This window comes from Rhineura floridana, chromosome 3, assembly GCF_030035675.1.
Source record: "Rhineura floridana isolate rRhiFlo1 chromosome 3, rRhiFlo1.hap2, whole genome shotgun sequence".
NCBI classification, from domain to species: domain Eukaryota; kingdom Metazoa; phylum Chordata; class Lepidosauria; order Squamata; family Rhineuridae; genus Rhineura; species Rhineura floridana.
Genome location: NC_084482.1, coordinates 99,115,442 through 99,259,620, shown reverse-complemented (window position 1 = coordinate 99,259,620; position 144,179 = coordinate 99,115,442). Strand labels below are relative to the sequence as shown.

General features: G+C 41.8%; 1 protein-coding gene across 2 annotated transcripts; it reads left to right on the top strand.

Annotated features, from left to right (window-relative positions):
* The first annotated feature begins 53,634 nt into the window (after positions 1 to 53,634).
* On the top strand, positions 53,635 to 143,790 carry LOC133380229 (solute carrier family 22 member 4-like). Of its 2 annotated transcripts, XM_061617065.1 has the most exons (10): positions 53,642 to 54,281; positions 83,155 to 83,258; positions 95,387 to 95,541; positions 111,182 to 111,353; positions 118,289 to 118,415; positions 124,276 to 124,373; positions 125,980 to 126,194; positions 127,788 to 127,970; positions 132,680 to 132,815; positions 138,298 to 143,790. In XM_061617065.1, exons 1-10 carry the CDS (start codon positions 53,889 to 53,891, stop codon positions 138,380 to 138,382), a joined length of 1,668 nt encoding a protein of 555 aa, XP_061473049.1. In that variant the 5' UTR covers positions 53,642 to 53,888; the 3' UTR covers positions 138,383 to 143,790. The 2 variants fall into 2 exon arrangements, with proteins under 2 accessions (XP_061473050.1, XP_061473049.1); XM_061617066.1 differs by lacking the exons at positions 83,155 to 83,258; positions 111,182 to 111,353 and having other exon boundaries at positions 53,635 to 54,281.
* The last annotated feature ends 389 nt before the right edge of the window (positions 143,791 to 144,179 follow it).

Here is a 144,179-nt window from a genome sequence, read left to right as displayed (position 1 = left end):
ATCTGAAATGCAGTTCTCCACATGTCCACATAAGTGTGCAATTTACGAATAAAAATGAAAAGTCCCCCTGAAAATTCATCAGCATTCTTGTGAGAATTTCTCCTAATATGTACGTGTCTGTATTGGGGTTGTGCACAGGCCCCCTTATCCACCCTGTGGTCCTGGGATTGGGCAGATCCCCCTGTGCCTACCTAGGGACCAACAGCCCCGCCCCAGATCCCCCCTGTGCCTACCCATGGACCAACTGCCCCACCCCAGATCCATCCCCAAAGCAATCTGGGGGGTGGGGCTAAGGGTTTTGTAAAGTCTGTTCTAAATATATGGTTGTTAAGGGAGGAGGGAAGGAGTTTCCTTCTTCCCCGTCCTGACAAAGAGCAGGTGGTTTCGAGCAGCAACCAGCACCACACAGGATGGAATCCTCCTGCTTACCAGCTCGTGAAAAGTGAACTGAATCAAATCCCATCCCTGGTTGTTGTCCATATATCTGTAGGCATCAGGTTGGTAAAGGCTGTGATAGTGCCGCAGCCTAGTCTGAACTGAGCTGCTGCCACTTTGAAGTGAGCAATCCCACTTTCACTTGCCAGCTATGACTGACTTGCCTTAGCTGCGGGAAAAGTCCTTTTGAGTATTTTTCTCCAGATGAAGAATGGAACTGCAGCACAAAGACAAGTTACTGACTGCCTACTATTTTGACCTACTGACATAAAAAAACAAGATATACTGTCAAATGCTTCTTTCAGCTTGCACAATCAACCCCAATTGGAGGTCTAGATGGAAGCTTAATACTGTAAACAAGATATCACAAAAGAGTCATTGGCAACAGATTTTCCCCAGGAAGGGTAAATCTGGATTAAATGTGGGGAATGCCAATGCCAACGGCATTGTGTGGACACTGAGAAAAAACTGTGCATGAGAAGAGCCCATCCCATAATAAACACCCATCTAGAAGCATCCTAGATATTGTAAGATTCAACACAGATTTAAACTCCTTACCCAAAGTAGTAAAATATTAACAAGCCAGTCTTTTTATACCAAAGAATTTGAAGTCATTCCTAAATCCATTTTCCATAGTGAATTTATATTATAATTAGCACTGTGGAAAGTTTTTTTACTTTCTGATGGCATGGAACATGTGCCATCAGGAAGGGTGTGTCCATATGACCATAATCCCAAGATATCCTGTCCAGGCAATTTCTGTAGAGGCTATTGGACTGTCATTTTAATTTTGCTGGCTGTTTATACCATTGCTGAACCCAACTAACCTGGAGTCAGTTGTCATCATTTCAAAACACAACAACATGAAAGAAATGTGTACTAGAACACAATTCCCCTGTAAAGGCCATAACCAAGGTACAGAATGGCCCAGATCAAAACTCCAGCTGCGTCAACTGTTTTAATTCTGGACAAAACTTAATTACAGTAAGGCCTGAAATCTGATCCTCCGCCCTTCATCATATATATAAAGGAAGATTCCTAGATGCAGATTTCCTGATCCACTATATAAATAGAAAGAGGGGGTGGGTGGGTTGTATTTTACTCTCATGAGCACATGCATATGCACACACACAGTAATTTTTATGTTTTCTGTTTTAACTCCATGCTTTCCCTCGTCAATTCTGCAAGCCAGCAAATTACCTGTTCAGCTTGTAAGGCTCTCTCTCCAGAGCTCTTTTAATGCAGAATCCATAAACCCCAAAATACTTCATTCCAAATCCCTTTCCCAGGAGTAAACATTTTTATATGAATGCACGACCAAGATGACATAATGTGACTGGACAGATTTCAAGGACTTCCACTGTGAAATTACTACGTGAATCTGCCTAATCTATGTGCCTGGAGCACAGTTGTAGAAAGACAGCAATCCATTTCCCCACCACCACTAGGAATCTGAACAGGCCTTAACCATACGACTTTGTAGTATGAGTGTTTTGTATTTCAGAGTTGTACTGTAAATCGGAACATCAAGCCTTTCCAAATCAAGATGTATAGATGTCTTGTACTAATTAGACTGCTGGGGTGGGGGGGAGTCTTGGAATAAACATTTTTTAATTGTTTACATTTTCCCATTAATCCTTAAAAGTTTCCTGCATAACAAACCTGGAGCTGGACTTCCATCTCTTTCTGGTTTCTTTTGTTAAAAACTGTTTAACTTTTCTTCTGCTATTGGATGCCTGCCACATCCAGGCCCTAACAAGATTGTGACTGTTTCATTCCTATTCAAATAAACTGCTGGTGCCATCCTAAGTTGACAGATGACCAAAAAAATATTACTGGGACAGTGGCTCTGTGTTAAAATAATACAAAATGATCCCTCTTGTCCCTTTTTTATTTTAAAATAACCACCACCATTTTTGCAAAAGAATAACAAAAAGGGACACAATTGTTATGGACTACACACAAAGCCTTCTTGCATATCTTTTCAGTAGACATAACAAAGGTTGTCCTTACTGTAACCATTTAGACAACTACATTTTTAAAAAAAGCATTCCTCTTAAGGCAGGGATGGGGAACTGGCTTACCTCCCCCATGCCTTGCAGGCCAATTTTAACAGGTAGGCTTTATAATGTCAGGTGATGACTTCAGAGCACCAGTCAGCTGGTGGACACTGAGGGTAGAGATACACTTGTAGTTTTGTTGGCTTCAGTGCACCTCACCTCCATTTTCTGAATGAGGAGACACATGCTGCCAGGCAAACTCTGCCCCCTTTTACTCCAAAACCCCAGACGTTGCAGCTCCAGCGTTCTTTACCTTGAAGTCAGCTTCACACAGACTTCAAAACTGATTGGCCATCAACCCTGTTGCCACTCCAGGTGTGCCCAGTGAAAACATTTCTGTGTAGGCTCAGACAGACGCAGTGACTGGCCCACTGCTTTGCTGTCGGCTGTTCTAATCAGCAATGGGAAAGGAAGATTTGTCCAGCCTGTGTTTTTGATTCAAAACACAGCCAGAGAAAATGATCTGGCTGCTTTGGAAGGAACTAGTGTGTCGGCAGCCTGAGAGGGAGTCCCTTTGAAGTCCACTTGCAGGCATGGTATGAAATCAAACCATGCCTGCAAACTGACATATTTCCTCTGTTGTTCTGCAGAGGAAAAATTCTAGAGCTTCCATTCTTCCACCTTCCTTAGATGTTTATGTCCTCTAAAGTGCGTAGGGCATGTGTCGTCTCCCCACTACACTCCAGATTTTTCCAAATTAAGCGGGTGGTCTGAAGCGGAATTCTAAGTCTATTCAGCAGAACACACTTGGAATGCTCAGTGTGAGCAGGAATGATGCATTCTCAGGATTTCCAGTTGCACAGACTCATTCAAGTATGTTCAGCTAAATGCATTTAGAGAATACGCTTCTTCAGACTTTCCTACTCAATGAGCAATGGTATCTGACATGTGGCTCCAATGCCCTCTTCATGCTTCTCAGCAAACATCTGAAAAGAGCTAGGGTTGACTCACTTTTTCCGGGATATCGACATGACATGATCATTAATTTGTTGTTTCCCTATGCTTCTTCCTTTTCTTTTTCTTCTTTTTTTGAAAGCCCAAAAAATAAGATTATTTTTAAAGGAACAGAGCAGCAGTATAACCTACACAGCTAACATGTTGTCACCTTAGCGCTACTCTTCCATCCTTTTAAAGAGGTATTGTTGTTTTGATGTGTATAGTAATATTTTGGGCAATTGACACAGCTCTTCAGTTTGACATAACATCATACTACCTTTTCAGTAAATGCCATTTCAATAGTGTCTCTTTTTAAACCAATTTTAAAATTTGCACCAAAACACTTCATACTTATTTTTTAAAAATAAATAAAAAATAAATATAGTATACCGGCACAGTGGCACTTAAAAAAACGATTTTAGTTCACACAATGATTTAAAATTATTTTACAATAAAACATGCTGCTGAACTAATGTGTTTAGTTGCATTGTCACCCCTGTGCCCACGTGGCTATCTTACTGATACTCACTAGTACTGATGGAACATAACAGATGCACACTCCAAAAAAACATTATACCTGTCAAAGTGTGAAAAGTTGGTTGCAATTCTATATGCCGCTCGTGGCAGAAGAGCAATGACTGGGTAGCATGAAAACACCAGAGTAGGGATGGAAAGATCTGTCAGTCTGGGTTCTCTCAGTTGCTTATTTTTCCAATCTTAAAAGCAGTTCTCCACATTTCTGCAGCAATTTGCACATTTTGAAATTTAAAAAAATTATCATGAAAATTCTCCAGCATATTAGTGTGAATTTCTCCTAATAAGCACACTTTTGTAGGCAGTTTTTACTAATGTACACATTTTTGCAAGCAATTTATCCTAATATAATGCATTCTTGTATGTGATTTTTGCTATTATATTCATTTTTATGCACACTTTCCCCTAATATATACATTTTTGTAAACATTGGTTGGAGAATGGCATCGCAAAATTTGAATAAGTGTGAATTCCAAAGTAGGGCTGTGTTTTGGTTCTCATCTTGTTTCGGAAAGTGTGAATTTGATAAATTCGGCTTTAAATATGAACCCAATCAAATTTCTTCCCCATCCCTAACCCACAGTCATGCTAAGGAGATCATGCTGTCAGCGCAAACCGTTTTGCTTGCCCAGTGAACCAATCTCTTCTCTCCTCCTGCCATGCACTATTCTCAATGCTCTCTCTTACAGTCTCAGTACATCCCCTGATGTGTGCTGGATTGTCCTGTGTTGCCTATGCCCTAAGTTAAATGTTGCTCTGGGAGTGTAACTTCAACATTCTGAACTGTGATGCTGGAGCAGGGACCAGCCAGCATGACCAATGGTGGGAGTTTGGCAATATCTGGGGGACCACAGGCTGCTCATTCACTTTTAGAGTTTGGAACCTACTGATGATACAACTACCAAAACCTAAATCCACAGCATCGAGCATTTAGCTCCAAAACAGATGCCAAGGTTACAATCCTATGCATACTTGCCTGGGAGCAAGCCAAAAAACAGGACTTCCTTTTGAGTATATATGATAGGACCGCTTAAAGTGCAACCTTAGTCAGGTTTACTGAGAAGAAAGTTTCAGTGGGTTCAATGGGGCTTACTTCCAAGGAAGTACACGTAGGAATTACAGACTACGTGTGTGACCACATTTCAGGATAAAGATCTGTTTAAGTTTGTTGGCCAGTTGAATGGAGGATTAAGATTATTTCATTTTTATTGTATTAGAACAGTCTTAAAGCCAAAGCCACCTTGTGAATCTAAAACTTGGTATACCGTCTGCCTACCTCACACCAAAGAAATGTTATGATGAAATATAAATGGAATGGGATAAAAAGTCCAGTTCAATAAAATCACCAAGGCTGTGAAGCATTTTCATTCCATCCTTATCAGAATGTCTTTCATCTCAGTTCTTATCTGGATAGAGGAACAGCGTGTGATCTGATAGTTGCTAAGTGACCTTGGCAAAAGACCTCAGCATTTGTAATGGGGGACCACATTCTCAGAAGAGGTTAAATTCCCCCATTTAATCCTGCATGCTGACTTTTAGCTCCCTGGGATGTCTGAATCATTGTGTGCTTATGAAAACATGACAAAAGCAGACTGGGCTGACTTCCAAAGGTGTTGAGCCCTCATAACTGAAGCTTATGTAAGCTGGCAAAATCCTGCCTGTATGAAAGATACAGGAAAACATGTACAGTATTCGACTCCCATGGATTTACAGTGTATCATTGCTCATGCCGAAGGAAAACCTTGCTTAGTTTATAATTTATTATGAGATGTAAAACTTGTCTTGGTGCAGCAAATCCTTATTCAAAATATCTTTTGAAATGTAAGTTCTGGTATCAAACTTGGAGAATAGCCTAAAAGGCACATCATGCATTACCACAGCAGTAGCTAAGCAGGCCTCACCCTATATGTTGCTCAGATGTGAGAGTTTCTGGGAATAAATAGTTGCTGCTCTGAGCTTTTGAAAGGGAAAAAAAGTATTTCCAACAAAACAAACACCATAAATCCAAAAAGGATGTCCTTACATTCTGAAGGATCCTTTCACCAACCACTTTCACCTGCACGACTTGCCTGCATGACTTGACTATTCCCCAAACAGTGTTTTTCTTCTCAAGAAAAGATCTTGGACCTCTGTCTGCTTAGAAGCAGATCTGACGAGAGGAAGAACATGAGATTGAGGGAATGCTTGGATTACTCCTCATTTCCTGTCCAAATTTTGTATCATAAGAACATAAGAAGAGCCTGCTGGATCAGGCCAGTGGCCCATCTAGTCCAGCATCCTGTTCTCACAGTGGCCAACCAGGTGCCTGGGGGAAGCCCGCAAGCAGGACCCGAGTGCAAGAACACTCTCCCCTCCTGAGGCTTCTGGCAACTGGTTTTCAGAAGCATGCTGCCTCTGACTAGGGTGGCAGAGCACAGCCATCATGGCTAGTAGCCATTGATAGCCCTGTCCTCCATGAATTTGTCTAATCTTCTTTTAAAGCCATCCAAGCTGGTGGCCATTACTGCATCTTGTGGGAGCAAATTCCATAGTTTAACTATGCGCTGAGTAAAGAAGTACTTCCTTTTGTCTGTCCTGAATCTTCCAACATTCAGCTTCTTTGAATGTCCACAAGTTCTAGTATTATGAGAGAGAGAGAAAAACTTTTCTCTATCCACTTTCTCAATGCCATGCATAATTGTATACACTTCTATCATGTCTCCTCTGACCCACCTTTTCTCTAAACTAAAAAGCCCCAAATGCTGCAACTTTTCCTCATAAGGGAGTCGCTCCATCCCCTTGATCAATCTGGTTGCCCTCTTCTGAACCTTTTCCAATATCCTTTTTGAGATGAGGTGACCAGAACTGTACACAGTATTCCAAATGCAGCCGCACCATAGATTTATACAACGGCATTATGATATCGGCTGTTTTATTTTCAATACCTTTCCTAATTATCGCTAGCATGGAATTTGCCTTTTTCACAGCTGCCGCACACTGGGTCGACATTTTCATTGTGCTGTCACTACAACCCCGAGGTCTCTCTCCTGGTCGGTCACCGCCAGTTCAGACCCCGTGAGCGTATATGTGAAATTAAGATTTTTTGCTCCATGCATAATTTTACACTTGTTTATATTAAATCGCATTTGCCATTTTTCCGCCCATTCACTCAGTTTGGAGAGGTCTTTTTGGAGCTCTTCGCAATCCCTTTTTGTTTTAACAACCCTGAACAATTTAGTATCATCAGCAAACTTGGCCACTTCACTGCTTTCTCCTAATTCTAGGTCATTAATGAACAAGTTGAAAAGTACAGGTCCCAATACCGATCCTTGAGGGACTCCACTTTCTACAGCCCTCCATTGGGAGAACAGTCCATTTATTCCTATTCTCTGCTTTCTGCTTCTTAACCAATTCCTTATCCACAAGAGGACCTCTCCTCTTATTCCATGACTGCTAAGCTTCCTCAGAGGTCTTTGGTGAGGTACCTTGTCAAAAGCTTTTTGAAAGTCTAAGTACACTATGTCCACTGGATCACCTCTATCTATATGCTTGTTGACACTCTCAAAGAATTCTAATAGGTTACTGAGACAGGACTTTCCCTTATCTCTGAACTCTGCTACAGTCATAGCATGGACCAGTTCTATAGAACATAAGAAGAGAGTCCAGCTGGATAAGGCCAATTGCCTGTCTAATCCAGCATCCTGTTCTCACCGTGGGAAGCCCACAAGCAGGACCTGTTTGCAATAGCATTTTCCACACTTGTGATTTCCAGGAGCTAGCATTCAGAAGCATACAACTGCCAACAGTCAAGGTAGAACATAGCCATCATGGCTAGTAGCCACAGGGTAGCTGGGATAGGTAACATACTGCCCTCTAGATCTTGTGGTCCACACCTTCCATCATACCTAACCATTGGCTATGCTAACTGGGGCTGAGGGAACTATAGTCCACAACTTCTAAAGGACACCTTATTGGCTATCCCTGCTATAGAACATCCTCAAACTAATTTGGTTTTCTAAACTGCAATCAGGAGAAAGTGCATTTATCTTTTAAACTCATCTCCCACGTGGGAGGCAAAGGGCCAGTGGCTGGTCTTGCACTTTCTTCTTCTGGTCCTTTCAGTGGCCCTGCACTCCCACCTGAACTAGTGAGTGTTTGCCTTACTGCATGTAAAGGAGAAGGACCATCAGGACTGGCCCATTGGCACAGGGCAGCAGTCTGAGATGAGCCAGGAGACATAAGATACACCAGAAGCCAGGACTGAAGAGCATGTCAACACCAGGCAAACCAGGAGACAAGGTTGAGGAAGCCCAAAGTCAGGACTGAAGGCCAACCCAGGAGTCTCAACCAAAGGATATTGTTGTTCAAGGGGGTCTTAACAGGAAGCCCTCTTATACACCTTCCTGTCCAGCCTGGATGGGAGGAGTCAAAGCCCAAGTATACTAAACCAGCGTTTGTCAACCTGGTGGCCTCCAGATGTGTTGGACTACAACGTCCATAAGCCCCGGTCAGCATGGCCAATGGAAAGGGATGATAGTAGTTGGGACTCCCAATAATATCTGGAGGACTACAGAGTCCCCATCCCAGGCCTAGGCAGATGTTTTGACCTGCAGTACAGTGGTTCCACACATGGGGCAGCTGCACTCAAACCAAAGGTTCCTGGTTCAAGCCTCAGCAGCTCCTGACAGGGGCACACAGAAGAACTTGGGGAGGAAAAAGGTGGGAATGAATTATGCAAACTGTAGTACATATGACCTCTTTAAAGATCCAGCCTGGAGTGTAACAGAAACTGCCCTTCTTCCTTGGATGGGTGTGGTTTTCTCCTAAATCCAGTTAGAACTAGTTAGGACGTGTTAGTCTTGTTTGTATAATCCAGGGCTGGGGAATCTGTGGTCCTCCAGGTGATGCTGGACTACAACTCTCATCATCCTTGATCATTGCCTTTGCTGGCTGAGCTGATGGGAGTTGAACAGCATCTGGAGGGACTTAGGTTCTCTGCTCCCCGGTATAATCCAAGCTGCTAGATTTTCTGTATAATCGTGTGGGTTTTAATTAAAGAAGTTATTGAAGTTCCCCTGACTCCTCCTCCTGCTTCTGGACTGTAGGGCAGGTGAGCTGGCAGACCGTTCTTTCATCCATAACCACGTAAACAGAGGACGGGACACCAGGCCACCTGGTTTCCCATTTGATTGGTTCGTTTAAAGATAACTACACACTCTCCAGGTTGTATTTCTCATAATCACAATAAAGTGAATAATTATTGAATGCTAAGAGCCCCACATGCTTTAAGCCCAGGATTTGAGTGCGCGACACTGAAAAAGGCCGTGATTAGCAAGGGCCAAACATCTCTAAAAAGCAATAATTGTGCAGGAAGTTTGAGAAAAAAACAACGCTACGTTAGAGGCCACCTATATCTTCAGTTGTGGCTTGCCAGTAAGAACTAGGGTGAGCAGAGCCCTTCACTTCCTTATCTTGTAAAAATACTGAGGCAGAGGAAAGATTTTCACAAATCTGTCTCTAGGGATTTGTAGACTAAACCAATGAGGCCCTGGGGAAGGTTTAAACCCATTCAGTCTTCCTGAAGTCACAGCATCTTGAGTTTCATGAAAGTGGGCATGTTTCCATAGCTTTATCAATCCACATCCAAGATCCAGCTCAGGAAGAACAAAATGGAGTATCGTGCTACATCTAGGTACCTTGTCTCAGTATACTTGCCTCATCGGTCCAGACATGAAAAATACAATACCTGGGATTCCAAAAACCTTACCTGCCTGCATTCCTTACATGCTGTATGTAATCCTATTCTTCACATAAAAGGTAACAATACAAATTGTGTGCTTGTGCCACTCCTTCAGCTATTCAGAAGTATATTGGAAGCTCAGCCTCATACCTGGAACACTACCTGCAAGTTTAGCTAAGATATGGCAAAATATAATAGTATCATGAGCTTGCTTCCAGGGGGAGGAGGGGTCGGCTATTTCCCTTTTTTCACAGGGTCTTGTGAGCTCTGCCTAAGGTCACATCTCCTGGGATTTGCTACCAGACAGTTATTTTCTTCCAACATACGTTATTACCTGTGGGGAACTTGCTTGGGATAACACATCTTAAATGCATGTCTACAACCCCACTCTCTATGTGAAAAGTGATTCACCAGCTTGCTCTGTTAAATATCTGAACCACTTTTTTAAAAAAGCATTTACAGCCAAGATATCTTGGTTTATAAGTGTCCAAATTGGCAGAAATCCCATATATGTATATATCATCATACGCTCCATCACGGAGGTAAGAAACTGCTTTTGAGTAAACAGTGGCTAAATGGGAAGGTAGCTAATGGAAAATGGCCAATGGAAAGAAGAGGCATATTTAGAGAGCTTTGCAGTCTAGCGTTTAACAACTCTAGTTGGTACATGCCTACATAAATAAAATTGGACCCAGCCTTAGGCTTCCAGGTCCATATTCGACTAAATTGAATATGCAAGAATTCCTGCTAGCACAATGCAACTTTCTACTCTCTCCACCCCACATGCTGTCCCATCTGGTCTGGAGGGTCTCTGACAATTGGCGCTGACTGGGGCTGATGAGAGTTGGAGTCCAACATCTGGAGATGCACAGGTTCCCTGTTCCTGGCTTAATCCATTCTTCACTAGCCATTGATGCCATCAAAATTGGGGGGCCCAAACCACTGCTGGCGGGGAAAGTGTTATGCTATCATCCCAGTGCCATTTGTCTAGACAGACAGCCCCTGGAGCTACATGTCATTCAAAATCAGAATACCATTACTTGCATCTGCTGTGTCATGTTTAGGGATGGGGAAGAAATTTGATTCAGTTCACATTTAAAGCCAAATTTATCAAATTAGTACTTTCCAAAACAATATAAGAACCAAAACATAGCCATTCTTTGAAATTCACTCTTATCCTAATTTTGTGGTGAAGTTCTCCAACCAAGCAATGTTTCCAAAAATCCATATATTGGGGGAAAGTGTGCATAAAAATAAATATATGAGTGAAAATAACTTGCAAAAATGCATTATATTATGAGAAGTGGTTTGCAAAAATGGGTACATTAGTCAAAACTGCATACAAAAATTTATTACGAGAAATTTGCACTAAAATGCTGACAGATTTTCATAAGGATTTTTTAAAAAACATGCAAATTGCTGCAGAAATGTGAAGAGCCAAATTTAAGAATAGAAAAAATAGAAACAGAGAGAACCGGAATTGACAGATCATTCCATCCCTTATCATGTTTAGTTTCTTCCTTAAACCTAGTACTCTCACTACTGCAATATTAGTGCTACTATACTGCTTATTCTAAAAGTTTGTGCAAAACTAGGCCACTTTAAATGATTTTCATGAAATTTTATATTTTACATTTAAAAAAACACATTTGTTTTTCATGCTTTAAGGATTCTATGGCCTTCAGTCTTATTTGCATGCTTTCTTTTGCAGTCTCACCAGCTAGAAATCATACATCTTCGAAAACAAAACAAAGATGGGTCACTGTGATTAATCTTGCAAATTCTACAAAAGCTAATTCTCAAAATAAAGTTAGCACACACATCCATGCATTCAATGCACATGTACTGCTATTTACCAAAAAATATGATTCAGGTCCTTGTGTAACTTGGCAAAACCCTGGCTACTTAAGTCTCACCATTACCCAGCTTTCCCAGCATGGAGAAATGGGGACAGTCAAGTGGATGTCAGGCCAGCATCCTCTCTTTGTAGCTCTAAATGTTCCTTTGCATGCATTTATAACAACAGTGAGGGTGTTGGAGGCAGAGAAGTGGGCCCTCTTCGCTGCTCTTACCACCACACAGTAGGCACATTATGATGTTTTACTCGTGCCCAATCAGCTTCACAGCATGTCTTTTGCCACTTGTGCTCTAGCCGTCGTCCAACCTGTTTCAATGCCCTTAGCTCACTCATGTACCAAGGTGCAGGTCGGGCTCCACAATGCCAGAGAGGGCGGTCGGGAGCAACCGTGTCAAGAGCCCAATGTGCCTTGCTGTTCCACAGGGTGACAAAGGCTTCAACAGGCTCACCTGCTCTGGGGGTGGACCATCTTAATCTGTCCACCACCTCTGCAGGGAAGGATCGGAGCCATAAGTCTCAACTTCACCAGGAAGTGGTCTGACCATGACAATGTGGTGACATCCACCCCCCTATCTCCCGACCACCCCTTCCTCCATCTGGAGCAAAAACCAAGTCAAGGGTGTGCCCTGCCCTATGCGTCAGGCCAGTGACAACTTGAGACAGCCCCATGGTCATCATGGAGGCCATGAAGTCCTGAGCCGGAACACTAGAGGCAGCCTCAGCATGGACATTGAAATCACCCAGCACTATTGTTCTGGGCTCCTCAAATACCACAGCCAAGATGGCTTCCACCAGCTCAGTCAGAGAAGCTGCCAGGCAGCAGGGTGGACAGAACACCAGCAGCAACCCTAGTTTACTGTCTCCTTAGCCTGACACCAGGTGCGGGCCCTCACAGCCAGCTCCAAGACAAGAGTGTTTTCCTGGTGACAGAGATGGAAGTTCTGTAGACCACAGCAACTCCTACCCCCCATCCCTGCATGAGTGGCAGGGCTGTGGATGTAGTGGTGGCTACACCACTCCATTAATCCCTGCCACTGTCAGTCACAGGGTTTGAATTGCAGCCTAAGTTTTGACATTGCTTCAAAAACCTAAAGGCATCCAATGCTCAAAGACACTCAACTATATCTTAATTGCAGAGTTGAAAATTTGCAACAGTATAAGCATTTGTAATTATAGTGCATGTTACTATGACTACAGCTTTTATGATTTGCAACTTCTTCAGTATACCACCACCAAAACAACACATAGACAATACTGCAAAAGTGGTACCCATCATTGGAAGAGAAACCCGAAGCAGACCTTTAAACAATTAGGCAATTTCTTCACTCAGCATTCTGGGAATGTCTCCTCTAGGTAACGATGAGAAAATCCTTGCTGCTAGAACCTCTGGATAACTAGAGGGGGAGAGCCTACAGCTCTCCAGGTGTTGTTGGACTCCAATTCCCATCAGCCTCAGCATGGTCAGGGAGAAGGGGATTTGTTATAGCAACATCTGGAGAGCCCCATAGGTTTCCCATCCCTGCCATACATCACCTGCTTTTTTTTTTTTTTTGCGTCTAGCTGGGCCAGTTCAAGAGCATTCTCTTGCAGAGCAATCCTAAGTGTGTTTACTTAGAAGTACATCTTCCTGTGTTCAATGGCCCGTACTTCCTAGTAAGTGTGTAATATAGAACTGCAGCCTTAGCTGCATAATAAAAAGGAAACACTCACTGCACTAATTTTAACATGACTGTTGGCATCAGCATATTGAGCCATTTTAACCTCTGAAATAAAATTTTTGAAAAGTTGTTTTTTACCCATAGATCCTTTCTAGTTTATTTCCTGTATGCCTCAGCACATAATTAGAAACAAATTAGTGGTAATAATAAGCTCCAGGCCACAGATATTCCATCTGTGGAGTTCTCTCTTCTAGTTGCTGGATGAACTGAGGGGAAGGGCCACAGCTCAGGAGCGCAACATCTGCTTTACATGCAGAAAGTTCCAGGTTCAATTCCAGGCATCTCCAGGGGGGCTGGGAATATCTCCTGTCTGAAAACCTGGAGAGCTGCATCCAGTCGATGTAGACAATACTGGGCTAGACGGAGCAATGGATATAAGGAAGCTTCCTATGTGCATTATTTAGACGTTTGCCCCCTGCTGTCAAAAACAAAGCAGCCTAAGCACTGCATATGCTCCCGAACACAGGCAGATTGACTGGAGGCAGCTCTCATACATAACAGCTTTTTAAAAAACAGAGAAAATAACACTGATTGCCAGCTATTTCAAAAGGGCAGTAACTTGGATTCCCCTTGTTTGAGATTTGACAGAGCTAAGGCTCACAGAGAACATTTCCGTTTGAAGGTGATGTTACCGGCACATCACTTTTAATATGCTAGCAGGCTGCTTTATATCAGGTCAAACTATTTGTTCATCTAACCCAATTCAGGTGGCAGCACCACTCTCGGATATCAGGGATGATGGGAGTTGTAGTCCAACAACATCTGAGGGCCCAAGGTTGAAGAAGGTTGCACTAGGGATATCAGGAAGAGGCCTTTCCTATTACCCTTCTTAACTAAAAATGCTGGGGATTGAACCTGGGACTTTTTATATGTAGCATATGTGCTCTGCCACTGAGTCATGGTGATGCTTCTTTGACAAACAGCAAATATGGGCCAGGGCCAGTAGTCAAAACACTTCAAAGGACAATATTTGTAAAACACATTGGGAAGACTACTAATCATTTAATGAAAGCAATGGAAAGTGTGCACTGAGACACAAATGCTGTTTCTTTAGAGGAGGGATTCCCAAACTGTGGTCCGTGGACCACAAATGGCCCATGAGACCCGGATTGGGGAAGGGTGGCCCTCCAGATGTTGCTGGACCCCAACTCCCATCAGCCCCAGACAATATGGTCAATGGTCAAGAATGATAGGAGATGTAGCTCAACAGTATCTTGGGGGTACAGGTCCCCCATCTGTGGTTTAGACCATTTAGAAGACAAAAATATTTTTGCTTTGTTGGATATTTCATCATACAGTGGCGTTTATAGATGGTCCATGTTTCACAGGCATACAGTAAGGTCAGAGCTTGTAAGTAACTAGTTACAAGTAACAAATTACTTGTAATTCATTACTTTTTTGAGGAACGAGTGGGTAATTCCTTTACATTTTGATTGTAATAGAACTAGGAGTAATTTTACTACTTTTGTGGAGTAATTGTAACGTTTCCAGAATTACTTTGGGGCATTACTTGGGGGGGAGCAGGGGAAGTCTTCTGCTCCTCTGATTTGTGGATGAAAATCATGTGCCTCAAACTTGGCTTCTGTGCAGTGTCGTTCATTCCTCATGCTCTGTGGACTGGTAGGAGGCGACGAGGGAGGAGGCGGAGAGTGAGACGGGGTGGAGTGGAGAAAACAATTATTTAAAAAAACAGATAGTGGTGGTGAAGAATGGAGTGGAGGGAAAAAGGATCCGGAGGTCAAGAACATAGATAAAGGATGAGAAGGAGGCAGCAGCAGAATGGAGATAAAGAACTGTGGAGGTGAAAGATGACAGTGTGTGCGTGTGTGTGTGTGTGTGAATACTGTGTTTGCACTTGGCACACAAAGTGGCCTCCACGACCCTTTCTGACTACTGTGCTGCATTTGCAGTATTTTAACTTTTTTGCATCTCAGGGGAAAATGTTTGCTTGGGTGAGTGTCCCTTAGTTGGTGGCAGGGCAGGGTCCGGGAGGTGGTTCAGTGAGAGAGATTATGCTGGCTGGCTGAGGGGGGGGTTGCACTTGGTTTGACGTCCAAAGATCTGAGTAGTGGCCTCAGCCTCCCTCCCCACCACCCTTACCAGCGGAGAGACCACCATTGCTATCTTATGAATAAAAATAATTATTCTACTACCTCTGTATGTGTTTGTTTATTTTTAATGTTGTTTTAGGCTACTTAGATGTGCAACAGCCAAGGCCAGCACCTTGTTGGCATTTTTTAAAGTAACTGAAATGTAATTGTAGTGATTACTTTGGAGGAAAAGTAAAGTAATCAGTTACTTTCAGAGCAATTGTAATTGTAACGGTAATTACTACTTTTTGGGCCATGTAACTGTAACTGTAATTTATTACTTTTTAAAAGTAATCTTCCAAGCTCTGAGTAAGGTCAGTAGGACAATGGCTTTGTAAATAAGCATTTTGGTCTCCCTGCGAATATCCCGATCCTCGAACACTCTACGCTTCATTCAGGAGAATGCGGCACTCACAGAGCTCAGACTATGCTGAATTTCAGCATCGACGTCAGCTTTTACAGAGAGATGGCTACCAAGATAGGAAAAGTGATCGACATTCTCCAGCATCGCACCATTAAGCTGGATTGATGGTGCTACAGAGGGATTGGTTCACACTTGCTGATGAAGCACTTTGGTTTTTTTGATGTTAAGTGAGAGGCCAAGCATTTCATATGCTTCTGCAAAGACAGTTAGGATAGTCTGAAGATCTTCCTCTGAATGTGCGGAGACTACATTATCATCGGCATATTGAAGTTCTATGACAGGGGTTATAATTACCTTACTTTTTGCTTTCAGCCTACTGAGATTAAAAAGCTTTCCATCTGTTCGAAATGTGATTTCCACGGCAGTGGGAAGTTTCCCCTCAACAAGGTGTAGAATCATGTTGATGAAAATAGCAAATAAGGTCGGAGCAATGATGCATCCCTGTTTGACGCCTGATCCCACTTTGAATGGATCACTTTGAGAGCCATTGTTATCCTTCGCCTCCATGTTGTCGCCTTCATGTTGTCAGGGAGGAGTCGCAAAATATTCACAAATTTATCAGGGCATCCAGTTTTCATAAGGATGGTCCAGACAGCAGTTCGATTTATAGTATCAAAGGCCCTAGTCAGATTAATAAACGCCATATACAGAGGTCTGTTTTGCTCCCTGCATTTTTCTTGAAGCTGTCGTGCAGTGAAGGTCATGTCCACTGTCCCCCTGGAAGGGCGGAAAAATTTTGGGATCCAGGGAGGATGTCTTCTGAGATAGGTAAGAGGCGATTTGCAAGGATCCTTGCAAGGATTTTACCTGCAGTAGCAAGAAGAGAGATGCCTCGGTAGTTCCCACAATCTGTTCTATCACCCTTCTTGAAAAGAGTGATGATTATGGCATCCCTAAAGTCTTCTGGGATCTCCTCCCTGATCCAGATTTTTTTGTTGAGCTTATGAAGTTGTTGTGTAAATTCTGGCCCACCTTCTTTAAAGACTTCAGCAGGAATCCCATCAGGTCCACTAGGTTTGTTATTTTTCATTTGATTAATGGCTTTACTGACTTCATCCAAATTAGGGGATACTGCAAACTCATCTCTAATTTGTTGTTGTGGGATTTGCGAGAAGACCTCATCAGCCACAACAGAGTTATGATTAAGGAGGACGTGGTAATGCTCTTTCCAGCACAGTGCAATAGACTCTTTGTCCTTTAGAAGTTTGGTACCATCTATTGAACGTAAGGGATTTGTACCATAATTTGTTGGTCCATAGATGGCCTTTGTGGCATTAATAAAGCCCCATGCATCGTGAGCATCTGCAAAATGCTGGATTTCTTGAGCTTTCTTTATCCACCAGGCGTTCTTAAGTTCTCTAGTTCTTCTTTGGACCTCAGCCTTTACACTGGCATAGATGTTTTTTAGCAGTACAGTTAATGTCTTTTTGCCATATCTGGAAGGCTTTCCTTTTCTTGTCAATGATATGTTCAGTCTCACTATCATTCTCATCAAACCAGTCCTGATGTTTCTTAGTTTGGTATCCAATAGTTTGTTCACATGCTGCAATAATGGATGTCTGCAGTTTAATCCAGTGTTCCTCAATGTTTTCAGGGAGTTCCGTAGGTAGATGTTTCTTGAGAGTTGTTTGAAAGCAAGTTCGCTTAATAGGATCTTGAAGGGCATGGATGTTCATTTTACACCTTGGTTTTCTTCCTTGGAGCCTACATTGAGGAACAATATTAATGGCCATAGTGGATTGAATTAATCGGTGATCTGTCCAGCAGTCATCAGCCCTCGTCATGGCCCTAGTGAGGAGTACATCACGACGATCTCTGGCACAGACAATTATGTAATCCAGGAGATGCCAGTGCTTCAACCAAGGGTGCTTCCATGATGTTTTAAATTTATCTTTCTGGCAAAAGAGTGTGTTTGTAATAACAAGATTATGCTCTGCACATTGAATTGAATTGAAACTTTATTTTTACCCCGCCCTTTTTCCAAACTGGAACTCAGGGCGGCTCACAAATAGAACTACATGTAGTTAAAAACATAGAGAAACATACAATTAAAATACAATTAAACTATGCACAACCTTAAAACTGTAAAAGGCACTTAAAAATCTAAAAACAATTTAAAATAATACAAATAATAATATAAAACAAGCCTTGTAAAGCCCAATCCTAAACACCTTCTATCCCAAAAGCCTGTCGGAATAAAAAAGTCTTCACTTGCCGACGGAGGGATGGCAAGGAGGGGGCCATTCGTGCCTCCCTAGGACGGGAGTTCCAGAGCCTAGGAGCAGCCACCGAGAAGGCCCTATCTCTCGTCCCCACCAATTGCACTTGCGAGGGTGTTGGGACTAAGAGAAGGGCCTCTCCTGAAGATCTCAGGGCCCGGGCAGGCTCATATAGGGAGATACGGTCTGACAAATAGCCTGGACCTGGGCCGTATAGGGCTTTAAAGGTCAAAACCAGCACTTTAAATTGCAACCGGAAACAAACTGGCAGCCAGTGGAGCTGTTGTAACAAGGGGGTTGTATGGTCCCTGTAACCAGCCCCTGTTAATACTCTGGCTGCAGCTCTTTGTACCAGTTTAAGTTTCCGGTTCTTCTCCCTCTCTCATAATACTAGAACTTGTGGATATTCAAAGAAGCTGAACGTTGGAAGATTCAGGACAGACAAAAGGAAGTACTTCTTTACTCAGCGCATAGTTAAACTGTGGAATTTGCTCCCACAAGATGCAGTAATGGCCACCAGCTTGGATGGCTTTAAAAGAAGAGTAGACAAATTCATGGAGGACAGGGCTATCAATGGCTACTAGCCATGATGGCTGTGCTCTGCCACCCTAGTCAGAGGCAGCATGCTTCTGAAAACCAGTTGCCGGAAGCCTCAGGAGGGGAGAGTGTTCTTGCACTCGAGTCCTGCTTGCGGGCTTCCCCCAGGCTGGTTGGCCACTGTGAGAACAGGATACTGGACTAGATGGGCCACTGGCCTGATCCAGCAGGCTCTTCTTATGTTATGTTCTTAAGTAGAATTCCATTCAGATTGCTATTGCCAACTCGCTGGATCGTCACCTTGTAGTGGTGAGTGGGCTTGCGTGTTCCAATGAACCCTATGAGCGATGCCATCGGGAGTCATGTACTCCCAGCAGGGTCACCCATGGTGGTAAGGTCAAGAGAGAGGAACCAGACAAAGAACGATCCAAGAATGTCCTCAACGGCAGTACAGGCGGAGGATAATAATGTGTATGTTACAACGGCTGTGAAGGCGGATGAAGGCTGCAGCAGATAAAAGACTTCCAATCGTCATGGCATCCATGCCATTGGATCAAACCCTTTTTCTGTCAAGATTGTGTGTTGATCATCGTGCACCGATCTCCCCACATAAAACAAATTCACGCACAGTCATCTTCCAACAAAAAAAATTACCCTATATTATACTAACATTATGATGCAGGGGGGGAAATCAGCTGATAGCCAAGATGGGTCCATCTCTGGAATGTGAGGGAAGGGATTCTCTACAAGTCTTGTTTGTTAAATATCATGAAAGAAAATAACCCATAGAAATATTGTTACAAGAGAACAAGCTGATGTTCTGTTTGGGAGTACATTTGCTAACAAGCCTCCTTTGTGCCACAGATCTAGTAGGGACTGGACGCCCTCTGGTGGCTCTCTGTTGTTTGGTACCTATGTGGATTTTGCTCATCAGCAAGTTGCAGTGCAAGCTTATTTATTCTGTGTTAACTGACATCAAAATGTGTGTGTTTGTACATAGTGTGGTGTAGTGGTTAGACTGTTGGACTACAACCTGGGAGACCAGGGTTCAAATCCCCACATAGCCATGAAGCTCCCTGGGTGACCTTGGCCCAGTCACTGCCTCTCAGCCTCAGAGGAAGGCAATGGTAAACCCCCTCTGAATACCGCTTATCATGAAAACCCTATTCACAGGGTCACCATAAGTCGGATTCGACTTGAAGGCAGTCCATTTCCATTTCAATGCTTTAAGAACTTTCATACATGTTTTGTCACAGTGAGGGAGGGTTGCCATCTTTTTTCCCCTAGTGCTAAAAAGGTAGCATATTGTTGCATGCCACACCAATCTCCAAGCGGTGAGGGATCTCCAGGGATCCTTGTGCTTGCCCAGGGTTTGGTTTCCTTTGAAAGAAGGTCAGCAGAGACTGTAGTGTCTTTTAGGAAATATGGTTTTTATTTACACACATTCCAACCAGAGCTTAAGATGGAGGAATTCCAAGCATCAGCAGTAGGGATGGGTGAGAATTTTGATTCACTTCGCATTTCAAGCAGAATTTATCAAATTTGCAATTTCCAAAATGATATGAGAATTGAAACACAGACATCCTTCAAAATTTGCATTTATTAGAATTTTGGGATGCAGTTTGCCTACTAAACAACATTTGCAAAAATGCATATATTAGGGGAAAGTGTGCATAAAAATGAATACATGAGTGAAAATAACATGCAAAAAGGCATGGAATGATGAGAAATGGCTGGCAAAAATGTGTACCTTTGTCAAAGCTGCCTACAAAAATGGGTTCATTTGGAGAAATTTGCACTCAGATGGTAGAGAATTTTCATGAGGATTTTTTTAAAAATTTAATAGATCGCTGTAGAAATGTAGAGAACTAAATTTAACATTGGAAAAATGAGAAACTGAGAGAACTGAAACACACATCTTTCCATCCCTAGTCAGCAGTCCAATAGATCTTGCTTTTCCATCAGCCTTACAGGAGGCATCCTAAAGCCGTGGTGCAGGGAGCCAACCTCTCTGCATGTCTCTAGTTCCCAGCCTTTCCTCAGACTAAACTAAAAACACAAGCCTCTCTTTTGGTCCCAGGTGGGGTGGGGCTCTCCTGAAGAGTTTCAATAAAAGATCTCCCTGGCCCATTCACCAGTTAATGCGCACTTGATAGACCCATTAACCTCTCATTAACCTATTAGATTAAGAAAAGAGACTTATCTGGCCAGCAGAGCAGGTTTCTCTGCTGCAGAGCCCACCTCCAGGTGTAGGGTTCCAAATCAGAGGCTGGAAGGGGACTCATAGAAATCATCTATCTCAATCCCCAAACCCATAACAACATGTGATAAATGAATACTTTGCTATATGTATGTGTAATATATATAATAGAGCCAGATTCATTGAAAATATTTCTTAATACTCAGAAGGCCATACTGGCCTGGGAGACACATCCATCAGTTAGGGAAGCTACTAGCAGGTAGCCTAAGAAGACTAGATGATAGTCAGAGGCACACACCTATGTTCAGCTTGTATATTTGTAAATAAACTCAAATATTACAAAATGTCATAAGCCTCCAATAAGCTCCCTCCATAGGAAGCCAAATCTGGGAAGTGTTGATTGATTGGTTGATTGACTGAGTTTATTTATATGCCACCTTTCTACAGCATTCTGTGCCCAAAGTGGCTCACAACGAACATTCAAGATATCAAAATACAAAGCGCTGGGGGGGGGGGGGGCGGAGAGAAGCAAGTTCACAAAAGCCAACAATAAATTCAACTAAGACAAAAATCAACAATTTTTGTTGATGTAGAATAAATCATATTACAAACTGATAGCAAAATTGGATCACCATGGCAGTCAAGCAACTCAGCCAACACACATGCATCTGCTCCAGCTACAAATGCAGATTGCAGAGTCCATCTCTGGAACTTCTCACTGCTTAGAGAAGTGGAGTCAGCATAGCAAGTGATGGCCAGGTGAAAAAGAGCACAGGGCTACTGCCCCTTTAATAGTCGTACTAAAAATAAAGAAGAATTTCAGCACCTCCTATTTCAGTTAACCAATCCTCCAGGAAAGAAGCTCCTTTTAACGACTTTGTTTTTTGGGTGGGTGGGGGCACACTCTGACATAGTCAGAATATGGCTCCTTGTCGACTGGATTGCAGTGGCTGTAGGCATCTCTCTTGCACGTGGCTGGAATGGTGCTCCCTGCCAAATGGTGGAGGACATCCACAGTAAACTGTGCTTTAGGTGCCCTGGAAGCACTGTTTACTGCAGATATGTCTGCTCAAGTGTAGGGGAGGATGGCACAGAAAGAGAGAGAGAGAGAGAGAGAAAGAGAGAGAACGGGGTGGCGGCTGCCCCCTGCCTGCCTGCTTGAGTGTACAGAGAGGAGACCTGTGCCCTCAGAGCTTTAGATTGCTGTAGCAAGATGCTACATGATAAGAGAAAAAAGGCAAGGCAGGCACCCCTGGATGCATTTTGGAAGAAGCCTTCAAGTGGTCTGTACGCAAGGCTTAGCTGACCTGGTTGTTTCATTTCTGAATTTAAAAATTGCTGAAATATGTTGAACTGCTCTTCTTTTTTGTGGTGTAGGGACCTATCCCTGTTCTTTCCTTGTTATTCCTACCTCTGGTACCAAAGTTTCTGTTAAAGAGGTAATGCCCAGGAATGAATCTCCTTTATTAACTGAGGTATTACTGTACAGCTGTTAAAAGCATGAGTGCCCTGTCCTTTTTTTCTGCCTGCCCTCCCTAGCATGAAACCAGCAGGTTTCTGAATACGACGATGTTCCCTGTAACTGGACACAGTGATAATGATAATTGCATAATTTAATGTAGATAATCTCAGCCTACGTGAATCAGCATTTTTCACTAAAACCTCATTTGATGTCAGCTGAAGCAAATGACCCAGGTTGTAAAAAGTCTTGTCAATAACACAGCTCTTGTTTGACACTGGAAGTGGGGAACCCATGATGGCCCTCCAGATTTTCTGGTACTCACAGCTGCCATCAGCCCCAGTCAGAAAGGCGAACAATCAGGGAAGATGGGAGAAACAGTCCCCACCCTCCGATTTACACACACAATTTTATCCCTCTACAATATCATCCCTGTTGCTGCATTCCCCCAGACCCTTTCCCTGAAGAAGCCATAAGCAAAATCAAGACATAAATAAATGGAACATGTAAAAGTACTAATCTTTTTTTAAAATAATAATGAGTTGAGGGAGTGAAGGGCATAATGGATCAGCTCCAAATGGTACTGTCTGTGCTTTCCTGAGCTCTCTGCCTTTCCAAGTTTCCCTCTTAAGCACTGCAGTTAGTACTGCACATAATTTGGCATGCAATGATCCAAGTTTTTCTGACTTAACTTATTTAAATAGGCTAATAGCAACTCTGTTTCCCAGAGTGAGAGTATATTTAGAAAAACAAACATTACACAGGGAATTTCCACTCATCCAAGAATCTGTTTTTCCAATAGTGAACAAGCAATTGAGCAATTTATAAAAGCAGGCCTCCCTTTTAACATCAATAAAATTGTAAGTTAGGAGGGCCCTGGGCATTTATGAGGCAGACAACAAATCTTGCCTTTGGGCATCCCACCAGTTTTTCTGGGTAATACAGCTCTTTCTAGCTTGCTCCAAAGATAAAGGCCCCAATGGGGATATTTATAAAGTACATTGTAGATCTGAACAGTGTGATCCTATATATGCTTATTCAGACATAGCTCCTGTTGAGTCCAGCTAAATGTGTATATAGGATTGCAACCTAAATACTGTTAGGGGTATATCAGATTTTCTGTGATGAGGTGTATAGACACAGCCAGGATAGCTGTCCCTGAGCAATCATACTATATTTACAGGATATGCAGCATAATACCCTTTGCCCTCTAAAGCTGGTTCTCAAGCAGCCCCAGACATATATTGCCCTGCAGGCTTTACCTGGCCACAGTCCTGGCCTTGAGAAAGGAAAACTGTTCAGAGTAGGGGAGTGTTTACACCCTTTAATTATTTACGCACTTTCCTTGGCATAAGTCCCATTGAACTTGTCTCTAAGAGGACATGCATTGGATTGCACTGTTGTTAATCAGCAAACATTTTGATTCATTGAGAGCACTGATGATTTGCAAACCTACACCTACTCTGTGTAGTTTCTTGTCCTGTACTAGAAACTGTCCATATTTTTTTCATATCTGAGATAATTATAATGAATGCAGTTTTGAATATCATCTGTCTTTTCTCTAAAATGATCCCATAATGGTGAACTTTGCGTAGATAACCCACCAAGTTAAGTACTGCTCACCACTAGCCATGCATGGTTGCTCAATTTACTCTGATGGTCCATAGTCACTAGGGACGGCCCTCATTTTCCACTACCCATTCTTGGTAAATCCACTTCCTTGGTAAATCCCTGCCCCGTTTTTGCCTGTGGATGCCCAGTTAATGTTTGCGTTGGGTGAGATTTGCTAGAGTTGTCATTCTTTAGGATTCAGATCCTTTCCCAGAGTCTCTAAATTTTTACATAGAGGGTGGATGCATCTCATTTCTGGTGCACATATAAATGCAAGCATATGAAACAGTGGAGCTGTTCTGAAGCAGCTAATCTCCTTAATATTTGCCACTGAAGAACATGTGCTCAGAATGTGTTTTTCAACTAGCAGTGTCATTTTATCAACCTCAGGTTGTTTAGTTATATTCTCTAGTGTCTTTCAGTCTGCAGTGTATTTCATTACAATGCTCAAAAGCTTTATATTTTGTGGATATTTCACATGATTGATTTGCAGTACATTGAGTATCTGCAGTTATTTTGATGTTCCCAGTTTTTACATTGCGTCTGAACACTACGAGGGTATGAGAGCAGAGCCTGCCATTTTACACACAGGTGTGGCTGATTTTGAACTGACCCCCTCCTGGGTCCCTTCTAACTAAGATGCTATGGTATATGTTACAGGGTTAACAGGAAGATGGGTCAAGCAAGATCTTTTTGTAACCTTTCAGGGCCTATCGTAGGAAATAGTTGGCATGGCTGCACCATTACAAATTAATATCCTGAGTGTAAAAAGAAACAATGGAGCAGAATATTCCTTTAACAGCATCCTAATACAAAATGTTCCTTCACGCTCTGCCCTCCAGGAGAAATCGTATTTGCATGGTGTGGCCATATGTTGCAACTTGCAAGTGAAGATAAGAACTTGCTTCTTGGTTTCTGGGAAGAGCAGGTCATGGTTTTTCCCACACAGTACTGCAAAAACTGAAAACATCCCCTAAAGAGCTATGTAAAGCCTTGAGGGGGGACGACTGTTACAAAACCAGGAGTCTGTTTGCACAATTCCACAATCCATCTCTTGTGAAAGTGGCTGGGGATGTCATACAATTTAAAGGTCTTGGCTCTAAATTTGGAAGAATTCCTTGAGAACTAGTTTTAGAGAGCAAAGGGTACTATGTTGCATATCTTGTAAATATAGTATAATTGCTAAGGGATAGCTACCCTGGCTGTGTCTATACACCCAGTCCAATGCAAGAAGCATATGATGGGATGCTAAGTTTCCTAGAAAAAAATATCTGCATTGATTACACTGAAGAGTGCTAGTGGAGAATTATGTAATGGCAACATGTTCTTAATGAAGGGACGTAGCAGAAGTTTAACATGAATTTTTTTAGAGGCAGGTGAGAAAAGGCTTGAAGAACAAACAATCCAAAGAGAGTTAGGCAGCATCCTTAACTTGCTTTGAAATCAAAAGTAATTTGGGATGTGAGTGTTTCCTTCCATGGTGCGATAGCAATCACACAAAGGAGAGCAAGGGCATGTTAGGAAACACTAATCCTTCCAGCACACAACCTTCCCCTTCTTATCTCGTGAGGTACGTGAACACCCAAATAGGGCTATGGATAGGCAGATGTAAAAAAAAAAAATACCACTGAGCTGCACAGTCCCTTGTGCGAGCCTAAGTTGCTCTTTGGATCCTGGTCCATGAAGGCAAGGTGGGGTAGGGGAATGTGCTGTTGTCTTTACCAAATTGCATAGGCTGAGTATATAGCTCTGATATCGGTCAACAGAGACATGTTGCTTTGATCTACAGCAGAACATGCAAAAAAAGCATATGACGCACAAGCACAGTCCTTTGTGGGATTTGGGATGATTTTTGTTTAACCTTCAAAGGGTCTCAACCTTTTTTCCTGACAGAAGCCCTGCATGAAAGGCAGGAATTCAACAGTTGCCTCCTTATCACTGCATCTCTATACCAGGGAAAGCTGAACATTTTGTACCTCCCAAGTTGCAAGAGTGGCCTGTTAACTGTGTGCTAATGCTATTTAAATGTTCTGTACACCCCAAGCCATCTTCACACTCATCTGTTTATTTGTGTACCACTTTCCCACAAGACTGGGTCCAAAGCAGATCACTACATATCATCAAATTAACAATTCAAAAATATAACAATTGCAAATAATCAAAATGTCAAAAAGTAAATACTTCATAAAAAGTATCAATCCATACAACATTGTGTGAAACAATACGAATAAGCCAACCTACTCTAACAACACATGAGATAGAATAAAGTCTAATGCAGAAATAAAGACAACAGCCTGCAAGGCCCAAGAGATCTTCAGTCCACAAAGGTGGGAGATGGAATCTGCTGCGGAGAGTGCTGGATGTTTCCACTTGTGCCTCCTTGTATAGGTTGTCTTCTCCACCCTCCAGATACTACATAAGGACATGCCTGCACAGAGACCTGAACTGAAGAGCTCCTGGTTTGAGGCCATCAGCGGGGAGACGGACTCACCTTAACACCTTTTAAGAGTACCGTGTGAAGCATACAGGAGAACTAACGGTTTGAGATTCTTTCCAGCTAATTCCTCTTCTGCAAATAAGTCAAGCCTATGTTGTAGAAGTGAGAAAGGACTTAAATGCAACAAGGGGAAGAATAATTCTCCGGATGAACTATACACCCTTCTTCAGAAGCTTATCCTCGTGTTTGCTGGAAGGAAAAAAGACGGGGAAGTTGATATAGTTGTTCCTCTGGGACTTTACTTGGCCCCACCAACTTTCTGAGGCATTAATTTATGGAGCCATTGTTCTTATCATGCAGGCACAAAGTCTGCCAAAATTAACTTATGTTGTGCTTTTCAACCAAGTGGGTTTGTTTTTATGACACGTGTAGTCATGTGTATTTTTTATGTGTCAAGTAATGGCCTTGTGCATGTTATTTCTTTATGGAAGAACTTTTAGTGTATTCTGTCAAGCTTCTAAGGATAAATTCTGTATCTTTTTCCAGAAACTGCCTTTACCTTTCAACAGTATTGTCCCTCAATGTAATGTGAATCCATTGTAACTAGTATGTTTTTAGAAGAACAGTCTGCTACTAGGAAAGAAGGAACAGGCAATGTTAGCTTCATCACAATGCGTGATATTTCAGCACTGCAAGACAAAACTGTCAAAGATGCACTAACATCTTTGGAACTATAAGGAAAAGCACTAGCCAGACTCCTGTGAATGTGATCTCTGTCCAGAAGAACAGCCCAAGATCATCACATACTCAGCCAGGAGTGTTACAGGACTAACATCTCTTTGTCATGTGATGACAGCCTGCAGTCAAGATAATAAAGAATGTGAAAGGAAGAGGTTTGAACAACAGACCCCCTGATGCCTAGGGGGCAAATTAGTACAAAGCGTGGGCGGAGAACAGCATCTTTTGGGGCAAGAACTCTGCATCCACCTGGAGCATAATGCATCTGACACAACAGCCCTCCTCCTTCCTCCTCATTATCACCCTGAACTCCTTGGCCAGCCATCTAGCAGGCAGAGAACCTATACCTGATAACTGTACCCTTCCAATGTGTAAATGAGAGTTCTTTTGATTTTCTGAACTGTATTCTACAAATGCTATTCTTACCATCCCCTCCCCATACAAGAGTCTTACTAGTTTGTTTGTACGAAGGTTGGGCTTTAGGCAGCTACACCTCTTACTGGCAGATGGCAACTACACCTCTTACTTGTGTTAGCCTTCCATCCAGCTCTCACCAACATCTCTTCTTCTCTCAGTTCATTTCCATCCGGAAGGTAAAGGTTGCTGTTCCTCCTTCAACCTTCACTTTCACACTCACTTACACTCACTTACAGTATTGATATTGTTCAGTCTCTCTTTGTCAAACACCTCATACTGCCCTCCAGAAGCAGCCTTTAAGCAGCTGCAGATGTGATGATGGGGGGGGGCAAGGCAGGTGGAAATGCTCAGTCCCCTTGACGTTGGTCTTGCCAACAAGCATCCCTTCACATGGCTCCTCGGGACCTGACACCTCTAGCCCATCACTGCTCCAGCTATTTACCTGCAGGCAGATGGGGGCAAATGACTCAGTAGGTTCTACAATCCTAGTCTCAGTGTTCCCCAGCAGGACTGATGGTTCTTCATCCCTGTCACCTCCTCAACACACAGATGGAGCCTGAATACAAATTTCCACATGGAAGTATTTTTTAGGAATATCAACAAACTAAGGTCCATTTCCCACTTATTTTTACCTGTATCCTATACAATTAACAGAGGAAAATAGTGACTAGGGTCACTTCCAGACAGCCTGTTTATTAGCATATATGCTGTTGGCATAAACTATGCAGGGAGGTTAGATGTGCCTGCTATTTATTGAACATTCATTCTGATTTGTTTGTGGGGAAGTTACAGGCCATTGAATCAATCAATTGTTATCCCACATTTTGCAGTACATTTTCCTGTTATTTTCCTTATCGCAAAAACTCTAGTTTTGGGGGGGGAAGTTGGTTTGTTGTGCAAGAGTCCCAAATCAACATTAACAATTGTGCAACCTGATTTGCATTTGTACCCACCAGAAAATAACAACAGTCTGGAAGTGACCTTGGCATAAAGACACATCACATGAATAAAGAAAGCAAAGGCTACAGTCCTACTTCTGAGTACACATGTATAGGATAGCACAAGGCAGTGTACCTGAAGAGCATTTGTTGCAGTTTACATATATTGTTAATTACTGTAGTAATGTTACCAGTACTGGTGAGTACCAGCCTGCCCCTTCTTTTCTTTCTTTTAAAGCAAAGTAAATTGTGTCTTTGGCATGCATGTCTCACATACTGATGCCTTGGACTAAAAATAAAATCCCCAATAAATTTGGTGACTGCAAAAAATAATATAGATGGAAAACTAGACAGATGGCATGCTATATAGATCCTTATATCCAAACTGAGTAATTTTGCATGATGAATATTGATCTCGGGTGGGCAGAAGATGGATTGAGATATATTGGTAAATCTCTGGGTGATTTGCTGTAGATCTGCGCAAAAAGCATCTCCCTTCGCCGCCATTCTAAATTAGGCTGCTGAGATGAAGAAAGCTTGGATATTGTTTGCAGTATCTAGACACTGAGTGAGGAAAAATGGCCATACTCTGTGCTTTACCAAATTTAAGTGTATATGTGGGTACGTGTACACTTTCTTCCCCTCCTCATATCACATTGCAAGTGACTGAATTCCCATGGAGAATGACAAACATGTACATCAGGGGTGGGCAGATTTCAGGCTCGCAAGAACTTTTTTTGTTTTAGTAGAATTTTACAGTCCACCACCCAGAACTAGGTGAAAAATAGTGACTTGGGGTGGTGCCTCTGAGCATATGTTCAGCCCAGGAATTTGTATTCAGTACTAGAACTGAGCTCACAGTCCTGTCACCCAAAAATCCACTCTGTCTGGATACTGCAAACAATTAGCTGCTTCTTCTTGTTGTTGTTAATAATAATAATAATAATAATAATAATAAATATATCATGTTTTTCACCATCTAGGTCTCAAAGTGGCTTGCAATGATAAAAATGTACAATATACAAAATTGAAAACATAAATTAAACCTCAAAGATTTAAACCTCAGAAATGTAAACAAAAACACCAGGACATGTAAAACATCAGAGAAGCATTTATGATGCAAAAGACTCCTGAAATAAAACTGTTTTAACAAGGCATCTGAAATTCAGCAGGATGGTGCATGTCTGATTTCTAGCTCCACAGAGTTGGGTCTACAGCACGGAAGGCACAACTTCTCACTGACATGAGTTGTGCTTCTGGTCTATGGGGGTCCACTAATAATGTTCCCCATTATTTCAGTGATTGAATTGGAACATATGGGTAAGGCAATCCTTAAGGTATCCTAGGTCTAAGTTATTCAGAACTTTGTACACTAATACAAGAACCTCCCCCCTGGGATAAAAACCAAAGAAATGATGAAATTTTAAAAGGGGTAGGCCTAGAAGTAGGCATTGTGAGAGCAGGGGCACAGGATATAAATTCAGAAGAGCAAAATTACCACAGGCCTAACCACAAGTGCCAAAGACACTTGAAGAGAGACACTGCTTACAAGTGCCTGTACGCTAATGCTAGGAGCCTCCGAACCAAGATGGGAGAACTGGAGTGCTTGGTCTTAGAGGAGAGCATTGATATAGTGAGCATAACCGAGACCTGGTGGAATGGAGAAAACCAGTGGGATGCGGTTATCCCTGGATATAAACTATATCGGAAGGACAAGGAAGGACGTATTGGTGGCGGAGTCGCTCTATACGTGAAAGAAGGCATTGAATCCAGCAAGCTCGAAACCCCAAAAGAGGCGGACTCCTCCACAGAATCGTTGTGGGTGGTGATACCGTGCCCCAGGAGGGACCTAATACTGGGAACGATCTATCGTCCCCCTGATCAAAATACTCAGGGAGACCTTGAGATGAGATATGAAATTGAGGAAGCATCCAAACTACGAAATGTGGTAGTAATGGGTGACTTCAACTACCCGGACATAGACTGGCCGCATATGTGTTCCAGTCATGACAAAGAAGCAAAGTTTCTAGATATTCTAAATGACTATTCCCTAGACCAGTTGGTCATGGAACCGACCAGAGGGACGGCAACCCTGGACTTAATCCTCACTGGGGACCGGGACCTGGTGCGAGATGTAAGTGTTGTTGAACCGATTGGGAGCAGTGACCACAGTGCTATTAAATGAAACATACATGTAACTGGCCAATTGCCAAGAAAATCCAACACGGTCACATTTGACTTCAAAAGAGGAAACTTCACAAAAATGAGGGGATTGGTAAATAGAAAGCTGAAAAACAAAGTCCAGAGGGTCACATCACTCGAAAATGCTTGGAAGTTGTTTAAAAACACTATATTAGAAGCTCAACTGGAGTGCATACCGCAGATCAGAAAAGGTACCGCCAGGGCCAAGAAGATGCCAGTATGGTTAACGAGCAAAGTCAAGGAAGCTCTTAGAGGCAAAAAGTCTTCCTTCAGAAAATGGAAGTCTTGTCCGAATGAAGAAAATAAAAAAGAACACAAACTCTGGCAAAAGAAATGCAAGAAGACAATAAGGGATGCTAAAAAAGAATTTGAGGAGCACATTGCTAAGAACATAAAAACCAACAACAAAAAATTCTATAAATACATTCAAAGCAGGAGGCCATCTAGGGAGACAATTGGACCCTTGGATGATAAGGGAGTCAAAGGTGTACTAAAGAACGATAAGGAGATTGCAGAGAAGCTAAATGAATTCTTTGCATCTGTCTTCACAGTGGAAGATATAGGGCAGATCCCTGAACCTGAACTAACATTTGCAGGAAGGGATTCTGAGGAACTGAGACAAATAGTGGTAACGAGAGAGGAAGTTCTAAGCTTAATGGACAATATAAAAACTGACAAATCACCGGGCCCGGATGGCATCCACCCGAGAGTTCTCAAAGAACTCAAAGGTGAAATTGCTGATCTGCTAACTAAAATATGTAACTTGTCCCTCAGGTCCTCCTCCGTGCCTGAGGACTGGAAAGTGGCAAATGTAACGCCAATCTTCAAAAAGGGATCCAGAGGGGATCCCGGAAATTACAGGCCAGTTAGCTTAACTTCTGTCCCTGGAAAACTGGTAGAAAGTATTATTAAAGCTAGATTAACTAAGCACATAGAAGAACAAGCCTTGCTGAAGCAGAGCCACCATGGCTTCTGCAAGGGAAAGTCCTGTCTCAGTAACCTATTAGAATTCTTTGAGAGTGTCAACAAGCATATAGATAGAGATGATCCAGTGGACATAGTGTACTTAGACTTTCAAAAAGCGTTTGACAAGGTACCTCACCAAAGGCTTCTGAGGAAGCTTAGCAGTCATGGAATAAGAGGAGAGGTCCTCTTGTGGATAAGGAATTGGTTAAGAAGCAGAAAGCAGAGAGTAGGAATAAACGGACAGTTCTCCCAATGGAGGGCTGTAGAAAGTGGAGTCCCTCAAGGATCGGTATTGGGACCTGTACTTTTCAACTTGTTCATTAATGACCTAGAATTACGAGAAAGCAGTGAAGTGGCCAAGTTTGCTGACGACACTAAATTGTTCAGGGTTGTTAAAACAAAAAGGGATTGCGAAGAGCTCCAAAAAGACCTCTCCAAACTGAGTGAATGGGCGGAAAAATGGCAAATGCAATTCAATATAAACAAGTGTAAAATTATGCATATTGGAGCAAAAAATCTTAATTTCACATATACGCTCATGGGGTCTGAACTGGCGGTGACCGACCAGGAGAGAGACCTCGGGGTTGTAGTGGACAGCACAACGAAAATGTCGACCCAGTGTGCGGCAGCTGTGAAAAAGACAAATTCCATGCTAGCGATAATTAGGAAAGGTATTGAAAATAAAACAGCCGATATCATAATGCCGTTGTATAAATCTATGGTGCGGCCGCATTTGGAATACTGTGTACAGTTCTGGTCGCCTCATCTCAAAAAGGATATTATAGAGTTGGAAAAGGTTCAGAAGAGGGCAACCAGAATGATCAAGGGGATGGAGCGACTCCCTTACGAGGAAAGGTTGCAGCATTTGGGGCTTTTTAGTTTAGAGAAAAGGCGGGTCAGAGGAGACATGATAGAAGTATATAAAATTATGCATGGCATTGAGAAAGTGGATAGAGAAAAGTTCTTCTCCCTCTCTCATAATACTAGAACTCGTGGACATTCAAAGAAGCTGAATGTTGGAAGATTCAGGACAGACAAAAGGAAGTACTTCTTTACTCAGCGCATAGTTAAACTATGGAATTTGCTCCCACAAGATGCAGTAATGGCCACCAGCTTGGATGGTTTTAAAAGAAGATTAGACAAATTCATGGAGGACAGGGCTATCAATGGCTACTAGCCATGATGGCTGTGCTCTGCCACCCTAGTCAGAGGCAGCATGCTTCTGAAAACCAGTTGCTGGAAGCCTCAGGAGGGTAGAGTGTTCTTGCACTCGGGTCCTGCTTGGGGCTTCCCCCAGGCACCTGGTTGGCCACTGTGAGAACAGGATGCTGGACTAGATGGGCCACTGGCCTGATCCAGCAGGCTCTTCTTATGTTCTTATGTTCTTTGACCATGGCCCAGCAGCAGATGGGAACCCAGTATAGGTCTTTTAACAATGGTGTCATGTGCTGGCATTAGTTTTTTCCCTTCACCTGTCTAGCTCTAGCTAAAGCTTCTGGACCAGGCCCAAGGCCAGAGTCATATAGAGCACATTGAGGTTACCAGCACATGAACTACCTTGATCAGGTTATCCCTGTCCAGGAACAGCTGTAGTTAATGTACCAGCTGAAACTGATAAAAGGCACTCCTAGCCACAGAGGCAGCCTGTGCCTCAAATGACAATGATGGTTCAAGGAGTATCTCCAATTCAAACTACGTACCTACCTCTTCAGAGAGAGTGCAACTCCATCCAGGGCAGACAACTGGCCTACCTCTTGGATCCAAGATCCACAAAACCTCTGTCTTCCCAGGGTTCAGACTCCGCTACTTTGAAGTACCACTCAAAGTCTTTTGCAGCATCTCCTGAATCGGATGTTACAGAGAAACAGAGCTGGGTATCAACAGCAGCATAATGATGACACCTTGCTCCAAAACTCCTAAGAACTTCTTCCAATGGCTACATGTAGATGTTGAATAGCACTGAAAACAAAATGGTGCCTTGCAGAACCCCATAAATAACTACCATGGGCCCGAGGAGCACTCTCCCACAGCTACTTTCTGGACACAACCCTGCAAGTAGGAATGGAACCACTGTAGGACAGTGCCCCAATATCCATCCCACAGAGCTGTTGCAAGAGGATACTGTGGTCAATAGTATGAAAAGCTGCTGAGAGATCAAGTAAGAGAAGCATTCATGCTGTCTGTCTTCCAATAAAGGTCATCCATCAGGGCAGCCAAGGCTGATTCAGTCTCAAACCAAGCCCTGAACCCAGATTGAAATTGATTTAGATAATCTGTCTCCTCCAGAAACATCTTTAGTTGCTTGGCCATGACCCTCTCCACCACCTTACCCCAAAATGGAGTGTTATCAACTGGCCAATAGTTGCTGCATTCCAACTGGGCCCAAGATTGGCTTTTTAGGAGTGGACACACTATCAAGTTTTTCAGTATTAATAGGCAGTGTGTCTGTAGTCATCCACTGTTGCATTTTTTAAAGCAGAGGTGGCTAATCTGTGACCCTCCAGACGTTATTGGACTCCAACTCCCACCAGCCCCATGTCTAATAATCATGTCTAATCACATCTGCATGTCTAATAATCATTAAGGAAGTTGTAGTTCAACAACATCTGGAGAGCCACAAGTCCTGTTTTCAAGTTCCCACCCGTTTTATTCTTGCAAGTAGCCCTTTTTGCCTGGATAGTAAGCCAGCTGGAGGTGAGCCAGCTCTCCCTTTGAACTGCACAGCTAGCAATTCCAGGCAGTTGCAACACCTTTGTAACCCATGTGAAATGCTTGCAGGGAAAGGCAGACAAGAAGGACAATGTGAAATGAGGGATGGTTCTTCTTTCTTTTTATTAAAAAAAAAATCCCTTTACCTTCTCAATGTATTCATGGTACAGGACGACAAGGGACCAAGACACATTTCACACTCTACAGAGCAATCAGATCTGGTGCAGTGACACATATATCTAAATTATGAGGGCCAGACACATGTCTCTAATCAGGCAGTGGACACACACTGGGTGCACTGGCCAATTGGATTTACCCACAACATGTCCCTTAACCATACATATTTTCTGTACGAAATGCCAATAACATTGTTCAGTGGGCAAACACAGCCGAAATAAGAGATGTACATGCATGTAGGAGGAATTGTGTGTATGTGTGTGTGTGCACATACATACAGAAATACATGAACACACACATACAGCCACGAACTCTTCTCACTGCCCTGTATCAGTGGCTTTGTGAAAAGAATAATTCTTGAGTTTTTGAGCAAGCTGGTATTGAAATCCCTTTACACCCTTCACTTTGGCTAGGAAAAAAAATGAAAGTGAAGCATTATTAAGCAACAATATGCATAGAGCAATCATGAAAAGACAGCATAAAAACAGATAATAACTTGCTCTAGATATATCACAGCCTATTTATGTGCACTAGTAGGGAAGGTGGTAGTGGGGATCAGTGCTGGCTCCTCAGCAGTCTCTGGGTCCTAACAAATGCCTGATCCCCAACCCAGACACATTGTGATTCCCTGATTATATTATGGATGTGATTTGGCAATTGCTGTAAGCAAGAAAGCAGCCCAAGACAGTGGTTCACAGTTTTTTCCCCCACAGACCACTTGAAAATTGCTGAGGGTCTTGGCAGGTCACTCAATGATTTTTTCTGCTTGTTGTAGCAATTGTAACCCACTGTGTTAGATGCTGTATATTTTTAATTATATTTCTATTGCTTGTTTTATTTCTTAGACAGTATTGCATTTTATTGTGTGACAATGTATATTCCATAAGAAATAAAAGGAGCAATAACAATACAATTAAAAAGCAATATGAATATTTAATATGGACATGCCATGGACCACCTGAATGAAGCTTGTAGACCATTGGTGGACCACAGACCACAGCTTGGGAGCCCCGGATCTAAGATACCATGTGAGCTAGTTTCCATTTTCCTTAAATTGTTTCCTGATCCAGTCTTTCTGAAATAAGGTTAACTCATCCATTTATTTGGATAATATCGTTATATAGTTTAATATTTATTTGGTTTATTTGTTACATTTATACCCCGCATTGTGATATAGTCGGGAGTGTAGTCATCCAGAATCTCGGGGGGTCTTAGACCCTTTACTTTTTTGGGAGCAGGGTCCCAGCCGGGTCCCTATGTCTCCAGCATCCTATGAGCCAATCAGCATGAAAGAAAAAGGTGTTAGCCACTGAGAAGAGTCTTCTAGCATGCTTTCTTGTCCTTTCCTGATGATTGGAGCCAATCAGAGTGAAAGGAGGTGAGTCAGCCACTGAGAAGACTCTTCTCAGTAGTTAATGCACTCCTCTTTCATGCCAATTGGCTCCTAGGGACGCCTGCTGTTGTGAGAGAAGGCATTAACAAGCATAGAGAAGCAGAAAGCAGTATGCAAACCTGGCCAGGTTATTCCATAATACAGTATTAGGTTGTATAATCTTAGAAGGGGTGTGGCCGTGAGGGGATGTAGCTATTATTATCATGAAGGGATCCTGCATTTCTGAATTTGCCACTGCACTACTGGGTATAGTGATTAAAATACAGGCTTAGAATCAGGGAGACCCACGTTCAAATCCCCATGCAGCCATGAAGCTCAGCAAGTGACCTTGGACCAGTCTCCATCTCTCAGCCAAATTTATGTCATAAGATTGCTCTGAGGAAAAGAATAAGAGAGGTGTATGCCACCTTGAGCTCCTTGGAGAAAAGGTGAAATATAAATATATTAAATAAATAAATAAATAAATACCTGACAGAACTCTTTTCACCAGCTGAGGACTTTAAATTTCTTACCAACAGCTCTCAGGAATGCTCAGCAAATCTTCCTCCCACCTCACCCGGATTATAGGCTCAGAAGATTTTAATGCCAAAGTGCATGGCTAATTCGGCATACATAATTAGCTTTCTCCTGAAAATCCTCATTAATTTTTTTATTCAAAGTTTCAAAAAACAAAACAAAACAAAACAAAAACAAATTAATAACTAATACAATAAAATAAAATGTTGACTTCCGATTTGTCGCAGATCAGTTATAGGTCTATAATATATAACAAACCTGTCTCTTAATATATTACAAAATCACTTTCCTCCAGTAGTTATCTTAATTAATCATCAAATCTCATTAACATCACTTTATTCTTTCCGCAAAAAGTCAAAGAGAGGTTTCCAGTCCTTGAGAAATATATCCATCGATTTTTCTCCAAATAAACATGTCGATTAATCCATCTCATCAAGTCTGCTAGGTCCAGTAATTTCAATAGCCATTCTTCCATTATCAGTGTTAATTCCATCTTCCATCTTCCATCTTCCATCCTTGCATCCATAATAATCTTGCTGTCATAGTCATAGTCATATAATAAGAGTCTGCTGGGAATTTCCTTCCTCACAAATATTTCCTTGCCATCAATTCTGAATGTGTTACTGAAATGTTGTTGTAAAGTCATATCTCTGTTCCTCTTTTTTACGAAATGCACTAGCACATCTCTTGAGAGTTTTTCCATTGTCACATATCTGTAATTAATTCTATAAATTTTCTCTATTTCAAGCTCCATCACATCATTCCAGTCCAGAAATTTTTTCGAAACATTGATAGCTTTATCTCTGATATCTTCATCAATTTCTTCAGGGACAACGCTGAATTCCAAACAGTAATCTTTATCTCTAAGGTCCATAAACTCCAAATCTTTTTCCAGTTCCACATTTGATATATCTGTTCCAATCTCCAGGACTTGCATCTTCCCTTTAATTTTTCTTTCTTTTTCTATTGCTTGTCTAGTTATATCTCTGATCTCATCAACCTCCTCTCTCATAAAATCCCCTATTTCTTTCAGCTCCTGCTTCATTTTGCCGAATTCAATTTTCATCTCTTGTTTGCCATGTCTAAGTTCTTGTTTCGTTATCTCAATCTCATCCATTATTTTCTGGAACATATTTACTTCCAGGGTCTCAGCCACTTTCTTAATTGTCATTTTTAAAACCAAGAAGAAGAAAAAAACCCTTCAATTTCCAATATAGCACTATTCCCAAGCAAAGAGCAATTTATTTCTTTTACCAGCAACAAAGGAGTTAATATTCCAAACCTGATGACATCATAATGTAGACAGCACAAACTGCCTTATCTCTTATGTGTCCAAGAATGCAAAACAAATTTAGTTCACAGCTTCCAAATAGTTAGTGGCATAAAGAACAAGCAGATTCGTCAAAATGAAGTAGACCAGAAAAAATAGTCTCAGACATATAATACTCAAAAGTTCATATAAATCAAAAATTTTCTCCTCAGATTAGATATCTCTCATCCGTTTGTATCTTTATAATTCTCAATTCCAGGCCAGCTTTTTGCAATAAAAACAAAGATAAGCTATTTCGATTTCCTTCCGCCTTAATTCCGTGTATAAAAGAGAAAAGTTATAACTCACCCAGGGATTCTTTACTGCTGATTCTTTTAACAAATCTCTTTACTGCAACAATTTAAGCCAAATGATAAGGATAGAAAGAAGAATGCTTGCCTGTTAGAATCTGTTTTTCTTTGAAGAAAAGAAAAACGTCTCGCTTAATCAGTTTGAGCTTGCTTGAAATTCCTTGGCTCCATCCAATGTTGCTGGCTGGTCCTTCGTTCATAGGCAATCCTAATGAATTGAAGTCCCCCAACAAACACAACGAAGCTTGTGGATGATCTCTTCGTTTCTCCCTTGCCTGGGAGAAAGCTTTTACCAGTCAAAAAAAAAACTTTTGGCTGGTTTTAAAACTGAAAAAGCTTCCTCTGAGACAAGCATCTCAGAGGCAGGCACAAGCGAAGCAATCCTTCCCGGAAGTCCCAGCTTTCTCCTGAAAATCCTAATTAAATTATTTGCACTCACACTCTGCAAATTCTGATTTGCCCTTATCAGCATGGATGACAGATGCATTCCTGTTCAAGATGTTAGCAGCTGATAAGAAATCAATCTGTATTCTGCCTGTTCTTTACAAATGATTAATTGAAAAAGCAAAGCTATCAGAAAACAAGTGTAGTTTAGAATGCTTTACTACTTCATTAAATATTTAAGAGTCCATGCTTGTCTCTTCTAAAGCGCTCTGTTTTGATTGCATTGTTCACAATAATGTCACATGGGTAATAAATAATTTCAGGAATATATTCCTAATCTTGAGATTAGGTTCATCTAGATAAGCAGCTTGTTTCCAACAGAAGCCAGACAAATACTTTCAGGGCATGAAGACAACAGCCTTCTCCCATTCCCCAGCCCCTGCTATTCAATGGTGATGTTTGCTGTGGTTGCAATAGTTCATTTGATCATGTCTTGGTCATGCTTTGGTTATGTCCTCAGGCCAGGGCAGTGCAGAAGCGGGTGCTCAGGGCTCTTCCCTGAGTGGAATGACTGAATTATCTGAATCTCAGTTGTCCTCAGCCCAGCACTGGTATTCTGAGGCAGGGAAGATGACACTATGCATCTCTTCTGCAAACTTCAAGAGACACATGAATCTTTTGTGCACAACGGCATCTCAGATTGGGGGCAAGCACTGGAAAGATTTCAGAGCCATGAGAATTCTAACTTGAACTGTGCAGGTGTCCCAATTATTGCTGCTTTAAGACCATTGTATCATCTATAAGGTACTTTGCCTGTCCGGGCATTGTAATATGTATCTTGAAGGAGAGTCAAACCCTTGCTGCTAAGTGCTGATGTCGTTCCACACTGAGGTCATGACTGAATCGTACAAACTAGAAATGGATTTCAGTCATCATTGTGAAGGAGATGTTTGATATCATGGGTCATAGGTACATAGGAAGCTGTCTTATACCAAGACCATTTGTCTATCTCATTCAGTTTTGTCAACATTGTCAGTGGATCTCCAGGGTTTCACACATGGGGCTTTCCCAGCCCTACGCAGGCACCTGGTTGGCCACTGTGAGAACAGGATGCTGGACTAGATGGGCCACTGGCCTGATCCAGCAGGCTCTTCTTATGTTCTTATGTTCTTATGTTCTTATGTTCTTATGCCAGGGACTGAACCTGTGTGCAAAGCAGATGCTCTACCAGAGTTATACCCCTTTCCCCCAAGTCACAATGTTCTATGTACATTAGTGAGAGAGCAGCTGTTTATTACAGTGCAGCTGTTGATGAGGCTACTGATACTTCTCTTCCTTTACAAGAGCCTGTAGTAGACTAAAGTCATCCAGTAACATTTGATACTCTGTTATAGCATTGGCCATGACACCTGTCAAGAGGGACATTAATACATTGTGAAAACCTCACCAAAACATCTTGCCTGGTTTAAATACTTTCCACAGGGAAAGAAGAGCATAAATATGAAACATTTTTGTTGCGATGGGTCTACTCTTGTAGCTTCCTTACTGTCAGTTGCTTTTCATTATTTATTTTGCATATATACCCTGCCTTTCCTCCAAGGACTCCAGGTGTTGCACATTTTTCTTATCTCCATTGATAAAACCTTGTGAGATAGGTTAAACTGAGAGGTAGTGACTGGCCCAAGATCACCCAGTGACCTTCATGGCCGAGTGGAGTTCTGAACCCTGGTCTCCCAGATCACAGTCCAACACTCTATCTGCTTCAACACATTAACTCCTTATTATAGGGACCTGACTGAGTTCTTTAAGAATGTGTTACCTGTGCTAAATACAGTTCTTAAAAAGAACTGTATTTAGCACAGGTTCCATAAACCAGAACTTCTTTTTTGCTTCTGCAAAGGATGGCACAGCAATTGCAGAACAACTTGAACAGTTTGAGTCAAAGGCTTAAATTTCAGTGAGTCTCACTCTTCCTCAGCACAGAAAGCCTTCACAGCACATCGACGATGGGTGTGAATTTTACCAATGTGAATCTCTTATTGCAGGGCCCTCCAGGTGTTGCTGAACTCCTTCCCATCAGTTCCATCCAGCATGGAATTCTGCAGGAAAATATTTTATGGAATAATTTATATCAGCAGCAGTTAACACAATCACTTTTCCCCAGATGTGCCAACAAATGAGCAAACCTCAAAGGTTTGCCCTAGGAGAAGATGAGAGCACACACATTTTAGGCTTTTACAAAACAGACTTGGACCTGTTGAGTACTGTTGGATATCACAAAGTCGTAGAAAGTTAAACTTTTGGCTCTTTGGGATGTGGTTGATTTTCTGAGTGGGGGAAAATAAAATATCTGTGATGGCTACTATCAGAATTGACAAAGCTGATTAAAGAAGGCCTTACTATACCCGTTTCATATTGTACACCATAAAGGTCATTCTTGTGCCTTCACAAAATAAAGACCTTTTAATCATCAGGCATGTGGCTCTTAAACAGTTCAGTGAGGAGATGGACTTTAGCTAATGATTTTATGTTAAAAGCTCCAATTGTAAGAAATATATTCATTGTTGAAGAATTCTATCACGTTGGCTAAGTCCACAAAGAACTGCAGCTTTAAGATAAGAGTCAAGCAATAGTCTATCTCTTTCTCATAGCTCTACCCCAACTAAGGATTGGTTTATTTGTTATATTGCCCTCTAGGTTCTATATTTAGAACTGCTTTAATTTTTCTGTTGATGATCTATTAGCACAAGTCTTGGCATCTATTTATCATGCCTGGCATGTTTTCACCTCATCTGTACCATTCCTTTTATCTCAGTCAGATTGAACCTTCTATTAATTCTTTTGCTGTTCAAGTTGTTCTTAAGTTATTAATAAAGTTGAGAATTGGATTATAGTGAAAGTGTTCATTGGATGTCAGTTTAGCTCACTGGATAGACTAATATGTGTTGAGACTGAACATGCATCTCGCTTGAATGCATTTTTCCTTTTTCTTTACAGCAAAAGTGTGGAAAAGATTTCTACCTTGATTAACATTTGTTATACTCACAAAGGGCCAAATAAGCATTGCTTTAGAAGGCGGGTTTGAAGGTGGAAGGAAATCATCCCACTATGTTCTATTCCCAGATTAGGATGCATCAAATGGGGACAGTGTTAAAGCTGGAACAGAATGGGCCAAAACAGACCCTTTATAAAATAAATTAATGCAAAAAACACTGGGAAGTGTTAGAGACATTTGAGAACAAATTTTAAGAACCAAAACCATTCTAATATTATATTTTATTAACTCTTTAACAACCAAAATGCCAAACAGAATGGCCTGGAATGGCAACTTCTGAGCAAGCCAGGCCTACCAAATTTATCAGTCACACATGACTAGATGGCATTGTTACAATATGCAACAAAACATCCATGTTCTGAGACCCGTTCTGGCTATAATATGTTTTTGTGGAAAACAGCCGGGAACAGCAACTTCCCAGCAAGCCAGATCTACCAAATTCACCAGTGACACATGAGTAGATGGGACTGATTAAGGAATCCACAAAAGTTCCACGGAAACTGTGCTATGATAGCAGTTCCAGGCTATAAGACTTTTTTTCTGAAAAATAGCCCAGAATTGCAACTTCCCAGCAAGCCAGACCTACCAAATTCACCAGTCACACATGACTGGATGGGATTAATGCAATAAGCCACAAAATTTACACAGAAACCACATTCTGATAGCCGTTCCAGGCTATAATACTTTTTACAGGAAATAGTCAGGAATGGCAACTTCCTAGCAAGCCAGACTTACCAAAATGACCCGTGACACATGAGTAGATGGGACTGATTAAGTAAACCACAAAACTTCCACAGAAACCATGTTATGATAGCAGTTCCAGGCTACAAGGCTTCTTTCCAAAAAACAGCCCAGAATGGCAACTTCCCAGCTAGCCAGACCTACCAAATTCACCAGTAACAAATGACTAGATGGCATTGATGCCATAAGCAACAAAACGCCCATGAAAACTATATTCTGATACCCTTTTCGGACCATATGTTTTCATGGAAATTAGCCCAGAATGGCAACTTAACAGCAATCCAGAGCTACCAAATTGACCAGTCATACGTATTGTTGCCCCTCCCATTGGGAAATGGAATATGACATATAAACATCCCTGCAATGATATAGGAACCTCTGGGGTGATCAGGAATACCCTTTCTTGTTATTTTTAGGCCCACTAAGCAGCTCTGCCGGTGCTGCTACTCTGGATGTGTATGGGTGGTGAATAAGGTTGCCAGGCTCAGGGCCTGAGAATGATTCTGTATCTTTAAGAGAAGAGACAATTCAGTCAAGTGCAGGTTTTTTTGCAACAGTGTAATGGGAAAAATCACAAGGTGAAATTCTCCCTTCCCCCTGCACAACTTCTGTATCTGTAAAAGTTGTGCAGGGCGAAGGGAGAATTTCACCTTGTGGTTTTTCTCATTACAGTGTTGCAAGAACACCTGCACTTGGCTGAATTTTCTCTTCTCTTAAAGATACAGAATCATTCTCAGGCCCTGAGCCTGGCAACCCTAGGGTGAACTAGGGTGAGAGACTGAATGGACAAGCTGGCTGGCAGAAGGTGTGGGCAGAAAGGTTTACTTTATGTGAGATAGATGTGCTATCACAACAGAAAACTGGGTTCAAAGAAGCACTCATATGTTTGGGCTCAGACTCCAGCCCTGTCTTGTAGTCAAGTTCTGGGCTAAGTTTTTTGTGTCTTAGCCTCACCAGTTTGTCTTCTGTGAAATGGGTTTCTGACATATTGTAACTACTTTCAAAATCAAGGTTACTAATTGTTCAAGACAGGAATCTGTGGGAGGGACTCCTACTCACTGAACAGAGCACATGAGATTGAGGCAGAAGAACCTTTCAGTTAAAAGGCTCTCAGGAAGGCTAGAGACAGAATCTCACACAGCTACTGCCAGTCTGAAGTAATACATTGGCCTATCACCCAATTAGCAACTGCATGATGAATTTGCAAAAGTAAATTGAAGGTGCAAGGCAGCTGATCCAGACTAGGATCTTGACATGGGGGCTTTAATCACTGTACCTGCTATTTACACTGGAAAATTAATAATAATAATAATAATATACCACCTTCTTTGATGAAAAGACCATGAAAGTGGCATACAACAATAAAATCACAAAACAATAAATAAAATTATTTAAAACTAATTAAAAACACGTATAAGGAATGAAAAAAACTTAAAAGGCTAAATTAAAGAGATGTGTCTTTAGGCTCTTTGTAAAAGCCAGGAGAGTGTGGGGATCTATCATAGCTTTAAAGGGAGGGCATTGCTAAATTTGGGAATGACAAAAGAAAAAAGTCCTTTCCCAAATGCCCAGCAGGTGGGCCTCTGCGAGCAATGGCATTCTTGGAAGGCCAGTTCTTACAGATGTTAATGACTGGGCAAATTCATTCCAAGAGAGGTGGTCCCTTCGATAACGAGGCATGTTGTTGCTTTGGTTAACTCACAAGTGAATTTTCTAGGCATCTTGCTAAGAATATTGTTTATTGCATAGAAGAGGCCATAGTTTCTGTGGAGTTTTTGCCAATTGGTATATTGATCTCATCTAGTCTTCTGTGAAACTAGCTGGTCTGGCTAGCTAGAAAGTTGCCATTCTGGGCCATTTTCCCAATCCAGACAGGTCCTGGAATGTGGTTGTTGTGAAGGTTTTGAGCATTAACCCCGTACAGTTATATTTGACTATGTATTTGATTGGATTGGCTAGTTCCGATATTCATATTCTGGACTGTGTTCATGAAAGACATTATTGCATGGAATGTGGTTTCCATGGATGTTTGGTGGCTTATTGCATGAATCCTAACTACTCATGTGCAAATAGTAAATTTGGTCGGACTGGCTCACTGGGAAATTGCCGTTCCAGGCTGATTTCCATAAAAATGTATTATAGCCCATGATGGGTATCAGAACATGGTTTCTATGGAAGTTTTGTGGCTTATTGCATGAATCTCATCTAGTCATGTGTGACTGGTGAACTTGGTAGATCTGACTTGCTATGAAGTTGTCCCTCCAGGCCTTTTTCCACAAAAATGTATTCTAGCCCAGAATTAAAATCTGGTTTCTGTGGATGTTTTGTGGCTTATTGCATCAATCCCATCTAGTCATGTGTGACTGGTCAATTCGGTAGGCCAGGCTTGCTTGGAAGTTGCTGTTCCAGGCCGTTCTGTTCCATATGGCATTTTGGTTGTTAAAGAGTTAATAAAATATATCAGAATGGTTTTGGTTCTTAAATGTTGTTCTCAGGTGTCTATAACACATTCCAGTGTTTTTTGTATCAATTTCTTTTATAAAGGGCCCGTTCTAGCCAGTTCCATTCTGGCTTTTACACCATCCCTATAAAATGGAAGGCTTTGGTTCCTGTTCAAAATAAGTTGGGAGGTTTCCCTATTGATTCTTTTTGTGTCTGCTCCTCCATGGAGCGTTAACTTGTATGCACTTTTTTTTAAAGCCTACGTCCACCTTTTCCTAGGTTTGACCCAGCCATCCCCCCTGGAATTCCCCTTACTTAACTGGATTTGCTTTTTTAACCATAAAGGCATTCTTGCATTGTTACACGTTTTTGTGTCATATGTAATTAGCCCCTTAAAAGATCTTAAGGGTACACTTAAAAATCAAAATGCGTAAGTGGCCCTTAGGAGAAGTTTGATTGTTCACATTAAGGCAGTGGCGGGGAATGCTATTATTGAAACTTGCACCTCTCTTTTTCTCTCTCTCTCAAATCATACTTTGACTTTCATTGAACGTGTTTGTATACAGGCAAGCTGTCTATTTTGCTATTCATTTGTAAGCTGAAAGTTGTCCTCAGGATTTTGTCCTCTTTTTGTAATTAATTGAGGCCACTTATCTAAGATCATCTGCCAGCTCCAGCTGTTCAGAAAAGGTTAGCAGGACACATATTAGATCCATACACATAGCAGTACATTTATTGGAGAAAGGCCATAGTGCACTAGGATACGTGTACAGACCCACTGACCTCCATTTTCACCACCAAAAAAGTAAACTTAAGCAAGTTCTGAAAAACTATCAGCTTAAGCAAGTTATATTCAACCTCTTGTATATGCTGTCCGTAGAAAATAAAGGATTGTACTGCATATATAGTACATACTGTGTTAACTTGTTTAACTGGCTGGTTTGCATGTTACATTTTCTAAGTGTGGCGAGTGTTAACTTCCCTCATCTCCTTCCTGCATGTTGGAATCCTGGCTGTCCTTACTGTGACTGCTTGAAGCCTTATCTCTGACCTTACCTCTCCTGCTGTTGGCAAGTAGAGAACCCACCCCCATTTCCTTTTTTTTTTACAATAATTTTTATTCAAATTTTCATAAAACATAGAAAACAAAATCATAAAACATTCAAAGACAAAAAACAAAACAAAACAAAAATGATTAAACAAAAAAAATAAAATGTTGACTTCCCATTTGTCACATATCAAATCAGTTATAGGTCTACAATATATAACAATCCTGTCTCTTAAATCATATTATAAAATCACTTTCCTCCAGTAGTTATCTTAATTAATCATCAAATCTCATAAACATTACTTTATTCTTTCCACAAAAAGTCAAAGAGAGGTTTCAATTCTTTAAGAAATATATCTATCAATTTTTCTCCAAATAAACATGTCAATTAATCCATCTCGTTAATAATTATAATAATCTTATTGTCATAACCATAGTCCAAATAAACATTTCGATTAATCCATCTCATCAGAATCTGTTAGGTCCAATAATTTCAATAGCCATTATTCCATTATCCCTATTAGTTCCATCTTCCCTCTTCAATAGTCCTGTTAAGTCCAGTAATTTCAGTGTCCAATCTTCCATTATCAGTATTCCATAATAATCTTGCTGTTGTAGCCATAGTCATATAATAAGAGTCTGATGGGAATTTCCTCTATCCCAAATATTTTCTTGCCATCCATTCTGAATAAGTTGCTGAAATACTGTTGTAAAGTCATATCTGTGTTCTTCTTTTTTACAAAATGCACTGGCTCATCTCTTAAGAGTTTTTCCATTGTCACATGGCTGCAGTTAATTCCATAGATTTTCTCTATATCAAGCTCCATCACATCATTCCAGTCCAGAAGATTATCCAAGCCATTGATAATTTTATCTCTAATATCTTCATTAATTTCTTCAGAGAACGTTAAATTCCAAACAGTAGATTTTATTTCTAAAATCCATAAACTCCAGATCTTTTTCCAATTCCACATTTGTTCCAATCTCCAGGGCTTGTATCTTCCCTTTATTTTTTCTTTTCTCATCTCTGATCTCATTCTCCTCTCTCACAGGATCCCCTATTTCTTTAAACTCCTGCGTCATTTTGCTTAGTTCAATTTTCAGCTCCTTACTACCCTGTCGCAGGGTTTGTTTCGTTATCTCAATCTCATCCATTATTTTCTGAAACATAGTTACTTCCAGATTCTCAGCCACTTTCTTGATTGCCATTTTTAAAACCACGAAAACAAAGCAAAACAAAAATAAAGAAAAACCACTTCTTATTTCAGCAACAATTGGGTTAATATTCCAGGCTTGATGACATCACAGTATAAACAGAGCAACCTGCCTTATCTCTCTATGTTCAAGAATGCAAAACAAATTTAGTTCCCAGCATCAAAACAGTTAGTGGCGTCGTGAAGAAGCAGATTCATCAAAATAAAATAGACCAAAAAGAGAATAGTCCCAGACAATATAATATTCCTTGGAATAGAAATCAGGAATAGAAATCCCTCTTCTGTGTATATCTTTAGAATGCACTTCCAGGACAGCTTTTTGCGAAAGAAACAGAGATAAGCTGTTAATTTCGTGGATAACAGAGAAGAGTTATAGCTCACCCAGAAGCTGTCCAAAGCCGATCAATCTGACAAATCTCCTTTTGCTGCAACAATTTAAACCAAGTAAAAAAAATAATAGAAAGAAGGGTGCTTGCCTGTTAGTCCGTTCTCTCTTTAAAGAAAAGATAAACGTATCACTTAAGCAGATAGAGCTTGTTCGAAAGTCCGTCCGGCATTGTTGGCTGGACCTTATCTCACAAATTAATGAAATCCAGTCCTCCCAACAAAAACAGGCTTTTGAGGTTGATCTCTACGTTTCTCCCTGCCCGGGAGAAATTTCATCAGTCAAAAAAAAAATGTTCTGACTGATTTATATCTGAATAAGCTTCTTTTGAGGCGGGAGCCCGTCCCAAAAGCAGGCACAAGCGAAGTCACCCTTCCCGGAAGTGAGAACCCACCCCCATTTCCAAAGAATATTACACGCTCACTCATTAGCAAGAGTAGTTTCTTGCCAGAGAGGAAAAAGGATTGCTAGTCACACTCTTTTCTTTCCTGTTACCTTTAGTTTAGAGAGTGCCGTTCCTTCTCCATCACTCAGCATTGCTAATGAAGGTTACAGGGGCTGGGAGAGCAATAACCCTACCTCCTAATGGATGTCCACAATTGTACTGATGTAAGCCAGCTGACCGGTGTAAGATCTGCCATAGACCCAGGAAAATGCAGATAAATGTTCAAGGCAAACTTGTTTAATTAAAATGATTTTATTTTAAATAAAGATGTAAAGTGAGCCCTATATTTTAATAAATAGTAATAAATACATCTGATAATATCACAATTTTTCTTGACTTCCTGAACACCTTGTACCATGACTGAGCCATAAATAAAATCTGAGTTAGAACTGCTTATAGTACTATATCTATGAGAAACATGGTGAACTTACAAACATTACACCTTTCCAAACAATGTCATATATTCAACTGTTCTTGCAACTTAGATGTTGCCTTAACTGAGTAATCACCAAAGCATATGATTCTAGAAGGCAACTTTTAAAATGTTCTCGATATTTTCATTTTATCCACAGTCACTCCATTGGTGAAATAGGAGTCTGAAGCTGTTTGTGAGGACCATCAAACTATTGTTTGGTGTGCTTGTTCAGGTTGCTCCAAGACATTCATAGAAAAGGCCCTGTCCTTTCATTTATGCCTATCCACCACACTTCAGACACTGGGGGGAAACTGAGCAGGGCTGAGTCCATTAGTAGGATGAAAATTATTACCAAATCAGATGAATAATATTATGATTTTAGGAGGATCTACACCCCAAGAGGTGAAAAATAGATTACAGCAGTCACACACTGTTTTGTGATAAAACATATCCAAGTTCTGCCATGAACCAACCAGCTTAAGGCAGGGCCAGCCGGGAATACAAGACCCACAGTGCTATTTGGAAACAATTCATCTATTTTGGTGACATGCTTCAAGAACAAAGTAGATTATTTTAAGGAGGCAGCTTAATATGGGTGGAGGTGATTGATCCTGGAACCTTAAAGGTTAGAAACAGTGCTTTGAATTAAACTGGAAAACCAATGCAGATGTTATAAAATCAGTTATGATTCTCGCCTCCAGGCTCCAGTTAATATTATAGCAGCAGCAGTCTGGACCTATTTAAGTCTCTGAACTGTCTTCAAAGACATCCCCAGCTGGAATATACAGTAGTACAATAATCCAACATGGAAGTGACTAGAGCATAAATTAATAAATCTGGCTTTTTATGAAAAGTGGACCAGCTGAGACAAGTAAAAAGATATACCTTGCTACCACTCCTGCATGATCTCCAGGATCACTCCCAAGCTACAAACCTGATTCATATGTTATATTCCTGTAAACCAAATGTTTTCCTTTGAGGTAAATATTTTATCAGTGACGTCTTTCCTTTAAAATAATTATAATCTTGATGCTTGTGAGGGTATTTAAATATGTCATGCATTTTTGCCCCCAGACTAGCATAGTGCAGATTTCCAGCCTTTAGATTCATTTATCCATGCAGAGTCCCGAGCACTGTATGGAACTGAAGGGCACCAAAGCAGTGAATGCAAACACAGCAGCTATAGTAGTGCTTATTTGATGATAAATGAAAACTGAAAACATCTCTAGTCTTTAAATGAAACTGCTGGGAAGGCAAGTACAATTGTATATTCTTGGAAGTGACTCTAATTCCAGCAAACTATCCCTAAATCTATTTTGCTTCTTCTGGCTGTCTTCTGCAATTTGTATAATTTTTTGTGTGTACTCTTGTTAATTTGTTCACAAGGAGGCAGATAAGGTAAGAGATGTTTGCATCCTTGTTCAGTGTTGGCCAATGTGTAGGCACTTTTATCTAGACAGGCCACAGCCTGTGTTTTCAAATTCCACTCTGTGGTCTCCACAAATCCAAAAATCACTAGTAATATATCATAATCTCAGGAAGATGTGGAAGAGTGTTCAAGGCAAAATGTGGAACTGACCAACCAGAATTTTTAATGGCTACCTGCCCATCTTAATCTGTCTAGTCTGAGTGAGACTGGGCCATATGCAAACCTGGGATTAGAACTACTCTGAACAACTAGAAAACAGGGACTGGGTATATAAATACTACAATATGATTGCTATAATATGATTGCTGCAATAAGAACTGGGATTCATAGAGGATTGTGAGTTGCTGGATTCAACCATTAGACAACAAATTTAACTACTGTGACGCGCTTCCCCAATCTCCGAGCTGTAAGATTTCAGGGGTCCCTGTGCTCGTCCTGGGTTTGGTTTCCTTTGGGAAGAAGGTTAGTGGAGACTACGGTGTCTTTATGAAATATGGTTTGTTTATTTACACACATTCCAACCTGAGTTTAGGCTTAGGGTTGCCAGGTCTCCGGTTTTCTGCCGGAGTCTCCGGCAAAAGGGGGCCGTCTCCGGCCTCCGGCAATACTTTGTTTGGAGGATCTCTGGCTTTTCATTGGCCCCCTCAGCCACGCATGCGTGATTGACACATGCATACGTTGGGCTGTGGCTGGCCGCCTTCCCGCCCTTTCTCAGTCAGGCAGCCGCAGGCAGGGACTAGAGACGAGGACTGAGCAGCTGCCGCCCCTGCAGCAGGGACCCCTCCAGCAGCAGCCCCTGCCCGCTCCCGCCACCCACAGAAGTACAGGTGAGGGTGATGGGTGGAGGCAAGCGGTGGCAGTGGAGGCCAGGCTGGGCCGGCTCCTTCTTAGCCCCGGTCCGGAGCCAGTTCCCCTGGGGCTCAGCAGTCTCTGGCTGGGGGAAAGGACGGACAGCCGCTTCACCCCTCCTGCTGTGGGTGCCGCTGGGTGGCAGCGGCCGCGATGGGGCTCAGCAGTCTCTGGCTGGGGGGGCCCATTGCGGCCGCTGCTGCCCAGCAGCACCCACAGCAGGAGGGGCGAAGCCGCCGGCCGTCCTTTCCTGAGCAGGGGAACCGGCTCTGGGGCTAAGAAGGAGCCGGCCCGGCCTGCCCTCCACGGCTCCTGCTGAGGCTGACAGGCCGCATGGGCCCCGTCTAGGGTTGCCAGGTCAGAACCATTCAAAAACCTGAGAAAATGGGGGCAGGCCCTGGTGACGTCACAGGGCGGGCCCTAGTGACATCATTAAACATGATACATTGTATCAACCACAGTTGCTTGGAGCATACCATTCAAAAAAAAATTCTCTGATTGGAGATTAAAATAGAAATCTTACCTCCCACGGGGCCTGGCAGCCTCAGCAGGAGCCGTGGAGGGCAGGCCGGGCCGGCTCCTTCTTAGCCCCGGAGCCGGTTCCCCTGCTCCGGAAAGGACAGCCGGCGGCTTCACCCCTCCTCCCTCTGGCTGGGGGGACCCATCCCAAGAATGTACCAAAAAGCATATAAAATCTGTATTTTACTGAAAGTGTGTCGGGAAAAAATGGCATATTTTAGGCTAAAAATGCATGCATACACCAATTAGTATTTGATGTAAAGCATTTAGAAGTTTCTTATGATTAAGCAGTACACAAATGTCAATAAATGAACAATGCCCACAATAAGGTAATAAATAAGGCAAAATGCCCACAACATGCCTATTTTAAAAAATACAAAAATGAATTGCATTCTGTGCATTAAAAAAATCACAAATTTATATGGAAACAGGACAGAAAATATTTAGGAATGAAGGTATGTGAAACTGGCTTAGGCCAGAAATAGACTGATCTAGCCATCCTTCATAAAGGGCAAAGTGTTTGGATCTTTTTAGTGTACAAAAAAGTCAACTAAGTGTGTGTGTGCAGGGGAGGGGGGGCATAATAAAGATTATGCATGATGTGGGGAAGTTCATCTCCCTCTCTCACAGTGCTAGAACTTCAGACATTCAATGAAATTAACTAGCAGAACTTCAGGACAGACAGAAGAAAATCTTGAATAAACATATTCTTTAAAAAGAAAAGACCTCCACACATCTTCATACCAACCCTGTGAGGTAGGCTAGGCTGAGAGCTTCATGGCCCAGCAGGGATTTGATCCTGGGGTGTTCCAACCTCACTGATTCTCATATAGAGTGGTTAACTGGTTAGTGCACGGGGTGGGTGTGTTCTTGTCCAGAGACATTAGCCCTCCCTAACATGCTACAGAGGAACAGTCTCTGTGACCGGGGCTTAATCTGAGTCAGTGCTCAACCCCTAAACCACTTTTCCATGACAGTGCTCAGCTATGGCAGTAGTGAAGCAAAGTACCTCTGAGGGTGTGCAGAGTGCATTTCTTTTGCTGCTAAGTGATTATAGCCACCCTCAGCCATACATTAAGAACTAGGCCAAAGGGCATCCTGGTCAGAAGGTATAAGCTTTCCAACATGCTCAAAACCTTGGCGCCTCTCGTTATAGAAATAAAACCCACTGTGCTTGAACATAAACAGTCCTTTTTAAAACAGGAGGTGGCTTGAGAGAGAGATTTCGCTTGCCGTGGTGTGGGCACACACATGCACACTTCTTTCTTCCTACTGTCACTTCTGACAGAGCTGGCAGTAGGTGAACATAAAGCCAAAAGCAAGCTGGACACCCTTCTTTTCTCTCTTTCTCTCACCCTCTTTATTACCTCTCATTTGTCTGTCCTTCCCTAATAAAGGCCATGTCAAGTTACTGAACTGTAGAGAACTGCTAAGGATACACAACAGCTTTTGCAAAACTGAGTTTATTATGGAAACCTGATTCTTAGCTGATCTTTTGCCACTGGTCCTTGAACTCATTGGAGCCGGTGAATGTCACCTGGCAATTTACAGTGTGGCAGAGATTGCCTCCTTGCATCCAACTACAGAGCCAGAAACTTCAGCAAAGCACCCATGAGATTTATCCCAATCTACTTTCTGCCCACTTGGTCCTGCCCTGTAGCTAGCGTGGGGCAAATGGGTGCACTGCCCTCCCCTAGAGCTGTGTTTTTCTCCCCACCCCACTCCATTTTTTTAAAAAAAATGTGTTTTTAATTTGTGACATGACAGTCTCCATTTAAATAATGACAGCTTGTTTTAAGAACAGGAGCAATTTAAGAATAGGACCCTCTGAAAACTTCAGTGAATAAGGTAGAGCGAGTGCACAACAAAAGCTTCATTTAGAAGAGCCCCCCCAAACTACGCTCATTCAAGGCTTTTCCCTGACTGAGGGTGGATTTTTCATTATCACAATCACCCTATAATTAAGGGATCCTGAAAAAAAGCTTATATAGTAACATGGCCATTGAGGAATTAAATATTAGAACTTCGTATTATGGGTTGAGAGCCAGTATGGTGTAGTGGTTAGAGTATTGGACTAAAACCTGGGAGACCAGGGTTCGAATCCCCACACAGCCATGAAGCTCCCTGGGTGACCTTGGGCCAGTCACTGCCTCTCAGCCTCAGAGGAAGGCAATAGTAAACCACCTCTGTCTGAATACTGCTTACCATGAAGACCCTATCTGGGATCAACTTGAAGGCAGTCCATTTCCATTTTGCATCACCCTAAGCTTGTGAGAAAGAATGACCTTGTCACTTCAGATGGACTTAGGAACACCCTATCTTAGGAAAGATTTCTATTTTAATCTCCAATCAGAGAATTTTTTTTTGAATGGTATGCTCCAAGCAACTGTGGTTGATACAATGTATCATGTTTAATGATGTCACTAGGGCCCGCCCTGTGACGTCACCAGGGCCCGCCCCCATTTTCTCAGGTTTTTGAATGGTTCCGACCTGGCAACCCTACTTAGGATGGAGGGGTTCAAGGCATCAGCAGTCCAATATCCAGCTTTCCCATCAGGGTATCCTAAAGCAGACAGACAGCCTCTCTGCCTGCCTCCAGTTCACAGGCATTCTTAGACCACTCTAAACACACTCAAAGCATAAACCTCTGCTAGCTGCCAGGAGGGGAGGAAGGCTCTCCTGAAGAGTTTCAATAACAAAAGGATCTTCCTGGCTCATTCACCAGTTGCTGGGCACCTAATAGGCCCATTAACTACCTGGCCATGCTATTAGCTTAACAAAAGAAACTTCAGTAGAGCCAGCAACTCCCTCAGGCAGCGGGAAACCGCTCACAGCTTCTGCGAAGGTTGTCTCAGTCAGGGCTGGTGCCGGTCGCCCATGAAAGGAGGTGTGCGCGGGAAAGGCGGAGTCCACCAGGGAAAGACCCCACCTCCGGAGAGATGACAGAGCAAGTCAGGAGCGCACAGCGAGGCAGCCGCTGCTTAATACTCAGTTATCGGTGTGTTGTCTACTGCGCCTCCATCATCGTCTCTTTGTGCCTGCGGCCGCTATGCGAGATTACGACGATATCATCGACTTCCTAGGCGAGTGGGGCCCCTTCCAGCGCCTCATCTTCTTCCTGCTCAGCGCCAGCATCATCCCCAACGGCTTCAACGGCATGTCCGCCGTCTTCCTGGCCGGCACCCCCGAGCACCGGTGCCGGGTGCCCGCAAGCGCCAACCTGAGCAGCGAGTGGCTCAACAACAGCATCCCCCTGGAGGAGCGCGACGGGCGGCAGGTGCTCAGCCGCTGCCGCCGTTACCGCCTGGAGGCCCTGGCCCACTTCTCCGCCACGAACCTGGAGCCCGGCCGCGACGTCAACCTCAGCCAGGTGGAGCAGGAGAAGTGCCTGGACGGCTGGGAGTACAGCCGAGAGCCCTACCTCTCCACCATTGTCAGCGAGGTAGGGAGGTGCGTGTGCACTCGGTAGGGGAAAAAACGGAGGGGCTGGTTAGTGCTGCTGCCGCCGCTGCTGCGGATTTGGAAGGGGGTGGATTGGGGGGGGGGTGAGTAGGAAAACAAGGCGTGAGAACTGCATGCGTAGGCAGCGAGGGCGTGAGAGAAATGAGGCTCGTGTGTGAAGGTCTGGAGCTGCCAAATCAGAAAATGGAGTAGCGGGTCGGGACGCAAAGGAGGGCTTTGCTGGGCATATTGTGCGAAGCTTTCGTAGGAAGATGCTCTTGGAAGGAAGCGAACGCCGGCCCAGCTTCTGTTTGTTCAGGCACGTGTCACCCGTGCGGTTGTGTTTCTTAGATTCAGCAGCTTCTACTTACGTAGGCATCGCTTCTAGTTCTTTGCAAAGGTCAGTTGTTTTAGGACTGGCAAGGGTTTCGTCTCGTATATCGCACGGTCCATTTGTGCGTCTTGAAATCTCAAAACAAGCCAGCCTTCTCCGCTTCTCTTCTATGCGTGGGAGCAGTGCTGCTTTTGTTTGTGATGTCGCGGGTGTGTGAGAAAGGTAGACCGCACAGGCAACGGCCATGTTTACAGTAGGCCCTCATAATAGATGCATCTACCTTTGTATGAATAAGATGAAATAGGAATATAGGGACCTGTTTTTTACAGTAGGCACTCATAATAGATGCATCCACCTTTGTATGAATAAGATGAAATAGGAATATAGGGACCTGTTTGCTTATCTAGACCAGAAAACCTATTAGCCTCCAGTCTTACCGTCGCTTGATGCTACGTCACTGAATACATCATCATTAGAGCACTCTGTTGAGCATGTGAATTGCTGCCATTGCAAAGTATTGAATGTGTTTTGTGTAGATACGTGATATGTGATGGTTGATTCTCACATGGAAATAAATTCATGTTGAAAGTTATCCAGAGATGTGTGAATGCACCCATAAGACAGATTCTTGTTTTAAAGGGATCACAAGTGTTCCTACAATGAAAAGTGTTTGTGGAGAGATTCTCACATTTATTGGATGAGTGTGCAAAATCCTAACTTCCTATTGTGCCCTATTCATACACAAATTGAGTCATAAATTATCTATAACAGGGTCCCATTCATACTAATAAAGCAACAGGACTGAGCTTTGGAAAAGTTGGGTTTCCATTCACCTGTGTAACATTTGCACCTGAAGGCAGAAGGGTGCTCTTATGATCATTAAAAAAAATATCCTGACTGCAAAACACAGCATTAGAGAGAGGCTATAAGTTATCTAGTGGGCACAGGTTGTCGCTGTTCTATTCTTCTGCATGTTTGTCAGATTGAGGCCATGATGTTGGGAAAGGATTATTGTTGTTTTTTACCCTTCTTCTATGTATTGCTTCCCTGATTTAAATCACCCCCTTTCCAAGCTTCTTTTTTGTCCCTTGGGGAAAATGTATAGACACCCTTATGATCAGGGACCAAAATACTGCATAGAGACCTCTCCCACTGCCACCTACATCCTATGCTGAGTTGGCTGCTGTAAATTAATTAATACAGATATTGCTAGCATACTAATTATGTCAAGCCAGATTAGATAAACTCCCTAAGGTTTTGTTGAGCTGAGGAAGTGTGACTGCTAGTGTGGAACAACATTAATGTGGTAGCCAAGGATGTGTCATATGAAGGGTGTTGTCATAATATAATTTTTAAAAACACATTTTTCTGCTTCCTTAACAGGAAAAAGAAAGGAACATAGGTGGGAAATTGCCAAATTATAGCTCTAATCTAGGATAAATCTGGTAGTAATAAAAATCACCAATCTTAGCATGAACTAGGGGAACAGCTGCAGCACTAGGGGACTGAAGAAGACCTGCCCTGGGAGTGAGTATCTGAGCATCTGGGTGCTTGCTGCTCGCTCCTTTGGGGTGCTGTCTCTCAAGACAGCTGAAGTCCCTGGTAAGTGCTGCAAGGACTGGGACCCCCTGCCTGACCCTGGCTCCAGAGAGAGGTTACAGTCAATCTTGCAGCCTCTTGCATCAGCTGCTGGCTGGGTCAGGAGACATAAAAGCCCAGCTGCCCTTGCACGGCGGATCTACCACTGGCAGGGTCGCCACCGAAGGGTCAACACCCAAGCTGATTGCCCCTTGGGGAGTGCCGAGGGCGCTACCCCCATCTATTACCTTTTTTAAAAAAAATTCTGTTAAACCAATCTAGAGGAGATTGGTGGCGGGGATGGCGTGTGGTGCATGTGTAGTTCCTGCACAGGGTGAGAGCCTGTGCAGTGAACTGAATGGTATGAGAGCCTGTGCAGTGAACTGAATGGTAGGAGAAAGTTCCCAGATGCCTTCAGAGTGAGAGTCTGTAATTGGCAGAAGGCTGGCCCTCCCTGGGTGTGAGACAGGAGGGGGAGTAGATGGGCCCTGTGTGAAAAAGTTTGAATGGGTATGTTCCCAATTCTCGCAGAGACCTTCTGGGATAATTGGCTTCGGCAAGCTTTGTTGGTGGGCTCGTGTTGGGTCCATATCAGGTATTTAGGAGGAATCTTAGTATGGAGGAACACGGGTGATGCCACCCCAATTTCAGTGATCACGGGTAGAGGGAAATATAGCCATGGGGATGTGGTGAATTACCATAGAAGATGAGGGTAAGGCTATATGTGCCTTGTTCCTTGCTGTCACTCCTCTCATGGATGGGTTCCTCGTTGCTCATCTGCTGTGTGCACTGGCCTGTGTGTGTTGTTGTTTAATGCCAGATTGGTACACAATAAGACCACTCTCATCCATGATTTGATTGTGGATGAAGGTGCCGATTTGGTGTGCATGACCGAGACCTGGGTGGGTGAGCTTGGAGGAGTTGATCTGACCCAGCTTTGCCCACCTGGATACTCGCTGCAGCACCAGCACAGGCTGCAGGGATGGGGTGGGGGGTGGGGAGGAAATGCTGTGGTCTACAGAACTTCCATCTCTGTCACCAGGAAACCACTCTGTCTAGAAGCTGGCTGTGAGGGCCTGCACCTCGTGTCGGGCCAAGGAGACAGTAAACTAGGGTTGCTGCTGGTGTATCGTCCACCCTGGTGCCCGACAACTTCTCTGACTGAGCTGGCATAGGCCGTCTCAGCAGTGGTGCTGGAGGAGCCCAGAATGATAGTGCTGGGTGATTTCAATGTCCATGCTGAGGCTGCCTCTAGTGTTCCGGCTCGGGACTTCATGGCCTCCATGATGACCATGGGGCTGTCTCAACTTGTTACTGGCCCAACACATAGGGCAGGACACACCCTCGACTTGGTTTTTGCTCCAGATGGAGGAAGGGGTGGTCTGGAGATAACAGTGGATGTCGCCCCATTGTCGTGGTCAGACCACTTCCTAGTGAAGTTTAGACTTATGGCTCCGATCCTTCCCTGCAGAGGTGGTGGACAGATTAAGATGATCCACCCCCGGAGCCTAATGGAATCCACTGGATTCCTGAATCCCCTGGGGGAGTTCCTGGTAGAGCAGGTGAGACTGTTGAAGCCCTTGTCACGCTGTGGAACAGCGAGGCACGTTGGGTTCTGGACACGGTTGCACGGCATTGTGGAGCCGGGTTTGCACCTTGGTACACCAGTAATCTAAGGGCAATGAAACAAGCTGGATGATGCCTAGAGCGCAAGTGGTGAAAGATGTGCTGTGAGGCTGATCGGGGACGAGTAAAACATCATAACCGTGCCTACTGTGTGGCAGTGAGGGAAGCAAAGAATGCCCACTTCTCTGTCTCCATCACATCCTCAAGTAGCCGTCCGGTGGAGCTTTTCCGTATTGTCAGGAGTCTGTTGACATCAACTCCAGGAAATGGAGCTTTAGACCCTTCAGAGGCCCACTGTGAATTATTTGCAAGGCACTTTGAGGGTAAAGTTGCTCGGCTCCGTAGCAGTCTTGATGCCCCATCCACATCTACTGTAGTCCCCAATGAGGTGTCCAGTGCAACGTCTGGTGCAACTTTTTGGGAGCGGCTTCAGTTGATGCAGTCTGATGATGTAGACAAGGTGCTTGCGATGATGTGGCCAGCAATGTCTCCTCTCAGTGTGATGCTGTGGCAAAAAAGGCAAACGCGGTTTTGGGATGCATAAACAGAGCTATAGTTTCCAGGTCGAGGGAAGTAATAGTCCCACTATATTCTGCATTAGTCAGGCCTCATCTGGCATACTGCATTCAGTTCTGGGTGCCTCATTTTAAGAAAGATATAGACAAGTTAGAGCGGGTTCAGAAGAGGGCGACGAGGATGATAGCCGGTATGGAGAACAAGTCTTATGAGGAAAGGTTGAAGGAACTTGGCATGTTCAGTCTGGTGAAGAGAAGGCTGAGGGGTGACATGATTGCACTCTTTAAGTACCTGAAGGGCTGTCACATAGAGGAGGGTACAGATTTGTTCTCTGCTGCCCCAGAGGGTAGGACTAGGTCTAATGGTTTTAAGTTGCAGGAGCGTAGATTCAGATTGGACATTAGAAGGAACTTCTTGACAGTAAGGGCAGTTCGGCAATGGAACCGACTGCCTAGGGAGGTGGTGGGATCCCCTTCGCTGGATGTCTTCAAGCAGAGGCTGGACAGCTATCTGCGGGAGATGCTCTAGCTGTGGATTTCCTGCTGTGAGCAGGGGGTTGGACTCGATGGCCTTCAAGGCCCCTTCCAACTCTATGATTCTATGATTTAACCCTTGTCTTCTTGGCTTATTAAAGCTTGCCGAGGAGGTTTGACTGAGTGGATCCAGAGTGTGGTCAATGCATCATTGTGGGAGGGAGTGGTTCCAGCCGCCTTGAAAGAGGCGGTGATCCGGCCACTCCTGAAAAAGCCCACTCTAGACCCATTGGTTTGTGACTACCGACTGGTTGCAAATACCCCCTTTTTAGGGAATGTGATTGAGAGGGTTGTGGTGCAGCAATTGCAAGTACTCTTCAATGAAACAGATTATCTTGACCCATCCCAGTCTGGGTTCAGGCCTGGTTATGGGACTGAATTGGCCTTGGTCGACCTGATGGATGACCTTTCTCAGGAGGAGGACGGGGGAGTGTGACTCTGTTATTCTTACTTGATCTCAGCTCAGCTTTTGATGCCATTGACCATGGTATCCTTCTGGGCCGAGTTGGTGAGATGGGTATTGGAGGCACTGTTTTACAGTGGTTCCAATTCTATCTCCAAGGTCGCTCTCAGAGAATAGCATTGGGTGACTGTCTTTTGGCCCCTTGGCAGTTGTGCTGTGGGGTGCCTCAGGGTAGCATCTTGTCCCCCATGCTGTTTAAAGAGGCCCGGAGATCAACAACTAGATCTAGGGCCTTCTCGGTGGTGGCCCCCGAACTATGGAATGCCCTCCCAGACGAGATACGCCTGGCGCCTTCTTTGTTATCTTTTCGGCGCCAGGTAAAAACCTACCTTTTCGCCCAGGCTTTTTAAACATTTTAAATTTAATTTTAAACCTAATATGGATTTTAATTTATAAACTCATGGCAATTCTATTTCGGATTTTTATCATGTTATATTTTTCACACTTGCTCATATTTTAATTGTGATTTTATTTGTTGTATACCGCCCTGAGAGCTTTCTGCTATAGGGCGGTCTAGAAATGTAATAAAATAAAATAAATAATAAAATAATAAATAATAATAAATAATAACATCTATATGAAGCTCTTGGGAGCGGTCATCAGGAGATTTGGGGCAAGGTGTCAGCAGTACACTGATGATACCCAGCTCTATTTCTCTGTAACATCTGAATTGGGAGAGACCATGCAAGCCTGGACTCGGTGGTGGGCTGGATGAGGGCCAATAAACTGAGTCTGAATCCTAGCAAGATGGAGGCACTGTGGGTTGGTGGTTCCCGAGTTCGGATGATTGGTCGGTTGCCTGGTTGGATCGGGCCGTACTCCCTCTGAAAAAGCAGGTTCATAGTCTGGGTTCCATCTTTGTCACTATAGGCCCAGGTGACCTCAGTGGCTAGGAGTGCCTTTTACCAGCTTCGGCTGATAAGACAGCTGCTGCCATTTCTGGACTGGGATAGCCTGACCACCGTTGTCCACACACTGGTAACCGCCAGGCTCGATTACTGTAATGCGCTGTATGTGGCACTGCCTTTGAGGTTTGTCCGGAAGTTGCAGTTGGTGCAAAATGCAGTGGCGAGACTGCTCACTGGGGCAAGGTATTGCCAACATGTCACACTGCTGCTGCAAGAATTGCACTGGCTGCCCATTTGCTACCAGGCCAAGTTCAATGTTCTAGTTCTGGTGTACAAAGCTCTATACAGCTTGGGACCAGGATACTTGGAAGACCATCTTACTCCTTATATACCCAGTCAATCACTGCTCTCTGCAGGTGAAGGCCTCCTGCAGATACCATCTTATCAGGAGGTCCATTCTACACAACATAGGAAACGGACCTTTAGTATGGTGGCACTTACCCTGTGGAATTCCCTCCCCTTAAATATTAGGCCGGCACCATCTTATCTTTTCGGCGCCTATTGAAGACTTTCCTCTTTGAACAAGCCTTTTAAGACCTATCCCAGTCTGCATCTGTGTTGGAATTGCTTTTAATATCTTTTTTAAAACATTGTTTTCCTAAACAATATTTTTTAACCCTTTTTATTTAAGAGAGGGTGTGAGACAGGGGTGTATTTTATCACCTTATTTTTTTAATCTGTACATAGAACATATCATACGGAAAGCGGGATTGGACCAAGATGAAGGAGGTGTGAAAATTGGAGGGAGAAATGTCAATAATTTAAGATATGCAGACAATACCATGCTACTAGCAGAAACCAGTAATGATTTGAAACGAATGCTGATGAAAGTTAAAGAAGAAAGCACAAAAGCAGGACTACAGCTGAACGTCAAAAAGACTAAAGTAATGACAACAGAAGATTTATGCAACTTTACAGTTGACAATGAGGACATTGAACTTCTCAAGGATTATCAATACCTTGGCACAATCATCAACCAAAATGGAGACAATAGTCAAGAAATCAGAAGAAGGGAGTAGAAAAAGAGGAAGGCCAAACAAGAGATGGATTGATTCCATAAAGGAAGCCACAGACCTGAACTTACAAGATCTGAACAGGGTGGTTCATGACAGATGCTCTTGGAGGTCACTGATTCATAGGGTCGCCATAAGCTGTAGTCGACTTGGAGGCCCATAACAACAACATTTATTAGATTTATTAGTCACTAGATAACCAAAGGTCTCCAAGCGACTTACAACAATGTTAAAACAAAACCAAATATATCATACTTTAAAAACAAAGTCATAGAACAGCAACAACCCCATGTAGCCACAGAAAGCTTTGGCAGCATACTAATAACAGACATCATCTTAGTCTATCCAATGCCTGGGGGAAAAGATATATCTCTACCTGGTGCTGAAAAGATGTCAGTGAAGGTGCCAGGCAGACCTCACTGGGGAGCATATTCCACTGATGGGGAGCCACAAGTGAAAAGGCCCCTCCCTATCACCACCCCCTGAGCCTCCCTTGGGGTTGCACCTGGAGAAGGCCCTCAGAAGAAGATCTTAGGGTCCAGGTAGGTTCATATCTGGGGAAGTGTTCTAGAACAGTAGTTCCCAACCTTTATGAGTATGGGACCCTCTTTGTAAGCTGAAAAAATTTCATGACCCCCCCATGCTAATTGTAATTTTAGTCTCTGTTAATTGAAAAAATTGGTGAATGGCAAAATCACATCTCCAAATATCCCTTTCCCAAAAAAAGCTCCCTGCAGACAGGGAGGTGTTGCTTTCTTTTCTTAATGCAAAGGTCCAATCAAATTGATATCCCTCTCCTCCCACATACACAGTCTGAAGATGTATAGTCCTGTCTCCCAACACCAGTGGGTTAAAATGTTGGGCTAAGATCCAGGTTCAAATTCCCACCCAGCCATGAAGTCTACTGAGTGACCTTGGACCAGACACAGTCTCTCAGCCTGAACTATCTCATAGGGTTGGTGTAAGGATAAAATGGAAAGGGGGGGAACCATGTGCACCATCTTGAGCAACTGGGAGGAAAGGTGGGATATAAATGCAATAATTAAATACATTTCAGCTGCAGTATGTGGACCCCAGCCTCAGCCAACTTGCTGACCTTGTTAAAAATAATAATAATCAAGAAGTAGCAAATGCGGTAGTGATGAGGATGCTAGATAGTGAAGACAAAAGGGTGGATAGATTGAGGAAGGGGTTAGTGCTTTTAGGCCTTGGGATGATAATCAGAACTGATGACTTGGTTAGCATGCACTTGGGGAATAGAGTGGAGCAGAAGACAGATCAGCACACATACACAAACACACCTGCCCCTCCTGCAAGCGTCTGCAGGCGTGCATGTATTTGGGCACATGGGAGGGGGGAAGGCCTCAACTGCCCTCAGCATCTAGGTGAGAGAGATTGGGGGGGGTGGAGTGTAGGTGGAAGAAAGGGGGGGACGTTGGTGCGCGCACACACAGCCTCAGATGGGGAGTGAGCAAGTCCTGAGCTTCCTCACTGCTCATTGACTCCGTCTGGGCCAAAGGTGAGATCTGGGCAGCCTTGCAAATAAGAATTATTTTTAAAAGGAGGTGGCAGTGAATCAGGAGCCAAGGAAGGCAGACAGGCAAGCTGTCAGGAAGGAAGGGGGAAAGCAGCCTTTCCTTGCAATCTTTTTGCTTCATGAAAAGCCCTCTCCTCTCATTCAGAGTATGGGTGTCGTCAGCAGCAGCAGTGCGAGGAGACAGGAGATGGTGATAGTAATCCCCTCTTCTTCTTGGTGGCTCCACTCTCAGTCTTCTTTGGCATCTGCCACGTGTTTTATAGGCAGATGCTCTGCCCTTGGCACGCCCGAAAGATGCTCTGCCGCTTCAGCAAGTCATCCTCTCTTGTTTGGAGCAAGGAGGAGGTGTTGTCTGCAGCAGCAGTGGGAAGCAGACAGCATCCAGGGGGTGAAGAGTTTTTTTAAAAAAATTAATAAATAATTCATTTCTTTACTGTTTGCGACCCCCTCTGGATTACTTTGCATGCCCCTGGGGGTCACAGCCTCCAGGTTGGGAACTACTGTTCAGAAGATATTGGGGTCCTGAGCTATAAACAGCTATATAGGTTAAAACCAGCACTTTGAATTGGGCTTGGAAGTGTACATGTAGCCAGTGTAATTGGAATAAGATTGGCGTTTATGCTCTGTTCACCTTGAATCTGTCAACAATTGGGCAGCCACATTCTGCACTGATTGAAGCTTCCGAACCGTTTTCAAAGGCATTTCCACATAAAGCACATTGCAATAATTCAACTTTGAAGTTACCAGAGCATAGATTACTATAGCCAGGTTAGCCCTGTCCAGATAGGGTTGCAGTTAATAAATGAAATGTAAAATAAAAGGTGCTTGAATCTGAATAATCTTTTTAACTCTTTTATATCATAGTTTATCAATTGTATGTGGACATCAGTGTATTTGTTTGATGAGACAAGTGAGAGCTCAGAGGATTTCAGAGGCTGCATTGTTCAAGGCCTTGCCACCCTGTTACAGGAGCAGTATGCTTGGCAGACTCCCAGACTGTAAACACCTGAAGATGGTATTATATTCTGCAATATTTGAAAGTACTTTTGTTTAGGGAAATGGGTGTAGGGAAGGTTTCTCTCCCACCCTTCACCTGTCTAGGTGAACATACATTGCATTAAGGAGTTTAAGTTGAGCCAACTTAAGTTGCAGAACTGGAACTGTTTCCCCTTCAGATGTCTCTCACACCCTTCAAGCCTAAATAGTCTTTCTTTTCTTCAGTTTCATTTCATCTGTAAGGTAGCAATGTCACTTTCTGGCCATCTTTAGTCTTTTACACCAATACACGTTTGGGTCATTGTTGCCATCTTTTTAAAATGCAGTGGCCAGATATTTCTCTGATTATTCTTAAATATAGCCTGACTGAGGGTAGAGACACACTGTTCTGTCCAGGGCTGTGGAGTCAGTATGTCAAACCTTCGACTCTGACTCCTCTATTTTTCTACTGTCTGACTCCGACTCCTTCATAAATGGCAAATGTATATTAATTTTTCTACTGTTTGACTCCGACTCTGACTTCTTCATAAATGGCAAATGTATATTAATGTATTAATATTAATTTATTAATATTAATATTAATAAAATATTAATTTTATTTTGAAGTCTGAGTCAGTACATTTCTACCGATTCCAACTCCACCCAAAATTGCTTCCGACTCCACAGCCCTGGTTCTGTCAATTCCACTACATCTCCACCTCTCTCTTCTGAAAACAGGGGCACGCAATACTAGTCAAACCCTGCCCCTTTTTACTGTAAAACCTAGTGGGATCAGCTTGAGTGTATTTTTTAAAATTTGCTTCAAAGAGATTTCACAAGTGATCGGCAGATCAACTCGTTCCCCCTGTAGGTGTGGCCAATGGAAACTCTTTGCTGTAGGCAACTATTGTGCTCACAGCCTGAAATGATTTCATTAAAGATTCCATGTCATTTTGATAATGGGTGACAGTTGCTAAAAATACTTTTGCCGTGATCTTTTCTAACGGAGAACAAAAGTACTAAAGCTATGCTTCTCTGTCTTTGTTTCACTAAAGTTTCTGTGTGTCCTTACAAAAGGCGAGTACAGACATAGCTTTGAAACACACAGGGCTGTGCGTTTGTACATAGCGGTTTGCAGTTGTACGCACCTTTGCACAATAATGTCATCTAAAGCGGCAGCTACTATCCTTGTCTGTACATACAGGTGAGTGTGTTTTCAAACTCCCATCCCCTCACAGACTTTTTTTTAAAACAATTATTTTTTGCAGTCTTTAGAAAGAGAGAGGCTGGAAACTTGTGTGTTGATATATAAGGATATATATTGGTATACAGAGACAGTCAAGATACTGTTCTGCTTCCTATTTTGCCTATTTCATTCAAAGACAAGTTAAACATGGTGAGGGGGAGTGGCACTGCCATGCAACGTGAGTAGATCTGCCCTAATAGGAGGTGACCTGAAAAAGCGCTCTGTGTGTACACTTATGCAGCAAGTGTTGTAAACTGTCCAGAGAGCTTCAGCTTTGGGGCGGTATACAAATGTAATAAATAATAACAATAAAAGAATAAGTGCTTGAGGAGTATATTCTCGGCACAAAACAGATTTTAACTGTTCCAGCAGAATGCACCTTAGATCGACAAATAGTGTGGGATAGGGATGACATAGTGTTTACAGCACCCCAAAAAGGTGCTTGCATTAAGCACTGAGTGCGCATTATCACACAGTGTGTACATGCCCAAAGCCGTCTTCTGTTTGGCTCAAAGTCTGTGCATATCCTCCTGTTAGTTAAGTGGTATTCATTGGATGATGTCCTACTAAATCGTACCCGGAACAAATCCATTGAAATCAATAGCTTAAATAAGGTACTTCCAGGAGTGGTGCCAGGATGTTAAATATTATGCAGGTTCCAAGCAACTGTAATTCTAAGGGTGGCGCTCGAAGGGCAGTGGCCTTATAGCAAGGCCAGACGAGCTGGAGAATACCAATTTTTATATAGATAAGTAATCCATTCTCTTCTGTGGTGGTGCTGTAAGATTGCTGTTTTATAGGTTCCCTCCTGCCCTTTTTTCTTTTCCTCTTTCCCTTTTTTCTTTTTCTTATTTCTTTTGTTTAGTAAATTTGTTATTTAAATTTTATCCACAGTTTTGTATGCTGCCCTGGAATCTTTTGATGAAGGCAGTTAAGAAATATGGTTAACTAAAATTGTCTGTTTTGCATGAACTAAAATGGCATAACTTTTGCAGATATCAAAAATTAATGATTTTAAGTTGTGGAATTAAATGTTTTATATTCAGAAGCTGCACCATTTAGAACTTCGTAGGTTTTGGCAAGCTTGAATATGCTGTGCTAGTCTATTTCCAGGTAGCTAAACCCAATCCAGATGAAAATACTAGTGCTACTCTTCAAAGAGTTGTTCTGGATCAAGCTACATTATCAGGTTACTTTGCCTGCCTGTGTGTGTGTGCACGCGCACCCACACATGTGCAAAACCATACCCCAGACCAGGTTGTAAATAATCTGTGCCGTCATGCAGTTACCAACTTCCTGAAGATGGCCCAGCTCAAATGCTGCAGCCAGACCATGCTTTGGCTATTGGGAATGTGCTGTGAGTTTGCATATGACCCTGACATGCATCAGTTCTCTCCTCTACTTCCTGGTTTGAGATAACTATAAGTGCTCTTTAATTGAACTGTCACAGGCTGCTGTGTTGAGATACATTCTTTTCTTGTGCTGTTGCTGCTACTATTACTGCTTCTCTGTTGTGTCTTCTAACATGTACTTGTGAAAGGTGGTGGGGGGGTGCTGGTTGTCTGATCGTTAAATTGTGGGTGCATGCTTCTTAGAATTATCTCAAGTATGCCCCCAACACCAGCTGGGTAAAGAACCTATTGGAAATATCTTTTATGTTTGTTTGCCAAGTGATTTCCTAATAATAAATCTAAATAAAGTTTTAATACGAATTGCTGTTTCTGTATGAATATGTGCTTTGCCACTGATGTGTTTCTAATGCCAGTTTTTGTTTTGGTAAACACGTGGGGTAATGATAATTTCCTGCTGCCATAACAACCAATAACCCTTGAGTTCCATATGCCAGTTGATTTCATAATTCTAGAGCCTTCTTTTTGGCAAGGTATTGTAGCTGCACTTTTGGAAAAGCAGTAGATTTATAAATGCCTCTTTTGATTTTGATAGGAATCAAAGGTTGTTTTTCACTTTTATTTGTGTATCTAGGGTTTTGCCAAGAATCTGTAAGTATAGAATCCTTTCATCATGCAGTTATGCAGGGCTATGGCTTGTGGTACCCTGGATCAAAAAGGTAGGTTAATTAATAACTTTAGACTTAGTAATGGGATAAAGTACAGTATGTTATGGGGGAGCTATGTCATGAGGAAAGTATGTTACTAGAGAAATTGCCCTCTGGTTTTTTTTTAATTTTTCCAGTGCATGCAGGTAGTATGCCAGAGCACCCAGGAAATTAGAAGGTCTGTGAGTACATCCTTATTCCCATCCAGTCCTCCCATTGTGCTCAGTCAAGTTCTGTCAACTCCATTAGCCTGAGGAATCTGAATGGTGGAGAAGCACTGGATTAGGATAGTTATTGAAAATACTTTTGCCCTTCTATTTAGCCAAAAAGGGCTCCCAGAGTGGCTTACAGAAATTAGGAATACAGTAATCAGCCCTCAGGCTTACATCCTAAAAGACATGATGCTCAGTGGCTCCTGGTCCCTTAACCAGTGACAGAAGCCAGGGTGTGCTGCCCTGCAGTCCCAGGATAACTACACATCCCATTGTATTCACAGGCATGGTTGTATGTGCAGTGAGGCGAGAGCACAAAGATGGGCCCAGGGCAAGGAAGAATCATATCCGTAATAGATAATGATGAAGTTGAGAGGTTTGAAATTTGCAGAAAGCCAAGGTCAGTCCTTCAGCATGTAGCATGAGATTCCACTCTCTTATCCCACACTAGTACATGGCACTGTTTTATATCAGATTTCCAAAGACTTTGCCCTGTGATGAAGTTTAGTCAAATGACAGTAAACTTTTGACAAGTTAATGACTGACATAGGAAGCTCTGATAGTTCAAAGGGAGAGTTTACACATGATCAATAAAAAAGGCTAAACTTGTAATTTTGTGTGTGGCAGTCACTTGATGATTTACAGTGAAATCTGGCTCCCTGTGATTCTTTGCAGAGATTGATTCTCTGCTTTTGTATTGGTGTAATACTCATAATCAAACGTTACTAACCCTGTGTTTGCTGGTAAAACTTGTACCATTTCACAAGAGCTCACATGATAAAATGAAAGCTAGCATAACTTGAAGAAGGCTAGGCTAGGCCTCTCCCTAAATATCTAGTTTTCTGCATTCAGGGAAAAATGTATAGAAGAGTATTCAGACATTAGTTACATACTTTGCCTTTATAAAAATAAATATTTAGTGTGAGGCCTCAAGTTGGATCAAGCGGGGGGGGAGGATTTAACCTTTCCCCCTGCTGTAGTGCTAATTAGAAATAGCAATTTATAGTGCAATAAAAGCTCCCATTGTGAAAACCAAGTGTGAGGGAATAAGGGGCAAATCAGTTGGACCCATGACAGTAGAAAAGGATTAAAGTTCCTCCCATGCCTGTCACATACTCTGTCACACGTATGTGTACGTATGTTACAAACGTGCACTAGCTATGTATTTTTAAAAGATCGATTTAGCTAGAACAACCACCTGAGAAACATTGCATTTAGTTTGGTCCATCTGAGTTCCCACCTGTGGTCTGAAGTAGTACAGGCCAGAACATAGATTTACCACCTCAGTGAAAATTAGGTTTAGCAGTTCTGAGGATAAGCTAAAGAAACTTCAGGGAGTTGCAGGTTCATCCTTAAAGGGCTTTTCCAGCAAAAACCCACAAAGTTAATAGGCTTTTCTTACTGGATCATCTTGAGCATGGAAACTAAAACCTCTTTTAAGAAATCATTTAATCCAGTGATATTTCAGCTGTGTTATTGAGCCTGTTCAGTCTACATCTTATTTCAACAGGAGATTGCAGTGGATTAACTTTTTTCAGGATCAGGTCTTGCTTAATTCTTAAATTCCACTTCAGCAGGGCAAACTTACTGAGGATTCAGATTCTTGGCTTACAGGTGCTTTGAATTGTACAAAGAAAAACTATATAGAAACATTCCAATTGTGCAGGTTTACCTATCCAAAGACCCTAGATGCCTGCTCTTCAGTACAGCTATTATGAAGAAAGTGGCAACATTAACACGTGGCTACATAATTTAAGGCTACTATAATTATACAAACATGAGAGTGGCTGTATATTATAGCCAGTGTGGATTTTTCACATTCCGCAATGTTAAATTGAAAATACCTCCCATGCCATTCTGATGCTTCCCATAAGCTCATTGCAAAACAAAACCTTATAAAACGTACAGTCTTGAACTAAGAAACGCTTGCTTAACAACCCTCTAAATTTTCATGGTGATACGCAAGACAGTCAGAGAGAATAGACAGTTCAAAGTCTAAAAAGAAAGAAAAAAACTCCAGATGCCTTTTGGACTTTTTTCTGTCAGAGTTCTCATAACCTGTTGAAATTAATAAAAAATCAGCCATGTTCACAGAGGACCTGTAATCCTGTTACTGACCTTGTCCCATACTCTGACCTTCATCTTAGAATCATAGAATCATATAATAGTAGAGTTGGAAGGGGCCTACAAGGCCATCGAGTCCAACCTCCTGCTCAATGCAGGAATCCAAATCAAAGCATTCTCGACAGATGGCTGTCCAGCTGCCTCTTGAATGCCTCCAGTGTCGGAGAGCCCTCTACCTCTCTAGGTAATTGGTTCCATTGTCGTATGGCTCTAACAGTTAGGAAGTTTTTCCTGATGTCCAGTCAAAATCTGGCTTCCTGCTACTTGAGCCCATTATTCCATGTCCTGCACTCTGGGATGATTGAGAAGAGATCCTGGCCCTCCTCTATGTGACAACCTTTCACATACTTGAAGAGTGCTGCGATATCTCCCCTCAGTCTTCTCTTCTCCAGGCTAAACATGTCCAGTTTTTTCAGTCTCTCCTCATAGGGCTTTGTTTCCAGTCCCCTGATCATCTTTGTTGCCCTCCTCTGAACCTGTTCCAGTTTGTCTGCATCCTTCTTAAGTGCGGAGACAGAATTGGATGCAGTATTCAAGATGAGGCCTAACCAGTGCTGAATAGAGAGGAACTAGTACTTCACGCGATTTGGAAACTATACTTCTGTTAATGCAGCCTAAAATAGCATTTGCCTTTTTTGCAGCCACATCACAATGTTGGCTCATACTCCGCTTGTGATCAGTGACAATTCCAAGAGCCTTCTCACATGTTGTATTGCTGAGCCAAGTATCCCCCATCTTATAACTGTGCATTTGGTTTCTTTTTCCTAAGTGTAGAACTTTGCATTTATCCCTGTTGAATGTCATTCTGTTGTTTTCAGCCCAATGCTTCAGCCTGTCAAGGTCCCTTTGAATTTTGTTTCTGTCTTCCATGGTATTAGCTATGCCCCCCAATTTTGTATCATCTGCAAATTTGATAAGCATGCTTTGTACCTCATATCTTAAGCATGATTGCACAGAAGTAAATATCATTGAACTCTATAAGCGTTCAAATGATCAAACCTGCCCTCCCTTCCCCCTTCCTTTGTCTCCTTCCAATAGGCTCCTTCCCCCTCCTCCTCCCCCATGGTCAGTTTTTCCTATTCTAACCATGATTGCATAGGAGTAAATCCCATTGAACTCAATAAGCATGCAAATGATCAGACCTGCTTTCCCCCTCCTTCCCCTCTCCTCTCCATTCCTCCACCCCTCCCCTCTTCCTTCTTTCTCCTCCCTGCCCACTCCAGCCCTCCCTCCCTCCCCCCCTGGTCAGTTTCACCTATCCTAAGCATGATTGCAGGGGAGTAAATCCCACTGAACTCAATAAACATGCAAATGATCAATCCATTCTCAGCAAACTTGGACCGGATCCCATTTCTTACCTCCCGGATTAAAAAGCAGAGAAATTCACTTATATGTAAAAAAAACCTTGCAGTTTAAGAATGTACCTATTGCCCACAGATATCTCTATCCAACTTTAAAAAGCAGGGAAATTGGGCAGCTATAGTGAATGCACCAGGGGAGCAGGAGATCTGACCTCCTCTCTGAGATATTGGACTGCCCTACAAGTTGGTCAAAATGCAAACACTATTTGGGTTGGTCTTTCACAGTCCAATCCACTTGCTGTGTAGCTTGGAAGAATTGGGTAACATGTGCCTCTGAACATATGGTGAGTGGTGGCAATACCTGCAATCAGCCCAAATAATAGAAAGAGGACATGTGCTGTGCTGATCTTGTTTTAGCAAGGAGGAAGCAACATTATTAAGACAGTTGATGTAGTTCAGATAGTCACTTTAAATACGTCTGATTTACTTTGCAGTTTTAGTGACGTTTCCTATAGGAAGTCATTTTCTTTTGTTTCTATTTCTGTGAATATGTGAAGTACAGCAACATTTTGCAAAATTTACACTAAAAAAACTCCAAACATAATTATGGAATAATGACACTGACTTCTGAAGAATTCTCTCCAGTGGACCTCAGGAGTGTCTCAATTTGCACAAGATAAAACGGTGGGAGGTGAAATATATTCTAGCAAAATTCTAGGTGTGCTCTATGTTTTTAATTGATTGTGAACACCTTGCCTTAGATAAAGGGTTTTAAACATAGCAGGCTGAAAACATGCATCCTCTTTTTTACAACAGCTAGAGTCATTGCTGAAGTAGCAACATATTGTAATCAGTCTGATTTTACATCAAACTGTAGTTTCAGATTCAACTGTTAATGCACCCGAAATATAAATAGAACGTAACCTCCAATTTGAAACACAAAAGGCTGTCTTCACCATCATATGACATTGACCAATAAAAAGGTTTTGAAATTAATAAAAAATAAATTTGACACAGATTTGTAGGATGAATGAGGGAAATAACATTTTCTAGATTAGATTCTTTGTAGAAACATTAGTAACACAGGAAAGAAGCAAAGTAAGAAGAACACCAACGAACATACAAAAATATAATTCTCCATCTTTGGAGATGGCAGGTATTGCCACCACTCACCATATGCTCAGAGGCACATGTTACCCAATTCTTCCAAGCTACACAGGAAGTGTATTGGACCGTGAAAGACCAACCCAAATTGTGTTTGCCTTTTGACAAATTTGTAGGGCAGTCCAATATCTCAGAGAGGAGGTCAGGTCTCCTGCTCCCCTGGTACATTCCCTATAGCTACCCAATTTTCCTTCTTTTTAAAGTTTGATAGAAATATCTGTGGGCTATAGGTACATTCTTAAACCACAAGGGTTTTTTTGCTATTAGTGAATATAGCTGTTTCAGAATAGAAAATGTACGTGTCAGGATGAATCTTAGAACCCATCATCTATGACTTTACCAAAATATTTTTATGATTAGATATTGTAATAGTACACCAGCTCTGGGAAGTGCTTTCAATAAATGGTGGATTATGGCTTAAAACATTTGTTTTGTTTGTAAATTATGTTTAATGCTCTGTATGTTTCAAAGTTTTTCTTTGGACTACAGTAGGGCCCCACTCATATGGCAGGTTAGGTTCCAGACCCCCTCCAGAAAGCGAAAACTGCCGAAAAGCGGATCAGCTGTAGCGCAGAGGTCTGGAACCTAACCCACTGATCGCACCAGAGGAGGAGAAGATCAGATCTTCCCCTCCTCGGGCGCGATGAGCTTGAGCCAGAGTCTGATCGCGCCAGAAGAGGAGAAGATCAGCTGTAGCACGCTCCAGCTCCCCTCCAGCTGATCGCCCCACTGGTGCCGTATTAACGGAACGCCAAAAAGCGGGATGCTGAGAAGCGGGGCCCTACTGTACAGCTTGTTAAGAGAGTGATGCTTACTGAGTGAATCATTTTCAATATTGAGACTTAGGTTGCTTCTGTGCTGTAAATTTAACCTGGTTTTAAACTAGTCTTGAGTGTCATGGCTTGTTAAAGTTTAAAAAATTTATAAACTGCTTTTTAAGAAAACAAATATTGACAAGAACAACCAATACAATAATTTAAAAACCTTAAATCACACTTCATTGTGCTCTAAAAACAATAATCCAGCCCAGCATAAACTAAACATGCTATCAACAGTTTAGAACACTGTATATGTAGATCAGTTTACATCAACCACTAAAAGCTACAGAAAAAATAAGTGTTCAGGGTTCATTAGAACTAGTCTTATCCTGGTTTTAACTAGCCTTGAGTATCAACTGTTGGAGTGATGACCTCTGAGCAGGTTTGAGACTGGATTAAACTAGAAGTCTGTTATTTCCCTAATGCCAGATATTTTTTGAATATAATACCAGTTTTATCCATTTTTCCAGGATTTACTACAGTATTGCTGTCCACTTTTAGATATGATCTGTGTTGAGCGCTAAGTACATGGTGGGACTTTGTATTGTATTTGCTGTAGTAGAAATTAGTTGTATGACTAAATTTGTCAGGGTCGCTGAATAATATTGCCTTTCTTGTGCTTCCTTATTATCAGTGTCAACCAGATAGCCTTCAGTGTAAAGGCCTCTTTCAGATACTATTTCTCTCTTAGTATTCTCCCTGGCAAGATACCCAGAGAGCAAATAATTATTTGAATGCAGGATCTCCCTTTGTGCTGAGAGAGTAAATTCCCTTAAATTGAGGATTTAATTGTTGATAGTCAGGCTTGCTATCTTAGTTATAGCTTCATTTCACATTATACCTTCAGTTTTGACATAGCGTTACTTTTTGTGATGCTAATTCCTAATTATATGTAAATGTGTCCAGAGAGCTATCAGGCTATCGAGACACACTCCCAATGTTGTTGCAAACAATTGTTGGAAAATTCTTTTGAAAGACTTATGACAACATTGGTGCTCTGGCAACAATATATAGACTGTGGACACAAAGTAATTTATTATCTGTTCAACACAGGACTGGATTCCAGGGCTGTGGAGTCGGTACGCCAAACCTCCGACTCCTCTATTTTTCTACTGTCCGACTCGGTCTCCGACTCCACCCAAAATTACTTCCAACTCCACAGCCCTGGAAAGGGCTGTAAATGTATTTTTAAATTGGAAGCTCTCATAGGAGCATTTTTATTGCTGCCTGAATATGCGTTGATCTTGGCATCACAGCATTTGTCTTCATCTGGGTCCTGTGTCATACACTGACACACAAAATGTTTTCAAAATGTTTTGAGTTATGGTGAAATGCTCAACTACAGCTGACTTCATGGGAAGCTTTTTTGACATTTTGAATTTATATTTTAAAGAATTTGTCAATCAAAATTTATTTTGAAGTCGGAGTCAGTACATTTCTACCGACTCCGACTCCACCCAAAATTGCTTCCGACTCCATGACTCCGACTCCACAGCCCTGCTGGATTCCCTCCTTATGTAAGAGAAAACATGCAGATGGCATAATAATAGAGGCTTTAGAGGGGGTGTGTGTGTATATAAAATGCTAACATGAGACATTTGCAGATTTACCTGTTTATTATGATGACAGATGGGTCAATTGTTTGAAGTTTTGGATTGAAATTGTGTTTTATGCTTTTGGTTTATATGTTGCTAAGCCAGTGTGGTGTAGTGGTTAAGGTGTTGGACTGCGACCTAGGAGACCAGGGTTTGAATCCCCACATAGCCATGAAGCTCACTGGGTGACCTTGGGCCAGTCACTGCCTCTCAGCCTCATGAAAACCCTAGTCATAGGGTCGCCATAAGTTGGAATCGACTTGAAGGCAGTAGATTTACATTTTTTAACTGCTCTGAGGTCATCTGACAAAGGGTGAGCTATACATCTCAGAAGTCTCCGGAAAACCAACAGGGAGGGAGCAGAGCGGACTTCTTTGGGTAGGGTATTCCAAAGCTTGGGGGCCACAGCTGAAAAAATTCTCTCTCGCATGCCTGTCAGTCAAGCATCTTTTATTCCAGGCACACAAGGGAGAACAGAGGCAGATTATCTTAAATCCTGGGCAGGTACATATGGGTGTAAGCAGTCCCTCAGGTATATTGGTCCAAGGCTGTTTAGGGCTGTAAAGGTCGGAACCAGCACTTTGAATTGGGCCCAGAAACAAATTGGGAGCCAGTGGAGTCGATAAGGCACAGGGGTAATATGCTCCCTGCGCTGAGCTCCAGTTAACATTCTGGAGTATAGCTAGTATAATAATGGCTGCCACCAATGCCAAGGGAGGAGTTAGAAATTCTGCTTGAATTGGAGAGAGGATATGATAAAGGAGTTACCTATCCAAATAGGTACACAGGCTCTAAGAGGCTAAGAACAGAGGCAACTAGTTGCTCAGGTCTAGGCAGTAACTTGAAGAATTGAAACTGAGCAGCATGGTTTAAAAGAATGCTGTCTACTTAGACAAAGTCTTTAGAGATATTTATTTTATTTTTAATTATTTCTGCTATTTATACGGTTTTCAGGGTGATTAAAAACAATAAAAAATTAAAAATCACATTATAGTAAAATACAATAAAGCGCAGCATATAAGGTACCTGTATTAGAGAAACTAACTTGTAGTAGCTATAAAATTATACCTCAATAGATGGGCTTCCTGTTTTTCCTATTCTGAACCAAACTGGATTGCTTAGGCTTATGTATCATATTCATAGTATGTCACACCCACCAATTTAAAGTAATAATAACAATAGTGATCGATCTCTCTCTGTGTGTAAATATTTGCCAATCCTTATAGATATAACTGTAAGTGGTAGCTCTTGATACCATAGCTTTAGTAGTGTTCTATAATCAAAGGCATCCCTTAAAGACTGTAGGCAACAACTTGTTCTGGTTAGATTGGTTATGGGTCTATACACACAAAGAAGCTTTGGAATGTTATTTTAAAAATTAAATACTTTTTTCTGGTTTTTTCCTGCATTTCTTAGTGGAGATGCTAAACTCAGTGCTTTTCTTTCCTCTTTAAAGGCAGTTGATTAGTTCTCTTCATCTGTAGATCCTGAAGGAATTAATGTCCATGAGTTAGTACTTTATTTATATCAAGGCTCCAAGAGTAGTGATGCGAGACTAGTAGGGCTGGATTCCCACTCCACCCTTCCTGCTGGCGCTATTTTGCTATTTTTTAATTGTGTCAAGATGCATACAACATTTTGTGTAAACATTTCCTAGCTGATGCTGCAGCCTCCACTACATCCCAATCCCAATCTGCCAGCCATCTGGTGGTATTAAAAGTATTACAATGCAAGTAGCATTTACAAAGCCAGGAAATCTTTTATCAGATTTTTCCATGCTAAATAGCATCATTGCTGCACAAATAAAAATCCCCTGTACAAAAGAGCTACCACAGTTTTAAATTGCATTGCAGCTTTGTACGTGCTTCAGCTTCAGCCCTCATCTTGATAGCAATGAAGTGTAGTACAGGGGTAGTCAACTTCTGTAGCATAGTGGACTGTATGCATCCAAGAGGGCTGGAATCATTTGCCTTTAAGTGCCTAGAACTTGGGAAATACAGACTAGCCATTTAGGTTTTGGAAATAGATTGTGGCTGCTGAAGGCTGCGACCTGGGGCCAACATAGTACTTGCCAGAATTGTCGATCTCTTGGTGACCACATATGACCCACATGCAGGTATACTGTACATGATACAATTTGGCTTGCTTTTACATTTATAATAGGAAAGGAACAGGGAGAGAGCCAACTTAGTTCCATCCTGTAAAAGCCATAGGAAACTCTAGCGATGATCATGGGAAACTCTGCAAAGGAATGTATAGAGGCTAACTTGATCGTTGTTCTTGTTATCCATAATGGACTACAGTATTGTTCCACAGATAAATAGTATTGGGCTGCCCATTGCTAAAGCTGCTGTTTAAGTGGTATATGAAATGCGGTTCTATAAGAGAGACAATACTATTAATCTCAAATTTGGTGAACTGTAAATTAGTCAAGACTAATCACTGGATTTACTAATTTTCTCAGGTTCAAAACTTCACATTCATTGTGTCTTTGTTATGTGGTGATGAACTTCGGCTTGATTTTAAAGTTTAAAAAAAAGGAATGAACAAGATCTGTTTGTTTTGTTTTTAATGTTTTTAGTTATTGTAAACTGCCCGGAGAGCTTTGGCTATGGAGCGGTATATAAATACAATAAATAAATAAATAAATATATAAACAAACAAATAAATAAATAAGCTGTGAATATCAGCCTGTACGTCTTAGCTTAGTTTTTCATATCAGTGTATAGCTTCTGACCCCTTGCTGGATCGTCACCTTGCAGTGGTGAGTGGGCTTGAATGTTCCAATGAACCCTGTGAGTGACGCCATCAGGAGTCATGTACTCCCAGCAGGGCCACCCATGGAGAGGAACCAGACAAAGAATGATCCAAGAAAGTCCTCAGCGGCAGAACAGGTGTAGGATAACAATGTGTACGTTACAACGGCTGTGAAGGCGGATGAAGGCTGCAGCAGATAAAGACTTCCAATCGTCGTGGTATCCATGCCATTGGATCAAAGCCTTTTTCTGTCAAGATTATGTGTTGATCGTCGTGCACCGGTCTCCCCACATAAAACAAATTCACGCACAGGCGTCTTCCAACCAAACCAAACCAAAAGTCCCATGGCGATCGTCGAATGACAACGGAGGCAGGACTGTGAAATCCGGAAGCCCCTAGGCATGGACTGGCACATGGACGGTGGATACAGACTCAGTCATCCTGGCTCAAGGGCTGAGGCTGTTGAGTAGTTCAGCAGTTGTATCCACAACTGAGCAGTCCTATTCAGGATCCACTCTGCTCACCCTGTATGGGGAGGGGACTAGAAAAGGTGCCCTAAACATAGTCTGCCTCATCTCTCTCCCTGACTGGATCACCATGTCCAGTGGGGTCACCACTTAGCAGTCACAAAAGACGAATTAACTTTGGAACGTGGAATACATGGACATTGCTGGACAATACAGATAGTGAACATCCTGAATGCAGGACTGCCATCATAGCGAGGGAGTTGAGATGTTTTAGTATTGACATAGCAGCACTCCAGGAAACTCGAAGAGCAGGAGAGGGACAACTGAAGGAAGAAAAAGGAGGTTACACCTTCTTCTGGAAAAGCCTGCCTGAACAAGAACGACAAATACATGGAGTAGGCTTTGCTATTAAAAATGATCTTGTGAAGCTCTTGTCAGAAGTTCTTACTGGTATTAATGAAAGACTCTCAACTCTCCGATTAAAACTCGCCAAAAACCAGCAGGCAACTACGCTAAGTGCTTATGCACCAACATTAGATGCTGATGAAGACATCAAGGAAATTTTTTATACCCAGCTGGACACCATCTTATCAGAGATACCTAAGGAGGATGAAATTATCCTCCTGGGTGATTTCAATGCAAGAGTTGGGCGTGATTTTGATTTATGGCCAGAAACCATTGGGAAAGAAGGAGTTGGCAATAGCAACCTGAATGGAATTCTACTTCTTACTAAATGTGCAGAGCATAATCTTGTTATTACAAACACACTCTTTCACCAGAAAGATAAATTTAAAACATAATGGAAGCACCCTCAGTCGAAGCACTGGCATCTCCAGGATTACATAATTGTCCGTGCCAGAGATCGTCGTGATGTACTCCTCACTAGGGCCATGACGAGTGCCGATGACTGCTGGACAGATCACTGATTAATTCGATCCACTATGGCCATTAATACTGCTCCTCAACGTAGGCTCCAAGGAAGAAAACCAAGGCGTAAAATGAACATCCACGCCCTTCAAGATCCTATTAAGCGAGCCTGCTTTCAAACAACTCTCAAGAAACACCTATCGACGGAACTCCCTGAAAATGTTGAGGAACACTGGATTAAACTGAAGACAACCAATTATTGCAGTATGTGAACAAACTATTGGATACCAAACTAAGATACATCAAGACTGGTTTGATGAGAATGATAGTGAGATTGAACATATCATTGACAAGAAAAGGAAAGCCTTCCAGATACAGGTGGGCCCCGCTTATACGGCGGGTTCCGTTCCAGACCCCTGCCATAAAGCGGAACCCTATTGATGATAATGGGGCGCGTTGAGCGAAAATGACACAAAAATTGCGTGCGATGGGAAAAACTGCTGTAAAAGCGGAACAAGCGCCTTAATGCGGGGACTTTCCCTAATTGAAAGCCGCCGCATTAGTGAAGCGCTGTAAAGCGAAGCTCTGTAAAGCAGGGCCCTACTGTATGGCAAAAAGACATTAACTGTGCTGCTAAGAAAAAAAATCTATGCCAGTACAAAGGCTGAGGTGCAAAGAAGAACTAGAGAACTTAAGAACGCCTGGTGGATAAAGAAAGCTCAAGAAATCCAGCATTTTGCAGATGCTCATGATGCACGGGGCTTTTTTAATGCCAGAAAGGCCATCTAAGGACCAACAAATTATGGTACAAATCCCTTACGCTCAATAGATGGTACCAAACTTCTAAAGGACAGAGTCCATTGCACTGCGTTGGAAAGAGCATTACCATGACCTCTTTAATTGTAACTCTGTTGTGGCTGATGAGGTCTTCTCGCAAATCCCACAACAACAAGGAACCTCTTTAAGTTTGCCACTTTATGAGGAGCAAGCAAAAAACAATTTTTAAAAATAGAAGAAACCATCAACATTAATAACAAAGAAAATTGTTTGTCTCCGCTAGTCCTCCGCAGTGTCAAGCAGACATAAAGCATCCATTCCCATAAAAAGAACTTAGAAAAAGGGGGGAGACCAAGATTCAATGAAACGTTTTATTCATCATGCAAAAATAGAACATTCCATAATCCATTTTTTCTTCATTTTTTCAATTTTTCCAATTTTTCGGGGAAAAAAACAAAAAAGGCTTTGGGAAAAAATGGGGGAGGGGGGAAACTGTTTCCCCCCTGGGTTTTTTCCGGGCCTTCACATCTCTACACCAGACCAAGATGCATCCAGACTCAGAGGAAGGCAATGGTAAACCACCTCTGAATACCTCTACCCATGAAAACCCTATGAACAGAGTATCCAAAGTGCAACACGACCCCCAGGTCAGATGGCACTCAGCTAGCTACTGGGGAAGAACAATGGACAAGTATGAGTAGTGCTGTGACTAATGACAGCACTGGGTCAAAGCCAAAATGGAAGCCCAGAGGCTGATGTGCACAGATGCAAAAGGAGAGTCCGGAGTTGTAGGACGTACACAATGGGAACATGGAATGTGAGAAGCATGAACCAGGGAAAGTTAGAAATTGTCAAGCAAGAAATGGAACATATCAACATTACAATAGTTGGTGTGAGTGAATTAAAATGGACAGGAATGGGACGTTTTCAGTCAGGCAACTTCAAAATATTTTATGCAGGAAATAAGAAATTAAGAAGAAATGGGGTTGCTTCAATAGTGAGAAGTGATGTAGCAAAAGCAATTAGGAACTATAACACAAGGTCTGAGCGAGTGATATCAATGAGATTAAACAGGAAAACTATTAACATAACCATCATCCAAGTCTATGCTCCAACGGCAAACACAAAAGAAAAGGAATTAGAGAGATTTTACGCAGAAGTACGGGAAGAAATTGATCACACACCAAAACAAGATGTGCTGATAATCATGGGGGACTGGAATGCAAAAGTAGGGAACAGGGAAGAACTAGGAATTGTTGGAAAATGGGGCTTAGGAGACAGAAATGAAGCAGGAGAAAGACTTCTTGAATTCTATGAAGCCAATAATTTGTTTCTTGCCAACACATTTTTTGAGCAACCAAAAAGACGACTGTACACGTGGACATCACCAAATGGTCAATATAGGAATCAAATTAATTATATAATTGGTAGCAGAGGATGGAGAAGTTCCATACTTTCGGCAAAAACAAGACCAGGAGCAGACTGCGGTACAGATCATGAACTGGTCATATCGAAAATCAGAGTAAAGCTAAAGAAGAAAAACAAAGCAATCATAATGCCAAAATACAATTTAAATTACATCCCAGAATAATATATATATATCAAATAAGGAACAGTTTTGAGGCTTTCAACTTAGTTGACAGAGAACCAGAAGAACTTTGGAATGAAGTCAGAGACATTAACAGGGAAGAATGCAAAAAGACAATACCTCTAGTTAAAAAGAGAGAAAGACCTCAATGGATGACTGACGGAACTCTTAAAATGGTTAAAAGAGAGAAGGAAAGCGAAAGCAAAAGCAGATAGAAACACAGTCAGAACACAATGCAATAATACAGTGACTAGTCGTAGGGAGAAAGAAAACTATTACTATAGTTATTGTATAGAAATAGAAAAGGACAACTCAAAAGGTAGAACAAGAGCCCTATTCCAAAAGATTAGAGAACTTAAAGGGAAATTTAAACGAAGAGTAAGGATGTTGAATAATCAATAGGGGAACACACTGACTGACTGAGATGAAAAAAGGAAGACGGAAGCAATACACTGAAGAACTCTATAAAATAGATGCAAGGATGACAAATTCATTCATGGAGGAACCGTATGATGAAGAACCAGAAATTTTAGAATGTGAGGTAAAAGCTGCTCTTAAAATACTTGGAAGAAACAAATCACCAGGAACAGATGGCATACCAATAGAGTTGCTACAAGCTACTGAGACTGAATCTGTCCAAATTTTGACAAAAATTTGTCAAGAAATATGGAAAACTAAACAATGGCCCACAGACTGGAAGTGTTCAATATACATCCCAATTCCAAAGAAAGGGGATCCCAGGGAACGCAGTAATTACCGAACGATTAATATCCTATGCAAGTAAAGTAATGCTCAAGATTCTACAACAAAGGCTCTTACCATATATGGAGCGAGAAATCCCAGATGTCTAAGCTGGATTTAGAAAGGGAAGAGGTACCAGAGATCATATAACAAACAAAAGTTGGATAATGGAACGGATCAAGGAATTTCAGAAGAAAATCACTCTGTGCTTTATAGATTACAGCAAAGGCTTTGATTGTGTAGATCATGAAAAACTGTGGAATGATTTTAAAAGAAATGGGGGTGCCACAGCATCTGATTGTCCTGATGCGCAACCTATACTCTGGACAAGAGGCTACTGTAAGGACAGAATATGGAGAAACTGATTGGTTCCCCATTGGAAAGGGTGTGAGATGGGGTGTATTTTATCACCCTATTTGTTTAATCTATATGCACAACATGCCATGTGGAAAGCAGGATTGGACCAAGATGAAGGAGGTGTGAAAACTGGAGGGAGAAATATCAATAATTTAAGATATTCAGATGATACCATACTACTAGTAGAATCCAGTCATGATTTGAAATGAATGCTGATTAACGTTAAAGAGGAAAGCACAAAAGCAGGACTATAAAGTTATGACAACAGAAGATTTATCTAACTTTAAAGTTGACAATGAGGATATTGAACTTGTCAAGAATTATCAATACCTTGGCACAGTCATTAACCAAAATGGAGACAATAGTCAAGAAATTAGAAGAAGACTAGGACTGGGGAGGGCAGCTATGAGAGAACTAGAAAAGGTCCTCAAATGCCAAGATGTATCACTGAACACTAAAGTCAGGATCATTCAGACCATGGTATTCCTAATCTCTATGTATGGATGTGAAAGTTGGACAGTGAAAAAAGCAGATAAGAGAAAAATCAACTCATTTGAAATGTGGTGTTGGAAGAGAGCTTTGTGGATACCATGGACTGAGAAAAAGACAAATAATTGGGTGTTAGAATAAATTAAACCAGAACTATCACTATAAGCTAAAATGATGAAACTGAGGTTATCATACTTTGGACACATAATGAGAAGACACAATTCACTAGAAAAGACAATAATGCTGGGAAAAAGAGAAGGGAGTAGAAAAAGAGGGAAGACCAAAGAAAAGATGGATTGATTCCATAAAGGAAGCCACATACCTGAACTTACAAGATCTGAACAGGGTGGTTTATAACAGATGCTATTGGAGGTTGCTGATTCATAGGGTTGCCATAAGTAAAAATTGTCTTGAAGGCATTTAACAACAAAAACATACGTTATTTTCCTAAACGAAAAAGCCCCAAATGCTTTAGCCTTTGGTCTACCTCCCTGATGAGTTTTGGTTGGATCATTTCCAGCTCTACAATGCCATTTTTAAAAAAAAGTTGAAGAGAAATGTACACAGTCTTCCCCCTGGCCACACCATAGATTTCTATAAAGGTAGTTATGACATTGACACTTTTATTTTCAGTTCCTTTACTAATAATCCCTACCGTGAAATCTGTCTTTCACATGGCAGCAGCACACTGAGTTGATATTTTCATTGAGCCCTCTTCACTATCCTAAGATTTCTTTCCTGCTTAGTTTCTGCCAAGCAGTATAGTTAGTAACCAGTTTAAGTTAAGTTTGTACCTTAATGTAGAACTTACTTTGTTGTGTTTTTCTTGCAGTGGAATCTGGTTTGCGATGATGACTGGAAAACCCCCTTAACTACATCTTTGTTCTTTGTGGGCGTGCTGCTTGGATCTTTTATATCAGGACAGCTCTCAGACAGGTAAAGTGCGTGCAGTCAGCTGACTATCCTGGGGTTTTGTGAGTGTGGGGGGTCTGCCATGCATTTTTGAGGAAGCAGAATAATGTTTAGCGTTAGAGAATCCCAGCTCTGTTATTCTGATTCAAAACGAGGCAATACAGCAGCAGACTTCAAACATGCTCATAGTGATATCCCTTTACTTTCTGGACTCTCGTAGGCATACCGCAGTAAAAAATACATGCACTTTCCTGGCAGCTGCCTCCTACATAAATATACCGTATATTCCGGCGTATAAGACGACTGGGCGTATAAGACGACCCCCAACTTTTCCAGTTAAAATATAGAGTTTGGGATATACTCGCCGTATAAGACTACCCCTGCTTATGACATGCAGGTACTTAGCAGGAAAACTGTCACTTATAAACTTATAAATATTAATATTTGGATTGTCCAGTTGTTTTGTTTTTGTGCCTAGGAATTACCACCAAAAACTGGGGAAAGATGTGAGAAATCTTTTTTTTAAAAGCAACATTAAATGCCTAGACTCTAGTTTCCAACACTATGGAGTATTTATTGATTGATTAAGAGAATTTATATCCTGCCCTTTTGCTGTTAAAAACAGAGCTCAGCACAGCTTACAAATATAGTAAAAACAATAAAAATACACAGTCAGAGAAAAACAAGCCAAAATGTTAGGAAAAGGAGTCTTTCACACCACATGCTCAGTTCTAAATACTGTTGCAGCAAGTTTTACAAGTTCCTCCAGTATTCCACTGGTGCAGGCACTCAGACATTCAAAGTACTGTATGTTTCTTAGGTTTTATAAAAGCAGAGCTTTGCTTAACTCAAAATTTCTTCTCCCTTTGATAACCACATCTACACAGGTTCCACCTCCATACTCAAAATGAAACTGAGCCTGGAAGTGTACAACAACCCCACACATACCTTGCTAATTCGATTATCAATGCCAGGATGTCTGTCTTATCGACTACTCTCCTGCTCCCCCCCCCCACACACACACACCGGGCATCATGAAAGACCCAGTCCTGGGCTCAGAAAGAAAATAAATATCTGGTCCTCTTCAAAGTATTGATAAGCCTCTTGTTTTAATTGAAATAATAATTATAAATTCTTGTTCTTGTCACTAATGGGAGTTAATTATCTTGCATATGCTGCTGTTGCTTCTATGGCTGTAACGGAGTGAGGTTAAAGATAAGTGAAATGCAAATAGGAAAAAAAAATACAGAAGGCAGTAACACTTTCCTAAATGTAATACCATACCAACCACAACAAGATTCCTATAAGGCAAAAAACTAAGCATCTCATAACCAGTCAGGATTCCTAACCAAAAACCAAAAATATGATAAATGAAGAAATATTTATATAAGCATAACTATCAAATATATTTATTATTTACACAAACTGTAAAGATATTTATAGTGCAATCCTAAATTTATTTATTCAGAAGCAAGTCCCAGTGTATTCAATGGGGCTTACTCAAACAGGGACAGAAATGCAACCTCAAGTGATAAGCAACTTCATTCACACAACCCAAAATTCCGAATCATGCCACTTTACACTGTTTTGCAACTGTTTATACTTGTTTTTATGGTTATTGGGTTTTAAATGGCTTTATTTCTTGTTGTGAGCTGCCTTGGTTTCCAACCCTACCTCACAGGGGTGTTGGAAAGACTCCATACACACACGCACACACTGCAGATGTATAATACATACAGCCCATATAATAGTTTATTGTCAAACCGATTGGTCATTGAAGAAAAATCAGTATTAGTTTTTTAAAAATCAGTATTAGTTTCCTACAGAATAAAAACTGCAATACCTAAGTAAGCCCTGCCTACTTGCTTTAAAATAGGACTGGGGGGGGGGGCAGAAAGAGAACACAAACACAATTCTTTTTTACATTCACTCCAAAGTCCCATTGATTTTCAGCACATTCATAATCATGTCTACTCAAAAGTAATTCCTACTGAATTCAATAGGATTTACTCTGGACATATGGGATTAGCACTGTTTTTACCCCCAAAAGCAACTATTGGGAAGGTTTTCAAAACACTGCCCAGGATCTGACTCCTACACACAACAGGGGGAAAAACTGAAATGTATATACCTACCCAATTTATGAGATTTTCAGATAAACAGGAGGGGAAACCACCATTTTCTGGCCTCGCAATGAGGTTTTGCAGACACTGCCACCAAACAAACACTTCACTGATTGGCTGAAATCCTGAACGGGCGGGGTTAAAGCTACGAAGTTCTATACAGTAGTTTAAAAAAAGATTTAACCGGGGGGGGGTGCCTGACGTTTTTATATATATCTCGAGAACCGCACCACCTAGAAACTTAATTTTTTTTTTAAATGAAAGCTGAGAATCCGGGCCACCTAAGGGGCTAGCCGGGCGCCGGGTGGCATGCTTAGAATCCGGGTAAAACCCGGCTATCCGGGCAATATGGCAACCCTAATAAGACGACACCTGGCGTATAAGACGACCCCCAACTTTGGAGAAGATTTTCCAGGGTTAAAAAGTTGTCTTATACGCCGGAATATACGGTACATATTTTATTCACTAATAGGCAAAAAACCCATTGCCACAATTCACCATATGTTACCAAATTCTTCCAAGCTACACAGGAAGTGGATTGGACTGTGAAAGACCCACCCAAATTGTGTTTGCATTTTGACAAATTTGTAGGGCAATACACTATCTCGGAGAGGAGGTCAGGTCTCCTGCTCCCCTGGTGCATTCACTATAGCTGCCCAATTTCCTTGCTCTTCAAAGTTTAATAGAAAGATCTGTGGGCTATAGGTACAACCACAAGGGTTTTTTTGTCTATTAGTGAATTTCTCTGCTTTATAATTCAGGAACTAAGAAATCAGATTCTATGCAAGTTTGTTGAGAATATTTTGATTATTTGTATGCTTGCTGAGTTCAGTGAGATTTACTCCCATGCAACCATGCTTAGGAAAGTTGAAACTAACCACAGAGGCAGAGGATAAGAGAGGGAAGGAAGGAGAGCTGGAGTGCGGAGGGGAGGGGGGAGGGGATAAGAGAGGGCAGAGACGAGAGGGGGAGTGAGTGAGAGGGAGGAGGAAGGATAGGAGAGAGGAGGGGGGCAGTTTGATCATTTGCATGCTTATTGAGTTCAGTGGGATTTAGTCCTGTGCAGTCATGCTTAAGAAATGTAAAACTGATGGAGGTGAGGAGGAGGGGAGGAAGTGTACAGGTAGAGAAGAAGGTGAAGGGGAGAGAGGGTAGGGGTAGGGAGCATAGAAGATTGGGTGGGTGGTCACTGGTCAGAGGGAAAGCTCTTTCCTTTCCAAAAGGAAAACATTGTAAACAGTATCGTTATTTTTCAGGGTTTTCTCCACCTTTTTATTCTACAGCAGACACATGTGGTCTCCCACCCAAATTTAAAACAAAGCTGACCCTCACCACATCAACACCAGACATTTATTCTACTTTAAACAGTCATGGCTTCCGTCAGAGAATCCTGGGAAGTGTAGGTTGTGAAGGGTGCTGAAAATTGTTTGGGAGATGGTTATTCCCCTCACAGAGCTCCAGTTCCAGAATTCTCTGGGAAGAGGGGCTGACTGTTAAACTACTCTGGCCATTGGAGCCCTGTCAGGAGAACAGGAGTCTCCTGATTAGCTAAGCCAAACAGCTGTTAGGTTTTTAGACCTAACAGTTAGTTTTTATTGAGCATGTCTGCGCTAATCATTAGCTCCAATGTTAATTTTCTTAAATTAATTAAAAATCAGCCATGCTTTTTTTTAAGCTTTACTGCAGAAGATGAAGGTCAGAGTATGGGGCAAGGTCAATAATAGGAGTACAGGTATTTTGTGAACATAGCTGATTGTTAATTAATTTCAACAAATTATGAGACCACTGACAGAAAAAAGTCCAACGGGGTCTGGATTATTTTACTGTAGTTTTAGATTTTAAACTGATGATTCTCTTTGTGTTTTGTGTATCACCATAAAAACGTAGAGGGTTGTTAAGCAAGCATTCTTGAGTTCAAGACTATAAGTTTTGTAAGATTCTGTTTTGAAAAGAGCTTATGGGGAGCAGCAGGATGGCGTGGGGGGTATTTTCAATTTAACATGGTGGAATGCAAAAAATCAGTGCTGGATACGGTATACAGCCACTCTTATGGCTGTATAATCCTCTTTATGTGCTTGTATAAATATCTGGGCACGCGCGTGTGCGCACACACACACACACACAGGGCATTCAAACTCACATAAAAAGTAAAGAGAAAATTGTTCCACATCTTATTTTCTGACAGGTGATTTGTCTGGGCCCTTCCATCCTTGGGAAAATGACATTTAAGGAAAGGTCTTACAAAATTATTTTACATGTCTACATCTTGTAACTTATTTCTGTATTTATCACCTATGACCACATAAGGGTTGACTGACGTGCTACTTTCCCACCTAAATCTATGTAGAGAAATCAGATATTGTTAATAATAATTAAATTTATCTGTCACCTAAGCCAAAAGTCTCTAGGCGACTTACAACATACAAAATAGGAAATACAATTAAAACTCTATAAATAAAATTAGTAACCCACAAAGCTATATGTAAAAATCTTCCCCATGCAAAATAACCCCAGTAAATAACTTTAAACTGTCAGCAAGAAAAAGATGTTAACTCTAAATTTGCCATTGTTCATACCAATAAAATGCTAAAATGAACTTCAAAAGCTTGGGAAAAATAGAAATGCCTTCACCTGGCACTGAAAAGATATCACAGACAGTGCCAAGTGGGAGAGTGTTGCATAGGCAAGGACCATCACTGAAAAGACCATCTTTCTTGTTGCCACCCTCTTGGGGAGAACTTTTACAGATGACCTAAAGGTACAGGTACACTCATATGAGCAGGGCTGTGGAGTCGGTATGTCAAACTTTCGACTCCGACTCCTCTATTTTTCTCCTTTCCGACTCCGACTCCTCTATTTTTCTCCTCTCCTACTCTGACTCCGACTCCTTCATAAATGGCAAATGTATATTAATGTATTAATATTAATAAAATAATATTAATATTAAAATATTAATTTTATTTTGAAGTCTGAGTCAGTACATTTCTACTGACTCAGACTCCACTCAAAAATGCTTCCGACTCCACCCAAAATTGCTTCTGACTCCACAACTCCGACCCTACAGCCCTGCATATGAGAAGAGGTGTTCCTTTATTTTCTGGGATCCCAAGGCACCCAGTTTTTAGGTTAATACCAGCACCTTACATCAGACACATACTAGCAGCCAGTGCATGTGAGCAATGACCGGAAAATACATTCGGAATGCCTGGTCCCCATTAGTAACCTTGCTGCTGAATTCTGAACCAGTAGAAGTTTCCAGACAATCTTCAAGGGCAGCCCCATATATAGCACATTGCAGTAATCTAGATAAGAGGTTATCAAAGTAAAGATAGCTGATACTAGATTACCTCCATCCACATAGGGCCACAGATGATCAACAGCCTACCTGGGGAAACATGATTTACACCAGTTGTGGGAAACCTGCAGCCTGTAGGCCAGATTTGGTCCAACATGCCTCCTTAATTGGTCCACTAGGTTGTTCTCCCAAAACCATTCCCACCTGTCCCACGCAGGCTGTCATATAATTGACATGACATTTATGACATCAAGTGTGGGGTAGGTAGAGATGCTGCTGCTTTCATGCAGAAAGCAGGATTGAACCCCCTTCCTAACAGCTGATTCAGTCCTGCATGGTGACTATCTCTTCCCACCTGAATAGGCCAACTTTAACAGGTGGGCAGTCTCAGGGAAACCAATAATGCAGTTCAACAACAAGGTTGAATGCAAATCTCCCAGCACCACCTTCTGGGACTGACTGTTCTAGCAGAAGTAGAACCACTGCGAAGTACAGCCCTCATCTCAGACAGCTGTCCCAGAAATATACCATCAGCCATGGATGGGGAACCTGTGGTTCTCAAATATTGCTGGACTACAACTCCCATCATCCCTGACCATTAGCCATCCTGGCTGGGACTCATGGGAGTTGAAGTGGAGGTCCACAGGTTCCCCAATCTTGCTATGGTCAATGAAAGCCACAGAGTAGTCCAGGAGAACCAACAGGTTTGCATATTTGGTTCTAAAACTAGGCCTAAATCCTGACTAAAATGGGTCTGGAAAATTATTCCAGAAAATCGGATTCATCCAAGAGATCTGGTCAGCAACCAAATATTTTTATAGGAATGCCAAAATGTTGTAAATGCAATAAAATAGAAATCTAAATTAGGAGATGGTTTTTTAAAATATTACTAAAATTCGTAAGTCTAAAGCTTTAAACACTAAGCTCTGTTTAATTTTTTTTAAAGCACTGGCCCACTATTTGGGCCCAAAGCATCTTAATGTTACATTATAATTCACAATATTAGCAACATAAGCGAATGAGAGACTGGATACGTGTCATCATGAAACTGTTAACATAGTTCAGAGAAAGTACAGTGGACGCTAGTGGATGTCTATACTCAAAATGAACAAGTAATCCAGTCCTAGTCTAGAAGTAGAACAGCACCCAGGATGATTTCCGTATCCCTGATAATCGTATCCTGTGTGCACATCTCCCAAGTTTCTTGGCTGAGTTGGATTTTTATGAACTGTTATGTAGTGCGATTGTTCATAGGTGGATGGATTCTACCACAAGAGTACATCTGCTGCCAAATCAATACTCTAGCACAAACCTCAGCACTGGTGCAATAACTCTTTCTAGCAACAGGAGTTAATCCAGTATTTTATGCACTTGGTGAGAATTGCTGCTCAAAATGTGCCCCGAGGAAGATTATTCTGAAAAGCATTGGGCATGATGCTTTTTCTCCTCTCTCTTTCCCTGCTAGTGGTGCTTTCCCAGATTTGTGTTTGATTTCTTGCAGTGGTGCAGTAATAGCAGCTGGAGTACCATAGACATGCCTTGGTGTTGCATATAAACCAAAAGGCTTCATTTTGGGCCAGGCAAAATAGTCAGTAGCCTCATGCACAAAGGGCTAATAGCTGGGATAATTTGCTGTAATGAAATGCTGCGTTCAGGCTCTGTAATATTAATTATTTCTAGATTTTTCTTTTTTTAAAAAGCTACACAGAAAGGCTGCACAGCTTTGTCCTTGATATATCACTTTAGCAACAGTAGAGCAAACTTCTGTTTGTACTTCTGCAGCTCAGTCCAAATATTAACTTGTACATCCTGGCTTTTGGAACATCATTTCTAAACTGTTGGTGGGATTGAATCTGTGCTTGTTGTTACACAACCTGATGCCTATTCAGGACACCATGATAGTAAAGAGTTATAAGCATCAGTGTCATTTACACTTTCATTTTCATTAGAGAAACCAGTTTTAAGATAGTTTTGTTAGCTTTATAAAAATATGCCAATTATAGCAAATGTTGCTCAGCAATTCTACTCCTGTTTATGTTGGTACTTTCAGATCAATTTTCCCTTATGTAAAAGGACTCTGTCTCTCTCACTCTCTCTGTGTGTAACACAGGAAAAGGAAATGAGTAGTGCCAGCATGAAGATAAAAGAAAAGGGATTATGGGAAACGATTGCTACAAGGCTTTCACAATCTGTGTTATAATTGAAGCAGTATAACACTGTTTTGAGGGCTGACATCGATTCTAGGCAGGTTATATGGAAGGCTGTTTTTGTTTTAAATGAAAAGCTGCCTTGAGAGGCTTTGATCTTGAGCAATTGGGTGAAAGGAAGTGTGTACTCAACACTTACTACACTGGAGTTTTTCTGCTTAAATTTGCCTCTCCCAACTGCTTTTCCCTGCAGGGTTTCAGATGCACATTTACAAGTACAAATAATGCATCTGGAACTCCAGAGAGATTCCCCACAGACTGTTTAAGTTAAGAAGAAAGCATGTATTTGCATGTAGCATATACTTTGTCCTTTAAGATGTTGGACAAAGACAACCATGTGCTTTCTATGCAAGCCCAAATACATGTTCCTAATGTGCCATCCATGTTCCAAACAATAACCTGGAGTTTTCCATCCTGCTTCTGTCACTGGATGTTCCATGGCTGCACATTTGCATCCCTTATCAGGAGATAAACAATGAGAATGCTGCCACCGTGTGTTCATCTGTTCTGAATACATTATTAAGGAAGGCAAATCCATTTTTTCTGGGATGCTCTGTAAAATTAATATGACACCAGCTGATATCTACAGTATTTGTTATCAGTATTTTACCCATTAGACAGAAGACAGGAAACTCCAGCATTTTGTCCAGTAATAGTTATAAAATTGGCATAGCTCTAAGCAAAGATACCTGTAGCTATGTCACCTTTTGGTGTGATGAGCAAAATGGGTCAATTACCATTTTAATTTGCCATTACAGCATGCTCATTGCAAATTGGTGGTGGGTCAGCGTTTTAGCAAATGTGTTATAAATTGAGTTCATAGTTTTTAAGTTGCCTAATGTTTTACTTTGCCCCTCTCATCTGCTATCCCCCCTGCTTTGTATAACATCTTGCTTGACAAAGAGTTCAAAAGCTTGTCATATTTTTTAGACTTTTTTGTTGGCCCTCATAAAAATTTTACTTTACTGCAGACTACAGAACTTCTTCACTAATAGGCAAATGACCCTTGCAGTTTAAGAATGTACCTATAGCTAACAGATATTTCTATCAAACTTTAAAAAGTAGGGAAATTGGGCAACTATAGTGAATGCACCAGGGGAGCAGCTGACCTCTCTGAGATATTGTATGGCCCTACACATTTGTAAAAATGCAACCACCATTTGGCTTTGTCTTTCACAGTACAATCCACTTTCTGTATAGCTTGGAAGAATTTGGTAACATGCCTTTGAGCATATGGCAAGTGGTGGTAACACCTGCAATCAGGATTGCATCTCCAAAGATGGAGATTTACATTTTTTTATGTTTTTGGTGTTCTTCTTACTTTGCTTCTTTCTTGTGTTACTACTGTTTCTACAGAAATTCTAACCTAGAACATTATGTTTCTTTCATTTTTGCAGTCCTGTTGCAGGTGTTGCCACTACTCATCATATGCTCAGAGGTTGCTAAATGGGAAGTGGATTGGACTATGAAAGACCAACCCAAATTGTGTTTGTATTTTTACAAATTTGTAGGGTAGTACAATATCTCAGCGGTGGTCAGGTCTCCTACTCCCCTGGTGCATTCCCCATAGCTGCCCAATTTCCCTGCTTTTTAAAGTATGATAGAAATATCTGTTGGCTGTAGGTATGGTCTTAAACCATAGGGTTTTTTTTTGTTTTTTTGTTTTTTTTTGCCTATTAGTGAATTTCTCTGCTTTTGAATCTGAAAGGTAAGAAATGGGATCCTGTGCAAGTTTGCTGAGAATGGATGGTTTATTTGCGTGCTTATTGAGTTCAATGGGATTTACTCTCCTGTAGTCATGCTTAGGATAGGTGAAACATACCATGGGGGGGAGGAGCAAGGAGGGGGGGAGGAAGGACAGAGGGAAGGAGGGGGAGGAGAACAGGCAGGAGGGGGAAGGAGGGGAGGTTTGATCATTTGCATGCTTATTGAGTTCAGTGGGATTTACTCCTCTGCAATCATGCTTAGGATAAATGAAACTGACCACGGGGGGACTGAGGGTGGGCTGGAGTGGGCAGGGGAGGAGGAAGCTCCTGCTGGGAGGAAGAGTGGGATATAAATCAGTTAATAATAATAATAATAATAAGGGGAAGGAGAGAGGGAGAGTGGAAGGGGGTGGGGGAGAAGGAGGTCAGATAATTTGCATGTTCATTGAGTTCAATGGGATTTATACCCTTGCCATCATAGTTAGGGTGGGTGAAACTGAGCACGGGGTGGAGAAGAATGGGGAAGAGGAGAAAAGGGGAGGAGGAAGGAACGGGAAGGGACGGGCAAGAGGGAGGGGATAAGGGGGAGGGTAGGTTTGATCATTTACATGCTTATAGAGTTTAGTGGGATTTTACGCCTGTGCAATCGTGCTTTAGGATAAGTGAAACTGACTTGGGGGAGGGGAGAGGAGGGGTAGGAAGGAAGGTGGGGGGAAGAGGTAGGAGAGGAGATTGGGTGGGCACTGGGCAGAGGTAAAGCCCCTTTCCTTTCCAAAAGGAAAACAGTCTCATTGTTTTTCAGAGTTTCCCCCACCTTTTTATTCTACAGCAGACACATTTTTTTAGTTCAGTGGGATTTATTTCTGTGCAATCATGTTTAGGATAGGTGAAACTGACCTGGGGGAGGGGAAGGGAGGGGAGAAGGAGGGGAGGAGATTTGGTGCCTGGGCACTGGGCAGAGGGAAAGCCCCTTTCCGAAGGGAAAACATTGTGAACAGTATCCTTCTTTTTCAGTGTTTCCCCCACTTTTTCATTCTACAGCAGGCACATGTAGCCTCCCACCCAAATTTAAAACAAAGCTGTGCCTGGCTACATCCACATCAGACCTTTATTTCACTTTAGACAGTCATGCATTCTCTCAAAGAATCCTGGGAAGTGTAGTTAGTGAAGGGTGCTGAGAGTTGCTAGGAGATGCCCTGTTCCCCTCACAGACCTTCAATCAGAGTGGCTGACTGTTAAACCACTCCGGCCGCTGGCGCTGTCTCAGGAGTCTCCTCTCAGCACCCTTCAGAAACTACACTTCCCAGGATTCTTTGGGGGAAGCCATGACTTTCTCATGTGAAATCAAAGTCTGGTGTGGGTGTGGCCCCGATTAGGCAAGCCCAGCAGCTGTGAGTCTGGCTTTTAGAACACTGACAGTTGGTTCTTACTGAGCGTGCCTGACGTTATCATTAAGTTGAATGTATAATTTCTTAAATTAATTAAAAAACCAGCCAGGCATATTTTTAAACTGCAAAAGATGAAGGTCAGAGTATGGGACAAGGTCAGCAATAGGATTACAGGTACTCAGTGAACACGGCTGATCTTTAATTAATTTCAACAAATTATGAGACCACTGACAGAAAAAAGTCCAAAGGGGGTCTGGATTTTCTTCTGGTTTTACAGGGTTGTTAGGTAAGCATTTCTGAGATCAGGACTGTAAGTTTTGTAAGAGTTTGTTTTGAAATTAGCTTATGGAAGCATCAGAATGGCATGGGGAGTATTTTCAATTTACATTGTGGAATGTGAAAAATCCATGCTTGGTATAGTATACAGCCATTCTTGTGGCTGTATAATCCAATTCCCTTGGGGTAGTTTTGCTTTAGATCTACTAAACTGGGGAGGAGACAGACGTTTAGTATTGAGGAGGAAGGAAGGAATGTATGCCCTTTTGCATGCTTCATACTCCTGCTGCTCATGCACTTGTATATGTTGACTTCCCAAGTTATATGTAGTATTGTTGCACATTTAGCTTTTATTATGCTGAATATAATGTTCAAATGGAATTCCGATTCTAAATTCTGTAAGTAGTTGTGTGGTCTCAGTGATAATAGCGGTTCTTTAGTGTGTACCTTTTGGGGAAGGGGTGGGGAAGCTTTTTCAGCCCCAGGGCCATATTCCCTTCTGGGCATCCTTCCAGGGGCCACATGCCAGTAGTGGATGGGGCCAGAGGCAAAAGTGGGCAATGCAATGAATGTGAATTTTACCTTTATACGGTTAGTTAATTTCTGCACACACTCACACTCCCCTCTCTATCCTTCATCCATGCGAGCAAGAAGCATTATCTGAGTTCAAGGGCACATTCCAGCCAGGCAAAAACACTCAAGAAAGGTGCAAAGCAGGACCAGTGAGGTCTGTGGCTGGGGAGGGTGTGTCGCTGGAATATTGTCTCTGGCCAGATAGAGAGGCCTGGAGGGCATTTGACCCCCTGGCATGAGGATCCCCAACCCTTCTCTAGAATACTATTTTAGTTCTTAAAATCTGGGGCTCATAAAATGTTGCAAGTTCATGTTCCAGTGAAAATTACGGCCAGGTGATGCAATTCATAGAGACAAGTGTTGCCCAGGCAAGTAATAAGTAAACTTTCTAAAGGTGGACTGGATCTCTACCTCTTATAGCACAATGAGCAAAACACTCTGTTTCAGGAGGAACATCTGCCCCTTGAGTTTTCAGTTGTGTGGACTTCCCAGCTCTCTTTTCTTTCCTTATCACCCAGAAATAACAATATTGTGGATTCATTTACAGTCTTTCTTGTTGTTGTTTTCCCCTTTTTCCTTCAAAGGTTTGGCAGAAAGAGCATTTTATTTGCAACCATGGGCGTGCAGACAGGTTTCAGCTTCCTGCAGATCTTCTCAACCAGCTGGGAAATGTTCACCATGCTTTTTGTTATAGTTGGCATGGGGCAGATTTCAAACTACGTTGTGGCCTTCATATTAGGTAAGACTACTTCCACTCTATTTTAAACTGTTCTTTTAGCATGGTGATTTGAGTATGCTTATGAAATATAATTCAGTAAGAAATCATTCTATATAATTGATAGTCCTGTACCTAAGCAGTTAAACTGTTTAGGGAAATTTAGCATAACATTAGCAAATAAAAAGTGTAGATGAACATTTGGGAGAGCTGATGAGAACCTTCCGGAAAGAAGAAAGCTTCTAAATCTGCCAAGTGAGAGAAAATGGCTATCAGCTGTTCATAGTTGTCTACCCTCTTAAATTCACAAGAGGACAATAGTTACAACAATTTTTGAAAATTGACACAAACTTGTCAAAAACTTGAACAGGTTCAGGATGTCATACTTTCATTTTACTGCAGAAATCATTTGCCACAATCTGTTCTGAATATCTCATTAAAAACAAAGCTAGATCTTACAAGAGAAGCCCAGACGTTACTTTATAACACAAATGTGGAAGAGCGACAGTTGCTGAGGAGAATCGCCAGCTGGGATGAAAGGAGATTGTTTAATCTCTCTCGTCTATTGATGCCCCGCTAACCATTTTTGTAATTTTTTCTTCTAGCTGGGTCCAAAAACTAGAATATGCCCAGCTAAAAACTCCCTTGAGGGACATTTTCTGGTAACAATTGACACATGCGGGAAGTATTAAGTACAGGCTTAACGTTGCTTCACTTAACGTTGCCTTGCTATAACGTACATGCTCCATAAGTTCCCATACCCCGCTTAATGTTCGCGCGCTGCGTAATAATGTGCATTTTATTGGCATGACGCCGCTGCCATCTAGTGGTGATTGCGTGCAGTACAAGTGAAGGTAATTGCTTCACTTAAAGTAGATTTTCACTTAAAGTATACTCTCCGGTCCCATTGCGAACGTTAAAGCGGGGTATGCCTGTACGCCCTACGTTAGTGTTAGTTGGCAGACCTGTGCTTAAGAAACTCATATTTTGCCTCTATAATGCTTAGGTCTACTATAGGGCCAGTTGTTGAAAGAGCAGTGGTGGTAATGAACTGAGGTGGGTTGCGTCTTCAAATAAGAATGTTCATATATTTATAAGCTTGTTAAAATTTTCTTAGTTAAAGAAGCAACTCTTTGCTGTTCCCAGTACACAGGTTTGCACAACAACCCGCCAAACTGTATGTAGGCCAGCAGTTTTGGATTGAAGCTTAAGTGCATGATAATATTCCAAACATTAAAAATGTTTGTTTTGTCCCTGGAGAGTTTTGTTTGGCTTTGTCGGTTCCAAATTGTTTAGGGGTGTTATTTCTTGCTGTTCAGAGAGAGCGTTAATTTCACCCTGTTTCACCTGAATCACACATACCCAGGGTACCTCCTTAAGCTTACTGCTGCAGTTCCTCTGTGTTTTTAAAAATTTATATTGCCACATATTAATTTTCTAAGCAAGCAGGTGACCCCCAAGAACTGACAAGTTTATAACCTGTAATACCAGACAATAATAATGCTTCATAAATAGAAATCTTTTTCATGAAGAATTTGAAAGCGTTTTTTAAGGCATTAAAGACTCTCTGTTCCTGCTATAGCTGCATTGAGAGCATAAAGGGCATAAAGAGTACTGATACTTCTGTATTGGAAAGGATGTTCCTGCCATTCCTTCATGGGGAAGAAGTTAAAATAAAGTGCAGCCTGGGGCTGTTGTGATCAGATTACCTTACCTCAGTGGTGAAAGGACTAGGCTTACAGCTCACTACCACTATTTATTTTATTGACTTGTCAATTGTACATACATTCTTCTCTGTATGTCAAGGACTTAGGCCTAGTTCTTGGGGCCCAAACTAGATGAGATTATGGAAATCCAGTTTTCTTTTTTAAAGAGAAACAATTACAATTGCAGCAGTGGCACAGAAATTATTTCTAGATATTGAAGTTCCCAATAATTTGGTGATAAATGAGTTGAGTAGAGAACAGTGTAAAAACTATTTTACACACACACACACACACAAAGGTGGAAAATGCTCACATATTTTTAGTTATGTGAATGAACTATGCATTGAATGGGCATATCAAAAATGTTACATTCCTTTGGAATGTAGACTGGCATGCATCTGCAAAATTTGTCAATAAAAAGCTTTAACAATTCAGCTTCCTGAAAAATAATTTCATCTTCTTTAGGTAGTCAATGCTGTTAGTATTTATTTATGTAGTGTCATCACTGTATATAATGATTTACAGGTTAATATAAGCAAAAAAGAAAAGCTTATGCTTTAAAGTCCTTTATAATCTAAATCGTGGTGCTGGGGTAAGATAGCTGGTGGGGGGAGGAACAAGAAATGGAGACGCAAAGATAATACTCAAATAAACACCTTACTACAGAGGCAACCTCTTTGTGGCACCATTTGAAAATAGCTACCACACCAGAGCTGTTTACTTCTTTCTAGTTGCTTGTCTTTTGCATTCGAAACGTTACTGAGTTTCTGTAAATTTGGTGATAGTTTTCGTTAACACTGATTTAAACTTTTTATATATTAACATAGGGTTTTCCCCCCTTTGGGGGTATTTTAATTCCCTACCCCATGCTCCAAAAATGTTCAACTTTCTTTTGAAGTGCATGAAGCCTCTTGTGGTGAATATTGGGTAAGAATGTTCTTGACTTGTGTATTCTATAATGTGGGAAATGTCTCTTTTTAGCATTGTGGCACAAATTTCTTGTATAGGAAGAGACAGGACAGAATGGAAATGATGAATTGAATTGCCATGCTTTCTTTTTAAAAACAAAAAGAGAAGATTTTTTTTTAAAAAAAAAATCCACTTTGTCTATGCTTAATGTCTGCAGCAGCACTTATATGGCAACTTAAGGATATCTGTGGAGGCATTTTAAGCATTCTAATGGTTCTCTCTGTGCATTAAAATGAAATATGCTTAAGCTGCGTCTCATTTTCATTGTCTCCCCAGCAACATGAACTGAGTAACAATACATTTCTGTTAAAAAGAGTAAGTATATAGGCCTTGGCATATTCCCTTCTTGTACAGATTTTCCATCCGCATTTGGTATCCTTTGCTGGAGAAATTTCAAATATTGTAGCCACAAGTCCCAAACACTGTAGTGGGAATGTACAGGGGACAGGAGATGTACTAAAGGAAAATCTGTAGAGAAGGAGTTTTGGATTGTACCAGCAGGGAGTCACTGATTGCAGTGGTGGGAAGTGGCTGGTTGGCATACTAAATGAAGGCTACACTCACTGACTACTGGAATCTCTTCAGTTTGGCATGCTTAGAGTTCGTACATGCTTATTTCAATAAACTGGAGCAATTATTTGCTTTTTTGGATGAACTTTTGGGCTTTCTGCACTGGGGGGGCATTTTTTATCTAATGATCACACTGTGCAGTTGGATTTATTCCCAACATCTGTCCTAGGCACATGCAGTCTCTGTGCCTTAACCTAGCTCACTGTTATATATATGCCATTCATTTTCAAACACTGTTCCTAGTATGCTTGGGGTTCTCAGAAGCTTATTGAAGGATGAGGTAATCTGTAACGGCAGATAACCTGTCCAAAAGATTGCCCCATTTTAACAGTCTTTCTTTTTAGAGATATTTATTCTTTCAGCTGAATTTGTTAACACCACAGAATAGCCTTCTCTACCAGCATTTTCAGTGGTGAGAGAACTGTAGCCCAACAACATCTGAAGAACCACAGGCTGGGGAAGGCTATGGTAGACCCAGATTCAGTGGAAATAGCATTCTCTTAGCTCCACCAGTTTCTAAAAGTATCTTTTTCTTCAGAACTGTCTCATATAAGGCATTTCCCCTTTGGCTGCCCTACTAATCTCAGTTATGATGTTGCTTGGGTTGCCATGATTGCTTCTTGTGCTGATGTCATCTGAATTTGAGCCCAGAATCATTTGAAACATAGCGTGTTTTTGCCCCACATTTCCAATATGAGTTGGCTTCTCCTTGGGGTTGATCCCAAGCATGAATCCCAAATTGTGTAGGCATGTCATTCCTTAGTGAACAGAGAGAGAGGAAGAGAGAGAATTTACCTTGTTTTATCTGGCTCATACATATCCACATGATTAGGCCGACTCATTAACTTTATTGCTACAATTACTTTATCACTCCTGCATGTTAGAAGATTAATTTGAGGTAATATAGTTTTTTCTAACCTTCATCTGATGTCCAAGAATGGCCAGGTTTGTTACCTTTAATGCCAAAGTTTCGTAAAGGGAATTATTATAGATCAGGGGAAGGGCCATAGCTGAGCAGAGAGTGTCTGCTTTGCATGCAGAAGGTCCCTGGCACTTCCAGGTGGGGCTGGGAGAGGCCTGCCTGAAACCCTGGAGAGCCACTGCCAGATAGTGTAGATAATGCTGAGCTAGATGGACCAGTGATCTGACCCAGTATAAGGCAGCTTCCTAATAGAATGATACTTTCTTCTTTGCCACTGGTGTATTTGAAGGGATATCGCCACCCTACCTTCATGGGGAAGGAAGTCAAAAAGAGCAACCATAATCCTGGTGTAGACATTCCTGCAACAACAAATGCTATACTGACTGTCGTGTGTTTCAAGTGATTTTCAAGAAGTATTCAAGTTGCCAGAGTCTACTTGAAAATGACCTGATGCATATTCCAGTTGGCACAGCTCTTGAAAACCTTTTCAGCGTGATCCAACTAAGAGAGAACAAATTCTCAAAAAGTTCTTCCTCTTTTAGGGTCTGTAGAGAAGTGCAGCAGTGAAGCAAATAATTGTGGAGGATTGTTTTTCTGCTTCCAATATTACCAACTCATGTTTTTAAAATGTGTTTAGGGATGCCCAGTTCAGGAGATGGAGGGAAAACTCAAAAGATGTGCAGAAATCAGATCAATGTGTTTACTAGCCAAGAGACTCATTCACGTAGTATATGATAATATAAACTGATCAATTTTTAGGCTTCTTCTCTTGGTTCACTCTAGAACATACCATATTGTCACATCATAGAAAAGGCACACTGTAAAGCATGTTGAGAAGAATACTTGGAAAAACCTTCAATGAATGTTCATCAAAGAGTTTTCAAGCTCATTGTCCCTACATCTTCTAACTGTAGTAAATGGAGCTGGCTGCCAATTTGGTCCTAGTTATACATGGGTGAAGTTGTCCATGCCTGATCTCTAAACCAGGAGTCAGTCTCTCAAAAGTATAGCATTCACTGTAAGCAGTTTGCCATGTGGCATAGGGGCTGCTGTTCTTAGAAACACAAGCCCAAATCCTTCTTGGATACACAGATCTAGCTGTGCTGTTCTTTGGATCCCAGCCTTAAATCTGTTCTCTTCTATGAATACTGCAATTGTGTTTAGCTCATTTCATTACACAGCCACAAGAGTGGCTGTATGTTATAGCCAGCGTGGATTTTTCGCATTCTGCAATGTTAAATTGAAAATACCCCCATGCCGTTCTGATGCTTCCCATAAGCTCATTTCAAAACAAAACCTATTCATTCATTCATTCGTTCATTCATTCATTAAATTTATTAGTCGCCCATCTGGCTGGCTCCAGCCACTCTGGGCGACGTACAAAATAAAAACATACAAATACATTAAAACATTAAAAATCTCAACAACAATAATAAAACCTAACCCACCCCAAAAGCCTGCCTGAAGAGCCAGGTCTTCAAGGCCCGGTGAAAGCTCATCATAGAGGGGGCATGGCGGAGATCATTTGGGAGGGAATTCTACAAAGTGGGGGCCACAATTGAAAAAGCCCTCTCCCTAGTTCTCACCAGTCTAGCTGTTTTAACTAGTGGGATAGAGAGAAGGCCTTTTGAGGCTGATCTTGTTGAGCGGCATCCCTGATGATGTTGGAGGTGCTCCTTCAGATAGACTGGGCCGAAACCATATAGGGTTTTAAAGGTCAGAACCAACACCTTGAATTGGGCCCAGAAAACAACCGGTAACCAGTGCAACTCCTTCAGCACTGGAGTGATGTGATCTCGCCGGTGGCTGCCTTTAATCAGGTGAGCCGCCGCATTCTGTACCAGTTGCAGCTTCCAGACCGTTTTCAAGGGTAACCCCACATAGATCGCATTACAGCAGTCTAGGCAAGAGGAGACCAGGGCATGTACCACAGATGGAAGCAGATGGTTGGGAAGGTAGGGGCGCAGTCTCTGTATTAGATGGAGTTGATACAGTGCCGGCAGGCTCACAGCCAAGACCTGAGCCTCCATGGACAGCTGGGAGTCAAGAATGACCCCCAGGCTGCGGACTTGGTCTTTCAGGGACAATTGTACCCCACTGAGCACCAGGTCAACATCCCCCAACCTTCCCTTGTCTCCCACAAGCAGTACCTCAGTTTTGTCAGAGTTCAGCTTCAACCTAGTCCTGAACTCAGAAACCCTTGCTCAACAACCCTTCTAAATTTTCAGGGCGCTACACAAAACAGTCAGAGAGAATCGAGAGTTTAAAGTGTAAAAAGGGGGGGGAACAGACCCATTTTGGACTTTTTTCTGTCAGAGTTCTCATAATCTGTTGAAATTAATTAAAAATCAGCTGTGTTCCTATTGCTGACCTTGTCCCATACTCTGACCTTCATCTTTTGCAGTTTAAAAATATGCCTGGCTGGTTTTTTAATTAATTTAAGAAATCTTACATTCAACAATGATAATGTCTGCTCAGTAAGAACCAAATGTCAATGTTCTAAAAGCCAGACTCACAGCTGCTGGGCTTGCCTAATCGGGGCCACGCCCACACCAGACTTTGATTTCACTGGAGACAGTCATGGCTTCCCCCGAAGAATCCTGGGAAGTGTAGTTTCTGAAGGGTGCTGAGAGGAGACTCTTATTCCACTGACAGAGCTCCAGTGGCCAGACTGGTTTAACAGTCGGCCACTCTGACTGAAGCTCTCTGAAGGGAACAGGGAATCTCCTAGCAACTCTCAGCACCCTTCACTAACTACACTTCCCAGGATTCTTTGGCAGAAGCCATGACTGTCTAAAATGAAATAAAGGTCTGATGTGGATGTGGCCAGGCACAGCTTTGTTTTAAATTTGGGTAGGATGCTATATGTGCTTGCTGCAGAATAAAAAGGTGGGGAAAACACTGAAAAAGAAGGATACTGTTCACAATGTTTTCCCTTTGGAAAGGAAAGGGGCTTTCCCTCTGCCCAGTGCCCAGGCACCAAATCTCCTCCCCTCCTTCTCCCCTCCTTTCCCCTCCCCCAGGTCAGTTTCGCCTATCCTAAACATGATTGCACAGTAATAAATCCCACTGAACTCAAAAAAATGCAAATGATCAAACCCACCCTCCCTTCTCCTCCCTCCTATCCCCTTGCTCTTGCCCCTTCCCTCCAGCTTTCTTTGCCCCTCCCTTCCCTCCGCCATCCCCTTTCAATCCCCTTTCTCCCTCCCCGTCCAGTTCCCTCCTTCCCCCTCCCCTTCTCCTCCCCATAGTCAGTTTTACCTATCTTAAGCATGATTGCATGGAAGTAAATTCCATTCAACTCAATAAGCATGCAAATGATCAAACCTCCCCTCCGCCTTCCTCCCATCACCCCCCTTTTGCCCCTTCCCTGTCACTTCCTTTGCCCCTCCCCTTCCACTTCCCCCTTCCACTCCCCTCTCCCCTCCCTTTCTCATTCCCTCTCGTCTCCCTTCCTCCTCCTCCTCCCCCATGGTAAGTTTTACCTATCCTAACCATGATTGCATGAGAGTAAATCCCATTGAACTCAGTAAACATACAAATGATCAGACCTTCCTTTCCCCTCCTTCCCCTCTCCCTTCTTCCTCCACTCCCCTATTCCTTCTTCCTCCTCTCCTGCCCAGCTCTCCCTGTGTTCCCCCCCCCCGGTCAGTTTTACCTGTCTTAAGCATGATTGCACGGGAGTAAATCCCACTGAAAATAAGCATGCAAATGATCAGACCTGCCTTTTCCCTCCTTCCCCTCTCCTCTCCTCCCCTCTTTCTTCCTCCCTTCTTCCTTCTCCTCCCCTCCCCTCTTCCTTCTTCTTCCCCTGCCCACTCCAGGCTTCCCTCCCCATGCTCAGTTTTACCTATCCTAAGCCCTACAAATTTATCATTTGGGTGGGTCTTTCACAGTCCAATCCACTTTCAGTGCAGCTTGGAAGAATTTAGTAACATGTGCCTCTGAGCATATGGTGAGCGGTGGCAACACCTGCAATCAGCCCAAAGAACAGAAACAAGACATGTGCTGTGCTGGTCTTGTTTTAGCAGGGAGGAAGCCACAATATTAAAACTTGATATAGTTCAGATAGTCACTTTAACTATGTTTGATTTACTTTGCAATTTTAGTGAAGTTTCCTATTGTAAATCATTCTCTTTTGCTTCTGTTTCTGTGAATATGTGAAACACAGCAGCACTTTACAAAATATACACTAAAAACTCCAAAAACAATAGAATAATAGCACTCACTATTCTGCAGAATCATCTCCAGTGGACATGAGGGGTGTCTCTGCACAAAATAAAACAGTGAGAGGTGAAATATATTCTAGCAAATTTCTAGGTGTGCTGTATGTTTTTAATTGACCATGTCCACCTTTCCTTAAATGAAGTGGCTTAAACACAGCAGGCTGAAAACATGCATCTTGCATAGGCTGAGTTTGTTTTTTCCAACAGCTGGAGTCATTGCTTAAGTAGCAACATATTGTAATCAGTCTGATTTTACATCAAACTGCAGTTTCAGATTCAACTGTTAATGTGCCCAAAATAGAAATAGAACATTCAGTTTGAAACACAAAAGGCTGTTTTCACCATCATACTACATTGACCAATAAAAAGGCTTTGAAATTAATAAAAATAAATTTGATACAGGTTTCTAGGATGAATAATGAAGGAAATAAAATTTTCTAGATTAGATTCTCTGTAGAAACAATAGTAACAGGAAAGAAGCAAAGTAAGAAGAATACCAACAAACATACAAAAATATAATTCTCCATCTTTGGAGATGGCAGGTGTTGCCACCACTCACCATATGCACAGAGGCACATGTTACCCAATTCTTCCAAGCTACACAGGAAGTGGATAAGACTGCGAGCGTGGCTGGATGGCCAGCCAGATGGGCGACTAAGAAATCCATTAAATTAAATTAAAATTAATTAATGAAAGACCAACCCAAATTGTGTTTGCATTTTTACAAATTTGTAGGGCAGTGCAATATCTCAGAGAGGAGGTCAGATCTCCTGCTCCCCTTGTCCATTCCCTATAGCTGCCCAATTTCCCTGCTTTTTAAAGTTTGATAGAAATATCTGTGGGCTATAGGTACATTCTTAAACCACAAGGTTTTTTGTTTATTAGTGAATAGATAACTTAGCATTTGATAAAACAGACCACTGGAAGCTTAGTGGTTTTTAATGTTGGATTGTGTCTGCGTTGTTGTGTGAAACAGCATACATTACGTTGTAGTTAAGTTGCTCAAGAAACCATTCCAGAGGCATTAAATCATGTAAGAGTCTTTATTCAGACATTAAGACCAGCGGCTTTAAGATCCCCCCCGCAGGAGAGAAGTTCTACTACGTTCAAAGTACAAAACTACTACAGACAACCCAGCAGACAGCAGCAATAGTAAAAGCACTTTTTCCCAAGCTGTTATCTCGTTACCATGACAACCACTGTGTGGCCTTGCTTCCCAGACCATACTAGATAAGGCTGCTTCTCACACTTCTCCAAAACTTGCAGGCTTCATGGAAAACAACACAAGGTAGTAATGCCTATCAGTGACAGCCCAACATTTAAGAGGTTAGACTAGGAATATATATTTGATGGGTAATTTAAGTCTCCTGTATTCCTTTTTAAATGAATGCCTGGCTTAAAGGGGGGGGGAGTGAGAGAGGGAAAGAGACAGAGTAATTGAACCTGCTCCCCATCCATCTGAGACATGTGCTTAATTCTGCTGTCTTCAGTGTTAGCTGGTCGTAATCAGAAATAGTGATCTGAAATTTAGTCTTCAGTGAGAAAACCTCAGGTACCCATTGTTAAGAATCTCATCACCATTGAAATGTACTAAATTATTACTAAGTTAACAGAGATTGTTTTGCAGAACTGATGAAAATACAGAATTTGCTGCACCAAAGTTGGTTTGTCATTAAATCTTACCAAGATTGATAACTGGATTTACACAACTGGATGATCTATTGCGATTAGATAATGTCTTGATTTTTGAACTTGCTGGATGCTGAATTGGAAAGGGTCCTAACACAAGATAGTAATGTCACTCCACCTTTAGAGAAGCAAAATGCTTGATGGCATGGTTGAATGAATGGCAATTGCACTGTAAGAGCTGATGTAACATAGTGGAGCATAAAGAGCATAAAGTCCCTAATTCAAATTTTACCTACATGACAGTATTCTCCCATCCCTGCAGAGTTGTTGTGAGAATTGACATCATAACTCAGGTACTTTGTGCATGGTTTCCCCCCACCCTTTTGATGCAGCTGTCGGGACTGCACTTGTAAAATCTGGTTTTAAAACTTATGCTTGTGCTAATTAGCTGTTCAGGAGGAGACAGGATTGGAGGAAAGGGATGCCTTTAGTTACTACCCTGCTTCCCCTCTGCACAGATTGGCTGTTTTTTATCTGACTGTGTTGGGTGAGCAGCACTCTCTGCAGTCCTGACAATTTCATGAGTATATATTTGAGTTTAGGCCAATGATTGTGAAGCACTTGGAATACTCTAAAGTGCTACCTAAATGCTAAGTATATTATTGGTGACACTGAAGGAGGCCTTCAGCTTCAGCAAAGAAGTAGTTCACTGCTCCTGTAGCCTTCCAGGACTAGGGGCACCAGGGAGTTTTTCCCTTCTGCAGAGGTTTCTATTATAGTTAGTTGTTAGGAAATGGTTATTGGTCTGATGCCTCTGTGAATTTTCTCTAAGGGAGAAATTGGGAGGGGGGACCAGAGGGGGCCCCTGTTAGCGTAGTGACGGGTAATGGGAGGTATGGCGTTGTGAGGAGGACATGCCGGTTGAGGGGAACTCGGCACAGATAATTGGTGGCTGTACCGTGTTCCGGTCCTCCCCACATCCACAGGATTGCTGGTAGTTCTATCAGCCAACTCTCGGATCGCCAGTTGCTGCTTCTTAATGCCAGATCGGTAAATAATAAAGCTTCCCTCATCCATGATTTAATTGTGGATGAGGCGGCCGATCTGGCGTTTATTACTGAGACATGGGTGAGCGATCTGGGAGGCATTAATCTCTCCCAGCTGTGCCCACCTGGGTACTCAGTTCAGCATCTGGGTAGATCCGAGGGTCGGGGAGGGGGAATCGCTGTGGTCTATAGAAGTTCCATCCCTCTCATTAGGCACCCTATCCAGGTAGATAATGGTCTGGAGTGTCTCCATATTACGTTGGGCCAGCGAGACAGACTGGGAATACTGTTGGTGTACCGTCCACCCTGCTGCCCAACAGCCTCCCTAACTGAGCTGACGGAGGTGGTCTCGGGTTTGGTGTTGCGATCCCCCAAATTTATGGTATTGGGGGATCTCAACATTCATGCCGAGACCGCTTTGTCTGGGGCGGCTCAGGACTTCATGGCCTCCATGACAGCCATGGGGCTGTCTCAATTTGTTACTGGCCCTACGCATATTTCGGGGCACACTCTAGACTTAATTTTTGCTACTGGAGCAGGGGATGGTGATCTGGGAGTGAGGGATTTTACATCTATTCCTCTGTCATGGACAGATCATCGCCTATTGAGGTGTAGGCTCACAATGTTTTCTCCCCTCTGCAAGGGTGGAGGACCTATTAAGATGGTCCGCCCCCGGAGACTAATGAATCCTGAAGGTTTTCAGAAGGCTCCTGGGAGTTTTCCGGCTGATAAAACTGACGCTCCTGTCGAAACCCTGGTCAATCTGTGGAATACGGAAATGACCCGGGCAGTTGACACGATCGCCCCGGTGCGCCCTCTCCTCTGCAGAGCTCAATTGGCTCCGTGGTTTACCCCGCTGCTAAGAGTGATGAAGCAAGAAAGGAGATGGCTTGAGTGCAAATGGAGACGAACTCCCGACGGCTGTGGTCTTGCACTTGTGAAGATCTCTACCAAGCTCTATGTGAAGGCGGTGAGGGCAGCGAAGAAGCAGTACTTTGCTGCCTCCATTCAGTCATCTTCTAACCGCCCAGCGGAACTTTATAAGGTTGTTCGGGGACTTTTACACTCTGGTCCTCAGAACGCAATAATACCATCAATAGCCTGCTGTAATGAGTTTGCGAGACACTTCCAAGATAAGATCGCAAACATCCGCCGGGACCTTGACTCCAATATTGTAGCAGTTGAGCCTAATGAGGTGTCCGGAGCACAGTCCTGTTTTATTGGATGAATTTCAGTTGGTTCAGCTCGTGGACAAGGTGCTTGGACAGGTGCGGGCGACCACTTCTGCTCTGGATCCTTGCCCCTCATGGCTAATAAAAGCTAGCAGGAACGGAACAGCCGGATGGGCCAAGGAGGTGATCAATGCCTCTTTACGAGAGGGAGTGGTACCACCCTGCCTGAAACAGGCGGTGGTGAGACCGCTCCTACAGAAAACCTCCTTGGACCCTGAAAATCTTGACAACTATATACCGGTAGCAAATGTTCCGTTCCTGGGCAAGGTTTTAGAGCATGTGGTCGCTCACCAGCTCCAGGCTCTCTTGGATGAAACTGCTTATCTGGATCCATGTCAATCGGGCTTTCGGCCGGGGTTTGGTACAGAAACAGCCTTGGTCGCCCTGTATGATGACCTCTGTCGGGAGAAAGACAGAGGGAGTGTAACTCTGTTGGTTCTCCTTGATCTCTCAGCGGCTTTTGATACCATCGACCATGGTATCCTTCTGGGACGTCTTGCGGACTTAGGAGTTGGAGGCACTGCTTGGCGGTGGCTGTGCTCCTACCTCAAGAATCGTCTCCAGAAGCTGGTGCTTGGGGAGCATTACTCGAGTCCCTGGATACTCCAATATGGGGTCCCACAGGGTTCAGTTCTGTCCCCCATGCTCTTTAATATCTATATGAAGCCGCTGGGCGAGGTCATTAGGAGATTTGGAGTGCGTTTCCAGCAATATGCTGATGATACGCAGCTCTACTTCTCCTTTTCATCTTCTTCAGGTGAGGCTGTTAATGTACTAAACCACTGCCTGGCCGCGATAATGGACTGGATGAGAGCTAATAAACTGAGACTCAATCCTGACAAGACTGAGATGCTGTTGGTGGGGGGGCTCTCTGCCCAGATGGTTGATGTCCAACCTGCCCTAGATGGGGTTACACTCCCCCTAAAGGAGCAGGTCCGTAGTTTGGGGGTCTTATTAGATCCGCTCCTGTCACTGGAGGCTCAAGTAGCCTCGGTGGCACGGAATGCGTTCTACCAGCTTCGGCTGGTAGCCCAACTACGACCCTATCTGGATAGGGAGAACCTTGCCACAGTTATCCATGCTCTGGTAACCTCTAGATTGGACTACTGTAATGCACTCTACGTAGGGTTACCTCTGAAGACGGTTCGGAAACTTCAGCTGATGCAGAATGCTGCGGCCAGAGTTCTTACTGGGACAAAAAAATTTGATCATATAACACCTGTCCTGGCCCAGCTGCACTGGCTACCAATATGTTTCCGGGCCAGATTCAAAGTGTTGGTTCTTACCTATAAAGCCTTTAACGGCATCGGACCGCAATACCTGGCGGAACGCCTCTCCCGCTATGTACCTACCCGGTCGCTGCGCTCGACGTTGAAGGCCCTTCTCCATGTCCCAACGCATAGGGAGGCACGGAGAACGATAACTAGAGCTAGGGCCTTCTCAGTGGTGGCCCCCGAACTATGGAACGCCCTCCCTGATGAGATACGCCTGGCGCCTTCTTTGCTATCTTTTCGGCGCCAGGTAAAGACCTACCTCTTCGCCCAGGCATTTTAAAAAATTTTAAAATTTGAATTTAAAATTGAAAATTTTTAATTATGTTTTATTGTGTTTTTGTATTTTAACCTGTTTTATTATGCTGTACACCGCCCTGGGAGCTTATTGCTATAGGGCGGTCTAAAAATGTAATAAAATAAATAAAATAAATAAAATAAGGGAGCAGGTGTTTTTATTATTTTTTGGAGTGAACCAAAGTAGTGCTTTCATTTCATTAAAAAATTCTGTATCACAGCCCTTGTTTTCTGTTTAATACAGCCTATTTCTAGTTTTATTTTATTTTAAAAAAATACTTTTAAAGTGTGTGAAGATGTAAACAATATTAATAGGCTCAACAGATTCTGACATGTGTGCTGAATAGAAGACCTATTCCGCTCCCACACCACCTCCACTTTGGTAATACTTCCACCTAATAAAAGCAAAACTGGACACATACATTGCTTTCTTGCTTTTGCACCATTGTGGTTTATAAACCTGTTTGAAGAAATCTTAATTATTAGCCACATTAAGTGTTGGGGGATACAGCAATTTAAATGTGCATATGAGTAAAAACAATTATTTGGAAAGCAAAAAACACGGTATTTTGTTGTAAATACTGCATACACACATCTTGTAGTAGGCATCATCTTAAAATATACATTTTCTCATGTATGCAAGAGAAGTGCCTCTTCTAAAGTGATGACTGCCATACTCATTTTTGTTAATACTTGAGTAAAGTTTTTTTCAAAAAAATCTGCCCTATCTATCATGGCACTAATAGTTGATGAAAACCTTTTGGGTTTTTAAAAATAGTAATAAATTAAAGTCACAATGCTGTTTATTAATATAAGAAGAATGCAGAGAATGGTTTTTTCCCTCCCTCCCCAATAATATTAAAATTCAAGCTGTAACTTTCCGCAGTACTTGTTGGATTGAGAGAAGATCAAACAGAACTCTGCTTGCACAATGTGGCTACCCTGTCTCCTTCCCCCTAAATACAGCCACCTGGGTCCCTGAAAAATCCTCTCCTGAAGGTCAGCAGACTCTGGAATGGCTTGGGATGGGGCACGGGGACTGCAGTAGGCTGGGGAAACTGGAGGAATTTGGCAGAAGTGCTTTTTCACTCATATGAGACACGTCTGGATCCAAGCCAAAGTTACAAATAGAATGACCATGACCTTCATGCCCTACTTATATGACTGGCTGGTGTTGTGAACGTAATGGTGGACTACCTCAACCTTGGTCAGATCTAGCAATTCTGGTATTTTTATAGAAGTTAAAACACATTCTCAATAATGATATTGCTGTGTTTAGTAATCCCCTCCCGAATACTTCATTTCTTGCTCCCTCCTCCAGCATTATATCATAACTTACACATTAAACAACAGTTACATCTGGAGAATTCTCCAAGGAATCTTGTTTTAAGCTTAGCTTAATTTGGGGCCATAAATGTAAATGTACTGCCTTCAAGTCGATTCCGACTTATGGCTACCCTATGAATAGGGTTTTCGTGGTAAGAGGTATTCAGAGGTAGTTTGCCATTGCCTTCCTCCAAGGCTGAGAGGCAGTGACTGGCCCAAGGTCACCCAGTGCTCTTCATGGCTGTGGGGGGGTTTGAACCCTGGTCTCCCAGATCGTAGTCCAACACTCTATCCACACTACACAATACTGGCTCTCATTTGGGGCCATACCTCTCTTGAAATGCTCTGCGACAAATGGCTCCATTTTAAAGACTGTATTTATTCTTCAAAATGCAATAAAATATTTTGGGTAACTTTTTTTTTATAGGGAGAGAGTTAAGATGCTAACCCACACTCCTTGTTTTGAACAGGCACAGAAATTCTTGGCAAATCAGTTCGTATTATATTCTCTACATTAGGAGTTTGCATATTTTTTGCAATTGGCTACATGTTGCTGCCACTATTTGCTTACTTCATCAGAGACTGGCGGATGCTGCTACTGGCTCTTACTATACCTGGGGTTTGCTGCGTTCCACTGTGGTGGTGAGTCTTAATGTTCTGAAAGGCGTTCAGCTTCAGAAATGTGTTCTCTGTAGCTGATAACCTTCAACTTGCATTGTTATATAACCAGCTGGATTTTAACAGCCTTGGGTTGCTGTGGATATATTCCCCATTTTGGTTGCAAAGAGCAGAGGACTGTCTTCATGTTCCTTTTAGCTAAATTATCTTTTATATAGCCTGACTGACTCTGGTCGGTTGGTTGAGTGCATTCTGTGCTGGCTCTTCAATGCTATTTCGAAATTCTTTCTGGCCTATCTTACTCTTTTACCTCCAACTTTTTTTAATTGCTTTTTTTGAATCTTGCTAGATGAGCTGCCTTGTACAACCTTTCCCTCTCTTAAATTTTCTCCCATCCCCATTTTCTCTGTAGATACAACTACAAATCTTCCTGACAGATCTGTTATAAATTACATAATAATTCCCTGCCTCCAGTGGTAGTCATAGAAAAGCAATGTGGTTAAATCTATCTATATCTCTTTCTCTGGCTCACATTATATCATTTCATTTGGATACCTGCTATATTGTGTATGTGTTTGATCCACATAGCTATATCAACTTGGTTGGAATTCTGACATATCTAGGCATTGTGAAGGATTGGAAAAGGCATTGTAAATAAAACAAATTCATCTCTAGGAAAAAGTATAGCCCCCAAAAATCACTGAATGGCCAAATGAAGCTTACATAGATGCCAATGTGAAGGCCCAGAATTTAAATCATTAAAACATGAAAAATGTTGAAGAAGCAGAGACTTGTTGGGGGGGGGGGCGATGGGCTGGGTTTGCTTGGTATTTACTCCTCCTAGGTTTTGAACTCCATTTGGTGTGTGATAAGTTTTCTCCAGTGTAGTCTTTTAAAGCAGCTTTTAACACTATAGCCCTGTTCACTTGTATGGTATGCAGATGGTGACGTAGCTAGCTCTTGCCCCCGCTCCAGTCGGCCCAATGCCCATGCATTTCCGCTGTCAGCATTCTTTAACTCCAGAAGTTAGCAATGTGTTCGCACAAAATATTTCAATAGTATTCCATTAATTCGTTCGTTCTACAGATGGTGTCCGCTCCAAATACTGTGAACACCAGTAAGAGCCTGCCCCCAATTAATCTTCTCTCCCCAGCCTCCATTGAAAACATTGTTATGTTGATAAACATTAAAGTGTCTGAGGGACATATTAATTATAATCCCAAAGAGCACATCTCATTTAATTGCTGTATTTGTGTTAACCCATTTATAATATCCTTGTTCTCTCTGCCCTGTAGTGTGTGCACGCTCTTGCTCGCTATCCTTCACCACCACCACAGCATTCTCTGAATCCCTCTCTCTCTTTCTTCCAGTCTATAGTTAGCACACTTTTTTCACCTTTACACAGTGCATGCTCCCTTCTACCAGTGCAGTACCTCGCCACTCACCTTCCCTGACTTCGTTGCTTACCACCATTCTCTGCATATTTCCTCTTTTCTTTTTCTCGGTATACTCCATAACATTCCTATTTTACTACCACCACTGGCCCTTTGCACTCCCATCCGTGTTTCCTTTTTCTTACATCAGACCTTCTTTTCTTCACACACACACACACACACACACACAGAGAGAGAGAGAGAGAGAGAGAGAGAGAGAGAGAGAGAGAGAGTCATTATCTCTTCTCTTCTTTCTCCTCCTCAACCCAGGACAGCCCAGAAGGCATTCACTCTCCTAGAAATTCACACAATGACAGTGCAAGTGAGCTGGCTGGCTACAACAGGCTGGAAAAACAAGTACAAATGCTACCATGTGCCTCTGGAATGAAAGAAGGAGCAGTGCAGACCTACTGGTTTAGGCATTTGGCCATCTCCAACCCCACTTTTGATGGTCTTGAGTGGGCTTTAGATGTTCCCAAGAAAAGGTGGGAAAGGACTACAAACAATGTGTATTTGAAATCCTCTGAGAAGGCTTTTGTCAGCTTGCAGGTTTTATGTTGTGCCGAACTGCAGTTCTGCTTTGGAAGTTTTATGTGCCTTCTTGTTGGTTTGAAATAATGATTAGGCAATGGGCTTAAGATGTCACCCTAATATTTGGTGCTGCATACATTACTAGTGAGTACAGAACTATCCCAAACTTCTCTGCTTAATTAAAGAATTGAGTGATGTCCTTTGAAAATGTCTTTTTTCATGTGAAGATGTATTTCACTATTATGAACACATCAGTTTCAGCTATTAATAAAGGGGACTTGTGTGTTTTGAAAAGGATTTTAAGAATCTGCTACCCTGTTAAAAAATTAAGCACTCTTAAACATCAATACATTTTAGCTTATAGGAAATATGCACAGTGTTTCTTCTCCATCCATGCACCATTCCTCCCAACCTCAGTCCACTTGTTTTGAGTTTTGGACATCAAAGCCCTGTCCCTGAGCTTCTAGTGGTTGGTATTTGTTGAGTGTTTTTGCAGGGAGAAACTTGAGTAAGCCCTATTAATGTTCTGCACTTCCCGCTTCAGTTGCTGAAACAAAAATGTGGTTCACCTTTGGTTCCAGTCTGCTAATCAGTTTGCCAGCATATTACAGGATGGAGTCAGTGGAGCTGATTATTAGAGATTAGAAATGTGCCTTGAGGTTGACGTGACTTCCTGAAGTGTCCTTATGTTTTAGCCTTGATTCCACAGAGATAAAGTAGCAGATAGTTTTAATCAAAATCCTGCTAGTTACCACATGTTATGTTTCATATAGCGGTTGCACTAGAGAGCTTTTCTTCTTTCCTTTAATTGCTTCTCTTTGTATCCTCATCCTCTTGCTTCTACTTATTTTCCTGCTTCCCTCCACTCCTTGTTTTCCTGCCCTTTGTTACTGCAAATCTTGAGTTACTGAGCTCATAGCTAACCTGTGTCCATACGATTCAGCAGCTAGAGACTAAGAGATGGCATTTTGTAAGGGACCACATTTTTGCAAAGGCTGTCACAGGTCCCTTTAGCAAACCACCTAAAACAGGTACTCTTTTCCATTTCTGTTAGCCAAGGAACACAAGATTGAAGGACTTACACAGATTGCAATAATCTGAAATTCAACTGGGATCTCCATTTTCCGGTTTGTCTGATGCACTTTAGATATGAAGCTAGTTTCCTGGATCTGGACTGAAGAAGAGTATTTATCTCTTTAAAAATGTCTGCTTAATAGGGGTCACAGAATGGAAAATTATTATGGGAGGTTATTTTTAGACAGTATTCATACCTTCAGGGTGCAGGAAGTAGAATTTGGCTTGAGTGGCCACATTATTAAGGGCAGAGAAAAAATGCTCTCTGCCACTCCCTTTTTTTTGGGGGGGTAGTTTTGTGTTTTGCATGTATTCTTCCCTCATATTCACTCCAAGTCTTGGATTTTAATGGCCATTCCAACACTTGCAAACACTCACTTGTGTGTACACAAAACTTTTTCTCTCAACTGCTCTTGATTATTTCACTTTTGGCTTTCATTTGCAGTCATTTCACTTTACACCATTTAAAATTAATACAAATTTAAATTTCTGGCTAGTTATGTGGTTCCACTGTGAAAAGAGATGTTTTCAATATAAAACCTATTGTTTTGTTCCTGGCTTGGTGAAATAGTATACAAAAGGGCAGGGGAGACATGTTATGCTTAGCTTTTCTACCCTGTGAAATGAATTAAGCCAAATACACAACTCCTCCATTTCTTTTCATATATAGACCCTAACATATAAAATCTTGTCTCATTGAGTAGCCTTTCTTTTGATTGTAAGATGGTAAAGAGAATGTGGTTTTAATGGTTTTTATAGGTTTGAGTAAATTATATTTTTATTGTTAATGAATGCCTTATTGTTTTTTAATTATTTTTCTTTTATATTAAATAAAAAAACATCCCTGTGGGCAAGTACCTGCACATGGAGGGCATAGGATATAGAGCTCTGACCCTCCCCGCATGAGCATGGTGCACACCAGGGCATAATAGGAAATTCCTATAGCTTGTTTACTATATCTCTGTAAAGCTCTTTTGCAAAGATTGTTTATTACTTATGTATTGTTGTTGTTGTTGTTGTTGTTGTTATTATTATTATTATTATACCAGAGCGGTATTAGTTGCCCCATAACACACATTCTCTAGGCAGCTGTTTAATTTATGTTTTAAATTTTGTATATTGTATGTTTCTATTCTTTGTAAGCTGTTTTAAGTCCCAAATGAGGTGAAAAGCAGGGTATACTTTTTAAAAATAAATAAATATTAAACATACAATAACAAATGTAACATAAAATACAATTTAATACAGCACTAAACAATCTCAAAAGCATGTTCTTCAAAAGAGTGAATAGAGTTGGATGGGAATATGAGTCATGCCCACAGACCTTCCATGCCCCATAAGGGTTCGGTGCTCTGCCTGTGTAGCCTGACATATATACTGGAGGATAGGGTTGAGGAACATGGCTATTATATGCTATGAGGATCCCTCTCCAATCACTTTTCCTGAACAAGAAATTATTGGGCCCATGAAATAAAGCTGTTGCGTAATTCTTCCCATTCTCTGCATGCTGGCTTGCTGGAAAATGGATGCTGTTTAAATCAGTTAAATTACAGTGCAGACCTGTCTCCTTGCAGAAGAAATCTCAATACTTTTATTCTGCAGTTTTATGCACTTTTCCCTGAAAGTAAGCCTCACTGAGTTCAGTAGGGCATGCTTCTAGGTAAATATGCACAGGATGCTATGCTTAGTGGTGCTGTGTTTTATATTACTATGTTTAGTGTTTAATATTCGCCCTTAATCAATATGAATGTTTTTATCTTACTGTTGCTTTGGGGACATTTTGGTTGAAAAGAGGCATATAAATTTTAAAAAGGGAGGGTGGGTTGGAGGGAAATATGGTGCTTTTAAAATTCCCACTAGGAGTAAAAATGTATTGTGCTAAAGGCTCTCTGAGATCAGATGGAAATGCACTTGTTAGAAATTAGATCTTCCTTTTATAGTCATGGTTGGGCACTTCATTCTTTATCAAGCCTGCTAGAGATGGCAGAAGGACCATAGGTCAGTAGTAGAGCACCAGCTTTGTGTGCAGAAGGCCCTCGGGTCAATCTCCGGCATGTCTGGGTAGGGTTAGGAATGCCCCCCCCATCTGAAACCTGGTCAATATGGGCAGTACTGAGCCAGTTGCGTGACTTGGTATAAGGCAGCTTCCTATGTTCCTATTTACAGAGATTTAGAAAAAGATTGTACAGCGTCTTGTCAGTTCTATTAGACTTTGGCATTCCAGTGCACAAATAGCTTTGATGTGAGCCATATTAAAAGTTCCTATGCTTGGCAAGCGAGTCTTTACTACAGCATTCTGCTACTGTTACTTGACCAATTAATGGCCCACAGAGCATCATGTAAGTGGAAAGCCCTGCTTTGGTCCATATGAAGGCCATTGTGTGGCACACCCCTACCACACAAGGAAAGATGAGCAGGAGTGCTGGTGAGGAGTTCTGGGACTGTTGTTGCACTATGAGTAGGGTTCATGTCAGTTCCAGTTCCAACATAAGACGGATAGGCTGTCCTTTTATGCCAGTACAGTGACGCTTACGATGAATCCTGTGAACAGAGGAGTCCTAGTGATGGAACACATAGCCTTAGGCTTTTATCCATAAACAAAAACAAATCTGTAATGATTTACTAAGGTGAAAATACCCTTTTTTGTTCTCAAAATCTTAGGAAGTCCAAATGAAATTCTAGTATTTGCTTTGCACATTCAGCATCCTTGATCTTTCTTGTAAAGGAATTGACATGTACATTAATCTCTGAGCATTTTTTAAAAATTGCCATCCAACCAGTTTCTTATCTTTCAAGGCTTTCTACAGATACCGGGCTATCTAATTTATGATGTGTTTTTCTGGAAATGAGGACAGTAGACCCTGTAAAAGAAAGCAAAGTCTCCACTTATGAAGAGGAAAATTAAACTTGCAGGAAAGGAGAAAACGGTGTCATTTGCTTTAATCTCATGTACGTGTCTGGATAATTGCACTTGGATTCTGCTTGAGAAGAATCATGCCCACAAGATGGCACTGCTGACATTTTCTCAACTTTCATAGGAATCCCACTTGGTCCTTGCTGCAGTTTAGTTTTGCAGATTTTCATGCCACTTTATGCATTGCCCTCAAAAAGTCAAAGCAAGCTCTTCCTCCAAATTGTAATGAACACTGATGTGTACACTCCATGCCTGAAGCATTTTTGGAATTATGATTCATTTTTTTAAAAAATGTAGTATGTAAACACCCTTGCAGCCCACTCCTACATTACATTCGTACAGGTACCATGTTACTCATCCATGCCACTCAACTCTCAGAGTGGCCCCACAGGGAGCTGGGGAGTTGAGGATCTGTATGCTGGCTGGATCCTGTTCCCCACCACTGGTATGCAGCCTTAGTAATAGTTGGTTGTCCATTAAAGCTGCTGTGTAAGCATGCTTACTTGGAATTAAGTTTCACTGATATCAGTGTTATTAATATAAAGGCCAATGTGTTTTAGAACTGGACTATTCGTTACATTTGAGCTCTATTTGGCTCTATCTTTTAATATAATTAACTTTCTTCTAAAGCCTTGAAATGTTCTGTACCATTGCTGAAAAAGATCTAGTGGTTTTTGTTTAGCATTAAAATAAACAAGGAACGCTTTACTTTTTAGTTTCTAATCTCTGACATATAAAATATGCATATATTTTACATAAAAGTATTTGTAACCATAAGGTAACAAGGGTTTAGCTCACCTCATCCTTATGCACTTTTAAAAATGTGAAATATGGACCTCATTCCCTGCTTAGCATGTAAATAGGGAAGACGTGCAGAAAACACATGTGGCCTCCTCGATCATCTACAACTTGCCCTCAGACTCCATTAATCAGCTTTCAAAGATCCTTTTAACCTGAAAATTAATAGTTGTGAAAATATCAGCTTGATTATTTGAAACTTGTTGCAGGCTCATTCCCGAGTCACCCCGGTGGTTGATCTCTCAAGGAAGATTTGAAGAAGCTGAAATTATTATTCGGAAGGCTGCCAAAAAAAATGGGATTCCAGCCCCAGCAATACTTTTAGACCCTGTGGAGGTTAGTATATTCATGTCCTGACTACTTTGTGGAGGCAAATATATTCATGTGCTTAACTGCATTGGGTTTTGTGGTGCACCTTGTTTTAGTTAGAGTAAGCTTACATGGTAAATAAGCCCCAGTTGAACATTTGTCATATTAGAAGCAGGACATAGGTGACATTGGCAGCTCACATAAGGCACTTGGTGGCTCACCTGCAGCAGTGGTTACACTGAAGTTAATTATTACTTTAGCAGCAAGAACACTCTTTAACTTGCTGCAAGATTGGCATTACTTGGACAGATCCTTACTCTTCCAGTCTTTGTGACAAAATATTTAGAAGCTTTCAACAAAGAAGCAAAAATAATGATCTCAGTTTGATGGACAAATCAGTCGTTTAAAAAATATTTTCACAGAGATTGATTTTTAGCATATTTAGTGCATTAGAATATTTTTTTTAAAAAATGTGACAACCTGTGTCTTACTTATATGATAGTTGTGAGCTAGCTCACTTAACATTGTGGAAACAGGGTCATCTAGCTGGATTAGTGTGCATGGGCAAAGGAAATGAGGTCATTGTGACATCAGGTGATTGACAGGTAGGCCACTCCACCAGCCTATCAAAGTTGGCCCACTCGGGGTGGGTGGGTGGAGATAAGAATCTGACTCACCATTGGATCCAGTTTCCCACTCCTAGTTGAACTAGTCTAGTTCTCTGTGGTAAGGTAGATTGCTCAGCTTTAACCCACATCTGCACCTTACATGAGGTGTATATAGACAACTGTTTACAATGTAATACTGTATCAGAGTGTACATGTAATTCGTTTGTGAACTGATCATCTGTATTTTCCAAATGGCAAAGACATTTTAACACAAAGTGCGGATGGACAGTAAAATAGCCACCTACATCTATCCATTTGCCCCTTAATCAGAAGGTCCAGAGAAAACAAGATGCCTGTGCAATGAATGCCTGCCTGAATGTTTTAACTAAATTATTGTGTTATATCCACATGGCTCAGATAAGTAAGGCCAGGATCTCTAGCCAAACTCTCTAGAGGAAAATACCTTCCTAACTCCAGGTATTCCCCCTACTGGCACAAGTGCTCTCTCTCTCTCTCTCCTCCCTAGACTTAAAGGTCTGTTGTTTCTTTAAAACTTGGAGAGAAGGATGCATTTGCTCTCTACTAGTGATAAAGGGGCCATTTAGCACTAGAAGAGCAAGACCTAGGAGTATTGGAGTCAACTGGAACAAGGGGTGGCTAGCTTTGTGGCATAGTTACTCTCTCCCCCAACTTTATAATGGCCTGATTTGCACATTATGTTAAACCATAGTCAATATTTTTAGCTATGATTTAACACAAATGAGCAGCATGCAAGTGTTGTGAACTGCATCTGGGTCATGAACCCTTTGCAAGCAGGTTTCTAAGTAAACCCAAAATAATTATTGCTTTTAATGCTTAACTGGTATGATGAATACCTCTGAAAAGGTTTTGTTTGTTGGCAAATTATAAAACTGTGTTGACACTTCTAACCGAACATCAACAAGGATCAGGTTTTACATTTGGCACCACTCTGGTGGCACTACACTGGTGGCACCACTCTGGTGGCTGGTGGCAGAGAAGACCTAAAGTCCAAAATTCATATCACAGTATATCAGTGATTGAGAAGACCTAAAGTCCAAAATTGATATTGCAGTAAATCAGTGAGTCACCTCACCACACCAAGTAAATTTGAACTTATGGGTCACCATACCAAAAAGGCTGGGAACCACTGTGCTAGTGCATGCTGCTCAACTCCCCCCCTGCTCGCTTCACTTCTACCCAGCTCATGGTTTGTTCTTGGCTTACCGCTCGTCTGTTTGAGGGAAACAAATCATGAGCTTGGGTTTGGACAGCACCACAAGCCATAGTAAACTTAGCAGAAAATATAAATTCACTAACAGGCAAAAAAACCCTTGTGGTTTAAGAACATACCTGTAGCCAACAGATATTTCTATCAAACTTTAAAAAGCAGGGAAATTGGGCAGCCATAGTGAATGCACCAGGAGAGCAAGAGACCTGACCTCCTCTTTGAGATATTGTACTGCCCTACAAATTTGTAAAAATGCAAACACAATTTGGGTTGGTCTTTCACAGTCCAATCCACTTGCTGTGTAGCTTGGAAGAATTTGGTAACATGCCTCTGAGCATATGATGAGTGGTGGCAACACCTGCTATCTCCAAAGATGGACAATTACATTTTTGTATGTTTGTTGGTGTTCTTCTTACTTTGCTTCTTTTCTGTGTTACTACTGTTTCTACAGAGAATCTAACCTAGAAAATTATATTTCTCTCAATATTCATCCTAGAAGTCTGTGTCAAATTTATTTTTATTAATTTCAAACCCTTTTTATTGGTCAATGTCATATGATGGTGAAGACAGCCTTTTGTGTTTCAAACTGGAGGTTATGCACTGTTTCTATTTTGGGCACATTAACAGTTGAATCTGAAACTGCAGTTTGATGTAAAATCAGACTGATTACAATATGTTGCTACTTCAGCAATGACTCTAGCTGTTGGAAAAAACAAACTTGGCTTGCCCAAGGTGCATGTTTTCAGATTGCTATGCTTAAACTTAAGGAAAGGTGGGCATGGTCAATTAAAAACATAGCCTAGATTTTTGCTATATTTCACCTCCCACTATTTTATCTTGTGCAAAGTAAGACACTCCTCATGTCCATTGGAAACTATTCTGCAGAACAGTCAGTGCCATTATTCTACAATTGTTTTTGGAGCTTTTTTTAGTGTTGCAAAGTGTTGCTGTACCTCACATATTCACAGAAACAGAAGCAAAAGAGAATGATTTACTATAGGAAACTTCATTAAAATTGCAAAGTAAAGTTAAAGTGAGTTATATCAACTGTTTTAATATAGTTGCTTCCTCCCTGCTAAAACAAGATCAGCACAGCACATGCCTTGTTTCTGTTCTTTGGGCTGATTGCAGGTGTTGCCACCACTCACCATATGCTCAGAGGCATGTTACCAAATTCTTCCAATGCTACACAGGAAGTGGATTGGACTGTGAAAAACCCACCCAAATTTGTAGGGCAGTACGATATCTCAGAGAGGAGGTCAGGTCACCTGCTCCCGATGTGCATTCACTACAGGAATATCCTGCATTAACATACGCAGTGGGACCGGAGCGTATATGTAAAGTGAAAATGTACTTAAAGTGAAGCAATTGTCTATGAATGTACTGCACTGCAATCGCCACTAGATGGCAGCGGCGTCATGCCATTAAGTGTCTGTAATTGGACGCACGCGTACGTTAAGCGGGGGTATGTTGGTAAATGGAGCATGTCCACTATTGCGAGGGTCCGTTAAACGAAGGTACGTAAATCGGGGTATTCCTGTATAACTATCCAATTCCCCTGCTTTTTAAAGTTTGACAGAAATATCTGTTGGCTATAGGTACATTCTTAAATCACAAGGTGCTTTGCCTATTAGTGAATTTCCCTGCTTTTTAATCCGGGAGGTAAGAAATGGGATCCTGTGCAAGCTAGGTGAGAATGGATTGATCATTTGCATGCTTATTGAGTTCAGTGGGATTTACTCCCCAGCAATCATGCTTAGGATAGGTGAAATTTACCACAGGAGATGGGGAGGGGAGCAGGCAGGAGGGGGAGGGGGAGGGGAGGTTCAATCATTTACATGTTTATTGACTTCAGTGGGATTTACTCCGATGCAGTCATACTTAGGATAGGTAAAACTGACCATGGGGAGGGAAGCCTGGAGTGGGCAGGGGAGGAGGAAGAAGGAAGAGGGGAGGAGAGGAGGAAGGGAGAGGGAGGGGAAGGAGGGGAAAGGCAGGTCTGATCATTTGCATGCTTCAGTGGGATTTACTCCCTTGCAATCATGGCTAGGATAGGTAAAACTGACCATGGTGGAGGAGGAGGGGGAGGGGAGAGTAGAGGAAAGGGGGACAGGGGAGCTGAGTGGGTGGGGGAAGGAGGGGATTGGAGGGGATTGGAGGGGGAAGGGGGGTTGGAAGGGAGGGGGAAGGAGGGATTGGAAGAGGAGGGGGAAGGGTGAAAGAAGGGGGAGGGAAGGGGCAAAATGGAGGTGATGGAAGGGAGGAAGAGGGAAGGGCAGGTTGGCCACATCCACACCAGACCTTTATTTCACTTAGACAAAGTGAATGTGAAGGGTGATGAGAGTTGCTAGGAGATGCCCTCCTCCCCTCACAGACCTTCAATCAGAGTGGCTGACTGTTAAACCACTCTGGCCACTGGAGCTCTGTCAGGAGACTAGGAGTCTCCTCTCAGCACCCTTCACAAACTACACTTCCCAGGATTCTTTGGGGGAAGCCATGACTGTCTCAAGTGAAATCAAAGTCTGGTGTGGGTGTGGCTCCCTGATTAGGCAAGCCCAGCAGCTGTGAGTCTGGCTTTTACAACACTGACAGTTGGTTCTTACTGAGCATGCCCGACACTATCATTCAGTTCAATGCATAATTTCTTAAATTAATTAAAAATCAGCCAGACATTTTTTTAACTATTAAAGTACAGAAGATGAAGGTAAGAGTATGGGGCAAGATGAGTAATAGGATTACAGGTACTCTGTCAACATGGCTGATTTTTAATTAATTTCAACAAATTATGAGAACTCTGACAGAAAAAAGTCCAGAAGGGCTCTGGGTTTTTTCCTCTCTTTTTAGACTTTGAACTCTCTATTCTCTCTGACTGTTTTGTGTATTGCCATCAAATTTAGAGGGTTGTTAAGCAAGTGTTTCTGAGTTCAGGACTATACATTTTGTAAGGTTTTGTTTTGAAATGTGCTTATGGGAAGCATCAGCATGGCATGGGGGATATTTTCAGTTTAACATTGTGGAATGTGAAAAATCCAGGCTAACTATAGTATACAGCCACTCTCATGACTGTATAATGTAGTATATTCAAAGCAGAATTCTTAACTTCATAGTTCTGCAAGCAAATTCAGGCAGGCCTATGGGATTGGGGAGGATTAATTTTATAAGGTTTTAAATAGAAATTGGTTTTAAATTGATTATGATTGTGTTTGCTTGTATTTTATTTTGTATTATGTACTGCTTTCTTATTGTAAGTCGCCTAGAGTGTCCACTAACCTGGACAGATAGGCGACCAACAAATAAAATTTATTTATTATTTATTATTATTTTTGAGTGACAGACTAGGCAACATGTCCAGGCATGAAGAAATTGACAAAGGGTTGCACCTGAAACAGAAAGGCGCTTCTTGACAAAATTTCTGGAACTAAATGTCTTTTTCCACATCTTTGCAGATCCTTTTACTTAATACTGACCTGGTTTTCATTCTTCTGGTGCCCTTTTCTGTTGTGATAGGGCATGGCTGTCCATTAACAGGGAACTAAAACCACCAGGTCTCTTCTCCAACAATAACTATTAATTATTAACCTGGCTGGATCTTAAATGTGGACTAGGTTTCTAACAAGGGAAGCAGAACTTTGAAATATAATTGAATTCTGAATTATGTTCTGCCAGTTGCTTCACTATTGCTAAAAGAAAAGGCAGAGCTGGATAATTTTAGCCTTTTGTTCATTTTACACATAAAATAGATAGCTGACATAATGCAGTGGATGACAGAATGCATTTGATAACGGGGCCACATGAAAGAAGTACAACCCCCCCCCGACAAATCAGAAATGTGTTCCAGGATTTCCATTGGACATAAGTTGGTGAATTCCCTGTATCCAGCTTATTTGAATTCAGCTTCATGGCTTTAGTTTTCTTGGACCACTTGACTGAACAAAATTGCTTCCTATGGCATGGCTGGGCTTTTGGGCATCCATTTTAAGCATGTTTTGTTTTTGGAATTATTTTCTCTTTCTTCACCCCTCCCCCCAAGATACAGGATTTGAAGGCCAAGCAGCAGCAAGGAGTGCTTCTGGACTTGTTCAGAACCCAAAATATTGCAACTATCACTGTCATGTCTCTTCTCTTGTGGTAAGTTCATGTGTGTGTTCCTAAAGCACATAAGGAGCAAGGGAGCATCTGTTTAGGCTCAACTGCAACAGACACCAGATAAACTATCCCTTCTTTTGGGATGCATGTGCTATCAGATTCCAATAGGACATCATAAACCACGTATGAATTGAGTTGTTCAGATTCCCCATAAGTGTGTAAATAGAAGATTCAAATTCAACACACATTATAATGTGTGTTGTTAAGCAGTCTTCTGTGCATGAAGGAATATTAACCTCTGTACATATTTCTAGCCTCTGATATTAAATTGATCTCTTACGGAGTTAAGACGAGCAATGGGGTTACCCTCTTCAAGCAAGCAAAGGTATCCCATCAACAATTCTACCTCGGAATAGTTTGACACATTACATAAATTGTACAATAAGATAAAAGAGTCGTGGCAAATAAAAGCAGTATAATAAAAGAAAAACAAAAAAATGCCCACTAAAAGTTCTTCAGCTCAGCAAATCAATACCTGTCGAAATAAAAATGTCTTTACTAGACCGTGAACAGCCAAGAAAGAAAGAAGGGGCCAAATGGACATCCCAAGGCAGGGAACTCCATGTTCTAATAGCTGTTTTCATTATGGCATCCTTGCACTTTTGAGTGGACAACTTACTATTTCCTCAGTCCATATTTATTAAAACCACTAAACTTTCGTGAGCATTTCTACAAGATGGAAACAGAAGAGTTGGGGGAACTCTTATCTGCTCTGAATATTTAGCCATTAGGAAATCCAAACCATTTTGAAGACTGAGAGCTTTTATAAATAAAAAGTCTTCTTACAAATTGTCATGAAAAACATTGGCACTGCATGGAAGACAATAATGATTGTCAGTAATTCGGAGATTCAGACAACGGGGCATCTAGTAAACACCATTTCTTCTTCAGAGTAAAAGTCTCTGACAATGACATAGCAGCTGCACAGCAGCCACAAGAAACCAATGGTTAACTTATTGTTCATGAAAATTCCATAGCATCACATATAGTGTAACTGAACGAAATAAACAGATGGTTCCTACATTAAGAAGCAGGATTAAAAGCTAGAAAGGCTTCTTTTGCTGACTGAAGTTCCATTGAATAGAGGCTTTCCATAAAAATAAAAAACATAAAAGGTCGCAATGAATTTAACCTCTTATTTAACCACAAGAAATAAAATTCTGACAAGTGTGATAATGGAAAACAGGAAGGGGCAACACCAAAACACAGACCAGCAAAAATGGTGGAGAGGCCTTAAAACGGTGCTAAGATGCATAAAAACTTTTGAGATCTTAAATGCCCAGTGCATTTCACTTACAGCTTCTTCTGTCAGCATTATTACTGAGGGTACCAACAAAGGATGGCTGTTTCCATTATACTCTCATTGGTAGCTTCTCAGTAGCATCTGACAGAGTAGCGCTCAGTGGACCTTGGGTCTGATCCAGTAAGACAATATTAAGAGGATTAAAACCATTTTAGCACAAAAGGTTGCCATGTGGAATAGAAAATAATTGGCTATTTATATCTGGTGTTAGAGATCTTTGTTATATTAGCTAATATTGTGCATAAACAAGGTTTATTATTGTTATTATTTCTCCCTCTCTTTCAGGATGTTTACATCTATTGGCTACTTTGGCTTGTCGCTCAGTACCCCCAATCTACATGGAAATGTCTACCTTAATTGTTTCCTGTCAGCAGTAATTGAAGTTCCAGCCTATGTGATTGCTTGGCTTCTCCTCCGAACTTTACCTCGACGTTATTCAATATCTGGCACGCTTTTCTTGGGAGGAGGAGTTATTCTGTTTATTCAACTTGTACCTCCAAGTATGAATATCCACAAATGCTGTAGATGTGTTGATATTTGACCATACTGTCTAAGACAGGTGGGGGAACTTTTTTCAGCTGGAAGGCCACATTGCCTTCTAGGCAACCTTCCAAGGGCCACATGTCAGCAGTGGGGCTAGAGGCGAAAGTATGTGTAGTAACAGATTTTACTTTTGTACAGTGGAACTCTTTATTTCCCATCCAGGAAAGCAGTAGCAGTCAGAGCAGCGTTGTGTATCTGGATTACCAGTGCCAAGCATTGCTGCCACTTACCAAGATGAAGAGGTGCAGGGAGCTCAGTGCGGGCATGGCAGCAGAAGCATCAGATTGGCTCCACTGCTGCACCTGCACCACACTAAGCACCCTGCCTCATCCCTCTCAATAAGCGACAGCAATGATCGGTATCTGGAATCCAAGTGCACGGTGCCTGCAGGCAAGCAAGAGGCATTATTGGAGTTCAAGGAAATATTCTAGCCAGGCAGAAACTCTCAAGGAGAGTGTGTAATGGGCAGTGAAGGGTGTGGTCTGGGGAGAGTCCTGAGGGCAAGATACAAAGGCTTGGAGGCGGCCATATTTGGCTCCTGGGCCTGAGGTTCCCCGCCCCTGGTATAAAGACTTCAGTAGAGGGTTGGATATTGGAAAAGACAAACTTCGGCTAAGCATCCAAGAGTTGTGTATAGCTCTATCATCCCTGCACCTTATCCACTTTGCTAGTTAGGTTACGGACTTTCTTCCTCTATAGTCCAGGAAGCATTGCTGTCCATTTATCCTAACAGGGATCAGTAGCAGAAAATCTTTGCTTTTTAGTCCTCATTATCTAACCCAGAGGTTTACTGGACCAGGGCCTTCCCTTCTTAGTGCCTTCAGTTACTTACACCCAGGGCTTTTTTTTTGTAACTGGACTCACCTGTATGGAGTACTGGCATCTCTTTTCTTGTTCCTCATGGCAGCCATTTTATGCTGGCACCCACAGCATCAACAATATGAGTACTGGTACCTCATTTTTTATTAAATAAAAAGCACTGGTTAAACCCAAACATAAAGAGATAAGTCTCTTTTTCTGGTTGGTAGCTATAGCGCAGCTTTTACCAACCTGGTGCTCCAGACGTTTTTGACTACAACTCCCATCAGCCTCATCCAGCATGCATGCTAGATGGAACTAATGGGAACTATAGTCCAAAACATCTGGACAGCACCAGTTGTCAGAGTTTGCTATAGTGGATGGAGCACAGCTCTTAATGGTGCTGCCAATATTATCTATGCTGCAACATTTAATACTTGAGAAACTTGCTTTGGTGACAGGTTGGAGATCCATATGTAATGCTGTTAGTAGTGAATTACCCAAATTTGCTGCATTTAGTTGTTAGAACTAGTATGCATGTAGCATAGTCTCAGACCTGTGTGTAAATCACATATCCACAGGTTATCATCTACATACAAGGCATAGATGTTGACTTGATTTGGTGCACTTAACCATGTTTAAAATAGTTTGTAGGATAAATAAAAATGGTTGGGATAAAAGGAGGGTTTCTGGAAAATGTGACCAATAAAAAGAGCACAGAGGAGTTATTACCCTTTTCTATCTTTCCACAGCCCTCCACCTCCTCTCCGTTATCTTGGTGATGCTGGGGAAATTTGGGATCACGTCCGCCTTCTCCATGCTTTATGTCTACACTGCAGAGCTCTACCCAACCATAGTAAGAAACATGGCAGTAGGTGCCACCTCCATGTCATCCCGGGTGGGAAGCATCATTGCTCCTTACTTCGTTTTCCTTGGTAAGAAGTGTCCTATCTTTAGACTTATACCTAAAAGGTGCTTTAAAAAAAAAACCCCTACCTGATTGGAACCTTCTTCCAAAGATTTGAAGAATCACCTGGTTCACTTTCCTGTCATCTTTAGGTAGCAACTGCGTAAGTCCCATTCTTATTGCCTATGCTTGAGTCACCCCTTGCTTCAAAACGCATACCTCAAATTTCCAGCATGAAATAATTATTCTTTATGATGCAATTGAATCTACTTGCATCATACTTTAAAAAAAATCAGTTCCCAGCAGGGTGACGAAGAAGGGATGGGTAGTCTGACAACTTTGTTTTCTCTTGGTTTCTAATTTTTCCAACCTTACATTCATATTTTCACATAGGTTTGTGGTTTTTTCAAGTCTTAATGAAAATCTATCAGCATTTTAGTGCACGTTTCTCCTAATGTAATATAGATTTTTGCAAGCGGTTTTCCCTAATATAATGTATTTTCTTTTGTTTCAGTAGTATTATACTGCCACGAGAATGGCTGTATACTATAGCCAGCGGGGATTTTTCACATTCCACAATGTTAAATTGAAAATACCCCCATGCCATTCTGATGCTTCCCATAAGCTCATTTCAAAACAAAACCTTATAAAACTTATAGTCCTGACCTCAGAAATGCTTGCTTAACAACCCTCTCAATTTTTATGGTGATACACAAAACAGTCAGAGAAAATAGACAGTTCAAAGAGTAAAAAGAGAGAAAAATAACCCGGAGTTTTCTCTGAGAGTTCTCATAATCTGTTGAAATTAATTAAAAATCAGCCATGTTCACAGAGTACCTGTAATCCTAATACTGACCTTGCCCCATACTCTGACCTTCATCTTCTGCAGTTTAAAAGTTTAAAAAATGTCTGGCTGATTTTTAATTAATACCTTTTAGCTGGAACCCTATGATAACATCGGGCATGTAAGAACCAACTATCAGAGTTCTAAAAGCCAGACTCACAGCCTAATCGGGGCCACACCCACACCAGACTTTGATTTCACTTGAGATAGTCATGGCTTCCCTCAGAGAATCCTGAGAAGTGTAGTTTGTGAAGGGTGTTGAGAGGAGACTCATGTTCCACTGAGAGAGCTTCAGTGCCCAGACTGGTTTAACAGTCAGCCACTCTGACTGAAGGTCTGTGAGGGGAACAGAGTGTCTCCTAGCAACTCTCAGCACCCTTCACTAACTACACTCCCCAGGATTCTTCGAGAGAATGCATGACTGTCCAAACTGAAATGAAGGCCTGGTGTGGATGTGGCCAGGGACAGCTTTGGTTTAAATTTGGGTGGGAGGCTACATGTGCCTGCTGTAGAATAAAAAGGTGGGGGAAAGGGTGAAAAGCAATGATACTGTTCACAATGTTTTCCTTTTGGAAAGGAAAGGGCCTTCCCCTCTGCCCAGTGCCCACCCACCCAATCTCCTCCCCTCCCTGTCCGTCCCCCAGGTCAGTGTTGGACTAGGACCTGGGAGACCAGGGTTGGACCATATTGGAGCAAAAAATCTGAATTTCACATATATGCTCATGGGGTCTGAACTGGCGGTGACCGACCAGGAGAGAGACCTTGGGGTTGTAGTGGACAGCACGATGAAAATGTCGACCCAGTGTGCGGCAGCTGTGAAAAAGGCAAATTCCATGCTAGGGATAACTAGGAAAGGTATTGAAAATAAAACAGCCGATATCATAATGTCGTTGTATAAATGTATGGTGCGGCTGCATTTGGAATACTGTGTACAGTTCTGGTCGCCTCATCTCAAAAAGGATATTATAGAGTTGGAAAAGGTTCAGAAGAGGGCAACCAGAATGATCAAGGGGATGGAGCGACTCCCTTATGAGGAAAGGTTGCAGTATTTGGGGCTTTTTAGTTTAGAGAAAAGGCGGGTCAGAGGAGACATGATAGAAGTGTATACAATTATGCATGGCATTGAGAAAGTGGATAGAGAAAAGTTCTTCTCCCTCTCTCATAATACTAGAACTCGTGGACATTCGAAGAAGCTAAATGTTGGAAGATTCAGGACAGACAAAAGGAAGTACTTCTTTACTGAGCGCATAGTTAAACTATGGAATTTGCTCCCACAAGATGCAGTAATGGCCACCAGCTTGGATGGCTTTAAAAGAAGATTAGACAAATTCATGGAGGACAGGGCTATCAATGGTTACTAGCCATGATGGCTGTGCTGTGCCATCCTAGTCAGAGGCAGCATGCTTCTGAAAACCAGTTGCCGGAAGCCTCAGGAGGGGAGAGTGTTCTTGCACTCGGGTCCTGCTTGCGGGCTTCCTCCAGGCACCTGGTTGGCCACTGTGAGAACAGGATGCTGGACGAGATGGGCCACTGGCCTGATCCAGCAGGCTCTTCTTATGTTCTTATGATTTGAATCCCCACACAGTCACGAAGCACACTGGGTGACCTTGGGCCAGTCACTACCTCTCAGCCTCAGAGGAAGGCAGTGGTAAAACTACCTCTGAATACTGTTTACCATGAAAACCCTATTCATAGGGTCAACATAAGTCGGGATTGACTTGAAGGCAGTCCATTTCCATTTTCAAACATGATTGCATAGAAATAAATCCCACTGAACACAAAACGTATGCAAATGATCAAACCCACCCTCTCTTCTCCTTTCTCCTATCCCTCTTCCTTTGCCTCTCCTTACCCATCCCCTTCTTCCCCCTTCCCCCTCTTGCTCCCCTTCCTCATCCCCATGGTCAGTTTTACCTATCTTAAGCATGATTGCATGGAAGTAAATGCCATTGAACTCTATAAGCATGCAAATGATCAAACCTCACCTCCCCCTTCCTTTGTCCCCCTCCAATACGCTCCTTCCCCCTCCCCCATGGTTAGTTTTTCCAATCCTAACCATGATTGCATAGGAGTAAATCCCATTGAACTCAATAAGCATGCAAATGATCAGACCTGCTTTTCCCCTCCTTCCGCTCTCCTCTCCCTTCTCCCCTCCCCTCTTCCTTCTTTCTCCTCCCCTGCCCACTCAGGCCCTCCCTCCCTCTCCTTCACCTATCCTAAGTATGATTGCACGGGAGTAGATCCCACTGAATTCAAGCATGCAAATGATCAATCCACTCTCAGCAAACTTACACAGGATCCCATTTCTTACCTCCTGGATTAAAAAGCAGGGAAATTAACATGTGCCTCTGAGCATATGGTGAATGGTAGCAACACCTGCAACCAGCCCAAATAATAGAAAGAAGACATGAGCTGCGCTGATCTTGTTTTAGCAGGGAGGAAGCAACATTATTAAGACAGTTGATATAGTTCAGATGGTCACTTTAAATATGTCTAATTTACTTTGCAATTTTAGTGAAGTTTCCTATAGGAAATCATTTTCTTTTGTTTCTGTTTCTGTGAAGATGTGAAGTACAGCAACACTTTGCAAAATTTACACTAAAAAACTCCAAACATAATTGTGGAATTATTTATTTATTTATTACATTTGTATACCACCCCATAGCCGAAGCTCTCTGAGCAGTTTACAACAAATAATGGCACTGACTTCTGCAGAATAGTCTCCAGTGGACCTTAGGAGTGTCTCAATTTGCACAAGATAAAACAGTGGGAGGTGAAATATATTCTAGCAAAATTCTAGGTGTGCTCTGTGTTTTTAATTGACCGTGCTCACCTTGACTTAAATAAAGTGATTTAAACATAGCAGGCTGAAAACATGCATCCTCTTTTTTCCAACAGCTAGAGTCATTGCTGAAGTAGCAACATATTGTAATCAGTCTGATTTTACATCAAACTGCAGTTTCAGATTCAACTGTTAATGCACCCAAAATAGAAATAGAGCATAACCTCCAATTTGAAACATAAAAGGCTGTCTTCACCATCATATGACATTGACCAATAAAAAGGCTTTGAAATTAATAAAAATTGACACAGATTTGTATGATGAATAATGAGGGAAATAAATTTTCTAGTTTAGTTTCTCTTTAGAAACATTAGTAACACAGGAAAGAAGCAAAGTAAGAAGGAACAACAACAAACATACAAAAATATAATTCTCTATCATTGGAGATGGCAGGTGTTGCCACCACTCACCATAAGCTCAGAGGCATGTTACCCAATTCTTCCAAGCTACACAGCAAGTGGATTGGACTGTGAAAGACCAACCCAAATTGTGTTTGCCTTTTGACAAATTTGTAGGGCAGTCCAATATCTCAGAGAGGAGGTCAGGTCTCCTGCTCCCCTGGTGCATTCACTATAGCTGAGCAATTTCCCTGCTTTTTAAAGTTGGATAGAATAGCTGTGGGCTATAGGTATGTCCTTAAACCGCAAGGTTTTTTTGCCTATTAGCGAATATGTATTTTTATGCACACTTTCTCTTAATACGTGCATTTTGTACACATTTTGGAGAACTACACAAAATTTGGAGACATATGAATGTTAAGGGATAGCTGTATTTCAGTTTGCATTTTGTTTTTCAAAGAACAAATTAGGTAGTTTCACATTAAAATGTGAACTGAACTGAATTTCTCTCCAACCCCTAACTTGTATTAGTCACTATATTTTATCCTAGCCAACCTCACAGGATCATTGTTAAGATTAAAATGGAGAAACCCTTGCATGCTGCCTTGATGTCATTGGAAGAAGGGCAGTATGCAAACATCATAAATTAATAATTTTTCAGATCTCATGTAACCATATATGAATAAAATATACCACTTTCTGTTTTTCACCAGGTGCCTATGATAGATTTCTGCCTTATATCCTCATGGGCAGCCTGACTGTGCTGATAGGGATTCTCACCCTCTTTCTCCCAGAAAGTTATGGGAACCCTCTACCAGAGACATTTGAAGAGATGCTACGAGTTAAAGGGTAAGCAGAATTTACTAAAATACAGCTCCCCGCTGGTATTGTGTTTTCACAGCCAAGAAGCAAAAAGTCAAATTTACATTAATTTTGCATAAGCATCAACGGGATGTAAGAAGCCGAAGCAAACCTTGAAGGAAAATAGGTTTGTTTCTTTAAGGTTCTTGTATTCTAAATGGCTGGATGTGCACAAAAGAACAGACTTAAAGGGAAAAGTATTAGTTGTTCCTAACTGTTGTACAATAAATGCCTCATCGTTGCTCTGTTATGTGGGCTCATATTTCGATGCCGTACAGGGAACGTCAGGAAACAATTCATTTTTTTCCATTCCATACTACAAGTTTGTAGGAAACTGGGAGCAGAGCAGAACACAGGATTGAATGCTCTTTATCTTACTCTCCAAGTGTTGCATGGGGCAAATAGTTTGCACAGTTTAGGGCAAGGACTGAATAATGTCCCAAGGTAAGCCCATCTATTATTGAAGAGTTAGCGGGGTGGGGACTGCTTCTTGCTAATGTCCAGGCCTAGCACTTCATGTGAGCAAAGCTTGCCCAGACTCCCTGAGTTGTAGCAGAACTAACCTCTTTACTATGGGCATGATCTTCATCACTTTCTTTTGCAGTGTTGGAACTGCTTTGGAATATAATCTAAAACCTGTACCATCAATTAGATTTCTCAGTTTCTACGTCTTGAAAGCCTCTGACAGGATTACTGTTGTTTATAGAAGGATCCCTTGGTTCTCTTTTAATCCTGTGCTTTTTATTCAAGGGAGATATTATTCAGTTCTCCTGTGCAAGTTATTGTTTTCTTTCCAGAAACAATAAAACTGCTCATTTATTGTAAAACATTCCTTTCCCCTGTTTATACAAATATTAGAAATGAAGGCAGATTTACTATTGGGCTTTGTCTACTAGGTTCATCACTCTGATGAAGTAACATGATCATGAAATGCTAATGCACACTTTTAACACATGATCATGGAGTGCCAGTCATTAAGGCTGAAGCCAGTTTAGCAACTGGTGAAATACTTCAGAAGAATGGTTTCTAAATCAAATTAGATTTTACTTTCAGGACCCAAAATAAATGTTGTTACAATCCTCATGTACTTAAAGCACCTCATGCTTTTTCCTGTCTTCATAAATAAAACTGATTTTGTTTTTCATAAGTTTTTCATACCTTGATTTGTACCTTTTATATCTTGATTTTTTTCCTCTGGAAAAGTCAGAGTAGCTTACCTGTGTTTCCTAGGCAGTTTCAGCTTACAGTTTGGCTGCAGCACCATAAGTACAACATGTTCTTTCAGACCTTTCTCTGGGCCAAATGACTTCAATTTAAAAACGATGATCAGGCTACTATTTTATTTTATTTATTTTATTCCATTTATGAGTCACCTATTAAAAGGTGTTCTCTTGGCATCCTACACAGTAAAATAGACAAACCATACAGCAGTTCAGTAAAATAATAAATCAGTAAAATCAACCCAGCAGCATTGACTAAGAGGGAGAACTTTTGGATATTCTCTGGACACATTGGCACCACATGGCCTGAACCTCGAGGACAGTACCACCACTACTTAGCTTCTGCAAATGAAGCCCCTCTGAGCATTCCATCCTCAAAGCTCTATAACCGCCACGTTGGTCACAGCATTTGTATGTTAGCAGCTGATAAAGGCGGAAGCTGAAACATTTTGGTAGAATAAAAACCTCTGTTTTGTTAATCACAATTACGGGCGCCCATCCATATATAGATGTGGCTCATACTGAGAGGAAGGGCAGGATATAAATTAATTAAATAAATAATGTGGTGTAAAATATTGGTTAGTGGCCACTTGAGGCCCTGGCTGTGGCAATGATAGTGACAAAGGAATGTTGTTTTTTGGCCATCATTGCTTTTGCAATTCAGTACAGCTCTTCTAAAAGGCCTGTTTCATCTTGGCTGTAGCTATGAACAGGCTCAATGCACTGTGACATTCACTTTGCACATAAAATCACTTGCATCAACTCCAGCTTAGATGCATAGTGAATGAAGATCCTTTGCCAGAAGCACTCTCAGCCTTTGTCTGTTGTTTTTTGCCTGGATGAGTTCCAGTTGATATCACTTGATGATGTGAGATGCATCCTTAGAGAGATATAACTGACCACATGTATGAACAACCTTTGCCCATTCTTGCTGGTTTTGCAACTTGCAATAGACTGGTTGAAGTGGCTCAGCATTTGGTATTCTTTTACATTGTTATTCTAAGATTAATTTACTTGAGGGTTAGGGAACAAGGCTGCCTACACAGCAACTGATTCCCTTCTTATAGAAAATTGAGCATATAGATAGACATATGGACAGACAATTTTGATTGGTTGATGTTATTCAGAAGACTTCACACAGATAACAGGAAAAATGAAGTAAAGATCAGTGATTTCTAAAAGACATGTTATAAAAGCACACAGGTCAGTTGTTTAAGTTGCACATTAGTTTGCTCCAAAAAAATGTACAACAGCTATCTTTGATTCATGGGGCATAAAGTGTACAACAACACTATTTACCTAACGAAACCTTATAACAGCCTGTGGAGAGTCAGACTGAGTGACTCCCAACTCCAAATACAGGATTCCTGTCAAAGAGCTGGTTTTCCCTACTGATCTTATTTTATTTATAGGTTATGTCATACTAAGATCATGTTGGCAACAGGTCAATTTTATATTACCGTATATTCCGGCGTATAAGACGACCCCCAACTTTTGAGAAGATTTTCCTGGGTTAAAAAGTCGTCTTATACGCCGGAATATACGGTACGTGCCTGGCAGGTGCCTGTATAGGGAGACAATGGATTGAATGTTCCTTCGTTCTAGGAAGGAGAGTGAAAAGAGTAAAATAATGCCCTTTATTTGCAATCCATTGAGATGCCAGTTTGCATTTTAGTGAATGCATTTTAAATTGCATTTTGAAGACTGGGGTGGCTCAACACTAAAAACACACACACACCAAAGAAACCCACACTTTTTTGAAGACAGCCACTGCTCTATTTCTTTTTAAATAAAATAAAAAGAGAAAAAACTCAACAATGAATTTGCCTGGTTGGGAGAACAGCATTTGTTAAAAGTGTGTGCCTGTGTTATAAAAAGAGCAACTAACAGCACCACCCTAACCATATTTACTCAGAAGCAAGCCCTGTTGAATTGGGCTTACTCTCAGGTAAGGAGTTAGAATCCCAATTTAAAAATAGCCAGAGAATAGAGAATGGTCATTCAGATGGCTGCCTAAGGTGATAAAACAATGGACGACCAAGTTGTGAGAAGAGAGTTGTGAGGAAAGAACAGCTCAGTGGGCCAGAGACAAAGTACGGGAGGTACTCAGAGGCAGAGAACCAGGAATTGATGAAAGTGGAATTCAAGCTGGAGGATTCAGCCAAGTCAAAATGAGTCCCAGCCGCTATAGGAGGTAACGGGGGATATAAATAGGAGGCAGCTCCGAGTGTCTAAGAAGTGATAAATTGTGGGGTGTAGGCATACAGTTGGCTGTAAGAGTGACATAGCAGAATTCAGTGGAATTAAAGAGTAGCGATTTATTGGTCGGCGAGATGAATTGACCACTAACGGGACGTCTGTGAGGCGAAAGTTGATGCAGGCAGCTCTCAAAAGGGGAGGGTGAAGGCAGCGTGCAGGGGCTCGGAGTGGGGAGGGGAAGACAGAAGAACTAGGCATGTAGAAAGGAGGCGGCCCTGAAGGACTGAAGGAGAACTTCCTAAAGAGTCGCCAGGGCGCGGTGGATGCGCCTTGGGCTGGTCGTCTTGAAGAGAGACAACTTTCGAATCTTTTGGGAAGCCACGGCAGGTGCACGGCGCGGGAGGCAATGAGCATGTGACAGGAGTCGGGGGCGGGGAGAAACGTCACTGGACGCAGAGACTCACCTCTATCTTCCAGCTCTTCACTGAACTGCACCTCCTCCCCCAAGCGCAGCGGCTCCCCTTGCTGAGGGCCCCGGGAAGGGTAGGCTGGCGGAGGAGAAGTGGACCCGGAAGGCTGCACAATGGTAGGTTCGGAGGTGCTGCTCAGCTCATCTCCGGACGTCTCCATAGTTCGGCAAGGTGGCAGAAAGCGAAGCAGCAAAGGGGGAGGAGGAGGACGAGACAGCAACAGAGAACGCTGTATATTCCGGCGTATAAGACGACTGGGCGTATAAGACGACCCCCAACTTTTGAGAAGATTTTCCTGGGTTAAAAAGTCGTCTTATACGCCGGAATATACTATATATTTTATATTGTTATGTAGCAAAACATTGTGAATGCCTCTTTTCAGAAGGGGTGATTCTAGCCCCTTGAAAGAGGTACTTTTGAAACTTCAACAAGAGATGAGAAAACCCATTGCTGGATTGTTCACAGTTAGGACAGGTCATTATTGGATACTCTGGACTTGAATAATTACGCCACCTTCCTCCTGCTGGAACCCAGGGTGGCTAACAACAATCTTAAAACACAACCCAAATATCAAAAAACAGTAATTAAAATTAGCACAGATTGATAAAAGCTATTAAAAACACATCAGCTAAATCATGGGTAAGTGTGAATAAGCAAGCGTACTGGTACTCAAGAGTGAAGATTGCAGCTGCTTCACTCCTCCCCAGATCTTGCTTCTGCAGGAGCATAATCGTCTGAACCCATGCTCTCATGGTTTACCTTACTCCAAACAAGCCATGAGTGGTAAGCCAAGACAAACCTTGGCTGTAGCTCATGGTTTATTTGAAGAAAGACAGACCATGAGCTGAGGTTCAGACATAATGCTAAGCCAAGGCAAGCCAAGGGGAGGAAGAAAGTAGCTGTGGTTTTTGCCATGTATACCAGCACACGTGTTTGTTCATGTGAACATGTGAGCCAGGCCATTGCCACAATTACTGCCAGTCTCAACATTTTCCATTCTTGAGCAAGATGATAGATGTGTAGTTATGGCTGGTTAAAACTAATTAGCTAGATCACTTCTGGAACTAAAACTGCCTTTTAGTGGTGAGGTGGGGTGAAGGCTGAAACCAAAAAAATTCCCATTACACAGTCTTAAGTACAAGTGCTTTGGTTTACTCCCCCCCCCCGAATCCCACATAATATACTAAATCCAGAGGAACAGTGAAATAATACCACTATTAAGATAAACCAATATTCCCAATAGGTAATACAGGTTTCAAATTGTACAAAATGCTTTGTCTTTGTGAATGCTGAAAAATAAAAGGATGTATCTTGAGTGAGGACATGGTCTTAAACTCTGTCCTGCAGTATGTGCCAATCCTAAAATAACCCTAAAGCTCTTGCAGTTTAAGCCTATGTATGCTTCCTCAGAAGTAAATCCCACCCTTTCATTAGGTCTTATTTCTTATAGGTGTGTTCAGGGTTGTCTTAATTAGATTACAGCTGTTCTTTGTTTAAATACGGATTGAGTTGCTCTGGGAAATATAAAAACTGATACTTTGCAATTTCTGTTACTAATGTACATACTCTCCTATTTTTCAGATTCAGAAAAACAAAACACACCTACAAAATAGGGAGTTCAAAGCAGAATGAACTGAACACCAACAATCTGAGAACATCATTGTGATCATATATGTCTTTTGATGAAATGAACAACCGGGAATGGTTAAAATGCAATTCTAAAGATAAATGAAAAATTACTTGCCATACTAGGGAGTAGTTGTTCTCATGACCCCACATTTCACAATACTGGTATACCAAATATATGGGTTTTCTGTTAAGTTACTTTAAGCATATATAAGGCTCCTCCATCAATAATTATTTTTGTGCCTTGGTTTTGGGGTTTGTCTTGTGAAGCCTTGAGCACTTTCATCTCCTCCTTGGGATTTAAACAGTATGTACTTTTAAAACCAGGCCATCAGTGATTGGAAGAAGTGGATGTACTGGTTGTAGTATCATCAGAACTGTAGTTGATGTCACATGAAGCTACTTTAATTCCACATTCCGCTTTCCAAAAGCCCTAAATAGCTAGACTGATTAAAAACCAGTTGCATCTGTAGTTGTTGGTTTAAGGAAATTAATCCTGTTGGAATAAATTGAACTCTAACTATTAAGTACTTTGATAACCAGACTTCATTTTCTAATTTGAAAAACTTCAAAAGGAATAAAACTCTTAACAGACAAAAGTTTAGCTGTTATAAAATACAGGTGTAAACTTTGAAAGGCATTTTTAAAAACAGCAACATCCTCTTTGGAGTCTGCTTACTTGTTAGGAGTAAACTTTGACAATATTTCCTTTCATCTACCAAACCAGATTACATGTCTGAAATTCCATACCCTTAAAACCAGCTGACATTAACCAAGAGGTACTGCTTGTTTAGGAAATTTTATCAGAGTCAAGAGTGGACAATGCCCAGAAATTTAACTGTTTAATTTCTTTCTTGTTCCCTACCCCTAAGTCCCCACAATCCCCCTCCCCCCTTAAATTCTACTTGTGACTATGGAATGTGTGTTCATCAAACTTTAAAGGTTTGTATATAAAAAACAGTAAGGTATATCAAAGTACTTGCAAGTTTATTCACTTCAGTGATGCCCAAATTGAGCGGTGTTTCTGGAGACTAGGCCTTGCATAATTTTTGACATTGTAACTAAGGCCAGGGTTGGTGACAGGCATGACTGGGCCCTTGGGCACCAGCCTGCCCCAGGGCTTGAGGCGTTGTAGCTCAACCCCCGCATACAGGCGGTGCGGGGCTAATAACCCTGCCCATGCATCCCACCTACCTCTCCTGTCCCTGTGAATGAGGTGCATGCATGCCTACCATCGGCCAAGATGGCGGCAGGGGCATCAAGCCCCTGCCACTGTCTTGGTTGATGGTAGGCATATGCACACAGCTCACACCTCATTCACAGGGACGGGAGAGATAGGTGGGGCATGCGTGCGGACTTACTGAAGCCCATGCTGACTATATTAGGAGAGGGTGTCTGGGAGCTCCCTCTCTGTGATTTGACGCTGTCATGGATCAAGGAATGGGAGCGCTACACTCCTACCCTAAGGAGGGGCCTCTCAGCCAGGGCCTGACCTGGCCGCCCGCTGGCGCTGGCCCTGACTAAAGCTGCAAACCTGAACCTATACACATTTGCTTGGGAGCAAAGCCAATTGAATTCAGTAGGATTTATTTCAGAATAGACATGCACAGGCTTCAGTTGAAAGTTGTACCATTTCCCGCTGGTATGCTAAACATTCTTATTTCTCTAAGTATTTAGCAAATGAAAGTTAACTCAATATAAATGCTAATTTGTAACAAAGAAAATGATCAGGAAACTAAGTCCAAACCCACAGTTAGAGAAAGATGGTGATCTTTCTGGGACAAGAACTTCTGCAAACCAGATGTTCTGTTGCATGTGTATTATTCTGCCACAAGAATCCATCAGCTAACAAAAGGACCACAACATTAGAACTGAATGACAATTTCCTAGTATGGACTGTGCGTATGAAAGTGAGGGCCAATTTATATATTACTAGCAGCACCATTAGGAGAAGATTTGTGTGGCTGTTTCCATGCTACAGCTACTGCCCTGTCAATTCTGGTAGGTGTAAATTGGACCTTATTTAAATAAAAATATGTCCTATAAAATGCAGTCCACCTGAACTAATAATGATCAAGGATTGAGATGGAGGAACCTTCCTAATGTTTTTAAAGCCCAAAGATCTCAATACACCAGGACAGCACAATACACTCAGTCTGTGTTTTTTTAATATGATTAATCCAGAATAACTTGCTTCATGACATCAGACCTTATCTGTAATGCCAGGAAAGTACCAAGGTGATCCTTAGTAAAAGCTGCTTCTTTTCACTCGCCCCTCTACAGAACTATAATAGGCCTGATGGCCCACATTCTGTATGGGAGGTCAGTGCCTTCTCTGAAACAACAAGGGAGGAGCAGGCTGTGCCACAGAGTTCTTAAATGAGAACACCTTTCTGATCTAATAGCTGTTGCCATAACAAACCTAACTAATGTTCTTTTGAGGGACACAAAATTAGCTATTTTTTCCAGAGATAATTTTGTTTGCTATATGAAATCCTATACCATGAAGACAACATTATGTCAAGGTTCTCTTTTCTGTTCTTGCACTATTTATCAACCTGGTTATTTAAACATTTTATTAAGAGGGTATTTTTATTGTTTTGCTATAAGAAATTTCCATCGCGTGACTATTCAAGTGTCTTGGTTACTTGTAAGGTTGCCAGTTTCTGAACCAGAGACTGCAGTTGTAGCTTTTATATGTAAACATTTGGCAACAGTGTTTCCTACTCACTGCAGCTTACCTGCCCTGCTGCTTAGTTGAAAGGAAGTCTCTTGATGTTTTTACCACACAGCAGACTGGCAGATAAATCTAATGCTCTGGCCACCAATTCCAAATGCTGTCTTTCTGACTAGGAGCTGTTGATCCTGACTGCTTTCTCAGCAAACTGTTAATATCTGCAAAGGATAAAGTTGTTTACATAACCTGTTGTGATTTGGCAGTATATACCATGGCATATATTTATGTAGATATTTTATATAAAAATAATGGATTCTGATCCTGTTTTACATTGTTGTAACTGTCACTATTTCTAATACTTAGACTTTATATATTGTGGTATTTTTGTGGAGGACTTTGTTTTACCAATGTTTCTTTAACAATTTAAGGGTGTCTCAATTTTTATTTGGGCAAATTTAAATGTAGCTCCTTAGACAGAGCTTTGAAAAAAACCCTTTCAGAATCTTAAAACATGAAGCTGCACTTTCTAGAGGATTGTGACATGTTGTGTTATGTTGTCTTATGTTATGAAATAAAAACCTCCATTTTTGAGGGATCAGTTCTGTAAAGACTCCGCCATTATGACTTGATGGACTGAAAGTTCTTGAGGTGTTTCAGCCTTTTAAAGTTTGTGTGGTGATTTCATGGTTAATGATATCAGCTAAGTTACTAGAGCCTGTGAATTTAAGGTCCTGCTTGCTCTCATGTAAAGCAGTTTCTAGTCTAAAGAGACCTTATTTAGTAACTACATAAGTGGTTGAAGAAATTCATACTTCTGTGTGCATTGCTATAAAACCTGTAGGGGCTGTGGGAACTGGAATGGATTGTGTCATATTAAGACTTCACAGTATTTATCCTAGAAAGAATTGCTTGATTTTAGGGGACCATTTGCAAGGGAAAAAAAAATTCTCAGGGATTTGCCAGGTAATATCTGCGGTAGTCCAAAGATTGTAAAAGAAAGGAGGATCATAGAATAGTAGAGTTGGAAGGGGCCTATAAGGCCATCAAGTCTAACCCTCTGCTCAATGCAGGAATCCAAATCAAAGCATTCCCGACAGATGGCTGTCTAGCTGCCTCTTGAATGCCTCCAGTGTTGGAGAGCCCATTACTCTCTAGGTAATTGGTTCCATTGTCGTATGGCTCTGTTAGGAAGTTTTTCCTGATGTCCAGTCGAAATCTGGCTTCCTGCAACTTGAGCCCAATATTCTGTGTCCTGCACTCTGGGACAATAAGGAAGAGATCCCGGCCCTCCTCTGTGTGACAGCCTTTCATGTACTTGAAGAGTGCTATCATATCTCCCTTCAGTCTTCTCTTCTCCAGGCTAAACATGCCCAGTTGTTTCAGTCCCTCCTCATAGGGCTTTGTTTCCAGACCCCTGATCATCCTTGTTGCCCTCCTCTGAAACTGTTCCAGTTTGTCTACATCCTTCTTGAAGTGTGGAGACCAGAACTGAACACAGTATTCAAGATGTGGCCTAACCACTGCTGAATAGAGGTGAACTAATACTCCACGTGATTTGGAAACTAACTTCTGTTAATGCAGCCTAACCTTTTTTGCAGCCACATCACAATGTTGGCACATATTCAGCTTGTGATCAACGGCAATTCCAGGATCCTTCTCACATGCCATATTGCTGAGCCAAGTATCCCCCATTTTATAACTGTGCATTTGGGTTCTTTTTCCTAAGTGTAGAACTTTGCATTTATCCCTGTTGAATTTCATTCTGTTGTTTTCAGCCCAGTGCTCCAGCCTATCAAGGTCCCTTTGAATTTGGTTTCTGTCTTCCATGGTATTAGCTGTGTCCCTGAATTTTGTATCATCTACAAATTTGATAAGCATGCTCTGTACCTCCTCATCCAAGTTGTTAATAAAAATGTTGAAGAGCACTGGGCCCAGGACTTCCACCCAGTTTGAGAAGGAAGCATTGATAAACACTCTGAGTACGATTCTGGAGCCAACTGCGGATCCACCTGATAGTTGTTCCATCCAGCCCACATTTAGCTAGCTTGCTAATCAGAGTATCATGGGCATATCATTGCTAATCAGAGTATCATGTCAAAAGGTTTGCTGAAGTAGAGACATATTATGTCCACAGCATTCCTACACTCTACAAGGGAGGTTACCCAATCAAAAAATAAGATAATATTAGTTTGGCAGGATTTGTTCTTCTTAAATCCATGTTGGCTCCTAATGATGGAGCCATCATCTCATGATGGAGAGGCTTTTGTTGACACCTTATTTGCTTTTGTTTCCTTTCTTACTGTAAATCCTCCAGATGGTGCTGGCAAAAGCTTTGATTTATTTTTGTGGGACTATATTGTCTTTCTGCTGCAGGCCTGTACAACTTGGACACACCAAGCAAAACACAGCCAGCTGGTAGCTTATTCTGCCAGTTTTTGCTACCTGCCTGTGATGGCACAAAACAAAGCTATCAGGCACCTAGCAGACTGTGTATGGCTCAGCAGGTCACAAATTAAGCCATGAAGGCCTGTTCTGTGGTCAAGTCCCTGTAGGTCAGCTTGGGCCCAGGATAGCTCTTTATTAGAGGGGGGAAATTGTTTGACTAGAGTCTTTCCACTAACTTCAGTGGAAGTCACCCTTTCCCTAGACCTGACCTAGTTGCTACTTGAGATGTCCCTCTCCTTTCCATATTATACTGAATAACTTACACTATTTGTTTAGATCTCAAATGGTTAGTGTGGGATTTTTAAAATACACTATGCATCATTCCATGTAGCAGTTGCCTCTTTATTTTTCCTGATTGGCAGTAAAAAATAAAATTGCACTGACCAATTTTCTCTGTGTATAAAAATACATTGTTTTTCTACGATACTGGTGAAGTTTTTCCCATGTGGGTTGCAAGATACAAAAAATTATGCTAGTTGTATAAATACCTAGTACTGCCACAATATCTGAGTAAGTGGGACAGGGGGTGGAGGCAGAGAAACACCAGTAGAAATGTCTCTGAAAATGGAAGAACTGGTATTAATTTTGCACTGAGTAACATAGATATATCTATCAGTATGAAACATTACTCCTAAGTAGTTATAGCAAAGGAACTGCAATTACTGTTCCACCATGTTCTCAACATTTGTAGCATATTCTTTAATATGAATAAATG

Bases quoted from the DNA above. Each gene is read 5' to 3' on its own strand.
- LOC133380229 (XM_061617065.1), top strand. From the start codon at position 53,889: ATGCGAGATTACGACGATATCATCGACTTCCTAGGCGAGTGGGGCCCC. The intron at 124,374-125,979 runs GTAAGTTCATGT...CCTCTCTTTCAG, and splicing joins GTCATGTCTCTTCTCTTGTG to GATGTTTACATCTATTGGCT. The intron at 127,971-132,679 runs GTAAGAAGTGTC...GTTTTTCACCAG, and splicing joins TCCTTACTTCGTTTTCCTTG to GTGCCTATGATAGATTTCTG.